Source organism: Thamnophis elegans, chromosome 3 (assembly GCF_009769535.1).
Source record: "Thamnophis elegans isolate rThaEle1 chromosome 3, rThaEle1.pri, whole genome shotgun sequence".
NCBI classification, from domain to species: domain Eukaryota; kingdom Metazoa; phylum Chordata; class Lepidosauria; order Squamata; family Colubridae; genus Thamnophis; species Thamnophis elegans.
This window is the reverse complement of record NC_045543.1, coordinates 16,604,814-16,748,992: the sequence shown is the minus strand read 5'-3', so window position 1 is coordinate 16,748,992 and position 144,179 is coordinate 16,604,814. Positions and strand designations below refer to the sequence as shown.

Genomic DNA, 144,179 nt, shown 5'->3' with positions numbered 1-144,179 from the left:
GCCAGAAGTTCAACAAAGCCCTCAAACGTTTACCCTCAACCTCTTCACATTATTCTCTTCAGGCTAAAACCTCTAATGTAGAGACTACCTTGCAAGCCAACATAAGGTGGGGAGGTATTTACAGTGTACTGATTCAACATTATCCAGGTTTCAGGAATGTTTCAACTCACATCAGAGCACAGAAGCAGATATTTTTGTGATGCAGTGTGATGCAATTCTGAAATTGCTATAAACAGTTGTGAAGTGCATTAATGCAGTTGTTAAGTTAGTAACATGGTTGTTAAGTGAATCCGGCTTCCCCATTGACTTTGCTTGTCAGAAGGCCAGAAAAAATGATCACGTGGCCTCAGAACACAGAAACCGTCATAAATGTGAACCAGTTGCCCAAGCTTCTGAATTTTGATCATTGACTATGGAGATGCTGCAATGGTCGCGTGAAAAATGGTCCTGTCACTTTTTTTCACAGCTGTGTATCTTTGAAGAGTCACTAAACTAATTATTATAAGTCAAGGGACTTCCTGTAGTTATTTCTGCTTCAGGGGCAATTGCCAATGGACTGTTCTTTATCATCTTTTGGTGGATGCTGGTGTGAGAATACATATGAATATAATGACTGGAGACAGCAATTTTGCTCTGCAAAATGTATGTCATTTTTATTTTCCTGATAAAGTTTATAGATGTTGTTGTTAGTTGCAAAGTCATGTCCGACCCATTGCGACCCCATGGACAACGTTCCTCCAGTCCTTCCTGTCCTCTACCATCCTCTGGAGTCCATTTAAGCTCAAAAAAGTTTATAGATACATAGCAAATATACATTCAGCTTTCCAGTTGACTAATTCTGATGTTGTGTGTGTTGTTTTATTTTTGACATCTGTCATTTTTGTTTCTACAAAACAGCTGTTCGTGAAAAAGAGAAAGAACCCGAAAAAGTGCTTGGAGATGTTGACAGTCAGACTCCTCCGCCTGAAAAGAACCAATCAATTTCTTTGTGCTTTCCAGACGATGATTTTAGTGTTCAGCCTCCATACCCTGTTAAGAGAGATTTTGTTATCCCTGTCTTTTTGACGGGTCCCCCTAGCTTTCCAATGCAAAACCGTCGTGCCCCTATGCGGTTACAGCATCCTACGCTGCACCCATCTCACTTACCAACAGATTTTGTGGTGAGCGGTGTGACTATGGTAACCTCGCCTCTCCCTTCCGTAACCCAGAAATATGTCCCTAAAAAGCCATTCATTTCTCATTATAATTGTGAAGTCTTCAGTAACAAGCTGATTGCTAAAGAGATGAAAGGTCCAGAGAAAGTTGCCATCATATACTTAAAACTGAGCGAATCTGATAGAGCACTGGAAAGTCCAGGTATTGCGTCCTTCTGTTTCCCAAGTTTGGGTTTGTTTTAGAGAAGAAAGGGGAGGAGTGAGGATTTATTTTATCTATTCATTTTATCTATTCAGAAGCAAACATATGAAATAGTATTGGTTGAATGACTGACTCAAAGTCAACCAAGGAGTTTCTATGAGTGAGAAGGGAATAGAACTCGGGTTTGGGATTCTAATAATATTCTTATGTGAATTATGAGTTGTCATAGGGCAACGTAGGTGGATGAAAGGCTGAAGACATTAGGAGAAATTCTTTTTTTTTCTCAACTGAGTATATATGGCTGTGATGGTGAACCTATGGCACACATGCCACAGCTGGCATGCAGAGCCATATTTTGTGGCACGCCAGCCGTCAGCTCCAGCATGCATGTGCGCGCCCACCAGCTGATTTTTCACCCTTCTGGAGGGCCAGGAAGGGCCGTTTTCACCCTCCTCAGACTTCAGGAAAGCTTCCGGAGCTTGAGGGGGGGGGGATTGTGCATGCATGCACACGCAGGGGGGGTGCTGTTGTGTGCACATGCACAGGTGGGCAAGGAGAATTGAGTGGGCATGCACATGCAATTTTGGCATGCCGTAAGAAAAAGGTTTGCAATCACTGGTATATGGGATCTTGCTCTAGTCTAGTTGAGACTTAAACAAAAGCACTCCTATTATAAGGTACAAACTCAGCATTTTGTTGTAAATCTCACTTGTAAAACACATGGGATGTACTGCTTCCCAAAAGGGTAAAAATATGATACATTCCAGAACTGATTAAATGAAATATATCCCAGCCTTCCTGTGCTGCATGACTTCTGTTGAGTTATAAATAAACCATATTTAAATTGACTACAGCAAATACTAATTAGGCATAACAGTAATCTCTCAAATGCCAATATAAAATATTTCTTTCTTTCTTGATAATTTGAAGCAATAGCAATAGCAATAGCAGTTAGACTTATATACCGCTTCATAGGGCTTTCAGCCCTCTCTAAGCGGTTTACAGAGTCAGCATATCGCCCCCACAGTCTGGGTCCTCAATTCACCCACCTCGGAAGGTTGGAAGGCTGAGTCAACCTTGAGCCGGTGAGATTAGAACTGCTGAACTGCAGATAACAGTCAGCTGAAGTGGCCTGCAGTACTGCACCCTAACCACTGCGCCACCTTGGCTCTTTTTTGCGCCACCTCGGCTCTTTTAGGAGTTTCAAGGAGTTTCAAACATAGGAGGATGCCACATAGCAATACATTCCCTGAATGCATCTTGCGTAGCAAACCTATTTTTCAATTCCTTACACTGTACTCCCTTATTTGGGTTTTTTTTTTTTTTTTTTTACTGTGAATGGCAGATAGACATTTAAAGGCTGCAAGTATTTCTCTTCTTTATGAATGAACCAACCATAGTTGGATGGATAATATTTTTCAGAAATAAGTCAAAGGAGCAAAAAAAGTGAAAAGAGCACAGGGGATGAAAAACAGATCTTGCAGGAGGAGGAACAGATCGTGCTGGATAAGGAACAGATCATGGAAGATAAGGAGCAGCAGATCATGCAAGATAAGGAGCAGATCATTCTGGAAATGGAAAAGGGTATGAGAAAACAGAGCATGCTCTATGATGGTATAACTTGTTTTTATTTTATAGTCTGTAGTGGAAGTGACTTGGAAGGGTGTACTAAACTGCCAAATATAGATCCATGCTTAAAACCACTCTTTCATACCACTAAACACAAGCCACATTGGCTGATTTATACATTGCATTATGCAATTACTTGATTGTAACCATGGCTTATTGAATAAGCCATAATTTCCTAGATTCACAATTTGCAAAATCATAAAACATCATTTAAAAACCACCATAGCTACGTTCATCAATTATGCTAAATTTATTCTTTGAATTAATAATACATTGAACTCAGGAACAATGTGCATAGCTGACCCCTTAGTTTCACAGTGGTTTATACCCCTTCTTTCTTTTATATTGTACATTATATTTTGTATATAATAATAAATAATAATAAAGCAATGTTTGCTGAGATATCCCAGAAGAGAAGTATGTGTAGCGCTGTTGAGGAAATGAATAGGATTATTTCTAGCCCTTTTCTGTTGTCTGGATTTCTCCTCCTCCTCCTCCTCCTCCTCCTCCTCCTCCTCCTCCTCCTCCTCCTCCTCCTCCTCCTCCTCCTCCTCCTCCTCCTCCTCCTCCTCCTCCTCCTCCTCACAACCCTGCATGCATTCTCCCATTTGCTCCCATTCCAAATGTAATAGAAAATCCCTATTTCATTATCTTTTCCCTGCACTGCTTTTCTGAAGAAAGCAAGTGACACAGTTCATAGTCTACTCCCTATCAATGATATTGCTAAACCTTTCCTGTCTGAATAAATAAGTTTGATGTCCCTTAATTGGGTCATTTACAAATGTAAAGGCCTAAAAGCATTTTTATTCACTAGGGTGGTATGTTAGCAAGCCTTGTGAAGCCACGGTTACCTGGGAGAGTTACAAGGGAGGGTATGTTTATAAAGCCATCAGCTTATAGAAGCCTGTAAAGCCTTCTCTTTACCATGAATGCTATGTCATCATGAGTTCCGTTCAACGACTAGGCTGGACTAGACTGGACAGTATTGAAACATAATCTCAAGGGAGTGGCAAATAATTCATCCAGTAAGCAAGAAAATGTTTACAAATCCAGATGATGTTGCTTCATGAATGCATGACCAGCAATATCAGAAGCTCATGTTTTGCAAGAGCTGATGATTTATTAGGTACCATCAAGTCAGTCAGTGTCAACTCTTAGCAATCCAATAAACAGATTTTCTCCAGGACTTCTTGTCCTTAACCTGGTCCTTCAGATCATCTAACAATGCATCTATTGCCACTGTAACTGACTCCATCCACCATCCTCTTCTGTTGCTTTCTACCTTTCCCAGCTTTGTAGACAGCGATGTGTGGTAAAGTTTTAAGAATCAATCTGCTGGCTCCATTGCTAATGCTGTGTGGCACTGCCAACTGTAGAACTGTGGATCAATGTGCTAGGCATTACTCCTCAGCTTTGCTCTCAACCAGCTTGCAAAATTCTGGAAAAATTAGCCTTTGGCTCTCTTTAGAGAGGCCTCCTTTCTTTTTAAGTCAGATTGAGCACCTTCCAAATTGAAGTGAATATCACAAGCTGTACTAAATATTCAATTATGATCAGATCAGTGGTGGGAGTCATTTTTTTTTACTACCAGTTCTATGGGTGTGCCTTGGTGGGCGTGGCGTGGCTTGGTGGGTGTAGCATGGCTTGGTGGGCATGGCAGGGGAAGGATATTGTAAAATCTCCAGTCCCTCCCCACTCCAGGAGAAAGTTACTGCAAAATCCCCATTCCCTCCCTATCAGTTGGGACTCAGGAAGCAGACCATAGATGGGGGCGGGGCCAATCAGAGGTGGTATTTACCGGTTCTCTGAACTACTCAAAATTTCCACTACTGGTTCTCCAGAGTTGGTCAGAACCTGCTGAATACCACATCTGGATCAGATGTTAATTCCTTGTCAAGAGAAGCTTGTCATTGCTGTTGGCTAATCATCATACCACTGGAATGCAAAAACGTATAGTTTTGATTTTGACAGGTTACGAGTTGGAAGGGTATCTTTTCATTTTGTAACCAGCCGTTCCCACCTGACTAGAAGCATCCCAAAATTATTCCAGCTATTCTGGAAATGTTTCAAGTATGAAATAGCCTAGTGCAAAGCATTTGTTTTAAAGCACATGTCTCTTTCAAAGTAAGAATATTTCTAGAGTGGTCATGTCAAAGGGAACGTAAGGCTGGAACAACCCATCCTATTAGCTTTTTCCAAATGTCACTTCAAAAGATTAGTTTGGGAGAGCAAGACATTACATTTTTAATGCCTTATGCCTACGTGACACAGGACCAGCTCATATGTGAGACCACCTCTCTTTGAGGGTATCTGCCCATGCCATCAAAGAACATAGGATAGGCATGCTCCACATCCCTTCCCTTAAGAACTGCAGTCCCTGCCCCATAAAACATCCTCCCTCCTGAGTTAGACAGACAGATAGACAGACAGACAGACAGACACATATGTTTATCTTTCTGGTAGAGAACTGATTCTTTCCCCAAGCGATGGGATAAGGGGAGGTCAGGATGAGATGAGAAGTGCTTTTTCAAGAGGCAACAGAACTTTCTGGGTTTTCTTTGAAGACGTTTCACTTCAAGGTGAAGAAGCTTCTTGTACGAGAAGCGGAATGTCTTTAAAGAGAAACCAGAAAGTCCAGTTTCCTCTTGAAAAAGCACCTTTGGGACAACCATGACCTGGATGACTGAGAATCTCCATAGACAATGAGAATTGTGGGTTTCATCAGGGAAGTATGGTCATGGTGCCTGTGTTTCTTCTGGCTTTTTAATGTAATTTTTTAATAAATGTATATAATAGTTATTTATTATTTTATTGACTGAAATTGGCTTTAAGATGGGTGCCTACACAAATGTTTTAAATAAATAAATAATCACGTATGGACTGAAAACTGAAAAAGTCAATAAGAAATAGGGAAGAGTTTTGAACACCATCTCCAATCCCCATGCTAACCTTAGTTTATATACAGATAATCCTCAATTTAGGATCTCAATTGAGCCTGAAATTTCCATCGCTAAGTGATGCGGTTGTTAAGTGAGTGGTGTCTGATTTTAAAACCGTCTTGCCGTGTGTATTAAGCAAATCACCACATTTGTTAAGTGAATCGCATCATCATTAAGAGAATCCGGCTTCCTCCACGGACTTTGCTTCCCATGGCTGGGAAGGGCATAAATAGCCATGACATGCAGAGGTGCTATTCTACCGGTTCGGACCGGTTCACCCGAATCAGTAGCAGAAATCACAGGTGGGCCAGCCCACCTGCCTTGGCTCTATTTCGTCCTGTTTAAGGATGTTTTTTGAGCAAAGCACATGCACAGAAGGACAGGTGCATGCATGGACACGCGCGTGCAAACATTTGCGAACCGATAGGGAAGATACGGTAAGCGAAAACCACCCCCTGATCACATGACTCTAGGATATTGCAACCAGTGTAAATACATGTCACTTGCCAAGCGCCCAAATTTTGATCATGTGACCATGGAGACTCTGCTGTAAGTGTGAAGATTGAGTTTAAATCACTATTTTAAGCACCATCATAACTTCGAACAATCCAAATGATCGTAAGTCAATGATGATCTGTACTCTCTCCTTGCCCGTTATATCCTAATACTCTTTGTTATGTTTATTGCAGAATTAGAAGAAGAAATGGACTTTATTAAATCATTTGTCTCCGGAGCTGGATACGATACTGAATTAAGTGCATTAGAGAGAGCCAATGAGTTTCTACAGAAGGCTGAAATGGCAGTTCTGTTTTGCATCATGCATAGAAAAACTGGACTTAGTCTTAAGGTATAGTCCCCAAACAGACAAGTATACTGTCTTGTAAATGTATGCTAGTTTTAGGATTTGGTAATAACTGGAATCACTTTCTTTTCCAGAAAACATCATTGTGTCTAGAATTGCTAGTTCAGAATACTCTGTAGAAACACAGAATAGATTTTGCATATGGCTGTTAAATAAAATGCCAATTTGTAAGGCCATATATTAATTTTTATGTAATATAATCATTTCATATACATACTTTCTGTCCATTGTCATAAGACACAGAGTAATGTTTTCTGGTGAAATTTCCATTTATTGCCTCAAAAATCTTTGTGGAAAATTAGGCTGCGCACAATTGCTCTCTGATCTTAATAGATGAGCAAGAATTGAACTTTGGACTCTCATTAAAAATTCAACACTATCATGTACGACATAATGGCTTCACTTACATGAGACAATAAACCATAGTAAAGATTATCTACAGTATCTATCTGCCTGTCTTTTATCTAGCATAGCATAACATAGCACAGCATAGCATACGAGGGTGGGATTCTACCGGTTCAGACTGGTACAGGTGAACCGGTAGCTCCGACCATCAGCTGGGAGTGAACCGGTTCTCTCCAACGATGAAGGGGACCTGCCTGCCCACCCCTGCTCTTAACTCACCTACTGTATATCTTAGCTGAGTCGCGTAGCAGAACAGATTGCCATGTCTCAGCTGTTTTCCTCCCCAGCAGTCATGCGGAAGGTACTTTTTCTCAAAACTGCACATACAAAACGCATGATCACCGAACTGGTTGTTAAACCAGTAGGATCCCACCACGCATAGCATAGCATAGCATAGCATAGCATAGCATAGCATAGCATAGCATAGAATTCTTTATTAGCCAAGTATGATTGGTCATACAAGGAATTTGTCTCTAATGCATAAGCTCTCAGTATACATATAAGCAAGTAATAGATCATAAGTCATAAATCATACCAATCATTAATCATAAGTTGCAAACAACAATTGATAAACCATAAGAATCAATAGGAGAAGATACATGAGAAATGAGACAGTGGTGTGGGAATTATGTGTTCAGTAGATGGATGGCATGGGGGGGGGGGGGCGGGGAATTATCTATCCATTTTAAAGAGTTGCCAGTCATAGATGCTATTATCTACTTCCTTCTTGTCATCCTTGGCTTGTTAACCAGATGTGGAACTTCCTGAGATATAATGTGTACTTTCCAGTCCCTAACTGGGATTTGGATTTGTGGAAACCAGAATTTAAAACCAAGGTTTATTGTGGCTTTCTGCTCTGGCTTCTATAGTTCCAAAATGGTCCCCATCTAGTCCAGAAGAAGGACTAAGCCTCAAACAAATGTCTGGCAGGTTTTGTGAGAGATGACTTATAGCAAATATACAGTACATTCTACAAGTAGTCTCACTTAATGACCACAATTGAACCTGCAGTTTTGGTTGTAAATTGTTGCAGTCATTAAGCAGGTCACCATATGACCTAACTTGATTTCATGACTATTTTTTATTATAGTCATAAAGCAAGTCCCTGTGGTTGTTAAGTAAATCATGTGGTTGTTAAAAATAAACCCACACACAATTATTAAGTAGACCCGTTCTCCCAAATGGGCATTTTTTGGTTGGAAAGCGACCAAAAAAAAAAAAAAAATCACCAAAAACTGGCAAAAGATATTGCAAATTACAGTCACAGGACCCGAAGATGCTTCAGTGAGTTCACATGAAAGGGTGTGTGTGTCAGGCAACCTCTTTTCCCCCCTTCAAATCACAATTCATTGAACAAATCATAGGGCCTCGTTTATATATACCCTAACATAAAACCAAAATGGCAAGTGGGGGCCATATCTGGGCTGCAATAAGCCAGACGATCAGTACATGCTAGGAGAAAGAGATGCAAAATTTGTACTTTTGTAAGTAATAGATGAGTTGGCAAATTAGATTTGTATCCCTTTCTTTCTCTCAAAGATGCATGCCACTCACAGTCCTATTATTATTAGTGTCTGGTTGATTAATGAGATGAAATGATGAATTTTTTTTCTCTCTCCAATAACCATTTTGTTATTTAGAGTATTGTAGTATCAAGGGGCTGTTAAACAAATGTGGTGATAGGTGGTTATAAATCCAGATCTCCCACACATTTAGCTTCAGTACAAAACCAGTTTGATGCAGTGGTTAAGGTACCAGACCAGAAACTGGGACATTTTGCGTTCCAGTTCCACACACCTCAGACACAAAACCTGGTGGGTGATCTTGAGCCAGTCCCTCTCTTTCAGCCCTAGGAAGTCTAAATTCTGACAAATCTCCATTCTTTTAAAAAATAAATATTGATAATTTTTTTTGCTTGATAATCTTTAGGCACATTTTCTCTCTGATCTTCCTGACCTCTCGCGTTTGTCTGATTTCTTGTTGTACCTAAACTTGTCCTATAATAATTTGGATTGCTTTCCATTACAGGTGAGTGTAATATTTACTCTTTTTTTTAAAAAAAGTGTATATTAGAGAAGCTTTTATTAATGTAATCCATAAACATATATATGTGGCCTTATGATATATTCCTCACTGATTTGCTAGATATTTATAAATTACTGCTTAGTGGCTTAACTGCTGATACACAAAGTTTCTTTGGTTTGAATTGAGTTGAGTTGAGTTGAGTTTATTGGTCTTGTATGCCACCCACTCCCGAAGGACTCCAGGCAGCTTACAATAAACAAGGGAAGGGGATAAATAAATAAACACAACACTTTAAAATACACCACATTCACAGATTACCGTGGGGCTGGATATTTCACAAGCCCCCCGGCCTGCTGGAGCAGCCAGGACTTGGTGGCTTTGCGGAAAGCCGGGAGGGTAGTAAGGGTCCGGATCTCCATGGGGAGGTCGTTCCAAAGGGCTGGAGCTGCAACAGAGAAGGCTCTCCCCCGGGGAGTCGCCAGCCGACATTCGCTGGCAGATGGAATCCGGAGGAGACCTAACCTGTGAGATCTAATTGGTCTATGGGAGGTAATCGGCAGGAGGCGGTCTCTCAGGTACCCAGGTCCGATGCCATGTAGGGCTTTATAGATGACGACCAGCACCTTGAAGCGGGTTCGGAGACTAATGGGTAGCCAGTGCAGCTTCCGGAGGATAGGTGTGACGTGGGTGTACCTGGGTGCACCCACAATTGCTTGCGTGGCTGCGTTCTGGACTAACTGAAGTCTTCGAACACTCTTCAAGGGCAGCCCCCTGTAGAGCATGTTACAATTGATCATAACCACACATTGAATAATTATTTCACTGTATATTTTTATATGAGTTTCTTTTATGAGCTTAAATGGTATATATGGAATTTCCCCCTCACTTTATTTTCAAAAGATGCACTCTGTGGAGATAGATGGAGCTATCAATGATATACTTCAAAGAGAGTGTGCACCATGCTGATGTAAGATTTGAAACTGGGTATCTCCAGTTCAGTGGTGGGATTCCATTTTTTTTATTACTGGTTCTGTGGGCCTGGCTTGGTGGGCATGGCATGGTGGGCATGGCAGGGGAAGGATCCTGTAAAATCTCCATTCCCTCCCCACCCCAAGGGGAAAGTTCCTGCAAAATCCCTATTTCCTCCCAATCAGCTGGGACTTGGGAGGCAGAAAATAGATGGGGGTGGGCCCAGTCAGAGCTGGTATTTACCGGTTCTCTGAACTACTCAAAAATTCCACTACCGGTTCTCCAGAACTGGTCAGAACCTGCTGAATACCACCTCTGGTACAGTTCCACTCTAATGTCTTTACTGCTGCATCTTAATAGTTATCTGAGAAGGCATAACTACTGTATGTTCCAATCAGTGGTGGGTTTCAAAAATTGTTCGAATCTACTCTGTGGGTGTGGCCTCCTTTGTGGGAGTGGCTTGCCACCCATGTGACCGGATGGGAGTGGCTTGCCGCCCATGTGACCAGATATGAAGATGCCGACGACACTTGTCAGAACCACCTTAAATTACCTCACACACAGCACTGGCATGCATAAGAATATGATGTAAACTTGTTTTTTAAAAGGCATCTTTGGTTTGCGTTAAAACAACTTCAACATACGCAATGTCCTGATTGCACCACAAACGCAGTAGTCATCCTTACCTTTCACAGAGGCACTGAGTTTTATAAATATGAGCATGATAGTGTAGAATAATCATATCCAATGTAACTTTCCCAAATTGGGGCCCTCCAGCCATGTCAGGTGGCTGAGGAAAGGTGTTTGTGAGCAAGCCATCTTCTGCCCTGAGCAGGAAGACAAACAACAAAACCTCTAAGGTCCTTTTCAACTTTGTGCTTCCATATTGTTTCCTTGTACAAAAACTGTATCTCCTCAGAGGCCTAGCGATGCAAGGGAAAGAGAATGGCCTTTGCCAGTGGTGTATTAACCATTAAGCAGACTAAGCACATGCTTAGGGCACCAGGCCCAAAGGGGGCACCACAAAGTTAAGAAGGAAAAAAAACCAAACAATGAAGATTTGTATAGTATATACAAAAGAGGGAGGCACCAAGATTTGTCAGTGCTTAGGGCACCAATGAGCCTTAATCCACCAATGGCCTTTACTTTCCTAGTATGTGGGTGTCAAGGTAAAGAAGTAGAGGAATCTACCCGTAAGGACCTGTGGACTGCTAGACCACATCCAGACCAAGTCCCTAGTCCAGATCAGTGCCAAAGATTTAAATCCAGAGAATGATTTCTAGCACTAACTTTATTGCCCAGGAGATAAACAACTTAAGCTTGTCATGCAGAATTGTCCTCAGTCTTTTTAGTCTATGTTTTTCAGACTGTCTGGGTTCAAATCTTTTCTCCCCCTGCATGGTATTCTGACATGTATGCTTTTCAGAATATGCTGCCTGATAGTCTTCCTTAGCTACACTTAGTTGTTCTTCCGAGGTGGCGCAGTGGTTAGGGTGCAGTACTGCAGGCCACTTCAGCTGATTGTTATCTGCAGTTCAGCGGTTCTAATCTCACCGGCTCAAGGTTGACTCAGCCTTCCATCCTTCTGAGGTGGGTGAAATGAGGACCCAGACTGTGGGGGCGATATGATGACTCTGTAAACCGCTTAGAGAGGGCTAAAAGCCCTATGAAGCGGTATATAAGTCTAACTGCTATTGCTATTGCTATTCCTGACACCTACATTTCTACTCCATGCATGTACCATAACTTTCCAACAATACGTGCTTCTCACAGGGTTTCCCCAATATATTTTCCATATATCCTCTCCCCGCCCCCCAGAAATCTGTATCCTTCTTTTTCTTAGATCCAGTTTTGGCCCAAGACACTTTGCTGTTTGAGGTAAAGCAGCAAAGGCCCAATTCAATCATATGTCCAGTCTAGAGCTGCATAAACATACTTCAGATACCTCCAAACATTGTTACATTGTTTTTGATTTGACTGAAGAACTGTATTTAATTATTTTTACGATGTAGCAGTAGACTTAGCAGTAGACTTATATACCGCTTCATAGGGCTTTCAGCCCTCTCTAAGCGGTTTACAGAGAGTCAGCATATTGCCCCCAACAATCTGGGTCCTCATTTTACCCACCTCGGAAGGATGGAAGGCTGAGTCAACCCTGAGCCGGTGAGATTTGAACAGCCGAACTGCAGAATTGCAGTCAGCTGAAGTAGCCTGCAGTGCTGCATTTAACCACTGCGCCACCTCGGCTCATGGTGGTGTCTGACTTCATTTATGTGAATAACACAAACACTAGGCCACCAACATGGTTATCCATCAACTGTGTCAGCAGATTCAAGGAAACAAAAATGGGGGTGATTAATTTTCTGACTTTGTCTATGTTCATATAAAAGTGTAGCCCATTTATTAATTAATCCAATTGCCTGTGGAACTAGCCAAATTGCTGTATGACCTTGGCCCTTGTTTGACAAGGAAGGGTGATTTGAGCCAGAGTGCAAATAGTTCTGGTTAATTATTATTAAGAAATATATTTCCTGAGATGTGTTACATTCAGGGGTTTGCACAGAAAAGTAAATGGCTTTTTTCATCCTGCTGTGGGAAACAGTAAACTATTTGTCAGAGTCATCCTCTCCTTGTCCAACAACAGCAGAAACATAACCTAGTAACTAATTTTTTTGTAACACGAGCTCATGATGTAGCCTTCAGTTCAGCTCCAACCCATAAGTGATCCGTTTGTCTGTCTGTCTGTCTGTAGGATGGACACAGACCAAAGAGATATCAGAATCAGCAAAATATATGCAATGATTGAAAGGAACAAAATTAGCTGACTTTCATAGCTGATGCATTTTTGGAGGTCTACATGGTATAAGTGAGTCCAGTCCATGAGAAGCTAATGGAAACAGCCACGGCTGACAAACTCCTATAGATGGACTAATAGAAGAAAGGGCAATCCACCAGTTTCTTTCCTTTGCTGCCTTAAAATTGCAAAAAGAGCCCCAATTGCTGGTTTTCTTACTATAATGGAAGATATCTCAGCTGACATAATACACTCTCAGCTCAAGGCCTACTAAATAGAGCTTTAACACAGCCATCTAGCTGTCCCTGTAGTTAATGACAACATCAAGGAGAGATAAAATCTGACTCAATTGAAGAACAGTGTTCCCCCACCTATTGTCTTGCAATGAAGTTTCTTTGAAATAATCCTGCCTCTATGGAAACAACAGGAGGAAGAGAAAAGTACTGTACGGTAATCAGTTTTAAATTCAAGTGCTGAAAGGTAACATGAAACAGGAATTCCCATCAATGAAGAAACCAAACTTACTGTTTTTTAAAAAAAATACTGACCTTATGGCCATTTATAACCCTTTACACACATTTTTTTTTCTTTTATAGGTGGTTCAGCTGCAATATTTACAAGTGCTAAAGCTCCGAAATAACCCCATCAAATCCATCCCAGGGGAGATCTCTGATATGAGGAATCTTACATACTTGACAATGTCCTTCAACCTGCTGACTAGTCTCCCAACTGAGTGTGTAATAATTTTAAATAATCATTAGAAATATATGGAAAGAAGCTTCCAGGTTTTTTGGGGGGATGGGGGGCAAGGAGGCACAGGCTTCTCATAAATTATTGTATCAGTTATTTTTTTAAAAACCTTATCTGCTTTGACTAGGGTTTTTTACCACAGCTTCAACTGAAGCCCGTCTATCTCATGGGGATGCAGGTGAGATGAAATTGGCAGAATTGGTTTCTGGCCCAAAAAAGAAATTATGTTTGTACAAGTGGATAATGGCCTGAAACATAGAGCCTCAATTGGTTCACCGACAAAAGGGCAAATGACAAAACCGCGCCCGACTAAACCGCGGTGACAAAACCGCGTGTTCTAAAGCGCTCCAACAAATGAGCGCTGAATCACGCCGACAACAGCGCGGTGACAGAAGCGCGCTGTAAAACTAACCCTAACCCTAACCCTAAACGTAACGCTAACCCTAACCTAAACATAACCCTAAACATAACGCTAACTCTAAACCTAACCCTAAACCTAACCCTAACCCTAACCCTAAACCTAACCCTAACCCTAAACCTAACCCTTACCTTAACTTAAATCACCCTCTGTCGACTGAAATCGCCCTTCTGTCTCCGCGCTGTGGTTGGCGCGTTGATGATGTCGCGGTTTTAGCGATGCGGTTTAGTCAGCGCGGTTTTGTCGTTCGCCCTTTTGTCGGGTCACGGCCTCAATTCCATTAAAAATTGAAGCCCTGATACAAGTTGTTTCAATACAAAGACTGTGAATTTACCTTTTAAAAAAAACAGCATTTTAGAATTCTAAAGAAAGATAAGACTTTCGATACTTTTCAATATTTTCAAATCCAATACTTAGGGAAAGTATGCTCAGGTGGTAAGATCATGGATCTTATATCCCATCTCTACTTGCTGTAAATATTCTTTGACAGGAATGAATTCAAGAAGAAGGCAACAGGCTGAGTGAGGCAAAATGGCTACAGTACAATATTTCTGTTTTACAAACAGTTAGGTAACCTTATGAGAGCTTCAAAAAAGATCTGGGTGATGACATAAGCTGCCCATGATGTGGACCACAAATGTTTGCTTCATTTAATGTAGAGGCTATCTGATTTCTTAGCAACTCTGGTCAACTAACTGTACAATAAAAAAAAAAACAACCATGCCCCAATATATGTACCTGTTCACACAAAAGGTGTAGTTCACTGAGGAAAGCTCACCAAACACTGACCAAACTCTGTTTTAAGGGGTCTAGGATTGACAAGATTTTTCCTGCTTTTCTATGATTACCAGTGACAGGAAGACCTTCTGTTTTTATAGGCTATTTACCCTGCCAAGACTTCAGAGTATTGATGTTTCCTATAATGAACTCGAATATATCCCTAATGAAATACAAAATCTCAGGTATTGTACTGATTTTCTGGTTTTGAGAAGAGGACTTTTCTGGTCTTCCAGATGTTGCTGGGGTAATTTCCAGCAGGCTCAACCAGCATAGATAATGATTGGACAAGCTGAAATCTGTAGTTTGGAAAGTATGCTTTTCTCCATTTTATAAATAAGATGCATTGCTTTTCTTGAATTGCCTGAAATGTGGGAAGCTTAATTAACCAAAACTTTTCTCTCCCTATATGTTCTCTCAGAAAAGTAATACTGTGCAAAAGGGACACAGGACTCTGCTTAGACTTAATGAGACTATCTTGAGCTATTTAGGACTAAAGAGTCCTTGGGACCATGTTAATTTTTGCACAGGCTGCTGTTAAATGCGTGACCCGTCAAAACCGCGGTCCACAAAAGCGCGCTCAACAAAAGCGCGTACGTGACGTCATCACAGCGCGATGAAAAAAATTAAACATTGAAATAAAAATAAAATTAAAGCAAGCCGATTCACATAAAGGTAAGGGTTAGGGTTAGGGTTAGGGTTAGGTTAAGGGTTAGGGTTAGGTTTAGAGCGTTAGGGTTAGGTTTAGGGTTAGGTTAAGGGTTAAGGTTAGGGTTAGGTTTAGGGTTAGGTTAAGGGTTAGGTTTAGGGTTAGGGTTAGGGTTAGGGTTAGGGTTAGGTTTGGGGGGGTTAGGGTAAGGTTTTCGCTTTAATTTTACATTTATCGATCACAACGTGATGTTTTCGTCGCGCTGTGATGACGTCACGTACGCGCTTTCGTCGAGCGCGCTTTTGTCTACCGCGGTTTTGTGGTGGAACCGTTAAATGAGAACATTCTGACAGATTAAGAAAAGCATTCACTGATGCTGAGGCTTTTCTTAATCTGCCAGAATGCTCTGTTTTTTAACAGAAGCTTTGTTGAACTCCCTTGTAATTCACTTTAGAATTACGGTAAAGTAGTGTATTTCAGACTTGACAACTTTAAAATGTCTGAACTTCAATTGCCAGGATTCCCTAGCCAGCACACTGAGGAATTCTGGGACTGAGGAATTCTGGGAGTTGAAATCTATACGTCTTAAAGTTGCCAAGTTTGAAAAACACTGAATTAAAGTATGCAAAAAGAGTTGGCAAACAGTAGGACAGGCTCACACATCTCTAGATTGACACATACTCTTAATTTGTCTCTCCCCTTTTCACTTCCACCTTCATTTTCACTGGAGAAGACCTGGAAGATCAGGCTAAGAATAGATCACCATGGAGAAAATCCATAAGCTCTCTAAGACTTAACAATGGCTTGATGGCACATGACCAATTAATCAATCTTCCTTCGTTTCACTGTGTGGGAAAGAAGCTATCCATCTGTCATGGTTCCTGATGAGTGTTGCGAGTAGCTTTCCCAGCACTTGTCAACTGTGTCTGGTAACAGAGAAATGCATAGATTTAATGTGGTAGAAAGCAGAGATCACTTTCTCCTGTGCCCTGTCTTTGACAGTGTGAGGAGAAAAGTCAACTAGAGAGTCTTAACTTTCTGTCTTTGTGTGGAGAGGAAACCCTCTAGTAGTGGAGGTAGCAACAGTTGCTCCTTGGTGTGAGCTGAAAGAAAGGGTTCTGCCAGCTCCCAGTTTCCTGTAAAATTTCCATGCCAAGATAATTTTGTCCTCCCATACCTGGGCATCCAAGAGAACCATGCCCAAATAGACCTGATGACTGCATAAATGGTGGAGTGATGTTTTTTTTTTAATTTTCAGGAGCCTCCTCTACCTGAACTTGGAAGGAAATCTGCTTTACTCCTTGCCTTGTGGGATTCTAAAACTTCAATTAAAGCAACTACTGGTGGAAAACAACTTCTTGCATGCCTGTTTCTGGACGGAGACTTTCCTGATGCAGCCTCAGCGTCTTACGGACATGGCTGCCCTGTGCTTCGTTAAGCACCAGCTGTGGAAAATATATCATCTTTTGCCAGAGGAGGTTCACAATATCATAAGCGAGTAAGTGAGGTGCCATCACTGCAAGCACTCTGTTGAGTGCAAAAAGGAGATGATGAAAAAGTTCACCAATAATCACAGGACCCAAAAAAAAAAGTCTCCTCAGAGGCAACCGCCAGCCTGTACCAAAATGAGCAGGACCAGGTTCTAAAAAGTGTTTGTAACAGGGTGGAGCCACATTTGACAGCCATTTGATGTGATGCAATAAAGTATATAAATAAACTAAGGGACGTGCTGGCTCAAAGGCTAAGACGCTGAGCTTGTTGATCAGAAAGATCAGCAGTTCAGTGGTTCAAATCCCTAGTGCCACATAACAGAGTGAGCTCCCGTTACTTGTCCCAGCTTCTGCAGTTTGAAAGCATGTAAAAATGCAAGTAGAAAAATAGGAGCCACCTTTGGTGGGAAGATAACAGTGTTCCATGTGCCTTCAGCATTTAGTCATGCAGGCCACATGTCCACAGACATCTTCAGACAGCACTGGCTTTTCAGCTTTGAAACGGAGATGAGCACCGTCCCCTAAAGTCAGAAAGGCTAGCATGTGTGTGCAAGGAGAACTTTTACCTTTAATAAACTATAATACCTAAAGTAATGGACTATAGATACTCACTATTTAAGTCATGGTTTATCAAATAAGGCTGATGTAATGGAAGGATTTAGTAAATGGGTGAAGCAAACATAGTATAGTAAAAATGTCTTAAATTAGCCTAATGAAAAAAAGAAATCATAAATAAGAGTGACTCAATGGCTATGTATGTTTGAAATGCAGGCATGTTTTCATGTCATTTTTATTTCCACTTTTCCTCCAAGGAGCTCAGCATTATGCACATGGTTTCTCTACTACTCATTTTCTCTTCATAGCCACCTTGAGCTAACTTACAGCACCAATCATAATTTTTATTTATAATCTTGCCACCCCAAAGCTACTCAGATTGCATTCCTGTGAATGGACTCACATCATATTTAATCAGGAGTTTAATCATGGTTTATTGAGTAAACCAGAATTGATTAGATTTGTAAACAAAAATGGCTGGATTATGCAACGTGCTAACCTCAAACCAATCAAACTCTATCGTTGCTTAGATGGTTATGTGAACCTGTCAGAAGTTAGATCTATTAAATTCAATTGGACTTATCCCCAAATAAGACTCGAAAATACAAGTTTTTCAATCAACAAAAGAAATGACTCTGAGACTCCCCAGTTCCAGGCTGACACTGAAGTTAAAATCAAATGCATCAAATTAAAATGCAGGGTTTTATTTATCATCATAAGATGTGACTTGAATATTGATCTCTGCTCATTACAACATTCACTTCTCAGTTTAAAATTTTATCTTTGCATACTTTAAAGAAACAGTATCCAATATGTTACAAAGTGCATATTAGATCTTAAGACAATCTTAGTATGGGTTAATAAAGTAGTCTGTGAACCAGATGACTGTATGCATTCATATTTGATTACTCAAGATGTTTCATATCTGGTTCATTTCATGAGACAAAATGGAAGCCTTCTGCCTTGCTCTTCGGTGTGCAATGCTAACATTGAGAACTATGTATCCACAGCAGTTTCTGTGGCCAATTCCTTCTTCCGAAACCCAATATGAGGCACAGGGATATTTTAACAGTCATTGGTAGTTTTCTTCTCTTTCTGCTACAGATTTGTATTAGTTACACTTAGAAAATCCTTTTGAGCAGATTTTGTATCTATATATTTACTGTATATATTTGCGTATAAGCCCCGTATAAACCCATCCAGGGATAAGCTGACCCTCGGTTTTTTTAATCAAAATTGTGCTGCCCATGGGTAAGCTGATCTGCAGTTTTCATGGTATTTTGAATAAAATTTCAACGGTTAGCTTATCCACAGATGGGCTTATATAGAAAAATATACAGGATACTTTATGTGGGTACTTAAAAAAATATTACTGTATATTCACACAGATAAATCCATCCATGGATAAGCCAAACTCAATTCTGCAGGTGCATTTGGCACCTAAAATTCTCATCTGTGAATTTGTACATTCTTAAGCATAATATTTGCGCAGTACTTGATTCCAAACAGTTCTGGTTCAGTATTAACCATAAATGACAAATGCCATATCTTTTCCTGGTTTGATTCCTATTGATTTTTCACCTCTAAATGGCAGATAGGAATTTAATACATATTTGCTAAAACTTTCTGCTTTGTAGAAGCACCATGCAAAGAAAGCTGCACCTGTTAAAGAAGGTAGAGGGTAAAGTATGGTAATATCACATGGTAATATTATACCATTAAGGAGGGTAAAGCATTGCAATAGTATAAACCTTACAAAAGCACATAGCTGTACTTGATTAAGAAAATTTGGAGATGTTCTACAGCCTGATCGGGAAGGTTTCTAGAGTTGTTTACTCCAATATACTCTGCACTTAGCTGCCCTTGGAAACTGATACACCAGCAATGCCAGCACGCTTTTAGTTCAAATCGCACATCTGTCCTAGACTTTCAGTAGTGAGTTTAAAGGATCCGCTTCAATTTGCTCTCCCTAGTATGTGACACTGACCTACTTTCTCCTCCTTTTAGCTTTACAGGCTGTGACTGCTGCAATGGCCCCTTGTATGGAAAAGGTTTCCGTTTTATCCTCATTTATAGGAATGCTTATGGACTAAGGCTCCCGTATCAATTTTCAGCTTGCTCACCCGACTGTTATACAGCCTTTGTCAAGTCAGCTTTGCCAACCTGATGGGTGTTAATGTTTAGTCAATTGAGATTCGGGAGAAGTGACTAACCAGTTGAATAAAGCAAGCAAGCAGTGCTTTGGGTATGGAAGTGTTGGGTTTTTGTGGTTTTTTTGCAATGTAGATTTCTTGTGGGGGTGGGTGGGCAAGTCTAAGCATTATTGTGACATTCAAAGTTCAGTTATTTATATATCACATTTAGAAACTGTTGATCTCCCTCCTAGGGCAAGACTGGGCATTCTCTTGATTACTATGCCCATCTGTAAGCAACGTCGTGAAAATCCTAGCAGTTTGCAGCTGTTAACTTTTTTTTTTAAAAAAGTGACATTATTTTAAGCCTTTTAATGTAAATTAGTATTCAGGATATGGGGATTCTTTTTCTTAGCACAAGCTACAATGTCAATAGATTGTATATATGATTAAAGGTATATATATGCATCTTGATAGGTATGCTTCTTTTTACTGCTGTATATTCTGCCTTGTAATAAAATAAAACACTATGCACTGATATATTGCTTAATAGTGTGATTTTCCTGCTTTAAGACAAACTAAATGATGGGCATCTACATTCATGAGTATCCAGTATATATGAGGCAAGACAATCACAGCCATTTTACTCATGATATTTGCTGCTAGTTTCTTGTGCTGTTTGTAGAAATTTAAATAAACTCAGTAAACCAACAAATGTAGGCAGCAGTGTATTTAAAATGCAATGTAGGTGGCAATAGATAATACTTTGGTCAGCATACAAGAGGATACCAATGGTACTTGAGGCTTTTGGAATGTAACATTTGCACAAATCTTAGTTTTGCATGGCTTATAGAAATATTGTTTGCAGATGCATATATTATGTAGATTTTCTGTGAGTCTAAGTTTAAATTTGACATTACGAAGTTTTCTTAACTGCTACCCAAATGGTAGTCAAAGTTATCCAAGTTGGTTGTGATAATCCTAGCATCGCTTCCTTTGACTCTAAAGTAAAAATATGATGCTGTAAGTACCGTTTTCTTATCATTTCGCCCATTATGCATCTGGCAAAACAAACCCTTCCATGAAGCTACAATAAAATCAGGACTCATATGTTGTTTGCTATGGCAAGCTACAAAAGGCAGAATGCAGAAAAAGACTCCAGCATTTCTGCAAATGTGCGGAAAGTGCTTAAGTTGTGGAGAGTTCCTTGCCAACTCTCCTCAACTAAATGAAAGTAATGGCCCTTTACTGTAAAAAAACCTGATTGATTTCCATTCAAAAATACATATACTGTTGTAAGATGCCGTGGCACGACAAAACCGCGCTCGACTAAGCCGCGCCCGATTAAACCGCGTCGCTGATGTCATCAACAGGGCGACAACAGCGAGCACAGAGAAAGAAGGGCGCTTTAAATAGCGCTTTGAAAGCAAGCCGATTCAACTTAAGGTAAGAGTTAGGTTTAGGGTTAGGTTTAGGGTTAGGTTAAGGGTTAGGGTTAGGTTAAGGGTTAGGGTTAGGTTAAGGGTTAGGATTAGGTTTAGGGTTAGGTTAAGGGTTAGGTTTAGGTTTAGGGTTAGGTTTAGGATTAGGTTTAGGGGGGTTAGGTTTAGGGGTTAATTTTAGGTTTAGCATTTACAGTGTGCTTCTGTCTCCGCGCTGTTGTCGCCCTGTGATGTCAGCTACACGGTTTCATCAAGCGCGCTTTAATCGAACGCGGTTTTGTGGTGGAACCGTAAGATGCAACATGAGATATGCCTGGGGACATAAACATGAAAGAAAGTGTGTACATTTATATATTTGTATTACAGTTGCAGCCTTTATTGCTTTGGGTTATCTGAAAGAGTGATGATCTAATTCATTCAAAATTAGACAGGCATGTTAAAAATATTTATTTTGAATCATTAAATCAGGACTTCATTGCAGTTTTAGAAATAGTAATCACAACAGACACTCTGCTGTTTATTTCCACTGATCACTTCAGGATTTTTCACTGTCAGACATTCCCATGGCGAGACGCAATCAAGCATTGAGGTATTTGGCATGATGCCTGATATGGTCATTAATGAATGTTGCAATAAAGTAGAAACTGTGATCGTAGCCCTAAAGAAAGAAAAACACCAGATGGCTTCAAAAAAACAAGCAACAATGTCAAAAACATATGCATATAAGACTACTTTACAACTATCACTCTGGAGGAGTGCTCTACCACTAAGGCAGTGTTTCTCAACCTTGGCAACTTGAGGATGTCCGGACTTCAACTCCCAGAATTCCCCAGCCAGCAAATGCTGGCTGGGGAATTCTGAGAGTTGAAGTCCGGACATCTTCAAGTTGCCAAGGTTGAGAAACACTGCACTAAGGGCTGAATTACAAACACATGGTAAGATTGTAAATCACCTCCTTATCAGTTTCTCAAATGAACAAGAATTTAAGGCTTTAATCTCATACAACAGCTACCCAATTGTAAACAAGCTTCAACAGAAAGCATAGCGTTGTAGTATAAATGTTTCATATTTCTTTTAAAATGTAATTAATGTCCAACTGGGTGCAGGATGTTTCAAACCTGAAACACCTATTACAGCATTACTGTAAGTGTGCTGATCCTGTTCCAGTCATTCTGGAAATGTTCCAAATATTTGTAAACTGAAACATCCATTCCAAAATTGGAATGGATGTTCCAGAACAGTCAAAACTCCTTGGAAAAAGTTAGAGGACCTATTTCAAATGGTAAAGAATTGATGAATTTGAAAAGTCTTTCACATCCAAGTTTTCTCTTCTGTGTACAGTATTTAAATTCATAGCAATCTCTCATTCATTGATATCACAAACCCAGAAAATTACATCTTAAATCTTTAAAGCCACTAGTGAAAGCAGTGTCAATCCCAACCCTAACCAGGCAGTGGCTGTTCTTGCAACATTGCATCGTAGCTGGACTTCTATAAATTAACCGAGTGCCTGACATGTACAGTTTTTTTGGGAGTATAAGACACACCTTTTTCCCTCAAAAAGAGGCTGAAAATCTGGGTGAGTCTTATACACTGAATACAGCATTTTTGGCCTCCTGAAACCCCGCCCCTTCACCAAAATGGCCGTGCATAGCCTTTAGGAGGCTTCCAGAGTGCTCCTGGGGGCTGGGGAGGGCAGAAATGAGAAAAAAAACTGTTTGTTTTCCTAAAGGCTATGCATGCCCTTTTTTTTGACAAAAAATGAGCCGTTTTTGGGAGGTCTGCAGAGTGCAAAAACTTTTTTAAAAAAAATTTGCCTCTTCAAAATCTTGACGCGTCTTATACTCTGAAAAATACGGTAATTGTTTTTCTTCTACTTTGCTCCTCCCTTCTAAAAGGTTTTATTTGAATTGATATTGCAGGGAAAACACAGAAATCATAAACCAAGTACACACTTTTTATGATTTCTAATTGGTTTGGAAGCAACAAACCAGAACAAAGAGTTCCTTCTTATGGAAAAGTAATTCATTTTAGTGGTAATGAATGGGCTGCAGAAAAAAAATGCGGCTGATTCTTAGCAAGCTAGAATTTGCCAGGGAAGGAGCAAAGGCCAGAAAAAAGAAATCTAATTAACCACTAACATTCCTAGATGCTTTCGCTCAAAATTAGTAAAATGGAAAAACCTATATGACACACAATTCCAACACCTAGATTTTCAGATCCTAGGAACTGATGTAGTCATTTAAAAAATCCATTTAATTAAACAATCACTTTTTACTTATCTGTCCCTTTCCAAATAAGACTTCAGCACTAGATGCAAACAAACGAAAGCCCAGTTTTGGAGCATTACCTGCTGCAACCTAAAAACGACTGGGATTTTCCGTTCTGTGCAAGCAGCAATGAAATTATCGGGTAGCAACTGTCCTGCTGTAAGGAACTGATCATCTTTGCCCTGGTCTATTAGGATATCCAGAGGAGAGCCTTGATAAGATTTCGCAATGTGTGTGGCATCATAGGCCTATAAGAAAAAAAATGCATTTGAAATAGAATAAAATTGAATTGAATAGAATAGAATACTTTATTGGCCAAGTGTGATTGGACACGCAAGGAATTTGTCTTTGATGCATATGCTCTCAGTGTACATAAAAAAACAAGACATGTTAAGAATCATAAGGTACAACACTTAATGATAGACATAGGATACAAATAAGCAATCAGGAAACAATATCAATATAAATCGCAAGGATACAAGCAACAAAGTTACAGTCCTGCAGTCATAAGCGGAAGGAGATGGGTGATAGAAACGATGAGAAGACTAATAATAGTAATGCAGCCTTAATGAATAGTTTGACAGTGGTGAGGGAATTATTTGTTTAGCAGAGTGATGGCATTCCGGGAAAAACTGTTCTTGTGTCTAGCTGTCTTGGTGTGCAGTGCTCTATAGCGTTGATTTGAAGATAGGTATGCTTCTAACAATAGCATCAACCAGGAAAGATTAAAAGGTGAGAAAGACAAGGGAAACTGCAGACAAAAGGGAATTTCATGCAACAGACTTATAACCACTTGGCATCTATTAGCTACAATGAAATACATATAATTTGAATTCTTTTCTGTTTTAGAAGCCCCAAGGACAGAACAATTTCCCTTTCATTTGCAGCCACTATCAGCTGGAGGAATAAAATACTTTCAATCTGGCATTCATCTGTCGGAATTATTAAACAGGAGGTTCTAGTATTCCAACTTCACATCTCCCTGGCATCAACAAATAAGGATTATCTATCTTTTTCTGGCAGTAGCTGCTTTAAAGTCAACATCCAGATTGTAAATCACTTGCTATAAAATGATAGTTATAATTACAACATTAATAACTCAAGTCAAAAGTAGATGAATAAGAATCAATAAAATGTACAGGTATATAAAAAAAATCTTCAAATTGAAAACACCTCTTTTGTCTTCCAAACAAACTATTTCCAACCATATCAAAGTTGGAAATACTTGTACCTGAGAAAGAGTGTTTTGCGTTGCTTTGGATGCAAAATACATCAAAATGATCAAAGCAGTCAATTCTGAATGGGGAACTGATTGCGACTCAGAATGGATATTTCAGATTTGAAATGATCTGAACTAAAAATGCTGCATCCATTAACAAAACTGATATAACAAGTGTTCTTGAATGTTGAAAGCTGATTTGCATACTTTTGTCTGCTGGTGGAATCACAACTGGACTCTGCAGGGTTAGTTTTGAAATGGCAAAAACAGTTTATTGATATTTTTAAAACAATTGCAACTTATTCTATATTATATATGTGATGAGATTTTCAGTACATACTTCCCAATTTGTTGCGTTCGATCCTAGATATCCACTAAATGCCTTTTTCCCCCATGGACACTGTATTGGGTTGCAGATTGGAGCAAATGCTGAAACAGACTATTTAGATATTGGTGATTAATGATTCAATTTTTTTTGCACTACAATGTGAAATTATTTTTCTTCAAATAAAACATTTATGAAATTCCCGTTTAGAGAGTTCCAGAACATAGCTTGCATTTATTTATCCTACAAGGCTGCTTATCACACACAGTGCTTCTAGGGAGGCTAAACAACCAGAATAAAAACAAAACAACCTTTTCCCCACCAGGTGCCAGACCAACCAGACTTATCAATTATTCCTTGATTTAATTTGACACATTAAATAGTTTGAACCTTACTTTATATTTTCCAGGATTCTTTAGGGCCAGGATGAGGGCCCCATGGCCTCCCATGGAATGGCCTGAAATTGACATCCTTCCAGAATCAACTGCGAAACTGGCATTGATCAGATTGGGCAACTAACAGAAAAAGACAAAGAAGAGGAAAGTCAGCACTATACTATAGTCTGTAATTATATTATGGTAATTGTAGATCTCTCTCTCTTCCTCCCTCTCTTTTTCTTCATTTATATCATGGTTTCTCAAACTTTTTTTTGGGGGGGGTGTCACTGTCCCTTTACTTGTTCCAAGTTCTTTGCAACACCCACTGTCCTGTGTATGTGACTTGCAATTATTTAAAAAAAAAACATTTATTGCATTTATTTCTTTGCTAACAATTACAAATACATAGTTAAGTCATAAAGTTACAAGTCATTGTAGTAATAGTTTAATATTTAATGTTTAACTAAGTGTGCAGCTTATGTGAATCATATTGTTGCACTAATACCTAGCACAATTGTATGCTTTACAGCATGAAGTCAAAAAAGTCCAGTGTGATGCTATTTTAAGTATGTAGTTTGATGTATTTATAATAATCAAAAAACACGTTTAGAGTTTTATACACTCAATAAGCATTTGATGGATAGGTGATGCGTAATCTTCTGCTTTCATTATCCTAATCCTCCTCCTCCTGTTGGCGTCATGTCAAGTAATGCCCCCCCCAGCTGTCACCCAATGCCACTCAAAATAATTCAAATGTCCTCCAGAGGACAATATCGCCCACTTTTAAGAAACATTGATTTAGATTAATGTAATTCAAATTACCTCATCTTTTATGTAAGAGTACATGCGATAATTTGTTTTCCATAATTCTTCTGTGGCATCTACATAAAAACCGGCTCCAGTGCCAAAATCCCAGCTCTCGTCTTCTCCTTGAATATTGCATCCACCTGCCACGGAAAGAAATGTTAATAATCAGCAAATTACAGGAACGGAGGTAGATACTTTGTCTTCATGAGCAGGAGGGCTAGCCCACAAGGCTAAGGGAAAAATATCTCTCTCAAAATCAATAATATCTTCTGAAACTAATTCTAGGCAGAAAAATCTACATGGTAATTCAAAAATTCTTGCAGAAACTTTGCTGAGCTGTGGAAAGTCAGTTCTGAAACTTTAAGTAAAAGCTCAATAACTGGCTTTGTGTCTTGTAAGAAAAGACAGATATTCAATGCAGGTGCACATTTTTTCCCAGTAAGAAGACTACTTCTTGGAAAAACATATTATGACTGGATTTCTGGTAATCAGAAAGAGCCCACTGGGAAAATATTCAGATAGGATATCAAGATAGGAATATAGCCATTATAGTTCCTGACCCAGTCTTAAGAGTTATGCCTACAGGACCCCCTTCAAAATCTATCTACCATTAATATTGATGAAAGACCCCGCCAGTAAGCTAAATTGAATGGCTGCCAGTTGAGCAGGACCACCCAGTCACTGATAAACTGGCTACATTTATACACAGGAAGCCCATCCCCCAAAGTGTACGCTGTTCAGCCCTTTTGCTAGACAAGCTACTAAACGGCAGCTACTTCAATTCAGGAGCAAAACTCAGGGAAGGCAGGACAGAAAGATAATAATTTCTATTCTTGCTGTTGAGAAAAATGTAAACCAGTTATGGTCAAATGTAGCGGCAGATACCCTAAAAATGAGATACAACAGATACGATAATTACTATTTACAGATGTATTTGTACATGCAGATAGTCCTCACCTTACAACTGTAGTGAAGCCTGCCCAGTTGTAAATCAGGTCCACTCACATGACCAATTCAATATTATGAACTTCTTTGCAGTAAGTGTTAAGTGATCGCTGCAGCAGTTAAGCGAACCAATGGTTTGCTATAGGGCCAGTTTTGCTGAAAAATGAAATAAGTTCCAGTTCTAAGCAAAACTGTCCCACATGATAACAAGATGTTGCAAGCAGCCATAAATGCAGGACAGGTGACAAACACCAGGTATGTGGTCATGTAACCATGGGGCAGGGGGAGGGACAGGGGACAGCAGCCATTGGCACTTGGGAACCAATAGTAGTAGTAGTAGTAGTAGTTAGACTTATATACCGCTTCATAGGGCTTTCAGCCCTCTCTAAGCGGTTTACAGAGTCAGCATATTGCCCCCCACAGTCTGGGTCCTCATTTCACCCACCTCGGAAGGATGGAAGGCTGAGTCAACCTTGAGCCGGTGAGATTTGAACCGCCGAACTGCAGATAGCAGTCAGCTGAAGTGGCCTGCAGTACTGCACCCTAACCACTGCGCCACTTCGGCTCTTAACCAAGTTGTACGTATCCCCAGGGAGGTCCATTGTAACTCTGAACAGTTGGTAAGACTACCTGTACAACCTGGCTTAAGTTTACTAGAGTCGGAACATCTGTATCAACGCCATGAGTAAACCAATTAAGCTGATGCTTTTTAATAAACCACTTACGTGGGCTGGTATCTGGAGCGACTACAATAAGGCCATGTTCAGCTGCAGCTTGATGGAAACCACCTTTGGTTATGAAGTTTTGTTCTGTACATGTTAGTCCTGAGAAGAGAGAAGAGCATCTTAATATTCCACATTCCTGGTTACATTTTCATTTCCTAGGGAAAAAATGAATCACTTATTTGGTTTCTAGATTCCAACGATCAAATCAACTTAGATATTTTTATAATCATTGTTCTTCAACTTTGGGAACTTTAAGAATTCTGGGAGTTGAAGTCGAAGTTCCCAAAGCTGAGACGCGCTGTATATACTCCTCCGATCACCACGCTCTGGACAGTTTATTGTCATCATAAGCAAATGTGAGATAAATTCATAAAGTCCCAGAACTGCCGCAATGATTCTCATGCAAGCCAAAATAAGGAATATAAAAAACTGCTCCTCCCAAGCCCCCAAATCAGAACTACTACAGTCCAATAAATACTCAATTATGTATAGTAATTTAGATTGGGAAATAGCATTCAATGCAGAAGCAAGAGAAGTCCAGAAATGAAATCAAATGCCTTTCTTTAATTCACAAATAATTTCGAAATACTCACCTGACAGCCAGTACAACACAGGGCATTTCTCAGTTACTGCCTTCGGTGGTAAATAAATCCCAAACTTCATTTTACATTTCAGCTCCACACTGTTAACAACAACGTGGAGTTAAGACAGAATATTTTTTAAAAGTCTAATGTTTTTACTGGACTGTTTATTACCGCTTCAGCAGTTTTGCAACTTGCTTGGCTTACTCTGGCTTTGGGAGCTGATTAATATATAATAAACCACTAAATCATGGGTCTCCTACCTTTTGGCTTGCCTGGGCCGCATTGAATGAATGTCTTGGGCCACATATAAAATATATAGTATAGTTAATGCATCTAAATAACAAATTTCCTTTATTTTTAATATTTTTATTATATCCTGTGGGGCAGCATTCCTAGCTATCCAGAAGTACGTACATCCCATGTCCTGTGGGTTTGACACAGATGCACTAAATAATCTAATTGTGTATCTAAATTAGAGCTTGTAACAAATTATTGTTGAATGAGTTGTTTTTATCATTTAGTGTATTCTTCTTGGCAGGAGAGACTATACAGCTAACGTGACAGAAAATAACTAAGGAAAAATACTAAATTATTGACACATGTAAAAGGAATTGGATGCACTCCAGCACAAAGACTGAAGGAAACAGAGCAGGTGCACCTAATCAGAAATAACGTGGTATCTTTTCAAACTAACCACTGAATATTGCAATTTGCACCATAAAGCCTAATAAGCCAAAGTAATATAGTATGAAAATAAAACTGCTAATAGAGTCAGTTTGGTGCATTAAGATTAAGGAATCAGCCTAGAAAGCAGGAGATTATGAGTTCTAATCCTGCTTTAAGTGTCTTTGGTCCAATCCCTCTTTCTTAGCTCAACCCACCTTACAGAGTTATTGTTCTGGGGAAAATAAGGGGAGAATGTAGTGTTAGGTATATTCAGCTCCCTAAGTTATTTATAAAAAGAATAAAGATGGGATTAAAAATTATATATATATAATTTTTCCTGATTCCCCCCCCCCTGTACTTTCTGTTCCAAATCTGTTCCAAAGAGACTATTTGGAACAACACTGTGAGTAGTTGGAAGAAATGGTGATTTGATAAACATTACTTTCTCTGCTCCTTTCCATTCACAGACATCTTTGGTAAATCACATAGTCTCCTCTAACCAGGACCCACCAAAAATGTCAAGATAGTAAAACTCCAGGTTTCTCTTTCTACAGAAAAGCTGCTCTCTATTCTAGAAGCTGTAGTGCCAATACATCTAAAAAAATAATATTTTGGCAAAGGGTTATAAATGTAGAAGCGCAAGAAAGCATATGCCAACGTTTTAGTTTCAATAATACTTAGCACTACTGATTCACATGTTAGAACAACCATCAACGCTGTCATTTTTTAAAAGAAAATTTGCCCACATTATAAACAGACTATTCAGACCAGCAGCATTCTTTTATGCACGTTTTTTCATAAGTCTCCCTCCTATACACAATGCAACTTCTTCCAAGATAAATGTACATAGAATCTCAAGTGTAGTTGAACTGTGGTGTTATAAAAGTTTACATTCCACTGATTTCACTTAAATTAATCTGGATTTATACAACGATGGACCTTAAAGAAGCAGGACAAAAAGAGAATTGACCACTTTGAACTTTGCTATTGGAGAAGATTCTTGAGAATACTGTCAATACTGCCAAGAAAGCAAACTGGATGGATCCTTGAATATATTAACCCAGAATTCCCACTCAAGGCACAAAATGACCAGGCTCAGATATCCTACCTATTATGTAAAGACCCAGCTCTCCAGAAATAGCTCCAATGCTGGGAAAGGTGAAAGGAAAGAGGAAGACAACCAGCAGCAAGGTGGATAAACTCAGTTACAATGAAGATGAGTGCACCATTGGGAGACTTAAAAGAACAGGTTATGGACAGGTTGTCATGGAAAAAATCAAATAAATATAATGTTAGTGCTGTCCTTTTGATGAATTCTGTTTACAAGGGAAATTTGCTTGTTCTCTTCATTTTGAAAGAAGCATATTCTTATTATCCCAGATCTTTCTATCCAAATGTTTTTCCCTGCTACTTTTACAATTGCAGTATTTGAGTCTTTTTATCTGTCTGTCTGTCTATGTAAGTTTTGATTAGTTTGCTAACAAGAAGTCAGTATAAAATTATTTAAATAAATAGCATATTGACCTGTCATGTTCAAACACTTTCTGAAAACCTCCAAAGCATTTGTTGCTAGAAACTTCCTTCAAGGCCATGATCTCTGTTGAGGAAAAAAAATGAGATTTCGTAAGTTAATTTTCTTCAGCAAAATCACATCATTATACATGACACCTGTGTATAAACATGTTAGCAATATTTAAGATGCTAAAAAAAATCAAAGATTTTGAAATAACAAAATTGCTTTAAAGCGCTAACATGAAAATATACATAAAATTGTTATTTTCTCCCATCGACCTTCATTTTTCTCCCTTCCTCTTCACAATTGAAGACAATTAAACCTCTCTCATCACATGTAGTATTTCTTGTTCAGCAGAAACTTTCACAAATCAGCCAGCCAATAAATGGAAGTGCAAAATAACGAGTAATAGCTACTTTAGAATAAAGAGATCTGGTAAGATCAAAGATACTGGATTTAGGATCAAGGAGACTCAAATTCAAACCCACATTCAGCAATGAAAACTGACTGGATTAGTTTAGATCTACTATTAAGGGGAAATCCAGCAAAGGAATGCTATAGCCACCTTATTATTAGCTTATTATTTTATAACCCACCTTTCACTTAAGATTTCTTTCCATTTTTTCCTTGGTGTGAGGTGGGCTGAGAAAGCCAAACATTACCTAGTGAATTGCCTAACTTTACCAAGTGAAATTCTGTGGCTGAGAATGGACTAGAATCTGGGTCTTCTCATCATAGTTTAACATCTTAACCAGTATACCACACTGCTTCTTACCTTGAGCTTCTGGAAGAGAAGATGGGGACAGAAATCACCAGCCAAATTAGACAATATAAAGCTTAGAAAACAGAATTATTCTAGTACTGCAGATCTTTTCCAACCAATACAGTTGATTAAAAGGCTTAAGCTTTCATGAGCTATCAAGATGACCTTCTCTGCCCTCTCCCCATTCTAATTGAAAGTCTACATGAATCAAACCACTCTATTTATCTGATGAAGTGAGTTACAGCTCACAAAAAGTATGCCTTTTAATAACATGTGTTAGTTTAAAGAGGTGCTATTAGATTCCTTTTGATTTTTTGCTATCATACCTGGTGCTTTGCCTAACATTTGACACACAAAATCTTACTACTTCAGTCTGAACCCATGTTCCTTCGGGTGGGTAGAGAAGCACTCTTATATTAATATTTACAATTGCTTTACAAGCCCTTGATAAGGAGGGGAGGTTTTGGAACACAGCCTTGCTTAAGGCCTAACTCAAATAAGCCCATGGTCTACTTTGGGAGGTAGGGCTCCATGCCAGGGATAGAAATCCGACTGGATTCCATTTAGAAGTTCCTGCCAAGGAGGTAACAGAAAAATGCTGTTGAGAGGGAAGGCCAAAATTCAGCTCTTTTGCAGTTACAGTGCTTACATCCATTTATTACTATTTTCATTTTAAGTTCTTCCCAAGATTTTCAGAAACTAAACCAGCACTACTACTTCCTACCAGTATTTGGGCTCCATGCAAACTGAATCTGATGATTTTTGCCATAATAATTGATGTCAAAGAAGAAGGGTATAAAAGTTATAATAATACTTGATTTCCACTTTATGTAGAAATTATAGTTTTACTTCTGGAAAAACCATTTACAGAATGAAAGCTTAGCATGGAATTTTTTCATCTGTAACACCTGAGCCTTTTAACACACACATCTTGAAACTCTTCTACCATCTTCATCCATTTAACATCGCACAATTAGAGCTATACCACACTAAACTATTGATTCTTCGCTGAGCAACAAGCCATGATCTGCAAACCACAATAATAGGAGTCTGCCCAATGCATTAAACCAAAACCCGAAATAAAATAAATCACAGGGTGGCTTAGCAAAATGCCTATAACTATCTAGGGGGCAGTTCAATTTTTCTCAAGCAGATGAAGTGGGTGGAAACATCCTGAATCCTTTCTCATGTAAGCAGGATCAATACTGGGAAGGAAATAATTCACTCAGTTCTGATTTAGATACCACTGAACATGGGAAATTCCCCAGAGCAGATTGCAGCACCTGTTTGCTCTTCATAAATTCAAAGCTTTTGGCATCAGAATTACCTCTCAAAAAGGGAAACAGAAGCACCCACAAACAATATTTTGAAACTTTATTTGCTCTTTAGAAATTTATCAAAATGGCCTGATGCAACATGGATAGAATGAACAGCATCCAAAAACAAGATTACCAATTAAACACACACATTTATAGTTTCTGCATGTTACACTTAGATGAAAGAATATGGCTTGTGTCATTAAGAAAAACCAGATATAATAAGAATGTATCACGAACAAAAATTTTCTGATGAAAAAAGAAGCAATCTTCTTATAATCAGTGAGGAAGGTTGATTCAATTTTAACAAAATCATGTTTTCCTTTTTTAAATCTTGTTTTAATTTTAATTTCCAGGATTTTTTTTTAAAAAAATTCTCATATAAATATCATTAAAAAAACAACCCTTAGACTGCTTCCCCCTCGCTTCAGATATACCATGACCCGTCAAAAGCGCAAACGTCGGGGCTTCCTGGGAGGAGCCTACTGGTGGGGGCAGCAAAAAATCAGCTGCCTCCGAATTCCTGGCTACGTACCTGTTTAGAGGATCTTCCATCTGACGTCTTATCAGGTTTTCTTATCCTTCAGGCAAGAAGGAAAGAAGAAACTGTTTTGCTGGCAAATGCTCTTCGATTTTTGCAGCTTTTGTGCTTGCAGGAAAGGGGGGCTAGCCCAAGGCAGAACGGCTGTCCGTGCTGGGAACTTCAAACTGCCTTGTGCAGGACAAAGTAGGTCTCTCCCACTTAATTTCTTTATTTCCTTTTTCTCAATAGATTTTAGACTGTGTTAGTTAAAAATCCATACCGGGTACGGGTTCTGGGAAGTCGGGGGGGGGGAAGGAGGAGGGGGGTGGGGAGGTGGAGGGAGGGAGGGGTACACACAACAAAAAAAAATTGTACTTCAATGTTTTAATGATTGACAAATGACATATTTGTGTTTTTTTTAAAGAAAAATAAAAAAGTTCTGTTTAAAAAAAAAAAAAAAAAAGCGCGAACGTCATAAGCGCGCCGACAACACCGCGGCGCTAAAACTGCGATTTCAAAAGCACGCCGACAACAGCGCACCGACAGAAGCGCGATTTCATTTAAGGTAAGATTTACAGTTAGGGTTAGGTTGAGGGTTAGGTTGAGGGTTAGGTTACAGCGCGCTTCTGGGCTAATTAGTCGCTAATTTGTCGCACGGTTGTCACTGCGCTTTAGACACCGCGGTTTAGTCAGGTGCGCTTTTGTTGTGCGCGCATTTGTGGTGGAACCCAGACATACTAGCACTGAAAGTCTCAGGGACATATTTGAGAATGCAATAGGGAGAGAAGCTGAATTATCCAGCTGTTCAATGGTGCTAGTGCAGCAGTAAAACGCAAAATTGGACAATGTCTTGGCAAAAGCAGGGACAACAGCACATTATATCCATTAGCCATATTCTGTCAAGGGGTTGGTGTCTCCCATTTTTTTCCAATTCCAAATTACAGCGAGACCCACAGCTAAAAGATAAATTCAGGTTTTCTCCACACAAAAAATAAGAAGAAAATAGAGAGGGCAATTGAACATGACGTCTAAATTGTTTTTTCTTTCTTTAGAAAGTCTGCAAAACACCCTTGTCCAATGCAGGAACACAGGACTACAATCAGCCAATCATGATAACTGCAAGAGATTGCAGGAAACTGGTCTTCAACTAAAGAATCAAAGGTCACATGTTACTACATTAAGCCTAATATAAGGTGGGTTGTAATAGCAATACTATCATATCAATTTATCAATCAACAGAGATACACACACATATACATTTCATACAATGATGTGTTAAATAAACCTCACATCTAAAATGTAAGATAATGGTAATCAGTTACCAGGAGAAACAGCAAACGTCATTTACATTGTGGCATTAAAGCAAGTACATTGTCGTACAGTTTTCTGGCTCTTACAATGACAGGTTTGCAAGTATGGGGAAGTAAAAAGAGAAAGGTATGAAAATGACACTCAGCAAGGAAGCATATTGCACTATACACAAACAGCAGAATACCAACATTCAGGCCAAATCACACAGATTAGACCAAGAGGGAAAAACATGTGACAATATTGCCAGTCCAGAACATCTTTCTTTCCCACAAGACTCTGATTTATAAGATTTGGTTTTTTTGCATGAGGATGAATACTGCATTCACTTTTGGTCAACACAATACAAAGAAGATGTGGAGACTCTGGAAAGAGTACAGAAAAGCGCAACAAAAATGATTAGGGGGTTGAAGGTTAAAATGTACCAAGAACTGTTACAGGAATTGGGTATTTCTACGCTAAAGAAAAGAAGGACTAGAGGAGACATGATAGCTCTGTTCCAATATTTGAGGGGCTCCTACGAAGACGAGGGGGTCAAATTATTTTTCAAAGTGCCAAAAGACAAGAAACAATGGATGGAAATTAACCAAGGAGAGAAGCAACCTAGAACTAAAGAGAAATTTCCTAATGGTGAGAGCAATTAACCAATGGAATAGCTTCCGTGATGGAGCACCTACACCTTCAGAAGGCTTTCAAAAAGAGACTGAGTAAAGAATTCTATTCTATAACCATTTATCTGAAATGATATAGGGTCGCCTGCTTGAACAAGGGGTTGGACTAGAAGACAGCCGAGGTCTATTATTGTCAGCATGACTAGTAATATTATGAAATAAACCCAGGAGCAAAACACAGCACACAGAGCTTTTAGCCAATTAATAGTGGTTTATATATACAGAAATACATAAACATACATATGGAGATAAAAATCCCTTACTACACAGCTCGGACACAAGGAGAGAAAGTGAGATACACAACGAGAGAGAAAAACACCCTCTAATGACCACCTATATATATAGACACCATATTGCATCAGCCTTGCCTTACACTGCATCAGCTGATTACAGCTTACAACCTTTCATCAGCTGGCAGCTATTAAATCCTTAGTACCTTAGCAATTATTCTATGTACTATATACGTAACAATTACTGGCATCCAAGAAGATTTGTTTTGACAAGGACTTACAATAATATTAGTAAAAACCACAAAATAGTCAAATTAATAGAAAATGAAGAAGTTACAGTATTCTGGGATTTTAGAAGACAAACAGTTAAACCTGGCTGAGTGACTCTTGGGCCAGTCATTATACTTAGCCTACAATGTCAGGCTTGGGCAACAAGGCAGTCAGTTGCAACCTTTCTTTTAAAAAAAAACAGCTGAGTCTCATTAGTGTGGAAAAACACTTGGAAGAAAAATGTATGGGCTGAAACTGCAACAATATACAATATAACCTGGCTGGCCACATGAATTTGACAACGTAGCATTTAAAAGTCAACAGTATTCTATAATTAGTTCATGGGGTAACTTCGTTGTATGTGGAACAAAAAAAGTAACTCACAATTCTGCTTAAATATCTATTCTGTACAGAATCCAATTCGACTAATACATCTTCATTTAGTTTGTTTCAGTTATATATTTTGCATTTGTATGTGCATGCTTTGTTTTAAATTATAAGCTGGTACATCTAAAACTGACACGGCCTTCTGTGGATTGGCATTACTTCAGTGAGACAGGCAATGCTGGAAAGCGGGTAGGGCTGACTCCTAAATCTGTATTATTTCTTTTCTCTTTTTTGGTTTTGTTGGTGTGCATTTGTCAAACAAAACGGTTGGGAGAATGCAGGGCTGCCCCGGGGGCTTTGATACCTATCTCTACTCTCCACTTGCTCTTTCCTCTATTAAAAGCAAAATAAAAATAAAAATTGAAGTCTCTTTTTAATAGCCTTGTAACTCTGTAACCTCCATGTTTAAGAAAATTAGATATCATTAATTTATCCCAACTAATAAAACCGTTTAAAAAGAAAGCTCAGCGGGGGGGAATATAGGTAATTTATCCCTGGTTCTTTGATACAAACCCAAAGTGCACATACTGTTTCCCGGATTTCCCCCTTTTTAAAATACATGAAGTGTAGCTTGCACATCTACGTTCCAGCATGAAGAAAATAAACCCAGCTCACCAATCTTTTTTATAATGATCACTGAAATAATGGGAAGCCAGCACCGTTGCTGGAGCGCTCACCTTTTTAATGGTTTTGCAATTGTTGCTTGCGCTCCAATTAATCACCCCAGGCCCCGGATGGAACGAAGAAAGGTGACTGAATTATAGGGGCCCTGCTTAGAGTCAATCCCTCACTTTGGATAGGCTCGCCCACCCAACCCCGATGCTTCCATGGGAATCGTAGTTCTCTAAAGCCCTTCTCCTCGTGATTCGGAACAAAGGACAGCACTCAATCTCCCAAGAAGCTTTTCGCGGGCTCGTTGTCGCTGCGGAGTGAGCATGCGCGGGCCAGTGTGCCTGTTTTCGTAAGCGGCCGCTGCAGTGATTCGATGGGGGCTCACGACCATTCTCGGGTGCGGTTGTTTGCAGGACTCGGAGGGGCTGGTTTGTTCCTGTTGTTCATAGTCCTGTATAGAGTCGGGTCCGAGTTGGAGGTGGGTTGGCAAGCCGGGTAATAAAAGCAACCACTTATATATGTCTCTATATAGCAGTGTTCAAAAGCTTGTCCAATGATTATGCCATTTTTACACCGTATTCGCATTTTAATTCGCTCAGAGGTAGGTTCAATTGTAAATAAGGCTGCCAGATTTTTGCATCGCAAACCTGATAGTTCTAACAGGGGGGACGTGATTGCCCTAAGTGATTTTTGAGCAAATAATTACAAATAGTCAAACATGATTATCTTTATCTCTTGACAAATTTAAATTATTAATTGATTAAGAAATCTAGAATAAGGTGAGAGCTCTGGTAAAATAATTTTGGATATTGAGTCCAGTCAACTAAAAAAAAAAAATCAAGTCTACCATTACCCTTGTTGAAGATGTGTTGAATTACAATTGCCCTCAACCTCAGGCAACAGGATCAGTAGATTAATATTGTGATACATCTAAAACACAAACAAACAAATGATTATATTGTTTAGTTCATTTAGTTTATTGTGGCAATGGAAAACGGAACAAGGGCAAACATGGCAGTATTTTCTTTGCATGTACTTTACACATTAATTGCTATATATATATATATACTTAAAGTCACAACCCCTGGTATGCCCAAGTATGGGAGGAAGGTCACACTTCCACTCTCTGTCATTAGGCTCGTCACAAGAGACCATCCAGACAGAAACCCAATATTTTTTACTGTTGCCTTTTTTGTTACATTTGTTATATTTATGCTGATAAATAAATAAAGGGAGACTAGTATAGATCTATTTCAAGCTATTTAGCTCTCATCAGCTAGCCATACCCAAGTTTTTGGGAATCGAACCTGTGCTCCATTGCCTCCCAGGAGGGAGTTAACCTTTTGAGCTACAGAGAACGACTCCTATATCAGCCAGCCAGGGTGGGAGGTATATACTTAAAGTCACAACCCCTGGTATGCCCAAGTATGGGAGGAAGGTCACACTTCCACTCTCTGTCATTAGGCTCGTCACAAGAGACCATCCAGACAGAAACCCAATATTTTTTACTGTTGCCTTTTTTGTTACATTTGTTATATTTATGCTGATAAATAAATAAAGGGAGACTAGTCTAGATCTATTTCAAGCTATTTAGCTCTCATCATATATATATAAAATCTATGAGTTTATGAACTGCAGGCTATAACTGAAATTAGAAAAAAGCGTTTAAAAATTTCATTAGATGAGTTAATTGAAAAGTGTCATGGAGTTTCAGCTGAAAATAAAACCAAAAAAGGAAATGAGACAGTGTAGTATGGGAATTGCTGGCTAGGGCTCTTGAGAGCTTAAATAAATATTCTTGATGCTGGGGAAAAAGAAATATTTGGAGGTTAGCTTGGGCCAAGTAATGTACAGTTTATGTTCTTTATATTCAGAACAGAAGAAAATATTCAGAATAGAAAGTTAATTTCCTTATTTATATTTCAGGAGAAGGGGAAAACTTGTGTCTTCTCCACATACCACTCTGTCCAAATTAAAAAAAAAAAAAATTAAGGTTTGAGGCTGGCAATTCTCTGAACAGTTTAAGACTCTTGCAAAGGCTCAGTATGAGGAGATGGGGGGGGGGAGGTGAAAGGTCATTTCTTAATTTCTGATAGCTTTATAACGTTCTTCTGATGCCATTTAGAGTGGTATCCTTGTGCCCCAGCTGCTATGCTTATCCATAAATGGTTTTAATTTACTTTTCTCCAGCAGTCCATTTTGTTGTATCTATCACTCCTTTTGCTACACTAAGCTTCAGAGTCTGTGGAAGTACAATGCAGAGTAATCAGCTTCCCTTTTTCCATTCAAGCTGAACCTATGGAAAATTTGAACTGGTATCTGACATTTAGGAATGGATACAGTGAGAGCAGTACAATAAAACCTACTTCAAGGAAAATTTATTTTTATATTTCCTATTTCTAAACTGCCTATCTCCCTCAGATGCCAATAAGGTATATGGGAAAGGGAGAGGGTTTGCCTAACCTGGAAGATGTCTTTCATTGTCTTTTAAATGGAACTGTATTTCTGATACCGTTTTAAGTTTTAAAGATATAAAGACCTCATCTTTCATCAGGTTCTGGTGCGGTCTATTTTAATCTGAATGATAATTTAGTACAGTCATAAGAACTTATGAAGGGCTCAGTTGGATAAGATCAAAAGCCTAGCTCAGGGATCGGCAAACTTAAACACTCAAAGAGCCATTTGGACCCGTTTCTTACAGAAAAGAAAGCACCAGGAGCCACAAAGATTCTAACCGGAAGCCTCCTGTTCAATTCTGGAGCTGACCGGAAGTTCAGTTCCCCCACCATAGAGTCTCCTCCCAGCACAGCATATTTTTTCCTCTACCTGTTATAATCAAAAGCCCTATCAATTGTGGAGACAACTGGAAAACCCTCCCCTTGCCATAGAGTCTTCTGGCGCACTGTGCTTCTCTCCCCCTCCCCCACCAGGAGCTCCTCTCAAAATTGTGGCGCTGACTGGTGACGGAGCAGCAGCAGAGGAAGGAAAGAGCCACATGCAGCTCCAGAGCTGACCCCTGGCCTAGCTGATCCAAAATTCCATTCCTTTACACATATCTAGTCAAATATATATAAGAAGCTCTAAAGCAGGGCCTTACTGAAGCAACCACATCTCCTTATGTTCAAAATGAAATGATCTGTGATTCATGATGTTCAAAATGAAATGATTTGTGATTCATGATGTTCAAAATGAAATGATCTGTGATTCATGATGTTCAAAATGAAATGAGCTGTGATTTTGAAAGATAATATATTCCTTTCATGACTTGTAGCTATTGTTTGCTGATCCTTGTATATAAAATTGATTGCTCTCCTTTTACAGTTGCCCCAGGTGACAGCCATCACTACATCTTTTAGCCAATTCCATTATTCCAACATGTCCTGTATAAAACTTTATTTCATTTTATCTGTTCTTGAATCACTGCCCAGTTTTATTGCCTCGAGATTTATCCACAGGGCACACTTTTCTGCACCTCTTGACATTTTTTTCATTTAGTGCCTTTGTAGAACCAGATATGCCCCAGCAAGAGGTTCCTCAAAGTGAATGGCTCTAACTCTGCCAAGAATGTGTATATTACAACTCCCTAAATTAATCAGCCAACGTGTTTATTGCTGAGAATTCTAGGAGTAAATATCATAGTAGGGCGTTCAAGGGAAAGATAGCAATAGCACCTGGACTTATATACCGCTTCATAGTGCTTTACACAGCCCTCTCTAAGTGGTTTACAGAGTCAGCCTATTGCCCCCAACAATCTGGGTCCTCATTTTACCCACCTCGGAAGGATGGAAGGTTGAGTTAATCTTGAGCCTGGTGAGATTCGATCTGCCAAACTGTTGGCAACCGGTGATCAGCAGACGTATCCTGCAGTACTAGACTAACCACTGTGCCACCTTGGCTCTTATTCTCTAATCTTCTGATAATTTTGGTTGATGCTTAGTGCTTTTTTTGGGGGGGGGTCTTTAATTTCTTTTGGGTGGGGGGATGCAGTAACCAAAGCTATATACTGTACAATATTCCAATTGTGATTACCGAGGTGGCGCAGTGGTTAAATGCAGCACTGCAGGCTACTTCAGCTGACTGCAGTTCTGCAGTTCGGCTGTTCAAATCTCACCGGCTCAGGGTTGACTCAGCCTTCCATCCTTCCGAGGTGGGTAAAATGAGGACCCGGATTGTTGTTGGGGGCAATATGCTGACTCTGTAAACCACTTAGAGAGGGCTGAAAGCCCTATGAAGCGGTATATAAGTCTAACTGCTTTTGCTATTGCTATTTTTTCTTCAGTCATGTCTGATTCTTGGAGACTGCCTAGACAAGTCTGCCATTTTTTTGGCGAGGTTTTGAGGAAGTGGTTTGGCACTGCCTCCTTCATAGCACTGAGGGAGAGTGACTGGCTCAAGGTCACTCAGCTGATTGTGCGCCCAAGGTAGGACTAGAATGGTCTCCTGATTTCTAGCCTGATGCCTTCAGCACTATATCAAACCGATTACAAAGTATATCCATGCAAAATCCAGAAGTATAATACTCCATGTTTTACATTTTGAATTCAACTATTTGCTTTAAAGCACTGTTTGTGTGTTGTTTGAGTGCCCTGCATACTGAGGAGCAGCTTTGTCAAAGTGTTACTTAGTGCTTTTTATAAATGACAAGTTCAACCACTTCACAATCTGTCGTGCTTATCTCAGAGCACCTCACTGTATTACCTCGGCTGTTGGAAAGTTTTGTGCTAATATGCAGGATTCACAGTTAATTAGCAAATTAGCATATCTGCTGTTTTAACTATCAGTTTCCCAATTTGAAGGGAACCTTTTGAACTATTTCCCTTTCCTTTTTAATTCTGAATTATTTATGTGTAAATAAGCTCAAGTTAGATTTTTGGAAACCTGCATTGTTTTTTTCTCCTTCAAGGAATTGTATTTACACTAGCCTTCTCTTGTTGAATATCATTTAATTGTAGTGAGACTGAAACCCCAAGAAGTCTCAACCAGATTTCCATATTATGGAAATGAAGGGAAATGCAGTTGAAATGCATCTTTTGAAAAACTATAGTATATAAACCATGCTTTCCGATTAATCCCTATTCATGTGCCACTGTCCAACAGAATTTATCTTAACAGAATGATGTTGATTTCCTAGCATTATTTGGTCTTCTCTAGCTGAACTTGTCGATCAGAAAGGTCGGCAGTTTGGCGGTTCGAATCCCTGGTACTGCATAACAGAGTGAGCTCCCGTTACTTGTCCCAGCTTCTGCCAATCTAGCAGTTCGAAAGCATGTAAAAATGGAAGTACAAAAATAGGGACCACTTTTGGTGGGAAGATAACAGTGTTCCATGCGCCCTCGGCATTTAGTCATGCCAGCCACATGACCACGGAGTTGTCTTTGGACAGTGCTGGCTCTTCAGCTTTGAAATGGAGATGAGCACAACCCTAGAGTTGGGAACGACAAGCACATATGTCCGAGGGCAGCCTTTACCGTTTACCTTTAGCCAATTAGAGAAGCCAAGTCATTGGACTTTACAGTATAAATACTGATGGGGATAAGTTATAGTTTATTGTTGTGACTCAGCAGAAGTCTTCTGTGAGTCTTTTTGGGATGCAAGATTAACACTGCAGCTGGGGCTCGTTAGTGGCGTGTTCTGGGGATAAAAGGACGGATGGTGCCACGCCCTGGTTGCAGGAGTCAACGTTCCTTCGTTCGGTTAACATTGATCATCGGTCGTGGTTTATTTGAGAGCACTTGGAGAAGTGATTTGCTTTCTGTAACCCTGATTCAAGGAGGCACTTGGAGAAGTGCATTGCTTTGTAAGAGTTTTTGTTTTGTATTCTGTTATCTGGTCAGAGACTTGATTTCTGTTTATTTTTGGGCTCACAGCCAGTCTGAGCCGAGAACTGATAAAGAGAGTTCCTTTTAAGTTTGTTTGCCTGTCGTCTGTTAATGAGCGGAGAAGGGGGGACAGAACAGTTTATGAGGGTATGGATAGTGATACATTCCAATTTTTGTTTGTGTTGTTGTCATTGGCTGATTTCTGCAAAGCTAAACAGGGTAGGTTGTGAAGGCGACCTCTCCTCTTGTAAACTAGACTAGGAAGTTGAGAAAATTTCGAAGAACAAAAATGGAAAATCAGTTCCATATAATTGCCAGGTATACAAGTAATCCTCAATTTACAACCATTCATTTAGTGATCATTCGAAGTTACAGTGGCACTGAAAAAAGTGACTTGTGACCCCTGTAGCATCCTCATGTCACATGATCAAAATTCAGATGCTTGACAGTTGGCCTGTATTTATGACAGTTGCAGTGTCCCGGGGTCATGTGATCGCTTTTTGCAATGTTCTGACAAGCAAAATCAATGGGGAAGCCAGATTCATTTAACAACCATGTTATTAACTTAACAAATCCAATGATTCACTTACCAACTGTGGCAAGAAAGGTAATACAATAGGGCAAAACTCACATAGCTGTCTTGCTTCGCAATAGAAATGTTGGGGTTAATTGTGGTCATACATTGAGCATTACCTGTATGCATGTACCAGAATGCATGTCTCTATAGTGAGAAGGAATTGTTCAACTTGGAAGGAAACGATACTTACAACCAGAGGTGGGTTCCTACCAGTTCGCACCTATTCAGTAGAACCGGTTCGTCAAATCTACCAAACCGGTTAGAAGAGGTTCCACCAGTGGACCCGGAAAGCAGGCCACACCTACAGAAGAGCTTCCAAAATTTTTTGAAACCCACCACTGGTCCTTGGATATGATTATTCTACACTATCATGCTCATATTTCTAAAACTCAGTGCCTCTGTGAAAGGTAAGGGTGACTACTGCGTTTGTGGTGCAATCAGAACATGCGTGTGTTGAAGTTGTTTTAACGCAAACCAAAGATGCCTTTTAAAAAACAAGTTTACATTATATTCTTATGCATGCCACTGCTGTATGTGAGGTAATTTAAGGTGGTTCTGACAAGTGTCGTCGGCATCTTCATATCTGGTCACATGGGCGGCAAGCCACTCCCATCCAGTCACATGGGCGGCAAGCCACTCCCACAAAGGAGGCCACACCCACAGAGTAGGTTCGAACAATTTTTGAAACCCACCACTGCTTACAACCTTGTCTCTGGATGGGGCTGTTTGAAAATGTTTTGAAGGGGTTTTTGTTTGTAAATTAATAAAGTTGTTTAAAGGTGTTTTTTCCCCTCAGCTAAATCATATGATTTTAAGAAGGATGTTTCCCTTAAGTTGGACCTAAAGATTTGTCTTTTACTGTTCTCTCAGCCTATAATCTATCTCAAAGGATTGATTGTTGGGAAAAAGAGGAAACAGTGCTGCCTATCAATCTAACAAAGAGGTGGAGTTACCGGTAATCCTTTTTGGAAAGATCCATTTACTAATGGCCGGAATGATGCTTCACGGTAAATCAGACCACCGTTTAACAGTATTGTTTTGTGTTTGATTTGCAAGGTGCTAAATCAGTGGGCTACTTATTCATTGTGGCGGATACAGAAACCACTCTACAAACTTGATCTAGAGTGGCCAAAGTTTTCAGAAGAATTTACTGGTCAAACATTTTGTGTTGCTGTTGATCATCTCCAGGGATTAGTCTACGTGGGACAGGTAAGACACAACAAGATCAAAATGTTTTTGTTAGCCAAGATGTAGTTATTACATTAAGGAGATGAATAATACAATGTTGTAATCCTGCATGGTTCTGCTTGCCTCCTTCAGGTTATTTCATCTTTTTTTTAATAGAAAAAAGCTAATTAAGTGCTGATTTATTGCTTGACCATAAAACACTTTTTTTTTCATTCACACTTTTTGGTTTTGTTTACCGTTTTAAAAGCTTACGTTTTGTTACTTTTCATTGTTACAAGATTTGTCTTAGTAATGATGTTCTAATTATGTTGATGAATTATTTCTTAATTACATTTCTAGACTGCTCAGTTTCAAAATGACTCTGGGCAGTTTCATACAGTTTAAAAAAATTACATTAAAAAAAAAAACCCTGCATGCCTTTTTCTTATAGTTCTTCAAATTACACACACAAAAATGTACTTGAAATTAGCAGTTCAATAACAACATTTTATAGCAAAAAAATTTACAGAATCTGAGATTATCTAAAATATTTATTCTTCCAATTCGACATAGAGCCCTTTATTTGGCTTCCGGCGTCTTGGTTCCTTACTGCATTATCAAAAATTATTCTCAGCTTTATTAATATCGAACCTGTTTCAATAACTTGCTTTATTGTCTATCAAACTATGGTTTTCACTGAAAAATGGAGATAGTTTCAAGCTAAAAGCTAGATTTTATATTTCCAGAGATGTGACTGTGTTTTTATTTTGGCAGCTTTCTTTCAGATGGCATCCAGATTCTCCTATTTTAGCATCTGATAGTACTTTGCTCAGATGTGTGAAGTTTTCTCACAGTTTTCCTTTGAAGTCTGTGGTCTGGTTTGCATAACATATTGTGACTTGGCCTAAAATACTGTTTGAACTCAGAGCATAAGACAGGCTGATTATGATCTGAAACCATGATTTTATTTTTATTAGTTTATTCAATAATGGTCCAATCTGTCATCTGAAGCCTATGCTAGCATATGGACTTTGGATTTCTAATAAAATGGCGCAGGGTAGCAGGAATAAATTGGAGCTAATCCTACATAAATGAAGATTGAATTAGGGACATAGAGGAGGGAGGGTGAGTTACCCCTCCTTGTTATATAGGCTGTGCTGCAAGCCCCAGTTGGATTAGTATGAGCTTGTTAGTTGTGGGTATAAAATTAAATCAGAAGGGCTAGCTAGTCATTCAGCCAACATAAACGTATAGAAATTTTGATTGAAGACTGGGAAACCATGCCATGCCGTATTTGGCTTTTGTTACATGTTCACTGAGTAAATGCCTCACTGTGATCCACAATCTTTAACATGTTGTGTGAACACATCTGTAACTAATGCAGATTCCATTTTTTTCCATACGTTGCCCCAAGAGGAATCTGATCATTTCTTTCTTTAATTTATACAGCCACCCATCTCATGATGTGACTCTATAGACATTTGCATAAGTAAACGGGCTGTTTTAAAGTTTATTGTGTTATTCTTAATAGCTTAAAAATCTAACGCTAGAATAGTGAGCCGGCTGCTGTACTGTTTACTCAGTCTCTTTATAGTGACAGCCCCAAGTAGTCCGTCTTAATGTCTAGTTTTCTAATGTAAATCCAACAATAAGTACATTACATGTCTGTGTGTATTTTTAAATCATGGTGCTCTCATACTTTACAAGCTGCAATGGCTAAAAACAATTAAACATTGAGAGGGCATTGTATAATTGCAGCATTTAAAGATCAGAAGTCTAAAGCTCTTTAAAGCCTGAAATGTGCAATGTCTGAATTTTTAAGGGATGCCATGCATCTAAAATTAATCTGAATTCCCACTGTTGTAATTACAAACTTTAATAAAATTACTGCAAAAGAATTAAAATTGGCCTGAGCGCCCAAACTATTGAAAGGCCGCCAGGGCGAGACAGATTGATAGAAGGAAAATTGAAGACCAGACAGCTCAACTTCTGGATCTCTGATGAATTGCTGAAAAAAGCGATCTGTTTCCCAGCTGTAGTTTTAACAGATTATACCAACGTGGCAGAAGCAGAAGAGGCTGCTTTTCTGTAAAGAGTTTTGCTTGGGGAAATATTTTGTGACAGTCAACTAGAGACATAAATAGAGATGCCTTTTTGAAAATAGTCAAGGAATTTGGTGTTAGTATAACAGTTCTAACAAAATCCAGCAATATATATGTCCTATGCCAGTATTGTAGGATTCTTGGTGAATTTCTTGGGGCAGTTAAAAATCAATGGTTGCCCCCTTTAATGTACTTCCTACCCCCACCCCCCCCCACCCCATAGCCATTGAACCATTATTAGAGTCTGGCTAGAAGAACCATTGCTTTTCTTTTTATTTCTTTTTTGTCATCACCCTCGGACAGGAATGCTCATGAGAGTTCAGGCTTTCTGAATTCTCAATCTAAAGCAATATGATCAGCACCAACCAGGCTGATGTGTAAGTTGCCCTTCATTTTGCTCATATCTCTGTATAACAGCATTCTCAATTTGGGAAAAGTACCTATTATTAATGCTAGTGTATTAGCATGCTAATGTATTTTAGCTTTGGTTAACCTAAAATACATTAGCATACTTTGTGGTTAAAAAAATGTTGAAATGTGTTTCATTTTTATGTGGATATTTTAAAAAGAGAGCCAAGTTGATGTAGTGGTAAAGGCATTAGGCTGAAGACCATAAGTCTAGTCCTGCCTGGGACACAATGCCATTCCAGGTAACTTGGCCCAATCCCTTTTTTTTTATTCCTAAGAAGTAGGCAGTGAACAACCACTTTTAAAATCTTGCCAAGAAAACTACAGGGTTTAGTCCAGGCAATCACCAGGAGTCAACAGTGACTCAATGGCATTAAAAAAAAACTATTTATGTGGCAGTAATGTGACAGATTGAGGAATGAATAAATAAAGAAGTACTGGTTGGAAATAGTCTGTCCTCTGCTCTCTGTTTATGAAATATCCTTAAGTGGCATGGATGGAAGGGCAGGTTTGCATGGTGCCAAGTTTGAGGTATTTTAAGCCAAGCACAGGACTTAAAAATAAGTGGATCTTTTAAAATGTATCGTGATATTTTAACTTTTCTTACCGTTCTTTTATTTCACCCTGTTTTACTTCTGCAATAGTTAATTTGGAACCCTCTATTGTTAAATATTGTCCATATGGTATTTCTCTTGTTTTATAGTTCTTTTGGAATGTTTAATTATTATTTTTGTTATAATTATTATAATTATAATAATTATATTATAATAATTATTATAATTATTATTATTCTGTTTGTCCTTCAGAAAGGCTTCTCATTGAATAGCGAAAGAAATAGATTAAATTTGGACTTATTGGAAGTTTCATATGTTGAGAACAAGTAAGAGGGAAAGACCATTGTCTTCTTGGGCTGCTGTAACGCTTTCTGAAAGTATTTTTCTCTATCTTTTGACAAGAATGCCTTGCGCTAAATACTTTCTTACATTTAGCATTCCAAATGCAGAATTTCCCAGCCAATGTGGCCATTGTTGAAAATTCTGAAAGTTAATGCCTACACAATTGAAGGATTCTTGGGTTATGGAAGGGTGGACTAATTTTCTCAAAACAGCTGCAACAATTTTTTCAATCAGCACACAAAATGATGGATGTCGTCTATCGCAGGGGTCTCCAACCTTGACAACTTTAAGACTTGTGGACTTCAACTCCCAGAATTCCTCAGCCAGCGATGCTGAGCGATGCTGGCTGAGGAATTCTGGAAGTTGAAGTCCACAAGTCTTAAAGTTGCCAAGGTTGGAGACCTCTGTATACTACTACATTGAGTTTTCCAGCAACTTTAGTTTCTGTAGTCTTCTTGGACACACCAATTACTTACCTTTTACATAGCTGCACTGGCGCACTCTAAAAACCTGAGAGGGGCGAAATGACTAGTATTTATTAAATTATTTATTTCCCTTGTTTTTTGGCGGTAACTCTACTTGGTCAATCTCTTTGGAGTTACAATAGACTAATGCTTAATTTAAAGCTATTTACTGTATAAGTAATGAAAAAATGGTTGGGTTTTTCTGTCTGCCATCCATACCTTTCTGATTCTCTTCTTTGTTATCTTTGTGCACCTTGAGAGAGGTAATGATGACGTGCCAAAGGTCTCAGTATTCTCGGAGGAAGGCTATCTTGTACAAACATGGAAAACAGCCACCATTGAGATGCCCCATGGAATCTTTGCACTGAACACACCTAATGGAAGCTCTGTGTGGATTACAGATGTAGGAAATGGTACGTAGAAATATTGTTGTTTAATGTGGATAAATAATGCTGTTGCGTGTCTTATGTTTTGCAACTGAAGTATATTTTGGATTGAATTTAAGTTGAGATGCTGTCCTTCCCCAAAATAAATTGGAACCCAAGATTAAACATATAGGTCATATATATTTACAAGATTAAACATATAGATCATATATATTTACAAGATTAAACATATAGATCATATATATTTACAAGATTAAACATATAGATCATATATATTTACAAGAAACGTATAGAGTATCAGTTTAGTACTCCAGATATTTCAGTTTTCAAATCCCATAAGCCCAAGTGAGTGTGGACAACAGCAAAGAAATCTGAAAGATAGTCATTTTAAGACATTGCATCAATATTTAATTTTAAAAAGCATCAATAATGAGAAGCTCTCTGTCACCATTAAAATGTCAGCCTATAATAACCAATAAGCAAACCTAGAATGAGTGTCTTCAAAACTCAACAGTTGGTTAGGTTGCTTACTTCTGATCTAGGTTGACCTTCTTAAGCCATTATCCCAAGAGATTGGACCGCCATTTGTCAGAAATGGTGTAGGGTCTCCTGCTTGGGCAGGGGGTTGGACTAGATGACCTATAAGGTCCCTTCCAACTCTGTTAATCTGTAAAGCCAAGCATGCTTCCACCAGGAAGGTTTCTAGTCATAGTAATCAAAAGTCCTTGAGGTATGTATTTCATCTCCATAGTGGGTTTTCAGTGATAGAAAAATATGGTAGGGACACTTCATGGGAGTTGGCATCAGCAGTTGATGTGCTTTTTGAAATTCTTTGAATGAGGAGAGGTGATGGCACATCCGTGCAAGCCCCAGAATCTCACACACTTTGGGAAAGGTTCTGCAGGTAATGCCGAAATAAGTGCGCAATTGGCTACGATACAGCTCCTACAAAGCATGCAGTGCAGATCGCTGATGACTGCATTCCTGTTTTAGTAAGGCATTTCTCCCCATCAGAGTGGGGAGAAAGGGGATTGCTAATGGACAGTAGCATTGAAGGCTTCGGGCAGTGTGAGAGCAAAAGACACATGGCACTGTTGGCGCACTGTTTTCAGTGTCTTCACAAGTATAACACTACAACCGACATGGCTGCAGCCTGATTCTTTTTTATGCTTGACAAAAAAAATCTGTTTTCCAAATATTGTAGCATTGAAGGTTTAATTAAAATTTGGCTATATGAGATATCTGCAGCTTGCACCATATTCTTGAACAGGTTTAGCCATATTCTTTTCACACCTCTGCAGATCTTATTTATTCAAAGTTTCAGGAGAACGAAGAAGAAAAGGAGTTGCTAATCAAGGGGTAGTGAGAGAAAGAACAGGAACAAGGGTTCATGATGAGCAACTCTCTGTGATGCAGAGCAGAAAGGTTCTATACAGGTAGTCCTCAACTTACGACCACAACTGAGCCTAAAATTTGTGTTGCTAAGTAAGACATTATTATGGAGTTTTGCCCTGTTCTATGACCATTCTTGCTACAGTTGCTCAGTTAGTAATACTGTTGTTAAGTGAATCTGGCATCCTCATTGACTGCTTGTCAGAAGGTTGCAAAAGGTGATCACATGACCCCACCACAATGCAACCACCATAAATATGAGCCACTCCCAGGTGTCCACATTTTGATGATATGACCATGGGGATGCTGCTATGGTTGTAAGGGTGAAAAGTGGTCATAAGTAATATTGTAACTTCAAATAGTCACTACACAAATGGTTGTAAGTCAAGGACTACCTGTACATAGAACCCAGAAGTTATACCAATTTTCCTCTGAACAAGGTAGGGAATAAATTATTATTTTAGCCGTAAATTTGTAATACACGTGACTTTGTTGGAAAGTCTCAACTTCTCCTTGATGCAGGAAAATATGGCCATACAGTGAAACAGTACAGCCCTTTCGGTGAACTCCTTCGAGTCATAGGTACTCCAGGTATAGCAGGTTCTGATACAGACCCTCTACAGTTTGACCAGCCAGCAGAGGTTTTTGTGGAATCAACCGGAAACATTTACATTGTGGACGGTGATGGAGGACTAAATAACCGCTTGCTCAAATTGACAAAAGGTAAGCAAATGTATGTTTTAAATGTGGATGGCGGCTTTTATTTCTAATGTGCTGATATACCATTTCCTAATCTGATAATGTTGATTGGACCAGCGGCCCCCAACCTTTTGGGCACCAAAGATGGGTGCCATGGAGAGAGGTTTTTCCGCGAACCGGAGGGGTGTGGTTTGGCTTGCTGCCTGCATCCTGCGGCTGGGGCTTTGCTTGTTTGCGTGGCCCAGTTTCTGACATGCTGTGGCCCAGTGCCGGTCCACAGATCAGGGTTTGGTGACCCTTGGGCTGGACTATAATTTATAGAATATGAGATTCATATCTAGAGACATAAGACTGTGAAAGACTGCCTTAGTGGCTTTTTCTATGATAAGAGAACACATTAGGAGTGGTTAAGTGGTTTGTGTATGATGCAATCAGCATTAGCTGTGGACCACATGAATGTCTGTGGTTTTCTTGGCAACAATATGCCAACATTATCTTCTTTCCAGAATATTATTTTTAAACTTTATAGTCTAACCACAGTGATGGTGCTTCCAGGTAGGCTCTCATTTTCAAGCATTAACCAGGTTCAATTCTGCTTAGCTTTTTTGAGATTAACCAAGGTTTTTGGATAAAAATCAATGATTTAAAAAATATATTAAAAAAATCATTTTTAAAAAAATTTAAATCGGAATTTATTTTAATAAAATGCTTTTGGAATAAAAATCTATCTAAAGATAGTTTTCTATTTAAGATGCATTAATAATTTAGTTTATTCAGCATGAAATGAAACTTAGTTATGTAGCATGAGGCTGTATATTCTGCAATATTGGGACTGTCGTGAGTCAACAGTTGGTCAGAGGAGCTGCTGCGGGACAGAGTTGACAGTTGCTCTTTAAAAATTATGACTTAAATTAAGTTGATTTAAATCAAGCCATTTTACTAGTTATTTAAATCATAATTTAAATTGTGATTTAAATCGACTTGATTTAAATAAATCCACCCTGGTTTTTGGAGGTGCAGCCATTTGCCCTAAGACATTTGCACAGATTATAGGATTCTAAATAAGGAAATAGTTTCTTTTCCCATATACCTCAATTCTTGGTGACTCATAGATTATGATCTTAGGGCCTTTGCAGTCATAAGCCATCAATATGCATACAATTAATGCTGCAAATTTACAGGTACCTTATCTTTTTATAAGTTTCAAATACTTTTTCAATATGTTCTGGTGTTATCTTAAAATCTTAAACATATCTTAAATAGCGTTATCTTGCAGAAAGAAAATAGATACCGCGTTATGTTAATAGAAAGCTGAACTCCTAATGTAGTATTCTGCAATGGAAAGCTAGATTATATCATTTAATGAATATCGGCGAAATATAACATGGTATTTTCTGAATTTTTATGACACAAATATACCTGCTTTCTTTTTCCTAATAATAGGCCTCCATTTTCCTCTGTTGTGATAGAATAGCATGGCTATTCTTTACAATATGTTAAACTCAATATGTTAAATTGTGAGGCAATCTTTTGTTTGATCTTTTGTTTTATTTCAAAAGCAGTTTTGTAGTTTTTAAAGTAAAAATTGAGTTAAAAGCCTAAAAGTGTCTGATTGCACTCGTTTTTTATATCCTTTATATCCTGATTAGGTGTATGAATAAGCACTATAAAAGGTCTATTCATATCTCTGGACTGTGGGTTCTATACTCCTGCCTTTGTTTTAATCCTGATACTGTATTATACTGTAAACTCATTGCAGGAAATAATGCTTCATCAACATCTTTTTACCCACAGATTTAAAAATTCTATGGCTACGTGGAGAAAACGGTACTGCGCCTACACAGTTCAGGATTCCACACAGTGTAACTGTGGATTCGGTTGGGCGGGTAAGGGAGCAATGACAATGTTGACATAATAGCATAAAACATTTTTGTTGTTGTGAAGTCATGTCCGACCCATCACGATCCCATGGACAATATTTCTCCAGGCCTTCCTGTCCTCTACCATTCTCTGGAGTCCATTTAAGCTCACGCCTATTGCTTCAGTGACCTCATCCAGCCACCTCATTCTCTGTCGTCCCCTTCTTCTTTTGCCCTTAAGCGTTCCCAGCATTAGGCTCTTCTCCAGTGAGTCCTTCCTTCTCATTAGGTAGCCAAAATATTTGAGTTTCATCTTCAGGATCTGGCCTTCTAAAGAGCAGGCAGGGTTGTCTCAGCACTTTGTATGTGCGCAAGATAACACATACAAAGGAAGAGAGTTTCACTTGTGCAGTTTGCCAACTTGACTTTTTTTAATCCCCAGACCTCCCTCCACTCCCAGTGCCCTTAAAAATAATGATTGAATGGTTGCCGTGAGGCTATGCAAACCATTTGGGTGGATGAAAGTGATATGTATTGCTCGATTATATCAAGATTTGGTTCCTCTCCGATATAGGATAATGAGAAGCTGATTATTAATTTAGAGTACAATCTGTTTTAAGTTAGTAAATGTTTGTGTATTTCTTTCTCGGTGCTCAGAACAGTGTCTTTCTTTGTACCAGGTCTGGGTTGCGGATAGAGCCAACTGGAGAATCCAAGTTTTTGCAAAAAGTACTGGGGAATGGTTAGGATCTTGGGATAAGTGCTTCACAGAAGATGGTCCTTACTCTGTAAGGTATATCTGTGTGTATACATGCCAGTGTGTGTCCATTGGATGGAAGAGAAAAACCTTTCAACTAACTATAGTTGAACAAGAATCTTTGTGTATAGGATTTCTGATGAAGGTTTCAATTCCTAGGATAGAGCCAAGTGAGGTAGCTTTCTGACTGCACCAGTGAATTCACTAACAATTCACATCCCCCTAATATTGAAATGTGATCACCTTAGTTATAAATTTTTCATAACTGGTATATTTTGAAAGTGATCTGCCAGCAGCTGATAATCCTGGCACTTTTTCTGTGACTCTGACCTTAAAAAGCTCAATTTCACTTTCCTGGAAGATACCATGAAACTGCCTGATATTTTAAAATAGCATTTGGGTGGGATCCAAGTATTCAATGAGTGGAGTTGTAAAGTTCAAATGGAAACAAACTAGAATGGGAGACGATATTCATCTTTGTTTCACATACACTCCTCTCCCCAATATGTTTGAGGGAAAGGGAATGTTGAGTTCTAGGAAGGGTAAAATTTAGATGAAAATTTGTTTTCTTAAGCGAGAAACCCCGCACCCTGTTTTGGATCATGGACAATTTGAATAATTTCCATTCTATTTAAATGTATACTTGCAGTGAAGAGATGGGATTTTATGCATTCTTTTATTGACATACCGTTTCATGTGGAATAATTTCACACTATTTTGGAACTGTATGAAAGAATGGTATTCCTGGACCAAGTCTGCGGATCATGCTTGCTTACTATTGTTTTTTTTTTTAATAAAAAAAAAAACACCGATATTTCATATATTCAGATAATACCTTTGAATACTGATGTTTTGTCCAAAGAACTACAGTATAGTTTTTTTCTTATTGCCAACTGTCACTTTTCTCAATTTGTACCCAACATCTCAGTTGAAAATTGGCTCGATGACACAGAATCCCACCAATAGGATTTTCAAAAAGCTCTTAGGGCAGCATTTCAGGCAGTGTGGGTATCTATAGAGACAGTAGTGTTGCCTCAGATCCAACAGAAATACATATTGCTCCCAGAATGGGGTCTTTTAAGATTTGATGTTTCCTTTTTTTTTAAAAGTTTCCTTTTTTTCCTCTTCCATTTACAGGTTTACTCCTGATCAGCAGTATATAATTGTGGCCCACCTAAACGTTAATAAGATTTCTATTTTGGCAGCCCCACCAGTAGGATTAATTGGGGATTGCATTGTAGTAGACACAATCCAGCTTGCAAGAGAAGTCAAGCCTCATCTTCTGGATGTCAGCTTAAGTACTGGAGCCATATATGTGGCAGAAATTGGAGCTGAACAAGTACAGAAATATGTACCTTTGGACTAACGGTATCTTTCATGCCATACAAGCAAGTGTGGAATCTCTCATCTGTCACAACTTGATGTGGTTCTTAGATTCCTCTCTGTCTCACAGCTGATTGCTGTGCTAGTTGGGGCGGGGCGGGGGGGGGATCTCTAGGAGTAGCTGGCGGAGGGATTTTGCTCTACTTGATGGCCTGCTCTCCCCAGTTGTGCAATACTTGAAATAACTACTGATGCATTCTGTGCATTTATCTCAGGGACTAGTTTGTCTTTTAGTATTTTAGCTAAATTTTACGGACCATGTTTTAATTGGTTTTTCATATTTCTCTTGCAATACAATTCCAAGAGTTTTTCTGTTCATTCTTTTAACATAATCAGAGTTATGTGCTTGCAGTGGTTTTATTGCCAGCCTTAAATTTGTTTACAGTCAGTGGGAGACAACAGCATATTTGATTAAATAAACAGGGAGGGTGGGAGGGCTATTGCAGTAATCTCAGGGAGCAACTCCTACTCCATGAGCAGGTAAGATCTTTGAAAAACACATATACTTCAGCATTAGTGGAGCCTGGGCTAATGGCAATCCCTGTCCACTGAAGGTTTTTCTAAGCACAGCCCCTATTCAAAGGCAACTTAAAGCGTTCCTTCAATTGCTGATTTGTTTTCCTGCTATATTTTGGTATAGTACTCTGAAATGGATATTTTAAAAAATTTGGTATGTTGTGACTGTTCAGCCTACCAAACCAGTCCTATACATTATCGTTGCCTTGTTTTATACTCATTATTGTGATGGTTCTCATCTTTTAAAGAAACTTTTTCTGAATAATGAACGTGTTCGTTGTTGTTTTTTTAAGCAGACCAGAACTAACAGCAATCTGCACGGAATATGGGAATATTGGGATATGGATGTTATTAACATGTTAAAGACAGCATTATATGTAAACCATTTGTGACTAACATAAATTAAATGTAAAGAAGACCAATTTAAGGACAGCGGGTAGAACCACCACCTTAGAATTGACAATACAGTCATCAAAATAGCAGATAGCCTCGGCCTTTTAGAATCAACCATCGACAATAAAGAAAAAAGCAGTCAAGAAAAAAGGCTGCAAATTGGGACTCCGTAGAGCAGCAACAAAGGTCTTGGAGATGATATTCCAATGTTGAGTTGCATCTATGTTGTGATGTGGTCCCTAGGAATCAAAAACCTGATGACATGTAATCCATCTATCAATTAACTAACATTGTTCCTCAGAACTTTGCATCTTCGTTACTCTGCTCCAAAAGTTCCTGCCAGACAGTAGGATATTAACAACTTTGACACTACGTTGCTTTGAACCTGAAATCACAGGATTGTGAACTAAATCCTAGGAGGCAATGGCAAACCACTTCTATATTATACCACACATACTCATACTGGAAAAAAGTCCAGCAAAGAGCTTCTGCTGATTGGGAACTGACCTCTGCGTGAGAAATATCTGTTACCTTAGTTCTGGAACATTTCCATATTATTTTAATGAAAGTTGCTCTGGTCACTGAAATAATTCACCTTTTCTTACAACAGTTTGTTTAGTGACTGTTCAAAAGTTACATCACCGAAAAAAGTGACTTATGACTGTTTTTCACATCCCCCTTACAACCATTGCAGCATTCCTATGGTCATGCAATCAAAATTCAGATGCTTGATGACTGACTCATGTTTATGACGGTTGCCATGTCCCAGTCACGTTATTCCCCTTTTGCAACCTTCTGACAAGCAAAGTCAATGGGGAAGCCCAATTCACTTAACAACCATGTTATTAACTTACTTATTTTTTGGAATATAAGACGCGCTTTTCTCCCCCCCCCCCCAAAGAGTGTGGAAATGTTGGTGCGTTTTATACACTGAACATAGCCATTTTTTGCCACCTGAAGCCCCGCCCCGTATCCCATTTTTGTGAAAAATGGCCCGTTTTTCACCAAAACGAGAATGTTTTTGCCTTCCCCCACCCCCCAGAAGCATGCTGCATGCTTCAGAAGGGCTGGGGGAAGGGAAAAATGCCTCCGTTTTGGTGAAAAACGGGAGAGTTTTTGCCTTACCCTAGTCCTGAAGCCTGCAGAGTGCTCCTGGAGGCCGGGGAAGGCAAAAACTTTTTCTTATTTACCTCTTTGAAATCTTGGTGCGTCTTATACACGGGTGCATCTTATAGTCTGACAAATATGGTACTAACGACTGCCGTGATTCGCTTAATTGTGGCAAGAAAAGTCGTAAAATGGACTCAATTGTGGTTGCAAGTCTAGAACTACCTGTCTACTCTTTCCAAAATATTCACATATATTTTGATATTTCAGGTCCTACATCTAAAGGAGCTGTTTTGGGTTCGGGGCCCAAAAACATTCCATGTACAACTTCCCTTTTATGACTATTTTGGAACTTGATTCCACATACGGAGACAAGGGCTACTGCTGGTACCTCTTCCCTGCTGCCAGAGGAGCCAGGCAGCTTAGCATTAGGAGGCATAAGTGGTTGGGACCTTTTAACCCTTCCCTTTTTGTAAAACAGTGGTTCTCAACCTGTGGGTCGGGACTCCTTTGGGGGGTGTCGAACAACCCTTTAACAGGAATCGCCCTGTGAAAACACATATTTTCAAAAAAAATACAGAAAACATAAAATAATTTTATGGTTGGGGGTCACCACAACATGAACTGTATTAAAGGGTCACGGCATTAGGAAGGTTGAGACCCACTGTTGTAAAAGGAAGCAAGGGCACCAATTTCCTCCTTATTCTGTTGAGTTCTGTTCCAGCACATGGTATGGCATCATGTCTGCAAATATCTCGCTCCTATGAGCCATACGGGGAAAGATTAAACCACAGGCAGTCAGCATTTGCTTAGGTTTAGGGCAAAGCCAAATGCTTGATTATATGAGGAAAAATGTACGGCTGAAGACGACATTTATTTATACAGATTCTAAAGTACTAACAAAATAGTACATTTTATATTGCGTTATAAAAATGAATATTAAAATAAACAATACAGCACAATACAACAATAATTACAGTATTAGTAATAAAACCTGGAAGATGCTTTTCATTGTCCTTATATAAGTAGTAATAAGTCTACTGTGCCATACACATTAGTGTCACTGGACCGAGGTGTCCCTTTGTAGGAATACTCTTATCTAAAAGGCTACATATGCTGATTATAATATTGCATTTTTAATAACATAGAAAATGTTGATATTAATAAAATTGATATAGTTCTGAAAATGACAATAAAACTTGAGATCACATCTACACTATATAAAATACTGGAGAAAAAAATGGCCCGTAAGTCCATTAGAGTCGTTTGTTTAAAATGTGGCATAATACTGAAATTCAAATTTATCACACGCACACACACACAAAAAACAAACTAAGTGCACAGAGTACTTATTGCAACTGCTCTATTCCACAGTATTGGTATAAGGGGGGGTCTTTCCCCCATAATGCAATGGAATGGGAGGGGCAAAGCATTTTGTCCCTGAATGTTCCAACTCCGATAATGGTGGTTTGCTGATCCGATCCCTTCTGAAATATTTTGGTTGGAACATTCCGGTTGCAGCCTTTGTATCCCATAGCAATGATAAGATACGCAGGGAATGTAGTGGTCGCAAAGAAATAAAACTGGCGGCCTGAGCTGTGTGGCCTTGTGCATCATCGAAATAGGTGTGCTCTCTCTACGTAAAACAGATTTTGCATTGCAGCAAGCATTGTGCAACCTTTCTCTTCACATGAGAGTTATGAGCAGAGGTAGTGATATTTCCCCTGCTGTCCTTCCCAGTAAATATATGAAGGAAAGAGAGGAGTAAAGGACATATTTATATCATATGTTAATTCCCTCCAAGGGAAGGGGGAGAGGGAAAGCTTGGCATTGAGGGGAAATGTTCCCTTTTTCTTGTTTTCAATTACCTGATAAAGGAGAGGTTTGTGTGTACCATGCTTAAGAAAAAGGCATAGAGTGTGTATGCTTGATCATGGATGGAAATGGAAGTTCAAGGGAAAATGCATTGATGAAGATTTAAGAAAAATAAGGAGTAAATAAAGAGTGGAAGGGACATAATATCTAAGAGGGAGGGAGGATAATAAGATTATAATTATCTGTTGAAAAGCCTGTCAGAAATCATATATTCTTTAAATGTGTTCCCCCGCCCTTTTCTCTCTCTTGCGTTTCCTTCTTTTTTAAAAAAAAATGGCCTTAAATCTATGAAAAAAAAATCTTAATAAATATTTTAAATGTACAGGGAAAGGAAGTTCAAGGGAAAATACATTGAAACGATGTACGTGGCTTTGTTCATTTGAATGAAAAGTCCTTTGAATGCGTACAATAGTATGAAAATTAGGGCTGATCACACTTCGCACTACAGGTGTGTGATATGAAAGCTTTTCTTGATGTGAAAATCCGCTTCAAGGAGGCATTTGGAAGTTGAAGAATATGTTCGTGTGGTCTTAAATTCATTCTATACCCACCAGCTTACTGTTTCCAACTGTCCATTAAAATCGGTGTTTTGTTTTGTTTTTTTCATTTGAAAAAGCAGATGTATTTCACTACACGGGCTTTTATAAAATAGGTAATTTGGCCAAATCTGCATGTAATCTGTAAATGAAAAAAATGAGCTGGTAATATGCTTAGGTGAAGACAAATGTCTGGAGTGGATTTCTGTGCTTTTAGGCAGAGGTGACAAGATGTATATTGGCTTTAGAAATTTGCCTGAGTAACAGTAACTGCCACAGCAATTTACTGCTCAAACTGCTTTGTTTTACACACACACAGACACACACGTGTGTGCGCACGCACACACACACACACACACACACACACACACACACACAGAGGCAGGCAGATTGGTCAAATACCTGAAAGCTGTACATTTTTTTAAAAAAACTGATCCAGGAGGCTAACATTTGTTGTGTTATGTTTGAGGGGAAAGTGTCTGTGCAAATGTAGGAAGCTGTGCTTTTAGTCCCACAAAGAAGGCCCCACTGCCTACTTCAGATTCAAATTCGAGAGAGAAAAAAAAACACCACCATACTCTGCAAAAGGCCAATCCGCCAGCCCGTGATGCCCTTAAAGGCAAACTGTGTTAAGGCCTAAAAACAAGTCTCCCTATAGATACGCAAGGGATAGCCACACTTCTAAGAAAATTGGCACTTGTTCCGCAGTACAAGCAGGTTGCAAAGGGGAAGAAACACTCCCTTTCTTCTCTATTTGCTGAGAAACTTTTCTAAGGCCCAATCCTCGTCTTTGAAGACAATGTTCTTCAACTCTCTTCAACTGATAGTGTGCTTAAAATCTCTTTTCCCCACCCTTCATGAGAGGGGATACTTCATGTGGTTGGCCGATGCCCATAACTGGCAAAGAAGAATATAGTTAGAACCTAGGGCCCCCTAAGATTCTGAGATCCTCCTTAAGACCCAGAGAAACTCCTTCCTATTCACAGTATCACACATCAGTTCCAACTTCACTGACTTTGTTTGCATTTATCTGGCTACAATAAAGAGTTAATATGCATTTTCTCAAGAAAACATACAAACTGTTCCCCACCCCACCCCTCCCCTATCCCCAAAACTTGTTTTCTTTTTGTTCTGTTTTGCTCTGGCTTTAATAAGGATATTGTTTTTGTTTCTTGCCAGAGAAACAGGCCAGCCAAGTGCATATCAACATCGCCCCTGCAGCTCCTCCTCCTGTACAATAGTAAGCCCAGCCAATTTCACAGGTGCCTGCAGGGGAGACAAAAGACACACCAAGACAGTATTATTGGAAGTCGGTTCCGCCTTTTCTCTATCTCCCCCCCCCCTTTGGATTAGTATCGGTAGTAGCCAGTGGTGGGATTCAAATAATTTAACAACCAGTTCTCTGCCCTAATGACCAGTTGGCTAGGCATGGCTCGGTGGTCATGTGACTGGGTGGGTGTGGCCAATTCAACGTCACTCACATCAATGGGCGCTTCAGATCAACTGTTGCAATGTAATAAGGGTTAACCAGAGAGGCAGTTTCTCTAAGCAGGGCCATAAAGATGAGGCTAGAAAGAACACCAGAATGTTTCCTTCCTGCCTTCCTTAACAGGATTAGCCCTGTAAAGTGGAAAAAAACAAAAGGAGATTTCTTCCATCAACCGGTTCTCTGAACTGCTTAGAAAGTTAACAACCGGTTCTCCCAAATAGGTGCGAACTGGCTAAATCCCACCACCGGTAGTAGCATTCTAATCCTGTATTCAATAATTGAAGGAAAACAGATGTATTCATAGGCCATATTCATTTGTTCCTCACCCACCAAGTTTGTAAACACGTAGTTCCTTGATATGAAAATAGGCAAAGGCCTGAAGTTTTCTTACCTTCAAGAGATGCCTGCACAGATCAAATGCCTAGGGTTTTTTTTGGGGGGGGGGGGGAGGTTTGTATAAAAACAGGCATGCATCAGAGGGTTTTTTTAGGGGTTTAAAAACTCCTTTTAGATTCAAAAATGTGTCCAGATATCCACCCCTAAACCTAGTTTAGCTTGCACTTGGGTATATCTTCAGGAATCAGGAAATATCTCTGAAAACAAGGGCATTTCTCCCTCTACTGCAGTATGATGGGTGGGGGGAAACCCAATCCTTTTTGATTTCTGTATGTAGGATTCCCCCCCCCCCCATTCAATTCAGGATGACGGTTTCAAAATGAGTTTAACTTTACGGAATAGAGGACTCACATTACAAGATTTAAAGTAATAGAGCAGGCAAAAATTAGGGAAGAAAAGATACTTAAGGATGCAGTTCACGCTACGGTCTAAAAACCATAATGGGTTTTTAAAAATTATATACACAACAATGTGAAATCACAATTGCCAGCTCTGTAGCTGGTGCTGACCTTCATACGCATTGAGTTTGGATCAGGATGAATCAGTATAGTATATGTGTAGATCCAAGCTGTGTGGCCTCTTTGCAATCAAAAGATGTAAATTTTGTCTATAATTATATTATTATCATTGCTTTACAATTTAAGCATACCCAATAATTGCAGTTTATAGATGATTTATATCTTAGCATGTTATGCAAATCCAGCCAAGTCCAAACCACAGTTAAACTGGCACATAGGCATGAGTCTCTGAAGTTCCTTTACAGCTGTTCCATTTCTTAAAGAATAGAAGATTCTTTCTTAACTTCTTTCATTCATGTGTGTTTTTCTCTTTCTGGTTTTGTTTTGTGAATCCATTTCATTTAAGGCCATTTTCCATGAGGTTAGGATTACTCACCTAGTTCAAACTGGTCGGAAAGATTGCCACAGGCTTGTCTGACTTCTTCACTGTCCCAGCCCAGAGGATAGAGAGCACACCCAGAACCAATCAACAAACCTACAGGTGAAAGAAAGCAACATAATTTTAGCCAGACTACATAGCCAATGAATGAAGGTTGGAGGCAGAATCCTCATTTTCTGTTTATCTTTCTGTCTCTGTGTCCACAGTTGGTGGACCATTGAGAAATGAGTGGGCTACTGAGTGCTCTAACTTTTTCTCTACTGAATAACTAAAAAAATCCAAATGTAATGTTAATCCTTTGAATTTATAGAAAGACTAGCTGGATACCTGTGCTTTGCGACGAAACTATGTGATCGGACAATCCAGGAGAAATGCAATTCGCTCTGGTTCAATCTTTTGGCTCAATGGTATTCGGTGATTGAAACACATAAGGGAATATCACTCCCGCCTTCTTGAGTCCGGAAGCAGTTCCAGAGGTGAAAGGTTTTGGACATTTTGGTAAGATTCTGACATTTAGTATTGTAAGGAGCCCCAGACCACTCCTGAGTGAAGGAGTGGAACGTCTGCCAGTTTGAACTGAGGTAAAGGAATGTGAGGTAACTAGCAGATGGATCAGAGTTCTTTTCAGGTGGGGAGGGGAAGTAGAACTCCTTAGCATCAGAGCATGTTAATTACTGTATAATACGAATGATCTGATGGTCATTTTGAAAACTCCTTTCTTAGCGAGCACCTAGAAGCCAAGAGGAACATGCTTGCCAAATTTCAAGTTTGTAGGCTTTACAGTTCTGGAGATTTCGTGATGAGTGAGTGGTATTTGCCTTTTATATAGAGAGATTAAAGGATATGAGTTGAAACATCATGTGCTATGTTGACAGCAAGGGGGAAATTTGTATTTGACCAAAGAAAAACTGACCGAATTCCTGATCTTAAGAGTTTCCATCAGGTTTAATTTAGCTTAGGGTGATGTTATGGGCACATGCAGTATGTAGTCTTCCTGACAACAATATGAAATGATTCACAATTGCCTTCTTCCAGAATGTGTAAGTCCAGCTTTCAGTTTTGGAGTCTTATGAAAACAACAAGCACAACCAAGTTTCAATCTTGCTTAGCTTCTCAGGCTAGATAGTTCAACCAAGTATTGCTATCTGCAGAGGCTCATCTGATTCTCTGCCCCCCCCCCAAAAAAAATATCCCTAATACAAATGTTGAGAAGAGCAATCTAAGTGAAGATGTTATCCTATCATTGTTATATAATTATTATTTTTGTGATTCACCCTGCCCAGCATTCATGCATGCATTTATGATTCTTGATATCTTGATACATTCTTCAGAAGTGTTTGCCTCTAAGAATACATAATCTAAATCTAAATGTATTGGGTGCCTTAATTTATGCACTTGGAAGCAATTCCTTAGGCACAGCCATCAGTAAATGCAATGCATTTAACATCAAATCAATAAACCTATCCAGGCAGATTAGCTCTAGTTATTCCTTTGAAGCGTTTTTGTGGGATCTGTTTTGCATTCATTTCAGCTTTACATCACAGTCCACCAGAAAATGGTTTTCCTTACATCAGCTGCACCAGAGTAATATTTTTAAATTGATTTTTTCTATTTTTTTCTAAGAACCAGCTTTATTTAAGATCCGACCAATTTTACTTAACTTATCATCCAGCACAATTTCCTCTCTCCTGCCCACTTTGAAGCCTCAAATACTGAAATCAAATAGGAAAAACTAAGAGCCAATTAGGGCTCCCTCCAGCTGATTAAAGTGACAAACCTCGCAATAATGCTTGTATCTTTACAATTTATATTTTTATTTGTTTCCTAACATGATTTGATTGCTTATTAGTAACCTCTTCTGACCCCCCCTCTTCATACACCAAAGCACGCCAAGACAAAGATACTTCAAGGATTTATTAACACACAGACTAGACCTTGGCAGCAATCCAGCACAGACTGACCTTGGCAGCAATCCAGCCTGCCAAGCTAGCCACGACAGCTTCTCCAGCTCTAGTGAATACATTGATTCCTGTGACGAGCATGTGGAAAGTCATTCCTTTTATAGTCTTGAGAGGAGCCTAATTACCACCAGCTGAGTTCAATTATCTCCTGTAACTGCATAACCGTTCTTTACGCCTATTAGCCCTCCGTTGCCAGGCATCCAGGACCAACTCCCTTGTCTCCTTCCCACTGCTCCAATGCATGACGTCAGGATCACACTCCCTTGTCTCCTCCCCACTGCTCCAAGGCTCAGGCACCAGAGCTTGGTGGCCAACCAGCCTCTCTGCGCCCTGCTCGGAGTCGGAACCCTGTCCAGGGTCCTTCACATCCTCCAGAGCCGACTAATAGGGCCCCTCGCTGTCGGAGTCTGGTGGCAGCTCCAATGGCTCCTGCTGGGCCACAACAGTAACCTATGGCTATCACTAACAAATCACACTTGGCCAGTAAAGAATTCTATTCTATTCTATTCTATTCTAAGTGTGCCACTTCCTAAGATATGGCAGTTTTGGGGTAAAACAAGCCCTTTGCCCTTGCTTCACGATGAAATGGGTAAAATTAAATTGAGGCTTCATACTTGTGGGTATGTATTTGGGAGGAGGAGGAGGATGGGGGAAGGGGGAGGGGGAGGAACCTCCTGGCTATCAAGGTTTCATTATTTCTTCTTGCATTTAAATACAACGTGCGGAAATCTGTAATGACACCATGATTCTGTAGCCAGGTATTTGTTCTGGACAGGTACATATATGGCTAGAGATTGCAGTGCAGTCTCTCTGCTTGGGTGAGTGGGATGGGAGAACTATGGCTCATTTGAGCCTAGAAGCTAAGTGTTTGGGATGAGGCAAGCATCTGGGGTGGTGGACTGTTCATATAAGCAGAAGAAATGAAGCTGCACATTTTTAATAAGATGTGAATTGGACTAGAAACCAAATAGAAAAATCCAAATCATATTCATTCATAAAATTTAATCTACTGATGAGTTGTGAAACCAGAGACCAGGAAGTTCAACAAGGGTTTGTCAAATGAGAAAACCACCTGCTCCTGAGCCCTCTGGAACTCCAGATGGAAGTTTTCCAATCTGAACTGCCCTAAGTTGACCAGAAGCTCACAATCATGTTCTCCAACATTAGTTCCTGCATTGACTTCTGCAAGAGGGGCGTGTGCACAAGCAGTCCTTTTTATAGTCTGGAGAGGAGCTTAATGACCACCAGCTGAGTGCCATTACCTCATGTACTTGCGCAACTGTTCCTGACGCCTATTAGCTCTTCAGTGCCGGGCATCCACAGGAACAACTCACTGCTGGCGTCCGGATCACTCTCCCTTGTCTCCTCCCCACAGGTCCAAGGCTCAGGCGCCTCCTGGTGGCCAACCAGCCTCTCTGCACCCCGCTCGGAGTCGGAACCCTGTCCAGGGTCCCCCACATCCTCCAGAGCCGACTCTCAGGGCCCCTCACTGTCGGAGTCTGGTGGCAGCTCCAACGGCTCCTGCTGGGCCACAACAGAGAACTATAGCCCTTTTATGACTTGTGGACTTCAACTCTCAGAATTCCCAAGCCAGCATGGTCATAAAGGGGTCATAGCTCCCCACCTCTGCTAAATGAATGGATGAAGCAGCTGCCCCCAAGGTGGAAAAATAAATAAAAAGGAAACTAAAATGTAACTGATTGCCGCATGTGAATTCATGGCATAAACCCCAAGCTAGTTCCTTACGAATCTTTTTCATAGTTTGGAATCATAATTAAAACAGTTAATAGGACAAAGAGGGATTTATATACAGGAAGAGCTATTTAAAAAATTGTTTCTTTGTTCCCAGTATTTTCAGTTACAGCAAGAAGAACATAAGATAATAAAAAGAACCATTTCCAGAGGTCAAACAACATATGGAGAACTTCATGAAAATTCAAACAAAGGAAGAGTATGGAAATCATATGCAATTCCTGTTGAAATAAACTGCAAGAATGTAAAGGAATAACTATCGACTAAGCTATCCCATACAATAAGCAGCAATTTAATCTTGTTTATACAAATGAATGCCCAGTTTCAAGTTCAATGAATAAAGATTAAGTTACAAAATAAACATAGGAAAGAAGAATGAATGGATGGGAAGGGAAAGGAAGTTAGAGAAAATCATGGCCAAATTAATGCAATCCTCAAAAGATTAAAGAACAAAGGGCAGCGTATAAAGCAATGTATGCATTTGGTGGAAGCCAAAACTGGTAGTTTGCATGAATAGAAAGGAATGGAATAATACAGTAAATAGGGTGAGTATAAACTAGTTGTTATGCAGGTAGTCCTCATTTAATGACAGCAATCGGGACACTGCAATTTCTCTCTCGCTAAGCAATGTGGACACTATCATGTGACCACATCACTTTCTGACTGCAATTCCAGCCGTCCCTGTTCCCATTATAAAGCAAGGATCCCAGTTAGTTAAGCATTACAGGGCGGATTTGATTTAAATGAGTGATTTATAATTTAAATCACTAGTAAAAAGGCTTGATTTAAATCAACTCGATTTAAATCATAATTTTTAAACAGCAACTGTCATCTCTGTCCCGCAGCGGCTCCTCCTCTTGTGACCCGCTGTTGACTCACCAACAGTCCAATTCACTTTAATGGGACGGCTGGTGATGCGGCAGTGACACAACAAGGTGAGGGACATGGCGGGCTGCAGGTGAGTGGATGCCGACTAACAGGTCCTGCCATGATGCATCTGAAATGACAGGTGCTATTTAAATGTAAGGACTCATTCTTGCTGGTAGTTAGTATCTTTAATATTATTATTTGCAAACAAAATGAAGGTTTCCTATTTAAAGTGCATGCTAGCTCAGCTTGCACTGGATTCATTGAATGAGTTTATCAAAAATGTAAATATTGCAGAATATGTAGTCTCATGCTACATAACTAAGCTACATTTCATGCTGAATAAACTATATTATTAATGTATCTTAAATAGAAAACCATCTTTAGATAGATTTTTTTACTCCAAAAGCATTTTATTAAAATAAATTTGATTTTAAAAAATCCGATTTAAATTTTAAAAAATCCGATTTAAATTTTAAAAAATCCGATTTAAATTTTAAAAAATCCGATTTTAATTTTTAAAAATCCAATTTAAATTTTAAAAAATCCAATTTAAATAAAGTGTGCAGTCACCAAACCAATTGTTAAACCAGTTGCATCCTATCACTGATTGTAATATCGAAGTGATGTCAGTAAAATCTAAGGCTAAAATCCTAGGGATAATAAATGTACACAATGGACTATAGACTTTAAGAGTGATACTGGCTTTTGACTAATCATGCATAGGAGCACACCTGAATACTGAACACACTAGAATGAGATAGCAATTCAATCTAATAGTGATCTTTGTTATCTGAAGACCACATCTTTATTAGAGACAGAATTGATACAATAAATATATTTAAGAAATCCTCAAAGACAGTTCAAAACTGAAGCAGACCCAGAAAATACTGAAGATGATCCAAATAAGATTCTATTGTATTAAGATGATGGGTTTGTTATAACGAAGCACAGGAATTGATATTCAGACGTTTTGGTCTGCATGTCACTTTATTATTTTCATTATCTATAATACATAAAACAGGAAATGGGAAATGTTGAACAGGAAAGAAGGCAACTCTATCCTTTGTGTACTTGTATTCTGTGTTACAATCGAAGTACCAACAAACATAATTTACATTATGATGTCTCACTGCACATTATATTACTTTGGCATCATCATATCTAAGGTTGCCCATGTATCATGTGTTTTGACATATTATATAGGCTCAAAAATTAGGGTATAAAATGAGGAGGGGTATCTATACCTTCCTTTGGACTCAAATCCGGATGAAATGGAAGCAGTAAATATTGTTTAACATCTACACTCACATGGACTCTCTTGAGGGGTTACTAGAATTGTTTTAACATATGTTGTATAATCATTTGAATAAATGTTTACCTGCCCATAACATTAGCACTACTATATAGATAAGTAGATTCTTTTCTAAGCTAGTAATACCAGCACACAGAGAGACGCACACACACAAATGCACAGTCTTCTCTGTACAACTAGGAAAGATCTGTTTCCTATTCTAGTCTTCCTTCTTAGTGCAGTTAATTCACAAGCTGCTACATACTTGCTTGTGAAAGCTTCATCAATCACACAGAAAAAGAATGGAAAATACAAGTCACATTTTGCTACGACAAAAAAAGTACAATGCAAAAAGTCCTGAGAGAGTTCATAAATTGGACTGGACGCCCTGGGGGGAAAATGTTGTTGTTCTCTTATATATCCCTTACACGGAATGACTTTAAAGACGTATACACATGTTTAGAATTAAATAATCTTGAACTGATGTTATGATATTTAGGACTGGAATTGCACTGTCTTCAATGGTGCATGAAATGCATGCATGATTTGAGAACGACGGTATAAATGTTTCTCACTATTTGTTAAGCAGAACCGAAACAACAGGATATTGGTCGTTACCAAAAAGCCAAGGAACATAGCTAAGTTGCAATGGATTTCCAAGGAGGAAGCTAATAAACTTATGCATTCTGCTTTCATCAGAAATCTACAAGAACCTTCTCATAATTTTAATTGTATGTAAGGATTCATTGCATTCTGCTCATTTTAGAATGTCTTCCCTTGGCTTTTATGCTTTTAAACAAATATGCAATTTTAATTGATGCAACCCTATCATCACGGTAAAACTATTTTAAACCTTCAAAGTAGCCTAACTGCACATCTTATGTTTAAGCATCATGTACCTTCTCAATCCCAATACTTTTTTTAAAAAAAAATATTCAAAGTGAATTGTTCATCTCTCTTTCTCACCGATCTTTCTAAAGATTTGCATGCAAATGCTGCAAGCTGGCTTGAGAGACAGCCCTGTTTTTATTAGGCAAACTGCCCAGGGTTCATGAAAAATTTAGCTACAGCTGAACAGGAAAACATTGACTGTTGTTGATACAGCACACACAAAATTGTTGGCAAGAATCCATGGCCCGGGGAAAGAAGTGACCTAGCTATTATCTGATCTGCCGCTTAGATGCAGCTGCAAGAACGTAACTCTTTATTATTGAAACAATTATTTCTGAACAGCAGGGGTCCAAGAAAGCATGAATTAATTTAGTAATATATATTCATGGATTGTGAGGGGCACAAGCAACTGCATTGGGGGATAAAGGTTGTGCCAGTAATTGCTGAATTGATTGTTTTTAAAGCTCCACTGACACCCAAGCTGCCATTAAATTAAGCTTTATTTTTTGCGAAACAATGTTAGGACTCTATTTTTTAAAAAACGCCTCTGTTGGCTCTCAACCTAGCAATTAAATATTGTGCAAAGAGCAATGATTGCTTCCCAAGTGACCGTTGTTCACAAAGAGGTCTTGTAGCCAAATGTTCACGACCGACTCTTCAATCCACTAAATTAATAATAAAGGTTACACACCGCATTGCTCTTCTCAAACGGCATCTAAAATAGCTAATTAAACCCCCTTCATTTCCAGCAAGAGGTGCACAAGCCCAAGGAGGAGGAGCACAATCTGATAATGCAATTACATTTTCAACCCAGACAATTGTTTTAACAGGGGGTGTGTGGTGGAGGATAGTTTTAGCCCTTTTGCAATCCTGAAAAAGTGGTCTCCTTTGGGAGGGTGTTTCACAAAACCGAAGCCATCAAAATCTCGCAGCTCTACTAGAAATTCTGCCTTGATGAGCCTTTCCTTGATCAGTTATGTTGCACCCTCCACAGGACACCAGACAGGGAAAAGCCCATAGAGGATTGGAAGCAAGTTCATTTAACATAAGAAAGAAACTCTTGAGAGCTTTATATAGGACACTTTGACCCCTGATTTTGTGCCTGGAAACTGGATGGCCAGGGCAGTGACTACCAAATACGCTCTTGCTTGTTCCTGCCAACCCCATTTCATCCGCACAAGTTGAAGCTTCTGACAATGCCTCACGGGCAGAACATACATACAGTTGATTGCATACATTCATCACAGACAGCAGACCGAGTCAATCCACTCATGTGCAACACAACTGGGAAGCTTTCTATTTTCAGTGGCTTGTTTTCCTGCTCCTGGACAATGAGGTTCTGTGTAAAATCCCGGCGTTGCAAAATATCAATTGTTTGCTTTAAAATCGCCATGCGATTCTGGGCAGTGGACAGTATGTTTGTTATCGCAAAAAAAATAACAAGAAGCTTGCGGCATCTTAAAGACTGGCAAATCTACTGTGGGACATGCTTTTGTGTCGGGCTATCTTTCAATATTTTATGTATAATCATCTGTCAGCAGTTTTAATATTGGGGAAACTGGAGCATGTTTACAAAAAAGATTAGAATCTCAAATCAAGTTTGTCATCTGGAGATGTCACGGATTTTACTGTTTTCTTGGCAGCAATATGGAAGACATTTGTCATTTTTCCTTCTTCCAGAAATTTTTAACACATTCTTAGTTTGATTTACAATCTGCTTTATTAAAGAACTAAGAAGGTCCCACCTCATTTAGACAACTCAAGGTCAGCTTGGTGCAGCAACTTAGCTGGTCACAGAAAGTACAGTGAACATTAATTTGAGATTAAAAATAGGCAATAGCTAAAAAATTACAAGTAGAACATTTTGTTTCTCAGGATGCTATCACCTAATCTGGAGATGCCTATCTAGTCAACAAAGGAATTCTAAGGACTTCCATTATCAATTAGAATTAGAATTCTTCAAGTGACTTGTGCATATTTGATCATATTCATACTCCATGTAGAAGTAATCATTCCGAATATCTTCCCACATGGAGAAAAGAGTTCAAAACATGAATATGCCCTGCATTAAGCACTGGGAAGTTTTCCCATGGAAAAAAAATGGGTAGATAATAAATGGATTGATAGGGCTCACCTAGTAATTTTCCCAAAGCAGAAGTGGAAAAAACAACTGTGTGAAGAACTTCAGTTGAGGTCCTTCAAGCAGGATAGTAGTAGAAATCTGGTGAGTTTGCTAGTGGCCAGAAGTTTCTTATATCTATATAAAGAGTTGCTTTAGGTTATCTTCATTTCAACTTATTGGGGGAGGGAGTTATTTTGTTGTTTTCATTGCAAATAACTCCGAATTTTAAAAGAACCTTTTGTTACTCCAGGGTTCATCCAGACAATTGTTTTAGCATGCTCCAGCCATGAGATAATACAAGGTAAGGAAAAGGTAAAGGTTCTCCTTGCACATATGTGCTAGTCATTCCCAACTCTAGGGGGTAGTTTATCTCCATTTCAAAGCTGAAGAGCCAGCGCTGTCCAAAGACGTCTCCGTGGTCATGTGGCCAGCATGACTAAACGCCAAAGGCGCACGGAATGCTGTTACCTTCCCACCAAAGGTGGTTCCTATTTTTCTACTTGCATTTTTGCATGCTTTCGAACTGCTACGTTGGCAGAAGTTGGGACAAGTAATGAGAGCTTACGCGGTGCTAGGGATTCGAACCACTAAACTGCCATTCTTTCCGATTGACAAGCTCAGCGTCTTAGCCACTGAGCCACCGTGTCCCATCAACACAAGGTATGCTGATGCAAATTGATTTTCACCCATATCAGAGATCACTTGGGAAAGGAGTGACCTCTGTATAACCAAAGGAAAAATAAGGAGCCATCAGATCCCACTTCCCAAATAATGTCCATAGCTCATCATGCAAATAGCAAAACTTAGGTAGAGAGAAGTTGGCAAATACCACTTCAAACATCACTTTGGACAGAACTTGGGAGTTGTATCTATTCCATTTTCTCAATGTGGCATGTCTAATATAATAACTTTTAAACCAGATATTAACCTTGGCTTTATTGTCAATTGTCAAAACAAGTATTGTCCGAAACCAAAACATCATTCTAAGCAAGACTTTCGTTTATTTTTGTCACAGAAATTTTTCTCAACAATCAGTGTTATAATTTCTCCCATCTTTTTTAATTTCATTTCATATCTTCCCAAAGAACGTTGAATATGAAATGCATTACATATTTGTCATGGTATTACCATCCATTTTACTTTGTCCACAATCTTATCACTCATTTTATTCCTCAGTTCTATTTGATCTTCTATTTTCATTGTTTTAATTAACATCTTCATCTTCTGTTGGAATGTACTAATTTCCTCTAAACCTGATCTTCCAAAACCAACACCAAATCATCTGTAAAAGCTCTTAACTTATAAGTTTCTTTTTAAATCTTTACTTGCACAATCCTTTCATGTTGTCTCCTATCTCTATTCAATGTTTTAAGGATTAAAATAGATAAGAGACAATGGGCATTTGTGCTTTGTTCCGTTTTGTATCTCACAAGACTTTGATAGATCACCATTATCTATAGATTTCTGCAACTATCTGCTTTCCTTGAATTATACATTGATCTTATCCATTTTATGAAGTTTCTTCTAAAGTTCATACCTTCCAAAACATTAAACAGAAAAGCCCAGTTCATACTGTCAAAGGCCTTTTCTGCAACTACAGTAAGAAAATCAATGCTAGCTTTTTGTTGTGTTGTTCCAAGTACTCCAAAATTTTTGATATTATTCTGTAACTACCCTGTTTCCCTGAAAATAAGGCCTCCCCGGATAATAAGCCCAATCGGGCTTTTGAGCACATGCACTGAAATAAGCCCTCCCTGAAAATAAGCCCTCCCCAAAAATATTGCAACACAGCAGCAGTGATGAGGTGACCATGCTTGCCGCCTCCTGCACATCAAAAATAATTATACCTCCCTGAAAATAAGGTCAAGGGCTTATTTTGGGGGTCAAAAGAAAACAAGATCCTGTCTTATTTTTGGGAAACACAGTATCTTTTAAGTAAAATACATATTGATCCTCATTGATCCAATACATTATTGTAAAATTATTCTCAACCTATCAGTCATAATTGTTCTAAATCTGTAGGCATTGTCCAATAATTATATTTGCCTACATAGTTTTTTGTTAAAATCAAATCTTGCCCTTCTTTATCATTTAAATTAATTCTTTATTGGCTTCTTTCCAGTTCTCTGACATCCTTTCTCCTTGTAAACTAGAATTCACTGTATTTTATAAGGGTCATAAAAGGCATCTGCAAAAAATTTATAATAAGAATCTTGTAATCTATCTTGTCCAACCAACTTTCCAGTTTTAATCTTTTTTAAAGCTTCGCAACCCCTCCTTCCACCATGCTCCATTTGTAATCTCTTTTTGTTCCCCTGTAATCTGCAGTAATTTTGTTTCTTAAAGTATTTATGTATTTTTTTCAGAGAAATATGTTGTCCTTTATGCAAATTGGAATAATATTGATGAAATGATTTTTTGCATAGCCATATTATCCACTAATGCAGTCTCTCCCTCTTGCAGTTTCAGTATCTGCAACTTGTGCAGATGTTAAGCTTTTTGATAAAAGTTTTTAAATCTTTGAAGCTCCCTCTCCTCCCCTCACTTTTAATCCAATAAGAATGCTGACTCACCAAGTGGATTGCTTTTATCCTGCCACTCAGAAAATCTCTCTTCAGCTATAAATTGATTACATCCAGAAATGTTTACGAAAGTGAGTCTTTTGCAAACATTGTGTTCAGATAGGGTGCCTTACAGCTGTGCTTAACTGAAATTCCTTGACTCCCATTGTTTGTCTCATGAGTCAACCAAAAAACCCTCAATTCTTGCAGTTTCCTCACAAGGAGTAGTGTCTGGAGTGGGTGATCTCACAATCTCTCCTTGTCCAGGAAAACTATGCTGGCCAGAATTCACCTTCTGGTGGCCAATCTCTGTCACAATGCTGTGCTCCATAGTTTTTTACCTGGAAGCTCAGGACACGACATATATTATTGATGGCTCTTTGGTTCCACCACAAAACCGCGGTAGACGAAAGCGCGCTCGACGAAAGCGCGTACGTGACGTCATCACAGCGCGACGAAAACAGCACGCTGTGAGCAGTAAACTTAAAATTAATGCGTAAATCTAAACCTAACCCCCCCAAACCTAACCCTAAACCTAACCCTAAGCCTAACCCTTAACCTAACCCTAAACCTAACCCTATACCTAACCCTTAACCTAACGCTAACCCTTAACCTAACCCTAACCCTAAACCTAACCCTTACCTTTACGTGAATCGGCTTGCTTTAAAAGCGCTTTTTAAAGCGCCCTTTTTTCTCTGCGGTCGTATTTGTCGCACTGCTGATGACGTCAGGTACGCGCTTTAATCGGGCGCGCTTTAGTGGACCGCGGTTTTGACGGGTCACGGGCTCTTTTCCCTGCCCCAAATTGCTAAAGCCTCTTCACTAAATCCGGTCTCCTTCAAGATTGCTTTCAAAAGGACTGGCAAGATTTGCCCATTTGGACTGGTAATCTAGAAATTTGGAGTTAAACCAATAAAAGAATATTGAATGTTAACAGCATTTTATTTGTTAGATTTATACCAAGCTTCACTGTGTGTGTGTCTTTTCAGCATGCATTTAAATGCATCCATGTTTAATAATTACCTTAAGAAAAATACAATGAAATTGGAATACACTAAGAAGTCATCTGAACCTCTTCATTTTAAACATGAAGCTATATACGGAATCAATGAACTATGGAAGAGGGATGAGTTGCCAACATTAGAAAAGAAGGATAAAGTATTTTTGCTTAGCAAGAATCTCCAATTTGGCAACAATAAGAACTATGTTTCTGAACCCAAAGGTGTTTTTTTAAGAGGCAACTGGACTTTCTTGTTTTTCTTTGAAGATATTTCACTTCTCATCCAAAAAAAGCACCCTTGGGATAACCATGACCTGGATGACTGAGAACCTCCATAGACATATGTCTCTGAACAAAATCTATCTGGTATTTCAGTTTTAAGTAAAGGAGGAAAGGGAGAGAAAAATCCTAGAATCCCAACTGAAGATTGAGGCACAAAAGGTTAAAATCGTAACTTGATTACCAGCTAACTTTCTGGATCATTTTCTGGCTACTATAGGTAGTCTTCAACATACAATCACAACTGGGATTGGAATTTCCATCATTTGCCAGTCTGGTCATAAAGCAAGTCACCACCTGACCAGATCGCATTTTACCACCATTTTTTACCACAGCTGCTAAGCAAATCACCACGGTTGCTAAGCAAATCCAGCTTCCCCGATTAGCACTGCTTGTTGGAAACCAGCTAAGAAGGTTGCAAATCACATAACCGCACGATGCTGCACCCAGTTGTAAATATGAGCCAACAGCCAAGAGTCCGAATTGCATGCTTTAACTGCAAGGGTGGTATGACGGTCTTCATTTCAAGAAGTCATAAATATTTTTTACAAGAAATAACTTTGACTGTCATCAAACAAATGGCTATAAGTCAAGGACCACCTATATGCAGTACTCCAAGGAGTAACTTTCTTGCAATAAAAATTGTTATTCTCCATTTATATCAAAGTGCTGCCTACTGATGCCAGGGATATTCGCTGGCAGCATCAGTGCCAAATGCATGCCTGGCGCTTGCCTAAGCTGGCTGATATGATTACTGGAAAAGGAAGCAAGGGATTATTATGATCCCCTGCTATTTTTCTGCAATGAGAGGAATCTCTACTCCTGGCAGTTTGGCAACACGAATGATAGTTGTGTTGGACTAATGACAGCCTGCGAGGGACTAATCTATCATCTTCCATTTCTTAGAACATTAGACATATGGCTAAATATTTTATCATCTCCCACATTTCATGGGAATGTGTTCACACATGACAAATACATGGCTCTAGGTGGCTATATAAATCGGAATAATAAATACATAAATGGGAAAAAGAGCTTTTAGCCATGTGTGCAAAAGTGGGGACTAGAAAAAGGACCTTTGTCAGAAATGTTTTATGGGACAGAGGGATGTTACTAATAGATCCCACATTCCCATGAAATGTGGAAGGCAATAAAATATTTAGTCTTATTTTTAATACAACACAATGCTGAGCTAATATTTTTTTCCAGATACTTTGCAACAGCCTGTCTTTTACTAAGTAAAAAGAGAAAAATAGGCTAAAAATGTTTGGATGAAGAAAATTTCCCAGAACAAAGTCTAATGAAAGCTTAAGCAAGTAGGAAATTTTTGTGCTGTTCCTTCTACAGAGGAATCATTGGAGCAATGGTTAGTTAATCACTTGGGTTTAATCATTACAGCTGATTTGCTAAAGATATACCTGAAGTATACCTGGGTACTTGATTAAAGATATGTGTCATGGTGGACTTGGAGCAATATCTTCGGTGTTATGTGAACTATCAGCAAACCAACTGGGCTGAGCTTTTGCCTTTTGCGGAAGGCAAAAGGCAATATAACAACACTGTGCATAGTAGCATTGGGTTTACTCCTTTCGGGGTGGACTGTATATGTTTGGTCAACAATGAACAGTGGGTGGCTCAGGGGGAAAAGGGGATTTTTTAGCTAAGCTGCTTTTCGCATGAAAAAAACCTCAGAACTGGCTCTGCTTCTTCTGTACCCATATGGAATATTATCAGTAAAGCTATACTTTTAGAAAAACAATGCCCCAGAAGTTTCTTTTGTGGCATGTGCAAATGAGACAGTTGACATTATGTCAGCTCTCCACAAAAGAACACTCTGACTGATGTTTCTACACGCCATGCCTGCACAAGAATTGAACAGGAACACAGGACTTCAGGGGAGGAAAGAAAGCAAACTTGTTCACCTTCTCTTCAACTCATGTGCTTCCCTATAACCTTAGTCCAATCTATGTACCAAATATATATCCTAGTAAATGTTTCCTTGCTAAAAAAAATTACTATAATCTCAAAGCAGAGATATAACAATTAGTTTCTGTTGTTGTTGTTAGTTGCGAAGTCGTGTCCAACCCAACACGACCCCCATGGACAACCTTTCTCCAGGCCTTCCTCTCCTCTACCATACTCTGGAGTCCATTTAAGCTCACACATACTGATTCGGTGACTCCATCCAACCACCTCAATCTCTGTTGTCCCCTTCTTCTTTTGCCCTCCATCATTCCCAGAATTTGGCTCTTCTCCAGTGAGTCCTTCCTTCTCATTAGGTGGCCAAAGTACTAGAGTTTCATCTTCAGGATCTGGCCTTCTAAAAAGCAGTCAGGGTTGATCTCCTCTAGGACTGACCAGTTTAAATATTTTGCAGTTCAAGAGACTCACATGAGTCTTCTCCAGCACCATAGTTCAAAGGCTTCCATTCTTTGGTGCTCAGCCTTTCTTATGGTCCAACTTTCACAGCCATACATGGCAACTGGAAAAACCATAGCCTTGACTATACGCACTTCTGTTGGCAGGGTGATGTCTCTGCTTTTTAGATTACATTACAAAAGCTTAAATTCATTTCACAGGATAGCAAGACCAACAGCAATGGTGATAGCAACCAAAATCAGTCATATCGGCCACCTAAATTCAACAGAAAGCTTTCAGGAGCAGATGACCTAAACTGGTACCAGATAATGGCTTTGCATCAAACTTGCAGGGCAGTATTTGTGGAAGGACCCCTGAAACAGGTGTTCTTTTGGATTACTCCACTGTGAATAATTGGCAGGTAAAACATCATCAAAGAAATGTGCCACTAGATCACAATGGACAGATTGGCAGGAAAACAGGTAGAACAAAATATCAGATATTTAGATCCCAGCCATGCATGTATCATTATCTGGGCTCAGCAATATTCTGGCAGCCTAAATGGGTTCTTCACAAATGTTTATACCAAGTTTATAGAAGCTCGTTTCCTTTGCTAACTTTGCACCAAGATGGCAATTAGTCTTAAAGTGGAAGTGCACCGTATTTCAATTCAATGGTGCCTGGTTTATCACTTTCTGATCAAACTGTGTATGGATCATAGGATGATGAAACGTTCCCTCTTGGTTCTTTTTTCTTCTGTGCTAGTTTTTATATCTATGCATTTCCCTGGACAGAGTCCAGAACCTATAACCAAATTTGGCATTCAATTAAACACCAACCTCCTCCAAAAGGTTACCTCTTAGTTAACGTCTGTGGGTGAAGTTAGTTAGTATTGTGGTCCAGGATATTTAATACTCAATCTGGATTTAAAAAGTAATTAGGAAAAAGGAAAGGCTTAGTTGAGCTAAAAATACTGGTAAAACAACAACTTCAGGCTCTGCCTAAATTGCAGAGCATCACAGAATAAATGAACCAACACGTGAAATAGTTCACAAAGACTTCTTCTACTTTACGGTAATTGGGGCTACTTTTGGGGGGACAAAAAACATCAACAAGAACATATTTTTAAGAGAGATTTGAGAAAGCAATTAAAATAACAACATATAATATTACCTGAGCAACCCCCAGCAATATTGTTTAAATAATAGATATTTCATAAATGTCTATGGAGATTCTCAGTCATCCAGGTGTGAAAAAAGCACTTTTAGGATATATTTCATAAACCTCTCAATTTTTACCATTTCATAAATCTAACTAATAAACTTTCATTTCATGTCAATGTATGACATGCTATGGGCTGAATATGTCAGGCATCCCTTTTTAGTTGAAAGGAAAAGTGTTATTTAACACAATTTCTATTACCCGTGTAATAAATTAATCATATGCTTTATTCCTGCCATTTCACCTCTGTCTCTCTGCAAGTACAGGCAGGGCTGGCAGGGGGGGGGGGGGAGAGGATCTGAAAATTTGAAAATGCAGTCAATGCTCACATCACACACCCATGGTACACTGTAATTTGTGTAATTAATCTAAGTGCTTAATTTATTTTGTAAATTGAATAATAAGATAACATACGCTGGGTTTGCACAAAAACTAGGCTGAAAACATGTTCATCTGCCTTGCAGTTCAAAGCATTGTGTGAATCTGCTAGCAATCTGTACTGGTGAAAGGTTTGATTTAGGAGAAAACATTTGATATTTTGCTATTTCCCGTGTTTTCCATTTCTCCTATTATTTCATCACTTACGGGTATATGTCTTGTTTTTTGTCTGAAAACCCTGAGGAAAAGGCCTGTGTTATATTTGCAATCATGCACAATTTCCTTCCATAGTCATTATGCATTGATTTTTTTAATTGTTGTAAGAGACATTGAAAAAATATTTGCTTAAAAACTAGTGCAGAATCAAAATATGATGAGCAAGAGAGAGAAACGTAGAATAACTGAGACAAACATTTCAAATGAAGAACAAACAACAATCACCTCTGCAACAGAACTTAGGGCTGTGTGAGTTTCATTGCTTTGATACATTTTAATGAGCCATGGGGGAATTCCTAAGACAAACATCTACCTCTACAGAAAAGAACTGGAGTTTGTTGCTTGCTTTATATATAATAAGCCTCAGGACTACCTAACTGACATATTTCCACTGCTGGGGAACTTCCCAATGGATCAATTACATTTATATACCCCATTTTTTATTATTTCAAAGCAAATGACTCACATCCCTGACACATGGTACACAAATAATGTAACTTGAAAAACTGATCTCATTTCTCACCTAGCTCTTTGTTATGAGGTCAGGTAAATACATCAAAGAGAAAATGGAAGTGAATAAGAGTCTGGCATCTCTTGAGATCTGAAGGTGCGGGAACAAGGTTTTTTTTTTTTTAGAAGTAACTACATTTTACAGACTTTTGGGTCTCATTCATCTGCAGTTCTCCAATGTATTCTAGGATGTACTTGAGCATTATTGATTCCTACTGTTAGACACACTTGACTTAAAAGGAATGACAATCAGACTAAGGCTAATGAAGCTCAGAGAAGGCAAAGAACTTGGAGAGAGGGACAGATTAGGAATCACAACTGAAGAGGAGAGAGACCCAAAGGTGTTTTTTTTCAAAAGACAACTAGACTTTGTTTTTCCTTAAAGATGTTTTGCTTCTCATCCAAGAAGCTTCTTCAGTTCACTGAAAAAGCTTCAGTTCACTGGAGAAACTTCACTTCAGTTGACTTTACTGAACTGAAGAAGCCTCTTGGATGAGAAGTGAAACCTCTTCAAGAAAAAACCAAGTCCAGTTGCCTTTTGAAAAAAAGCACTTTTGGGACAACTGTGACCTGGATGACTTAGAATCGCCAAAGAGAGAAGGAGAGAAAGAAGGATCAATCTAGAGGTTCCACCACAAAACCGCGGACGACAAAATCGCGGTCGATGAAAGCGCGCATTTGACGTCATCACAGCGCGACAAAAACATCGCGCTGTGATAGAAAAATGTAAAAATAAAGCGAAAACCTTACCCTAACCCCCCCAAACCTAACCCTAAACCTAACCCTAAACCTAACCCTTAACCTAAGTCTAAATCTAACCCTAAACCTAACCTTTAACCTAACGCTAAACCTAACGCTAACCTTTAACGTAACGCTAAACGTAACCCTAACGCTCTAAACCTAACCCTAACCCTTAACCTAACCCTTACCCTAACCCTAACCCTAACCTTTATGTGAATCGGCTTGCTTTAATTTTATTTTTATTTCCATTTTTAATTTTTTTCGTCGCGCTGTGATGACATCATATGCGCGCTTTCATCGATCGCGCTTTTGTGGACCGCGGTTTTGACGGGTCACGCAATCTAGACTCTAGAGACTGAGCAAATCAAGAACAGTCAACCTTGCTAGTTGATATAATAAAACTTCCAATGTGTCCCTCTGAATTAATAATACCAAATCATATAAATTTCCAAAATGAAGAATGAAACAGTACTGGAATTTTCCTCAACTGAACGGAACACAGAGAAAGTAACACCTTAAATAGGCTGTGGTATTAATTGCAAAAAGAGCAAATCACTAAGCACTTAAAATGTTGGCATTGACCTTTCTAGCCCTAAACGGCTTACAAAACCAACCACTTAGTCATTATGGGTTTAGGGGATTTTTTTTAATTGTTGATTTTAATCCTTATTTTTAACTCCTTATATTATATCTTGTTTAAAATTTTGTTGGCTACCTTGAACAGAGGCAGGTAAATGAAGCCAGTGTTTTTCCTCTACATGAAATGCCCACCCCACAGGAGGTTTAAGAACAGAGATTCAGCCAAATTAATAGTACTACAAAATACAACACAAGAGGAGTAACCACCCGTTTAGCTTTTAGCTGGCTATTCACTCTGATATTAAAATTGTGAAATGTGTAATCTTTGGGATGGGCCATGTTTTGTGTACAAACAGGATTTGCTGTTTATTAAATACAGGATGTGTGCCTCTGGCCTTTTTTTCCCCATCCTGGCTCAAGTGCAGTAATTTAGCAACTGCTGCTCTTCATAGAGGCTAGCCAACAGGTGTAAGGTTGGACTAAATTTAATTCAGCAAGGACTAAATTTAATTCAGAATGAGAAAGGTTCACATATGAAAAAAGGGAGCAATGATGAATGAATGAATAAATCATATATTTATTCACATCCACGAAGTTACATGTTAATACAATAAATCCATTCTTCTTGTGTTGGGTTAGATTTTTCCTTAGAAACATAACTTCCCTTCACAGCCCTTCTGTACAATGTTAAAAAGGCTACATCCATTATTTTCTTTCTCCAATGCCTTGCTTTCCTACAGTCCACCACACTTCTGCACAATTATCAAATATCAAAATGTTTTGTACGTTATACTAAGATCTTGGTGCTTCTTATCTTTGTTTCAGCATGAAAACCTGATGCAAAATCTCAACCCCTTGATTCCCCCTGATCACTCTGTCCCCATGGAGCTGCAAGTGAATAGCTGAGCAAATAATATAAAAGGCCTTTTCCCCCCATCTTCAGCCCCAGCCATTGCCTAAAGGATGAGGAAACAAGGGGTTAAACATCATCATTTTGAGTTGCTGTCCAAGTTGGGCCTATTGATTGGGGCTTTCTAGCCCAGGGTTGCTAGGGGCGTAGTCTGTCCCTGTTGTTGCAACTAGAGGGAATAGTCTCTGTCTGGCTAGTAGTTATAGTTGCCATGTTTACTATCCTTGTCACATTGTTCAGCTGCTGAATGAAGGATCCTAGGATACTAACTAATTTGCATGGGGCAACTTGTTCCTCTCCACCAGCCATCTTAGTAGGAGGCAGAATAGCACTGCTCAACTACTGTTTGGAGAACAAGACAATTCGGCAAGGGAGGCTCCAATTCAACATTCACAACCTCATTAAATAAGAATTTGAATTTGAACTTCATCCGAATTTGTAAGCTGTTTTCTGAAGTAGGAGTTATTCTTCAATGTGTCAACTAAACAGGACTGCAAAGCCCTTAATATTAATCATATAACTAATAAGGCAATAAAAAAAAAGATTTGAATTACAACAATTCACAGTGAAGCATACAAAGCATTGAACTTGATTGCTTTCTTTAGTATTCACTGCCTTAAGATATATTCCTAGTGCTTTTCACTGACACACACACACACCAAAAACAAGTTGCTAAATTGGCACTATATACTGTACAAATCAGTACAAATAATTATCGTTCCAGTCATTTTGACTACATCAAAACTACATTAAAATACGTTCATTCTGCCTCCACATCAGCAGTACTTATGGAGTAAGTTTACTTAGTTTCAAGTACACTACAAGACAAATGCAAATTGTTAGGGTAAGATTCTCCATTAATGAAAAAGGTGAAATTTGGTAAAAACAGCCACAAAGTGAAACTCTTGTACAGAAAATTATTAAAAATTATGGTAGAAAATGATGGCAAAACTAATTTAAAAAACAGACAAATATTACTGCGTAAGCACCTATTAGAAATGTGAGTATTCTGGAAGACTTCACATTAGAATCTTTTGAAGAAAGTTTTCCAGCTCAGTCAATGGAAAAATGTATATAAACAGTTCATGTTTATTTAAATATAGTAAAAACAAAGCTAATCATGAATATTATGTAAATTTCTCAGAAATCTTTCTATTAGCTGAAATAAATGATTTATTCAGCAGAAAAAGTAGAAACTAGGAAAGAGATGAATATGTTATATTCAGATTAAAACCTTTTTTTGGAAATTGTTTTATTACAATGCTTATAATTATTTTAAACATAGTTAATGGAGTACATTTTCCTTAATTAAGAAAAATAATAGATATACTGCTACACATCACAGCATTAATTTTATTTATTTATTTATTTATTAGACTTATATACCGCTTCATAGGGCTTTCAGCCCTCTCTAAGTGGTTTACAATTTTTTTTAGCAAATTTTAGCACCTAAATTTATCTGCTTCCATAAAAGTCATTTGGAGAAATTAATTAAAATTGTCCAATTGAATTTACACCAGGTTCATGTTACTTCATTGCTAATTTTTTATCACTCAATGCCCTTTGAAAAGTATGCTTGTAAAGTAGAAGAAATCCCCCAAAATAGGTGAGTGGGATATTTTCTACTGACATTGGAGTTCATGCTATATCTTTGTATTTTTTTAATCAGCTTGGATCAGGGGTATCAAACTTGTGGCCCGCGGGGCAGATGTGTCACACGCTGGCCATGCCCACCCCCATTTTAGCGAAGGGGGGGAATCATGATACGTCACATGACAATGTGAGTTTGACACCCCTGGCTTGCATGGATCTGGCTTTAAAGAGAAATTGAGAGGCAACCATTAGTATTAACTTATATCATCAAAATAGAAATTTGATGTACTCTCTGAGTTCTACATTGCAACATCATTCCCCCACCCCCAAAATGTTTAGAAGGGAGAAGATGAGACCATTATCAACAAGCCACTTCCATTTCTACCACTATCACCTCCCTTTCAGAAAACAAACTTCCCATAAATTTATCTTAGCAGGGGGTAGCACTTGGCCAAACATATCCAGATCTGGAAGCTAAGCAAGCTTAAACCTGGTCAGTGCTACCTGATTCCCCATAAATAAGACCTCCCCGGATAATAAGCCCAATTGAGCTTTTGGGCGCATGTGCTAAAATAAGCCCTCCCTGGAAAATTAGACCTCCCCAAAAATATTGCAACACAGCAGCAGCCATGAGGTGAGTGGGCTCACCGCCTCCTGCACCTCAAAAATAATAAGACCTCCCGGAAAATAAGGCCAAGCGCTTATTCTGGGGATCAAAAGAAAATAAGATCCTGTCTTATTTTCAGGGAAATACAGTATGATGACACATCACCAGGGTATTTCAAGGCTGGAGGCCAAATTGGGGAAATCAAAAAAATACGCCAGAGAAAGTCATGGAAAAATCACTTCTACAGAGTTGACCAAGAAACTGCATGGATGTGTTTGTAACCAGAACTTCTCAGCAGGGAGATCTGCTTTACCTCCTCACAAAATGTCATAAAATGTGACTTCCTATATAATTCTTGGGGGGGGGGTTCTCCCCCTTCACAGCTGCAGAGGTTGGAATTGAAAACAGCTGCAAATACACACATACACACACTCAGACGGATTACAGCCACAGACACACACAAAGGAAAAATTAGAATTAAAACCATATGGTCAGAAACAATAAACTAGAGGAAATGGTCTCTGAGACTTGAGCAGACTTTGGGGAAGGGAGAATAACTTTCAAAATGTGGTATGAGCTCCCATCTAAAAATATAGATTTTCTAATATGTTATGTTCCCCATTTTAATATGAACTGTTGAGGGGATGTTCCAAGACACAATGGTCTTTCTGTTTGGTACAAATGGTTAGAATTGTGGTGTATTGTGTTCCCACCAGAACAATTCCTTCAGGCAAACATGACTGAGTAGCAGTCAAGTACTCTCTCCCTGCAAGTAATGGGTGGAAAATCTCACTACTTCAGGGGCAAGAGATTAGAATGAACTCTGAAACAGTTATTTTCCCCACAGGAAAAAAAACAACACGATAGAACAGTAATAAAAAGAGTTCAGCATTGGAAATTCCATTCACTGTCTTTTTTTCCATTATACATATTTCCCTCCCATATTGAGAGGCTGGCCCTAGCAGGAAAATGAATATAAGAGAGAGTTTGATTCAGCAAGAACAATGGAGGCATTGTGTCTGCACTGGCAGGCCTTGGTTCCAAGGTCAGGAGTTTGCAGGTACTTACCCCCCAAGAATTGGATGCCTCCAGCCACCCTGCCCACAGTTCTGGAGATCAGCTCATATACACAGCATCCCATGAGCGCAGTGAGGGCCACTAGAAGAAGGAGGCCGCTGCCCAAACCGGTCACCACTGTGCAGATCTGCCACTCCACACTTGGAATGGCCTGGAAGGATGCGTAACGTCCACACTGCTCCACCATGACTGTCATCTGGCGGCTCTCATCTCGAACAGGATAGGAACATCTCCGGAAAGTGCCAAAAGAGACTGGTTTCTCCAGCTGAGAACCCAGCAGCCAATAAGGCATGAAGAAACCCACACAGGAGGCTCCAGCGCAAAGGAAGGAAAACAAGGCCCAGATCACTCCGGCATAAGTCAGGCTAGAGGCCATTTTCCCAGTCATGATGACCCAAAGGAGCTTGGAACAAAATCCGCCACCTGATAAACTAGTTTTGGAGATCTGCAGGTATTTCCTCAGTTCCAGGAGTCTTGGAGTCCAAGGAAATCTTCCATAAGCGCCGTCAGACTCACTTCTTTTATCCTTAAGATTCCTGGTATGGCAGAGATGGAGCTTCTTCTTGTTACTTCTTCATCCCCAACCAAAGCTGTAATTTAACAAGAAGCATTAAGGAAGGGAGCAGGATAAGGAGGCAAACTATAATGAGTTCTTTCAACATGGGGAAGTGGACCAAGAAAAGCAGTGATGAGAATTAAGCTTAAACCATGAAACCAAGCTGGGGGGGGGGGGGCAATGCAAGAAATGCAAGGCTGAAGGTTGGGTTAGAGAAAGAATAGCTTGTCCCAGTCCAACAACCCTCTAATGAAGGTGTTCAGAATGATAGGATGGGTAGTCCTACCAGGCATCGGGCTGGGAGAAGCTGTAGGAAGGTCACCAGATCTAGCCCTGGGCTCTGCTCTTATGGCTTTCAGTGTCAAGTGAAAATGAACTCATGAATCACAAAGCCCCACCTTTTAGTTTGGTGAAGAAACAGGTCAGCCTCTCTCATCTTTCCTACCAAGTCTGGTTGTCAGTTGGCAAACAAAAATAAGAGCTCTCTTGTTCTTTTGACATGAGGAAGTCAGCAGTAGAAGCTTTATGGAGTCTGAAAATACCACCCCACAAGGCCCATGGTCACGTCACAGAAGTCAGCTGGACAGCCCACATCTGCCTTGCCTTCCGACGGAGATAGCAGAGAACTACTAAAAAACCCCAGTGACAGTTGAAGGCAGCAAGCACATACTAAAAGCTCTCGCTGCTGTTGTTACGGTATGTAGTGGCCATCCCTATTTTTGCAGCCTGGTTAGCCTTGCAATATCAATCCTGAGTTGCATGGAAATCAGTGCTGAATAAAATCCTGCCACTTACAACCCCTGGAAGGGCTACGAAAACCTTGGGGGCAGAAAGGCTGGTGGTTAAGAGAAATAGGATAGCAATGTACCATGACTTTTTCCTCCTGTTATTCCTCTTTGTGTACAGGAACAAATTGAGCCTCAGAGATCAGGAAGACAATAAAACAAAAACGCAAATGGTCTCTTGCCTTTATAAGAGGCTGTAAAAGAGGGAAGTTGAGGCGTTCACAAATTAGGCTCTGCCTCCGGGAGTTACGGCATCTGCCCAGATCCCAACCAAGAACAAGCACCAGCCCAGATCACTTTTCACAACAGAAGGGAAAAGAATGGGCTTGATCGCATTTGGCAATAGGAGGAGGAGGAAGGAAATCTGCCAGTCCTTTCAAATCCAAAACCCAGCCTCCACTTCTGGGAAGGAAGAAGGCCCGGATCAGGCAGAGGAGCCTTCTTTGAGCATCCCCAGATTTTCTCCCCACCCACCCACCCGCGGCAAAGCGAGACGCACGCCGCGCCCCTCCCCACTCCCCCGGGTGCCTGCTTCGCCCACTCCACGCGATCAAAGAAACTGTACCGGGCAGCGACCGAGAGGAAGAGGCGCAAAGAGGGGGAGGGCGGCGAAAACAGCCCCCCTCCCCAAAGCTCTTTGCAAACTCTCCCCCGCTGGCTGTCAATACGGGAAAATGGGGTGCGCGGGTGGGTGTCTCCCCCCCCCCCCAAGTGCTGAGTCACGGCCTTTCTCCGGACGGCCGGGCGTCAACGCCGAGGGGGCGCTTGCCAGCCTGCCCCGCTGGACTTGCTGCTAAGTTTGGGTTCCGCTGGGCTCCCCATTGCCGCCTCGAAAGGGGACGATCCGGCACTGAGAAAAGAAGCCGCGAGGCTGGGGTTGGGAAGGCGCAGGAAAAGCGGGCGGGGGTCCGACCCCACCTTCCCCTGCTCTTAGATCTGGAGCAGGCAACGTCTCTTTTTTTCGCCTTTTGCCCCAAACGGCTTCTCCGCCCGCCTCGCCTCCAACCGAGCGGCGCTGGGCTCCTTGAATCGGACGAGGATCGCGTCCCCGTTCCTCCCGCCCCTCCCGCGGTTAACTCCTTTTACCAACCTGCCTGCGCCGATCCGGCCCGGGCACACATGGAAGCTTGCAAAGCGCGGCCTTTCTGCAGCTGCTCGGCACGCGTCGGAGCCGGCAGGCGGCGGCTGAAGCAGCAGCAGCAGCAGCGGCGGCAGCTTTTGGTCCGGAGCGCAGGACCAGCTGCGGCCGCCGCGCTCGATTCTGGGAGGAGGGAAGAGCCAAGCGGGGTCCCAAAACCTCGGCGCGAAGAGCTCCGCCCCCTGCCACCTACGAGAAGGAGGAGGGGGAGCTTCGCGCGCAGCCTTGTAAGGCGAAGGAGGACAACACCCGAAGAGGAGCGATCGCGGCAGGGCGGAAAAACCAGAGCGCATCTCTCCAGCATCCTGGCTGGGGGCGGGGGGGGGGAGGGGAGGGGAGGACCGCGCAGGAGACTGAGCGGGGGAGTAGGGGGGCGTGGCGTGGCGACAGAGGTGTGAAAACACCACGGCCCGACTTGGGGAGAGTCTCACTTTTTGAAGAGCCGAGGGAATACGGGAGTGTCACGTTGCTGTTACCACCGTTAAACGCGTGAGATGTCTGAAGGAATAAGGGGAATTGGCAGTGCTGAGCGCCCAAATCCCTGAAAATACTGTTTTATTTGTCTGGCAGATAGGAGGGGCTCCTAGGAATCTCTTGGTTCTTCAGTTTCTTAAAAGAATAGACTGTGCAATGAACCCTTCCCTTTTATAGTTTCGGAAATGCACTTCATAAATTCAATCAATCAATCAATCAATCAGAATAGAGGTTTCTTAGCAAGAGAGCTCTGTATAAGAGGTTTTAATTTGTGAAACTGCCTCTTAATATTTGTATCAGAATAACAGAAAAACAGAGTTGGAAGGGACCTTGGTGGCCTTCTCCTCCAAACCTCTTCTCAAGCAGGAGACCCTACCATTTCAGATAGGTGTCTGTCCAGTACAGTGGTGGGTTTCAAAAATTGTTCGAACCTACTCTGTGGGTGTGGCCTCCTTTGTGGGAGTGGCTTGCTGCCCATGTGACCGGATGGGGGTGGCTTGCTGCCTATGTGACCGGATATGAAGATGCCGACGACACTTGTCAGAACCACCTTAAATTACCTCACACACAGCACTGGCATGCATAAGAATAGGATGTAAACTTGTTTTTTAAAAGGCATCTTTGGTTTGCGTTAAAACAACTTCAACACACGCAATGTTCTGATTGCACCACAAACGCAGTAGTCATCCTTACCTTTCACAGAGGCACTGAGTTTTATAAATAGGAGCATGATAGTGTAGAATAATCATATCCAAGGACCAGTGGTGGGTTTCATAAAATTTTGGAACCTCTTCTGTAGGTGTGGCCTGCTTTCCGTGTCCACTGGTGGAACCTCTTCTAACCGGTTCGGTAGATTTGACGAACCGGTTCTACCGAATAGGTGCGAACTGGTAGGAACCCACCTCTGGTCCAGTAGTTTCTTAAAAAACTCCTGTGATGAAGCACCTATAGCTTCTGAAGTTATAATTTAATCATAAATTAATGGAAGGAAACCCATCTAAATTAAACCTGACATTTGGATTAATTCTTTTAGACAAGATAGGACAGTGATGGTTGCACTGAAATGCACGCACACACGCTTGTCGGGGCCATGCTCTGGAAAAGCCAAACTTCATGGTTCTAGCGTGCATGATCAGCTGGCCAGCGTGCATGCGCAGGCCGGTTTTCGGCACTGCTGCACATGCGAAGGGATCACGCTCTGGAAAAGCGGAACTTCTGGGTTCTGGCATACATGCATGCCTGACAATCAGCTGGCCGGTGTGCATATACATGACGCTTTTTGGCACTGCCACATGCACAAAGGACAGCTGATCATCACATGTGCATGTGCGCTAGAAATCCAGAAGACAAACAGGCAAGGCCGCACATGCCAGGCAACATGGCTTCGTGTGCCACTTTGGGCATGCGTGCCATAGGTTCGCTATCCGGATATAGGAGTATATTTGTAGCTCAGGGTTGAAATGATGGGTCCTTGGTGCTCTGAACTTGGCTGGAGTTTTTTTGCAGGTGTTTCATTACCTGTACCTGCACTGATAATGTTACCTAGTTTGGCTAATGAAACATCTGCAAGAAAACAACCAAGCTCAGAGAGCATCAAGGATCCCTTATTTTCAGACAGCTAAAAATGACTGAATTTATGAGCATGGCTCTTCATTATGTTAGTGTTAATATATTTAATCATTTTTAGCAAATTGCTTTTCTTAAAAGGTCAATATAGAAAATTGCCAACTACTCCCTCTTATATGTTTAAGGATTCCAGTAAAATGGCTTTTATTATATAACCTGCTTTTTCATTATTAAAATGTATCTCAAATTTGACAAAGAAGTTTGCACTACTTTGAACAACTTTAAGTCTCATGATACCACATTACATTTATTTGACTCACATGCATTGCAATCAAAAGAGACTCGTGATTTGCAGTAGTTCTGTAATAATATTATAAAACATTAGCTGTTTGCTGAACTTAAGTACTTTAACTCTACAAAGTAGATGTTGAAAAAAATGTTGCAGTGGTTATACAGCTTGTAACATTCATATGCTACATATGCCTTTTTTACTTCAAGTTATACATTGTTAAGGCATCTAAATCTGATTTAGAATAATTGGTCCCCCCTCCCCCGAATCATAGTTTTTCACTTAGGAATCAAGTAATATTGATAGAAATATGACCTTGGTTTTAACATGTCCAATTTGCACCTCACATGTAAATTTTTAAGTTAATAGGAATTTGATGTCCACATCTATGACATAATTCTGTGTTCAAATTTAAAAACAAGTGCAAGTATTAAGCTACGGCTTGCCCTTGTAACATTATACATCATCTTGAATGTCTGTGCCACCATGATTTCCAACATCTCCATAGGCACAACTTTTTCCAGACTAAGAGTTATATGTAGCCTTTGATAGCATGCTAAAGGACCCCAATACTTTCTGAAAAATAATGGTAGTATAAGGGTGGGGGAGCTAAATTTGATTTATTTTATATAGGGATCATTTTTAAAAAAACCTTCCTTTTTACAACCCTGTAATCCCTTAATTCAGGGTAGAGTCAGGGCGATTGGATGGAGCTGAGCATTTATTGGCCCGATGTCCTTCCTGATGCCACAACAGATTTTTTTCTTTGAGTTCTAGGAAAGAAACATCTGCTGCTACCTAGGATTGAACTCTCAACCTAATCATTAAACCTATTGTTTTTATTATCATGTTTCCCCCAAAGTATGACCTACCCCCAAATAAGCCCCAGCCTGGTTTTATGCATGCACCTAATATAAGCCCTCCCCAAAAGTAAGCCCTAGTGAAGAGTTGGGCGTGGCCAGCATAGGAGGTGGCGAGTGCACATGGGCCGTCAGTGTCTGGTAGCAGCCGCAGTTCATTCAGCACAGGTGAGTTGAATACCTGTGCAAGCAACAGACAGAGAGGGGGGGGGGGAGGCAGGTGATCCGGATGCAATATTTCCTAGGAACTCCAAGAAATCAGACTGGATGTGGATGCATACATCTGAAGAATTATTCTACATTCCAAATATAAATCCCAATCCTATAATTAGACTGTTCAGAGAGAAAGGCAAGAGGCTAAATAGGTGGCAGATGGAGCTCTTGAAACACAACCTTTTGAAGACTATACTTTACTAGCACATCAAGCATTATCTACCAGGCAGCTGCAGAGGCCCCAATGAAATTTCACATAGTTGGGGAAATTCACAATGGAGGACTATACCATGGTTAGATTTGGCCTCTTCTCTCGTGAAGCTAAAACTGTAATTTTATTTTGCCTTCTGCCATAGCTGTCTCTGAGCTGAGACAGAACTTGGCAGAAGCTTCTAATTCAATGAAGATAATGTTACTGTAAGCTCAGAAGGCAATATAATTTCAGGTAACTGCTTCACTCTATTTTTCTTCATCTAGTACCTTTTGAATGCTGGTATTCAAATAAACTGAAGAAGACATTTCTTGGGTTTTATTCTTTGAATCAATCTTCCCTAAAAGGCAGAGGACTCTTTTGTATAGACTGATCCTCAACTTATTAATCATATCAGCTAAAAAGAAAGATGCAGCTGGGGTAACATCAGCACAAGGGTGAGAGCCATTTCCCAAAGTCTAGACCAGAATTTTTCAAACTGTCTTCTACAGATCCCTAGAACACTATAGGCAGTTCTCAACTTATGACCATAACTGAGCCCAAATTGTTGTTGTTAAGTGGGACATTTGTTTTGCCCCATTTTATGGCCTGTCTTGCTATAGTTGTTAGTGAATCACTTCAGTAACACAGTTGTTAAGTGAATCTGACTTTCTCTTTGACTTTAGCAATAGCAATAGCAATAGCAGTTAGACTTATATACCGCTTCATAGGGCTTTCAGCCCTCTCTAAGCGGTTTACAGAGTCAGCATATTGCCCCCACAGTCTGGGTCCTCATTTCACCTACCTCGGAAGGATGGAAGGTTGAGTCAACCTTGAGCCAGTGAGATTTGAACCGCTGAACTGCAGATAACAGTCAGCTGAAGTGGCCTGCAGTACTGCACCCTAACCACTGCGCCACCTCGGCTCCTTTGAGTTTGCTTGTCAGAAGGTCGCAAAAAGGATCACATGATCCCAGGACACTGCAACTGTTATAAATGTGAGTCAGTAGCCAAGCATCTAAATTTTGATCATGTTATTTTTTTCAGTGCTGTTGTAACGTTGAATGGTCACTAAAGAACTATTGTAAGTCAAGGGCTACCTATATAAGAACCAGCTGGGGTTCCATGAGAGACTAGAGGTAAAAAAAAACCCTGTTAACTCCAACACAATAAATCTTCTGTCACCAAAACTATGCTTTTCGATCACAGATTCCAGTTTTTTAAAAAAGAAACCTCTAAGAGGTTCCATTCCCTAAAGACATTAAAAAGCCTCTGCTCTAGATCACTTCTTCTAGTTAGCCAATTCATATCATGCCATTATAATGGATATAGCCAGCCATGAAACACTATTTATCAGAAGATGAACATGTGATGTATTTTAGTAGCCTTGATATTCTCCACCATAATATTTGACCTTTTACTGTGCTTCCAGATTGTCCCAATGCATAATTTTTATTGGCTAAGAATCATAATGAGGTTCATATAGGTGCATGAGACTTGTGCTGTGATTTAAAAATAAAATGCATTCATCAATAGATTGGCTTTCTTATGTACTGGACACCATCTAGAATGTTTTATAAAAGATTAACAAATGATGATTTGTATTGGTATTGCAAGAAATTTGAGGACAATTTAATCATATATTATGGCCATATTTTTGGTTATGCCCTTTTTGGAGTAATGTTACACATTACATTGACGGAATTATTGAGAAAATCCTAGTTTTTAAAGATGCCTACATTGTAGTCATTTATCCACTAATTACTTAGAACTTGACATGTTCAGAACAAAGGAGAGTTTTCATGTTTTAACAATAGCAAAAAGTATAATCCTTAGATGAGAAGATACTATAATTCCAGGTATGAAGGACTAGATTTCAGAGATGCATGATTTAGGAATTTTTGAGGGAAATTATATATTTGGTTAATCAAGAATTGTCACTTTCTCTTCCTTTGGGAAACATTTTTTGAATATTGATGGTCAATATTTTTTAAAAATGTTCCTTTTGAAAGATTTGTAAAATCAGGTGAACTTGGGATATAGCTGTAACTATAGTTTCTCTGTGTGTTTCAAATGTATTATTACTTAAAGTTTTTCTTTTATACATGGTAATTTTATTGTATGTGTGTCTGAAAATGAATCAATAAAAGTATGGGTTGAGGAAAAGCCTGTCAGGTATTGAGGAGAAAGATCACAAGCACACCAGTATCATGTTCAGTATTCTATCTTCTGCTGAGATAAAGGGGCAAAATGAAGCCCCAAGAAATCCTATAGATCATCAGTCCGCTGCTAAACACCAATCCTGCTGGGAGGTTTTCAGGGAGAACTCCAGAAGCAAATTAAGGTTGGTATTACTGAATGTAGCTGAGAAATCTCTCAGATCCAACAGTGTAACTCTTTAGTTTCCAATTACTTATCTGTCCATATTTATAAGATCCATGTTGAATTTTATCTCCTGCTTTTGTCAGCCAATTACTTTTCTGCATGACAGAATTCACAATGTTGAAGAATCAAATAAGTTATCTCCTACTGTAGTTGTCAAAGTTTTAGATATCATCTTTTTAGAAAACCTCTCTTTCCCCCATGCAATATGGGAGACGGAGAGTATCATAATGTTGTAAAATACTTTGAAAATGTTATAGAAATGTATATACATTTTGTATGATCATAACTTTTCCATCTTTCAAAGGATCTATGCTTTTCAATTAAGCAAAATAGCATTGCTTTGGTATAAGAGACTGGGTTTTAGATTTCTAAAAACCAGTGTTTATTTACGGTATTCTGAGCAACTTTTGTCCCAGTTGTGCAATTTGTACAATTGAACAACTACTTTGGTAATTTTGGAGATTGTTTATCTTCATCAAACAATATAATCTTGTCACAAATATAGCTCATAACCTGCCATAGATAAGATAGATACGAATCATCTTTCTCCATCTCCCAAGAGGTTTCTGATGTTAAGAGGTTTCTGATGTCATCATTCTACTTTGAGTAAAAAGATGTTGGGGACTTGAAAGTTTGCGGTTATAAATAATAGAGGCAATGCAAAAATATAGATCCCACCACTAAGCCTGTTATGATAGAATTAAGTCTTGTGACAAACTATTGCTATAAAATTACTTGCCAAATCACAGCAGGTGGCAGCACCTTGTCAACTTCAGCTAAGCAGAAAAAAAAGAAAAGCTAAACATCATAATATCTACATAGGAAACTACCAGGAATTCCCACAGCTATAAACTACACTAGAGAAAGAAAACAAATGACAAGAAAACTACATGTTTGTGTCGGTTGAATCACTTGGAATTTAGAATGAACTAGGAATGTTATTAACAAGAACCAACATTTGTCAATTGTGCTCAAATTTGAGTTATTTCATGCATGTAATCCAATTACTGAATTTTGAAGAAGACACACACCGAAAAGGAGGAAAATCTGAATTCAGCCCTACCAAAAATTAGAGTTAAATACAGGTAGTCCTCGACTTACAACCACAACTGAGGCCAAATTTATGTTGCTAAATGAGAAATTTGTTAAGTGAGTTTTGCCCCATTTTACAACTTTTTTTGCCACGTTTGTTAAGTGAATCACTGCAGTTAAATCAGTAACCTGGTTGTTAAGTGAATCTGACTTCTCCATTGACTTTGATGGTCGGTAGATCACAAAAGGTAATGACATGACCCCGGGACACAGCAACCGCCATAAATATGAGCCAGTTATCAAGCATCTGAATATAAATCATGGGACCATGGGGATGTTGCAATGGTCATAAGTGTGAAAAAGGGTCACATAAGTCGTAGTAACTACGAACGGTCACTAAATGAATTGTTGTAATTCGAGGACTACCTGTATCTCCTGGATGCAAGATCCCTATTAATGTGATAATTCATTATTGCGATGAAAGCGAGGAGCAAAAAGTGCGTTTTAATTGTCCTAATCGCGAAAAAGCAAAGCTTCCCTCTGACTCCTATGAGGCGCCTAGTCGAGAGAGAGAGGGGGGGGGGGGGGCGGAACTACACTTCTCGGGCAGAGGAGAGGAGGGAATCTGTGCGCCGACGCACCTTGTCCGAGTCCCGGCGCTGCCTTCGCCACCACGGCAGTTTCGGGACGAAAATGGCGGCAGTATCCGAAGAACACCTGCCGCCGCGTTCATTCACGGCTGGGGCTGCTGCTTCGGCTATCCCTACAACGGGGGGTTTATCTCAGGGTCCGCCCGGCGGAGCCGGCGCCAACCCGCTGTCCCGCAAGCTCCGCAAAGTGCTAGAGACGCGGTTGGAAGCGGACAAAGTAAGTCAGGTTGATTCGTCGCCTCCCTTTTTCTCCCCTTCCTTCCACCTTTCTGAAAAATAAAGCCGGCTCTGTCTCGGCTAAAAGGCAGAGGACAGAAAAACAGGCCCTAGCTGGCTATTTTGAGCTTCCATCATCCCCAGCGAGTGTGCTGCTTCAGGGCAAGATGAGTGCTGTAACTGAATACACTGGAAAGGGCTAGTTTTTAGTTAGTTAGTTTGTCACTCATGTACAATAGAATAGAATTCTTTATTGGCCAAGTGTGATTGGACACACAAGGAATTTGTCTTTGGTGTATATGCTCTCAGAGTACATAAAAAACAAGATATATTCATCAAGAATCATAAGGTACAGTACTTAATGATAGTCATAGAGTACAAATAAGCAACTAGGAAATAATCAATATCAATGGTAAGGATTCAAGCAACAAAGTTACAGTCCTGCTGTAAGCAAGATAACAGGAAGAAGAATAAACATGATATAAACACAGGAAATGGGTACAAATAAATGGGTACTGTAGGACAGGACAAGGATTCCCTGTGATTCAACCCGGATGGGGATAGAAATGTAAGATATTCACTTCAAAAACCCACCATGGATCTATGAGCTAAGTTCTGCACCAGCACCACTGTGTTATTTGACACCCAGAAATTGCTGCCTACATGTCCTGTACCCATTTTTCCGAAAGGATTAGATCTGAGAATTGAATCCCAGAGTGATTATTTAAAACTTGTGAATTTGTTCATGGCATAGCTGCAGTTTAAATATATGATGGGAAAGTGAAATGTGCAGGATGAGCAATGTGGAAACTGGCTGCTCTTAAAAGCATGTTCTGAAGGAGATTTTTCCATTGGATTGTCTCTGTGATGACTTATACTCACATGATGTGTATTATAATTTGATGCTGCATTTATCAAGTGCTTTTCTCAGGAACCATCTGTGAAATGTATTAGTGAATTAAATGCAATTCGCAGGATTATTAGCCAAATGATAATGTATGACATGGCCCAATTATTATAGTAAAGTAAAACAGGTTCTTGCTTACTGAAAGAACCATGGGCAGTCTGTGGTCCATGGATCATACAGTCCCTAGATCGATGTTTGTCTTCCCTAGAGCATCTCTCAGATTATACTACAAAATGTGGTACTAAAATGCTGAAATATGGATATGTGCTTTTTGAGTTGCATGAGGAAGGATGGAAGAAGCTAAATCTATATGTTATATCTCTAGAAGGTTTGACATACTTTTAGAACATCCTGCAAACTAGAAATATCCATTTCACTTCCTCACGTAAACTGCCACATCACCTGTAGTCTAAAGAATGATCAATAAAATTTCAACAAATGTGGTTATGGGGTCTAGTGGTTGAGGTAACCAGGCTAGAAACTTGGAGACTATGCATTCTAGTTCAGTCTTACCCATGAAAGCCACTGGCCTCTTTCATGGCCTCTTCACAGGGTTGTTGTTGTGGGAAAATAGGAGGAAGGATTATTATACAGGTAGTCCTTGACTCACAGTTGTTCATTTAGTGATTGCTTGAAATTACAACAGCACTAAAAAAGAAATGTATGACCATTTTCACACTAAAACCAAGCATCCCCACGGTTACATGCTCCGAATTCAGCTACTTGGCAACTGATTCATATTTATGATGGTTGCGGTGTCTCAGGATCATGTGATTCTGTTTTGTGATACTCTGACAAAGTCATTGAGAAAGCCAGATTCACTTAACAACCATGCTATTAGCTTAACAGTTGCAATAATTCACTTAACAACCGTGGCAAGAAAGGTCGTAAAATGGGGCAAACCTCACTTAACAAATGTCTCACTTAGTAATAGAAATGTTGCCCTCAATTGTCACATCATGTGACTTGCATCACATTGAACGTCACAGAATCACTGCTACATATTGGTCTCCAAAAATAGTTGAATAGTTCAGATAGATGGATATGAATTAAAATCCTCAGTGATATCAATACAGTATAGCAAAAATGGATCGTCTGTTTTATGATGGTATTTTGACAAATCCAAGCCACAAATTCGTAACACATCCTAAAGTTTTTATATGTAAATTTTTGGTGCTGTATTAGATTAAAGTTTATGTTAATGGTTGTTATAAAATGCGTAGCACAATGTTTTTTGAATGGCAAAATTATGGATTTAAGGCATGCTTTATGGATTGGGAGGGTTAACATAGACACTCATAATTTATAACCACAGTTTATAACTGTGGCAACAGATTACAGTGAAAAAAGTTCCTTGGGACTATTGTGGGGCCCAAACCATGCATTTAAGACATGAATACCGTATCCTCATATTATGCATTTAGGCTATAAAATTCCATTCTTTGTTTACAGTCATCATATTAAATGTATTATAGAATAATTGATTTTTTTTCCTTAACGCTGACCCAAAAAAACCATCCTCAAGTTTATTTCAACATCTGCTGATTAGTGCAAAAATATAAAGAAGGAAGATCTTTATGTGTTCTTAAATGTATACAGATACTTTACAAAAGAAACTCACCTCTCTACAAACAGGCGGCATTATCAGCCTTGAATCTGCCTCATAAAAGATGTACAAAAGGCTGTATTTTGTGAAGCATGGATCTTCACAATTAGTATGCACAGTCACAAAAATATTTTCAATTGCTGGTCTATTTCATGTTCACAGATTTAGTGATGCTGCTATGCTACCAGAGTTAGGTGTGAAGCATACACACAGTATTTATAGCAACAGATAACAGATCTATTATTTAATCATAACTCACAAGTGTGAGTACAAACTGCATTGTGAAATCATAGATCTTGTGATGTATATGATTTGTTAGCAAGGGAGACCTCTATGAGAAAGCAGGTTTTAAGTTATGAAACTGCCTTTTAATATTTGTATCGTAATAAGAGAAGAATAGAGTTGGAAGGTTGGACCTTGGACGTCTTCTAGTCCAACCCTTTGCTTAGGCAGGAAACCCTATACCATTTCAAACAAATGGTTGTCCAATCTCTTCTTTAAAATTTCCAGTGTTGGAGTATTCACAACCTCTGGAGGCAAGTTGCTCCACTGATTAATTGTTCTAGCTGTCAGGAAATTTCTCCTTAGTTTTAGGCTGCTTCTCTTCTTGATTAATTTCCATCCATTGCTTCTCCTCCTGCCCTCCAGACAATTCTCTGTGCATACTTTGTGTGCTTCTAAGTGCTTCTTTTGAAGGAGAAAGGAGGGAGTGCTTTTTCCTGCCTTTTGAACTGCACTAAAGCTGTTCTCTACAGCAGAGATTCCCCTGTAGTTCCTCTGGGGTCATGGGGACCAGAAGGCCTGCAGATGTTGCCTCAGTGCCTACCATAAATTTCTGCCATAGCTAATTTTTTTGTTTGTGACTGGTTAGAGCCATGTTTCAAGTGGCAAGAAATTGCTCACGGCAAATATAATTCCCACAACATGCTCCTAAGATATGTTAAAAAGCCAAACTATTAGCTTAAACTAAGAGCCGAGGTGGTGCAGTGGTTAGGGTGCAGTACTGCAGGTCACTTCAGCTGACTGTTATATGCAGTTTAGCGGTTCAGATCTCACTGGCTCAAGGTTGACTCAGCCTTCCATCCTTCCGAGGTGGGTGAAATGAGGACCCAGACTGTGGGGGCGATATGCTGACTCTGTAAACCGCTTAGAGAGGGCTGAAAGCCCTATGAAGCGGTATATAAGTCTAACTGCTATTGCTATTGCTATTAATACTATACCTTATATACAGCATATACTACACTATACTATACTGTGTAGTTTAGTCTATGCTTAGAAGTAATTAAATGTGTCATAAAGTGTGTGTTTTATATTTATTTCAAATATTTTGCACTTTTAACATGAACAAATATGGTGACTGAAAACCTAGAACTACGTTCCCCTTAGGGTACTTTTTTATATCTGAATTGTTAACATTGTCTTTATTGCATATTTTTGCAGGAAATGTTAGAAGCGCTCAAGACTCTTTCAGACTTTTTTGTGGAAAACAGCTTGCGTACCAGAAGAAATCTGCGCGGGGATATTGAACATCGTAGTTTAGCTATCAATGAAGAATTTGTCTACATTTTCAAACAAGTGAAAGAGGTATAGAAAAGTATCATGAAACTTACTGAAAAGAATCATTCTCAAGATAACCTCCTCTGGTAGCTGCTATGCTGCAGGTTGTTATATAAATCTACTGTTTTTCTTATGCATTCTTTAATACTTTCTTCAGGTTTTTTTTTAATTAGATGAGTAGAAAATACAGTTTAATAAAACAATGTGTATATTATTTGACAAATGTATTCATATAATCAAATTAAAAAGATATAAAATGTAATTATGTTTGAGCTCTCTTTACTTTAACAGGATACCCATCTCTTTTTCTTCTCCTATAATTTTTCCCATTTGTTCTGGAGGTTCTCAAATTTCTGGAGCAAGTTTCAAGGACTTTAGATGGCAAGGGAAACTTTTCAGTTCTGCTGGCAGAAGTAATATTGAATTTAGTGAGAGAAATGATTGATTCACTGAAATTAATACTGAATTGAATCTGAAATAATAATGAATTTTATTATTTATTGATTTGAACAAATGTATTAATTATTTTTTTTCTAAACCTAAGTTTTTTTGGGCATGAGGCTCTGATGAAGAAGCTGTAGGCAGTTGGTGCAATGACAAAGAAGCATCATTGCTGTTCTGTCCAAAACCTGTGGTCTTTTAATCTGTATTTAATGTTTTAAATGTTTTAATGTTTAAAACAGATGTAATCTGTTTTTACATTTATAATTTTTAATATGTTTTATTATGTTGTAAGCAGCCTAGAGTTGCCTCAGTTTGCAAAAAGGGCAGTGTATACATTTAATAAATAAATATTTTAGGCCATCTGTCATAATGTATATTTGTAATGTCATAATGTGTATTTCTATGCAATTTCAGGAGCTTGAAAACATCAGTGAAGATGTGCAATTAATGAGCAATTGCTGCCAGGATATGACTAATCACTTGAAGGTATTGTGCAGGTGGTAGGGAAATTGCACATTTTTTCCTCTCTGGAAATGTTACTTTCAAACAACACATTGCACAGAGTGTTTTTTAATGGGACTGTAAAGATTGTTCAGGTGCTAAAACATTTGCATGAAACAAAATATTGATGCATTTTTTGAAGCAGCTCTATAATGTACCTGAGTCTGTTCCAGAATAATCCTCTCTTTAGCCTGGCAACATTAAACTTGTTTCATGTTAAGAAAGCAATATATGTTTGATATATACATATATTTTTTTTAAAAGGCTCACCCTGTGTCCCAGTCAGTGAGAGGAAACAAGAAATTTTAGACTCTTTAAATTGCCCTTCTACTCATTCTTACCATAGTTAAGTAATATATATTTAAAAGTTAAACTAAGTCGTTAATAGCAACTTATTTTAATCATCCATATGTCTTCCAGGCAACTAAGGAGCAAACTCAGGATTTGATTGTCAAAACAACAAAACTTCAAGCAGAGAGGTAAATGTTTTCCCCTTAAGATAAATGATAATGGTGTTGTGGATTCCATCATTCACTTTTTATTCTGAATAATAATCTCCTTAGGGCTACTTTATGTTGCCATATTAGGTGCAGCAATCTCTCAGATAGTTTCTAGAGAAATAATTTCCACTATGTGATATGGTAAGATGTTAGTGCATCCTGAACATCTACTAGCTCTGCTTTTATCTTTGAATTTAGGCAATAGGTTTAAAAAATGGATGTCACATGAGAAGGAAATAAAATGGTTTCAAAGCTTCATTTATTAACTGCATTTCTAAATTTCACAGAAGATGAATCTTTGTAGATATTTCACAAAATAGAGAAAAATCAATAAAATACAAGGCCATTAAGTTCTAAAACCTAAAACTAGCATTAAAGCAGTTTTGGAATAAAACCAAAATATAAGCCAGCATGTATGCAATGATATAAAATATGATTTACAGCAGTGTTATTGTATGTAGGAAGAATAAAAAGAATCTAATATTCAACCAAAAGGCCACAATCCAAATTTCAACTAGGCCTTTCTGGGAATTCCATTCTATTCTTCTATCTATATATTGCTCTATACTGATTTTTTTAAATCCGAAAATCATATACAAAGTATGTTCTGATATGAAGTCCCTCCATTTATTGGGCTTTACCCTTCCGAAAGAATGACTCTTGCACTTTTAAGTACAAGTACATAAGTGGTAAATCCTTGTCGTGTGTGTTTCAAAATTTGTGGAATTTTTGTGCCGAGTAATTAGATATAAATTTAAGGCTGGTTGAACAATCATAAACTGGCAAATATTTCCAGACATTCAGTTTTCAGTTTATTAATCAGCTGCTTTCTCCTATTGGTTCATGGAGTTCTTCCTCACATCTGCTGTTTTAAGACACACATATACAATTTTTGCTATATATCATTTTTAAGTAGATAAAATGTCTGTATTCTGGATGTCTATGTCTCTTTTAACAAATGATAAAATTGAAAAAATGTTGAACTTATTTTACGTTAAACACTTTTGAAAATAGAAGGCATCAGTTGACATCAGATCCTGATGATTTCTGAACCCTTGGAAGAGTTCTTTTCCAAGCACAGAGGAGAGATGACATACTCTCATGGGGTTGCAAAAATGGAGCTCAAATCCTGATGAATTGAATTTCTGTTTCTGCATCCCTTGGGAAAAATTCCCTTCTGTGTGCAAAGGAAAAATGACATCCTTCTGTGGATTGCAGAAATCAAGCTCAGATTCTGATGAGTTCCATTTCTGTACTCCCCATTGAAGGAGTTCCTTTCCATGCACGATAAAGGCAGCATGATAGATAGAGGCTGCATAGATATAAAGTGGGTAGTGTGCCTTGGGGTGGGGTGGGAGGCCTGGCACAGCCCACATTCAAGTGTGTATCCCTCAGAAGCTAAAAATCAGAAGCAGGGTTCCTCATTCCCCCACCCCAGGCACTGCATGCTCCTTATTTGGGATTCTGCTTAACAACCTGAAATCACTTAAGAACTGCAAACACTACTGTTGGATTTGCAATCATTGAGTGAAGCAGCCACATGGGCATTTAAGTGAGATTGACACAGACAGACTTCCTGTGTCATCTCATTTAACAACCACTTCGCTCAACAACCAAGATTCTGGACTCAGTTTTGGTTGCAAGTCAAAGACTATCTGTAAGCTCCTACTTCCCCTTATGTCCATCTCCTTTTCTTTTTCTTCCTGTTCTGAAGATGAAAGTGTACCCTCTAAGACTTTTCTGTTTGAATGGCTGCCAGATCCTAAGCTTATACAAAACAAATTATAATGGTCATGAACGGAATCAATTTTTTTATTGCAGCCAAAGGTTAGAATTAAAAGCACAAATAGCAGATGCTTTCATAGCAGAATTCCAACTTTCTCCAGAGGAGATGAACGTCCTTCGATGCACCAGAGATGGGTCAGTTACTGAAGTAAGCATCCTAAAATACATACAGTAACCTTATTTAACATATTGAATCAGACTTCCTTTTCTGATCACCATTTTCTCTTTGGATAATATGAATAATTGTGCTACTTGCAGGAAAACCTTCCAAAGCAGATATATAAGGATAGAGTTTTTAGAAAAGAATTCTACCCTTTGCAAAGATTCTGGCTGGAAGAGCCTACATAAAAGAATCTTCCGTAATTCAGAGATGGGAGTAGTTAGGAAGTGTTCATAACATGAGAATGGATTATAATCATTGGTGAAGAGAAGGGCCATGACTGAAATTCGCAATGTCCACTTGTGGAAGTGGTGAAAATAGCTTGATACTACATAATACTGTTTAGCTGTATCCTTGGAAATAATTGTTTAGATTGTAATTGCCCACTGTGCTCAAGTGGGCAATATTGTCTCTTCTCTTTCCTGTTGCTAGTCCGTCGTACCTAATAAAATAATCAGCTTCTAACAGAGGCTGGTATCGAAACAAAGGGAAACTGTTCTCCTTAGCAAACAGCAATAAAATGCTATGGTATGCTTAACCTTTAGCCACAGTAGCAAATAATACGGTACAAAGGAAGTATGTGCTGCACAGCAATCTTTATTTCAAACTACAAAACTCTGGCTCAATGTAGCCTATTTGGAACACAACACTGAACAAGTCTGGAATGAGCGAAGTCAATTTGCTTTGGTTTCTAAATTGTATGTTTTTGGATGATTGTTCTGAGTTCACAGTCACTCAGTATATAATGAGATGGTGTCTTCCTTACAGTCTCTCGCATTTGAAGACCTGATGGCACTTGCCACTTATGAGCAGATTACACACAGATACAGAATTTGTATAGACAATTATAATGATATATGGAAATTGTTCTTTATTTTCTTCTCTTAGACAATGCATATATTGCCATTACTATTTTTAAAAAAGGGAACAAAACCAATATATTTTTATCACCATCAAAAGTAAAAACATTAAACACATTTCAGATCCTCCGTGTATGACACTGTCTCTCTATGTTATGGATGTGCAAAATGTTTCAAGTTTAAACCCACCTGAATTTGTAATACCGTTTTGAGTTTTAAATGCTACACTGCAAGCATGAAACAGCAGTCCCCAAATTTCAAGCCAGCTGGGGATGAATTTTGAAAGTTGTAATCCCAATACAAGTACCAAGTGTGCTGCATTATGATTATCTGAATGTACAATAGCTATGTAAACAAAGTTTGAGTAAAATATCACAGCTTTTAATTTTGAACTTTTTTTATTAAAGAATTTTTTTAAAGTATTGAGACGAATAAAGCAAATTCACAATGATGTCAAGATTCTTCTGCGCACCAGTCAACAAAGATCAGGGTGAGTTCACACTGTATAAAGCAACTGGGACCATCAACTAAGTAAAACCTCATAAATTGAGTTGTTAACATATTGAGATTTATATTGGAAAATAAAAACATGAAGACAAGTATAAAGCCATCCAGGTTTAGATGTTTTTGCACTTTTTGTAAAGACTTTTGTAAAGAACATGTTAAATCTGCAGGCTGGAGATTATGGAACAGATGGCACTCCTCCAGGAGACTTCTTATGAACAGCTGTATCGTTGGGCCCAAGGTATTATAGTTATTTTATTTTTTCCCCCATTAAAGTATTCTTTCTTGTAGATGGAGATAGGTGGCTTTTAGAAGTATGTATGGCATGAATGTAGCTACTACTCTCTGCTCAATTTTCTTCAAAATGTATAAGATTGTTAAGGCAGTTTCTGGCAAATCAGTTCGCACTTGCTGGTACCATTATAACACTATTATAATCTGAAATTTATTTAGGAATCTCAAACGCTACTTTTCTGTACCAAATAATCTACCGAAATTTCAGAGTTTAGAAGTATATATTCTGTAATCTAAAGAAGGTAGCAATAGCATTTAGACATATACTGTTTCATAGCACTTTACAGCACTCTCTGAGCAGTCCACAATGTTAACATATTGCCCCAAAAAATCTGGGTACTCATTTTACCGATCTCCGAAGGATGGAAGGCTGAGTCTACCTTGAGGCAGTCAGGATTGAACTCCAGACTGTAGGCAGCATTAGCTTGCAATACTGCATTCTAACCACTATGCCACTGGGGCTTCTTTAAAGAAGATTGTATTTTGATAGGGATGATTTCCTTGTTTTTAAACAACAGTAGAATTTAAAGCTGCTTTATTGTTCAGGCAGTTCTTAAATCTCTGCTTTGTCATTCTTGTAGTTCTCTCATCCTAAAATTGGTGGTTTTTATATTGATGGTTTGTTACTATTGCTTTTCAGCTTGAAGACAATTTGGACATACTCTTCTCCTCTGTCTTCTAGACATGAACAATCACTGCCATTGTGTTTCTCTAAAAAATCTGGCTTTGTTGACTGTTTGTAGAAAAAGTCTGCATCCCCACTTTGTTTGTTTTATATAGCCATGGTGTTTTCCACAGCTTCTTTGTGGCTCTCTCTGTGTTTCCCATAATAAGTACCCACAGGAAGGGTGGACGACTACTCCTAAATATACAGAGGGCTTCTGCCAGAGTGGCAAAGTACAGTTGTATCTTAACTAGACTTCACCAGGGCAGCTGAATTTAGACTGTGGCTTCTACGAAAGGGCACTATAAAAATGTAATCTTTTCTCTAGGATTCAGTGTTACCAATGAAACGAGGAGCGAAATGTTGTTGAATCCTTACTAATACTGACATCAGACTGTTGGCTTGTTTACAGGTGAATGCAGGGCTTTAACACAAGAAACCTGTGATGTTTCTCCAGTTCTAGCTCAGGCAATGGAAGCTTTGCAAGACAGGCCTGTTCTCTATAAGTAAGTTTCTGCTTTAGTTAAGCACGCAGCATGAATATGTGGAGAAAATTAACTATGGTGGGGATGTATGTGTTTGTGAAAAGGTTGGTCTCAATTCTAAGTGACCATTTAGAGAGAATTTCTCCGGAATAAGAAACAAGGGCTACTATTGAGAATATGCATGAATTTGCCAAAGAGCACTGGTAAAATGATTTGAAAGTGATTCAGGCAAATCACCAAAGTCAGTGGGGAAGCCAGCCCAAGTTGTAACTCCAGATTGACAGGTAGGGTAGTGGCTGCTGCCAGATAGGGAAGGGAACGACAGGGTGTGAGTGGCGAAGATCAGGAATGATGTTTGAGGTTGCGCAAGAAGCACAGGTCAGGAATGTACATGAGGGTGTTGGGCTGTGCAAGAGGTTTGCTCAGGGCGGGTGCAAAGGGGTGCCTAAGTGGCATGGGTTTTGATGTGTGTGTGTGTGTGTGTGTGTGTGTGTGTGCAGGTTGGGAAGAATGCATGGGTGGGCAAGAGGGTATGTAAGGGGTATGAGGGAGGTGCAGTGAGAATTGGGGAGGACTTATTCCTGTCACTTGCAACTTTTCCTGCCCATTGACTTTCTTGGGAGAAGCTATCCGGAAAGGTTGCGAGAGGAGCTCACGGGACTGCAGGATGCTGCAACCAATTGCAACTGTGAACTGTGGCCAAATTGCAATCACATGGCTGTGGACATGCTCAGACAGCCAGAAGTCCGTGGACTGGTTGTAACCATTGTTAAGTTCCCTCATAATTTTGAACAATTGCTAAATGAATGATCATAGGTCATAGGTCGAAGACTACCTTTACTGTTAAAAGTTGAGGAAAGACTTGAGTTTGTGGGTATTTTATAAAATATTTTTTATTAGTAGGCATAATTGTAGTTACAAACAAGCAACTCCTCTCTTTTGAAGTTACACTGCATATTTTGCTTCTTCCCTTATCCAACCCTTTTCTAATGGCAAATCCAAGTCATTAACTCAGTCATTAATCCATTTTCAGCAGAAAGCCCATACAAGGTTTCCATTGTTTTATAAAAACCCTTATTATCCTCGTCAAACAAGTTAATTTTGAATTTGTTTCTCTTAGGTGGTATTCTGGCTTAATCAATCCTTACTCTGATATTAAAAGGTCATAGGACCTGATCTCTATCTACATCTTCTTCCTTTCATCCTAATGTTTTTTAGACCTCGATAATGCTCTCTTTACAATTTTCATCAAGTTGATCTCTAAAAACCCCTGGTCTCAAACAAGATTCTGCATTTTTTAAATCCAGTAATAGTCCATTGCCTGTTTCTCATCTCTTGACTTGATATTTCTGTTCTCTTGCCATTATTTCTGCTTTATTTTTCACCTTAAATTTAATTTGTTTCACTTCTCCATTCAGTTGTCCTGCAGATTCTTCAGAATTATTTTTCATCTTTCAGATCTCTTTTAAATAATACATTCATGTAAGCAGTTACTGATGCTGTTAATGTAGCTGTAACTTTGTTCCCCAGTTCCTCAAAGATCCTTTGGAATGTCTCAAGTGTAATACCTTGTTCTGTCATCTCTGTTAAGTTTCACTATTTTGCTAGAGGAGCCATTCCAATTGTGAAAGGGGAAATAAAAGTAAAGACATTTTTCTTTTTCCTTTTCTCTCTCTTTTCTCCATATCAGGCCTGTCAACTAGCGGCTTGCGGGCGGCATATGACCCGCGCAGGACACATCCACCCCGGCTCTGCAAAGGCAAAAAAACCATTGTGATATGTCACAATCTAGCCCACGACATGATTGAGTTTGACACCCCTGTTCCAGATCATTAAACCTATTCAACATTCCATAATTCTTTAGTCAGATGGGCTTGAGCAACTTTCCTTATCTTTTGTTTTGCAAAACTAATCTATTCAAATAGAACTCTTTCCCAGAGAAATACATATTCAGTGTTTTAATTGTTTCAAAAATACTTTGTTCAATAATTCCAGATTCCAGATTCCCTTTGTTTTAAACTTTCTTAGTTTAAACTCTTGGCAGGCTTTTCGTTTTTAATTATTTTTAAATCCTTTAAAGCAGTGTTTCTCAACCTTGACAACTCTTGGCAGGCTTTTCGTTTTTAATTATTTTTAAATCCTTTAAAGCAGTGTTTCTCAACCTTGACAACTTGAAGTCCACAGGACTTCAAGTTGCCAAGGTTGAGAAACACTGCTTTAAATGGTTTCTTTGCTCTTATCTTTAATCCAAGATAAAGGAACATTCACTGAGTAGTTCGATTACTCTGCTGCTTCAAAAATATTTTAAACTTAAAAAAATAAATGTCTTCCAAATGTGCTTAAATAAAAGTGTGGAGGGTGCAAACCCATGTAGCCTGGCCTGTGGCTGTCTATCCCATGGCTCCTGGCAATCAGACGGATGGGATATCTATGGGCTTCCTTGTGAGAAACAGCCTTTTGGAGCACAAGGGGGCAGTCTTCTGGATTTAATGCTGGGCTACTGGTATTTGCTACCACGCTGTCTTCCCTGTTCATAGAGGCACATCGATTTGCATTCCCCCCCCCCCCCCCACTTTGGAAGCTGGGATGAATAAGATTTTTTATCTGTAGATCACCCAAAAATAGAAGAAGTCAAGAATGATTAATTTAATTTAATTCAATTTAATTAACAGTAAAATGCAGTTAATACGATTACTTCCTAATTATTTCATTTGGTTCTTCTTTGTATGATTACTTTTAGGGATACTTTTTATGGGTCTATATAGGCCGCAACTAAGGCATTCATAAAAATGGCCCAGAAGTCTGCATTCTTTATTATTTAGATATTATGAGATATCTTGTGAAAAGAATATAAATATATTTCAGATTTACCACAAGGTGGCAATATTGGAATGTCTACCACAACCATGTCAACAGCTGTCTTATCTTAATACAATATACCTCACTTGATACATGCCTCGCTGAAAGTGATAGGTATATTCTTTAGGCATCTTAGAAATGAAGATGAATTTCCCCCAGATATATTCCTTAACTTTTGTCCCAAATTGACGTTTCTTCTTACGAAAACCTTCATTTTTAATACTAGAATGTATTCCAGTATTAAAAGTGAAGTTTTTTTTAGGATTCCAAAGGGTAGAAGTGATAATGAGTTTCTCACCAAAACTACAGTCACTTCCCCTTCGGTTCTCCTCATCCATTTCGCAAGAACAATAAGGCATCAGGTTCACATACAGCATACAATACAGTCATACAAAAAGATAAATGGACTTGTGCTATTTTTAAAGACTTAATATTTTGAGGTTGAATCAAAGAATAGACTGCCTTGGTTTTTCCAACAGATGCTTTCTGCTGAATTAAAACATAATTACAGTTGGAATTATGGAATTAATATGGAGTTAAATGTGGAATTGTGTTGTTTATTAATATAAGCATTAATTTATAAAACTCCCTTCTCTTTTTGTAGCATTCTTTGCTCTTTTAAATGTTTCTTCTGGAGTTGTCCTGGCTATTGCTAGAACAAATAATGGTTACAACTTGTTCCAGTTGGCTTATTATCCACTAATTTAAAGCAAGTAAACAAATCATTTTACTTGTTTTCAGGCAATTTGATAGTGGCCTGAATGCCTATGTTTTCTAGTTTGTGTAATTTCTGTAATTTCCCATCTTATATTGAATCCTAATGAAAATGATAGTTGAAACGGAATAAATAATTTATTTTCTTATGTTTTAAAACGTAAGTGGCTGTTTGCATGCTGAAGCATGACAAACAAAAGTATGATTTTTGTGGCCATTAAAAATACGTTGGTGTTGGGCATCTGCTGGTAAATTATCTAGTCAGTGGAATTTTATGCATAATATTCTTACATTTCCATAAAACAAGGCACTTTGATCACTAAGGAGGGCAACTAAAATGTCCATAACTTGTAAGCCCATATTTTTTCTCCCATTATAGATATACTCTTGATGAGTTTGGAACAGCCAGAAGAAGTACTGTGGTCCGGGGCTTTATAGATGCTCTTACTAGAGGAGGTCCAGGAGGAACACCTCGACCTATTGAAATGCATTCACACGATCCTTTGAGGTACATTACTTGTGGCATTGCACATTGTATAGCATTAATAACTATGAATAGGAAGCCTCATTTTTAATAGATTAATGTTGTTCTTTTGGCTTTAGATATGTGGGAGACATGTTGGCTTGGCTGCATCAGGCTACTGCTTCCGAAAAAGAGCACCTGGAGGCTCTCTTGAAACACATAACCACAGAAGGTATTGCAGAAAGCCAAGAATTGTGGGTTTGGGATCTTCCGAGGCAGGAGTCTGAGGAGGGGAATTTCATGAGAGACTGCCTACTGCCAATTACCTCCACTAGGCCAATAAGATCCCATAGATTAGGCCTCCTCCGAATTCCATCAGCTGGTCAATGTCGACTGGCAACTACTCAGAGGAGAGCCTTCTCGGTGGCTGCTCCGACCCTCTGGAACGAACTCCCCATGAAGATTCGTACCCTCACCACCCTCCAGACCTTCCGCATAGCCCTTAAAACCTGGCTATCCCGACAGGCCTGGGGCTAAAGACTTCAACCCCACCCGAATAGTATGACTGTTGTGCTTTTTAACGATGTATTGTCTTCATGTGTGTACTTGTCTTGTCCTTCCCTCCCCCTGAATTGTGAGCCGCCCTGAGTCCCCTCAGGGAAAAGGGCGGCATACAAATAAAGTATATTCTATTCTATTCTATTCATCTGGGGTTTTTTGTCCTAAAGATTACATATGGGGTGAAGCTATGTGCTGCTGGAAGAATGTGGAATCTTTACCACTTTAGGAGAAGCACTGTTTTGGGGGCAAGACAGTGGCTGCATTTCTTTTTTCTAAATGACAGGGATTAACATTCCTATTTTTAATGTGCACTGCTTTTATTTTCAGGAGTGGAAGAAAATATGCAAGAAATAGTTGGGCACATCACAGAAGGGGTTTGCCGGCCACTCAAGGTGAAATGTTTCATAAATGTTTTTATGAAAGCCCTTGGTATTAAAACTGCATTGGCCCCGTATGTTAAGAAGCAAAGAAGAAAAAAGCAGTTTACAAATAATAGCATATTTACTTGCATAAAAAGGAATTTTACTGATTGCTTATTTCCCAAGGAGAATGCATCTTTTATTATTATGTGAAACAAAATTGAATAATGAACGTGCAGTATTTAAAAAGAATACTGTAATTTTAAAATTGTACATTATTTTTTCTTGAAGAGGAAGTGTGTATTTCAACAGTATGTTCTTAAAATGTTTCTTTAGGTTCGAATTGAACAGGTGATTATAGCTGAACCTGGTGCAGTCCTTCTGTATAAAATTTCTAATCTTCTCAAATTTTATCATCACACCATTAGGTAAGCAAACTTTTAAAAGATTGTTTTGGGAAGAACTGGTTGTGTTCAAGGGTTCCATTGTAGTATAACACAGTGCCCTATACTGCAATGTAATATGTGGCATTGAGAAATGTTGTTACATAGCTTGATGCCATCAGCACTTGGCAGTTTCTGATCATATTTAAACAGTATCAGTGACAATATTGAACTTTATGGAACCTCAATGGATAATCCCATTACATACCTCACTGTTGTCATATACTTCCATCTCCCATTGAATTGGAGCAGAGTTAGTTGCTCCTGGTTTGGATTGGTTCGGGTGAACCAGTAGTGGTTATTGGGCAGGGGTCGCTGAACAAATAGTGACAGCTGGCTCACCACACCCCTGAACTGGCCCGCTTAGACACTCGCCCTGCCTTCCGTTTTTGTGCTTTTGGGTGGAGCAGAGGACCACACAGCTTCATCAAATTCCTGCAATGGGTAATTTGAGCAGTGGCAATGAGAGGCGCCCAGTCAAGCAGGCGGTGGAGCATAGAGCCAGGATGTCGTGCAGGGCCCGCTTCCCTCCACCCAAAGGCAGGAAAATGGAATGCAATAGGAGGAACCCGGATTAGGGTGGGGGCGTCAGAACCCTCTGCATGCTGCTGAGGGCAGCTGGTGGTAGCCAGAGTGCAAGCCCCTCTGCTTTCCCCCTCCCTTGCCTCACTACGCCTTCCTGTTTGTGACCCCTCAGTCTAGACGCACTGCGGGGAGGCGAGGTGAGCGGAATTTCAGGCTGGCGGCGGAGACAATGAACAGTGGCTAAAGCGAGCAAGAGCTCAACCCAGCCAAGTCGAACTTGTAAGAGGAAGAGGTACCTGCCTGAAAAGGAGAGGCGGTGGTTGAATTGGCTGGGGCATAGAGGAGGCCACCTTGAATTCTGGAGGAAAGACATAAAATAAATGTAACAAACAAACAACATTTAGTACTTCAGGGTTGTTAGGATTGGTGCAGGATCTGTTGATACAATCCAGAATTGTCTTTCTATGGTCCTTTGGGCCACACTATTGTGAATGTAGGGCACAAGCACACACGTGCAATCCAGGCTCTGCGATTTCCCACAGCCCCCATCGCGCCTGGGGGTGTTTGGGGGGTTACAGCCGGTTCCTCCCCCCCCCCCTTGTCCTGAGTCAGGATTGGGTGAACTTTTTTCCCTCCCTCCCTCCCTGCTTGCACAGTCCATTATTGCATTATTGCATTATTTCCTGTCTCCTACCCTTCCCGTTGTTCTCTGCCCCCCCCCCCCCCTACTTGCCCACCAGATTTATAATTACGTATGTGGCCTCCGGGCTGCAAAATTGAATGCTTTGATTCCTTCTAGGAAACTTACAGCTTTTCCACACCTTAAATCCACTGGTGGTCTATTTTTGGGAGTTTTTCACCTCTCTTCCCCCTCCTCCTCTCTCCATCGGAATCCCAAAATTTTTTTCCACCGTTTTGGTGGACGTGGCTTGGTGGGGGAGTGTCATGTGACTGAGTGTGCATAAGTGATTGGCCACACCCACTCAGTCACATGCCCCCTGGCCACGCCCACAGAACCCATAGTAAAAAAATTTAGAATCCACCACTGAACTGGAGATAGGTCTATGTGATTTGGGAAAAGATAGCTTCTCCATGGCCATCTAGGAGAGGCCTCTAAGAGGAGAATGGTGGGGAGCCCTTAGGCCTCAACTGATAAATTTGGCAAATGGTGTAAAATGTATTCCTGCATCACTGAACAAGACGGACTTTTAGGATGGAGTTTTAGAGAGCTGTTTGACTTAGTGATTAAAGCACCAGGCTAGAAACCCCGGGACTGTGAATTCAAGTCCTGTCTTAGGCAATGAAAACCAGCTGGGTGACTTTGGGCCAGTCATTCTGTCTCATCCTATTATATAAGGCTTGGGTGACAATTTCTAGTCAACTGGTTAATTTCTGTCAATTTGGTCAATTTCTGTCGCAACCAATGGATCTACACTTGATCCACACTTGGTTGATCCAGTGGGGTGGGGGGTTGGGGGGAAGCAGACCACGCACTTGGAGGAAAATACTAAAAGAAAAAGTCTCTCTTGGTTCAGAAATGAAATTCTACCCTGATTATATCCCACTTTTCTTTTTTCTGAGGAGAAAAGGAACTTTATTTTTGACCTAATGAATTTCTGAGGGGGTGGTCATTTGTCTCAGTATCCTTTAAATCTGTTCAAAGATGAGCAGAGTTTGCTTTAGTTTGTGTTTTTTTGCCCTGGCAACTTTCTCCCAGCTTCAGTCATGGTCTTGCTTCATGATGACAAGGTAGTTTCCCAGGGTGAACTTCCTTCTGGCTCTTGAGAAACATCGAAAGGAAGAACTGAGGGGGGAGACAACTTTTCTTTATTGCAAAGCATGACATTTTTAAAATATAAATGGCCTTTTTAAAAAAGCCTCTTCCTAAATGGAATAGTGTGCATGAGTGACGTCAGGTTGGCAACACCCACTGTTAATTCCCGAATCAAATAAAATCTCTTATTTCCTGTCTCACACACATACTTTTTATTTTCGATTTCAGTAATATTATAGGAAACAGTGCAGCCATGCTGTTAACTACGATAGAAGAGATGCACCTTTTGAGCAAAAAGATATTCTTCAATAGTTTGAGTCTCCATGCGAGTAAACTGCTGGATAAGGTCTGTTTGAAAAACAGTTTACATACATATCCTTCTGCTAAATATATAGGGCTACAAATGGCTAACTTAAGTCTTAGTCACCAACAAATCCTTTGCTCAATAATTTGGGAAACCTGATCTGTGTTTTAGCCCAAACTCGTGTATTATGCATTACATACCTCCGCTTCTTGTGTCAATCAGCACGCTTGTCAGTCACAAGTTTTATCTATCTGTTTTCCAATTCGCTTCTACACTCTAGCTACCATTTTTACAGAGGTGGCACCCATAGCAAGGGCATCTTGGAGTGGGCTGTTTGAAGACATGCAGAACCTGATTGACTGTCATTAGGATTAGGATTAGGATTTATTTCATTTATATGCCGCCCTTTTCCCCGAAGGGGACTCAGGGCAGCTCACAACTCAGTCAAGGGAAAGGAGGTAAAACGGGATAAAAAAGACAAACAAACAATACACAATTTAAAACACACAACAACCATACCATTCGAGAAGGGGGGGCAGAAGCTCTTTAGCCCCAGGCCTGCCGGAATAGCCAGGTTTTAAGGGCTTTGCGGAAGGCCTGGAGGGTGATGAGGGTTCGAATTTCCACGGGGAGTTCGTTCCAGAGGGTCGGAGCAGCCACAGAGAAGGCTCTCCTCCGGGTAGTCGCCAGTCGGCATTGGCCGGCGGATGGAATTCAGAGGAGGCCTAATCTGTGGGATCTGATCGGTCTTTTGGAGGTGATTGGCAGCAGGTGGTCTCTCAAGTACCCAGGTCCAATACCATGAAGGGCATGGCAACATGACTTCCTTTTTTCCACTTTCTTTTCTTTCAAAGTAGGCGGGAGTTTGAAGGATTGTTGCTGACATATTCAAAGTTGTAATTTCTTTCCCCCAATCTGGAACCTCCTAGATTTCATGTTTGCTTAAAGATTTCATATTTGCTTGTCTAGGTCAGAGGTAGTCAACCTTTTTATACCTACCGCCCACTTTTGTATCTCTGGTAGTATTAAAATTTTCTAACCGCCCACCGGTTCCACAGTAATGGTGATTTATGAAGTGGAGAAGTAACTTTACTTTATAAAATTTATAAAGCAGAGTTACAGCAAACCCCTACCACCCACCATGAAAGCTGGAACACCCACTAGTGGGCGGTAGGGACCAGGTTGACTACCACTGGTCTAGGTGATGACAGGAGTCTTTGGATTGGAGTAGATTACAAAAATTGTAAATAGACAACTTTGTGTAACCATTTTCATGTTGTATACTCCATTGTCTTCCCAAACTGACATTAGCTGGAAATTATTAGAGTTGAAGCCCAAATCTTTTAAATGACACCAGACTGCAGAACATTGTTCTAATAAACCATAATAGATTCATTTGCGGAGTTTTTGATTGCTATTCTGTTCCTCTGTGGACCTAGGCTTCAATGTAAACACATCTTCTGAACTCAGATATTCTGCTTCCTTTTGTAGGTTGAACTGCCACCTGCAGACCTTGGTCCAAGTCATACACTGAATCAAACACTTGCTCTTCTGCGTGAAGTACTATCATCCCATGACTCTTGTGTTATTCCTTTGGATACTCGTCAAACAGACTTTGGACAAGTAAAGTAATGTTCATTTCATCTTATGTGCATGAACGTAATCAGTGGTTGGAGTCAAAAAAATTTACTACATGGGCGTGGCTTGGTGGGCATGGCCAGGTTGTCATGTGTCTGGGTGGGTACCTCCCATTTTCGGCCCTGCACTTAGCTGGGAGCCAAAACAGGACGCCATTTTGAGTGCTTGATCACTGGCCTACACTTACAGATGTTTGCAGCATCCCGCTATCATCAGCACTGTGATTTAATAGATTTTTTTGGCCAAAAATTGGCATTTCTATTTTTTGGCCAAAACACCTCATAGCAAACAATAGTATTGTTAGTATTCGCTCAACAACCTTAAGATTCACTTAATGGCCATGGTGATTTTTTTTTAACACCTCAAAACAAGAAATGATAAGATTAGGTCAGACATACGATGATCCGCTATTCAAATTTTGGAAGAAGCGTACTGACCCCATTCCGAGTGGGGAAAGCCCACTGTCTTAAAAAAGGCAAACTTGGTCGATGTTTGTTGAGTTTTCCAATGGGGGAAAGGATACCCAACTTTGGCCAGCAGCCTGTGTTGTCTCTGTGCTGAATGAGTACGCGGTTGTTTTGAACATTTACCTTAAAACTGCATTCTTGCAACTTGAACCGTGCCTCAAGCTCCCCCCCCCCCCCCGAATAGCTTGGACACTGCAAGCCTCACCAACAAGCATCATCCGCTATCTATGTTTTTATCACTTCTGCTTCGGACTGGCTATGCCTACGCAACCTTCCTATGCAACATCCTTTTCTGACATTAACAAATAAAGCATGAGTAAATGTAGAAGTGGTTGCATAAGCGGCTGGCAAACACACTGGATTGAAATGTGGAAATTAGAAGAGCAAATGGCTGGAAGTGCTTATTTATAAGATCTGAAATTGTGTTCAAAGGTCGGCAACCCCCCCCCCATCCCCCCAGCATTAGCTTCCTTCTTTTGGGGAGTAATAGAATGGGAAAATACCCAAGGGTTGCTCTGAATCAGTATATTGCTCTTCCTGCTTTCTTCTAGGTCCTGTCTTGTGTGCTGGATCCTCTGTTGCAGATGTGTACTATGTCTGCCAGTAACTTGGGGTCTGCTGACATGGCAACCTTCATGGTGAATTCACTTCATATGATGAAGACAATGCTGGCTCTGTTTGAATTCACAGATAAAAGGCTAGAAATGTTACAATATCAGGTAAATGTCCAAAGTCAATCTTCTGATGTTTTCTTTGCCATTAACCATTAACAGGGAATAAATACAACACAATCTTCTTAAATGTGTGTATCCTCACAGCTTTATATTTAAAGTAAACACTCTGGTGCATGCAGCCACAAAAAAAAAATCATTAATGGGGGTTAAGAACCCCGATGCAGCAAAGCAGTGAAACGTAAATTTTATGAGCTATATTTGCAAGCTGCTTTTTTTAAAAAATTGCAGTTGCTATCCAGTGGATAATTTACTAGATGGTTCTTGATTTTTAAACTTTTTATATTATATTATAATTAGATGAAATTCCTAGATTTTTCTAGATCCAGCTGTGAGATGGGTGGGAGGACCAGATATCATTGAACTGTGTTTGGCAATAGATGATTGAATGAAAAAGTTTATCTGGTTATGTCTATCCTACATATTAACTTTACTAAATCACATTTGTAGCAGCCTATTAAGCCGAGATGCAAACAACTTTTTAGCTTGCAATGCCACGGTTTCTTCCTTCGTTTTAGTCATGATTAAACCAAATGAACCGCTATGTCCTAAAAGTTCTGATTAAATGTTTTGTTGACAAACACGCAGTGAAGATTTGGTTTTGGGTGAAAGGAAACCTAGAAGGATCCTGGTGTTATTTCACAGTTAGTAGTACAAGATTAGGGCACATCTTCCACTCTTTTCCCCCTTCTTCCAAGTGATTTATCTTCAGTCTCCTGCATTCCAGACTTCGCAGTGCCGAGGTGGCGCAGTGGTTAAATGCAGCACTGCAGGCTACTTCAGCTGACTGCAGTTCTGCAGTTCGGCTGTTCAAATCTCACCGGCTCAGGGTTGACTCAGCCTTCCATCCTTCCGAGGTGGGTAAAATGAGGACCCGGATTGTTGTTGGGGGCAATATGCTGACTCTGTAAACTGCTTAGAGAGGGCTGAAAGCCCTATGAAGCGGTATATAAGTCTAACTGCTATATTGCTATTGCTATTCCCACTTGCCCAACCTTTGAGTAGGCAACATCAGAGAGCAAACTTTACATGAGCAATTGGCACCTTGCTTTACTTTTAAGGTGTCAGCCCTTGGGATAGATCAGACTCCAAAAAGGGAGAGTAAGGCTGTACTTTATTGAGATAAAATATAGTAACAGAATCTTTAAAATACAATTATTTTTATGCTTTATTCACCCTGTTATATAGCCCAATGAATCAGGAAGAAGTTCTGCCTGAGATACTTCCATCTTGTTTCCTGGGACTTAAAGAATATTCCTACTGTTTTTGCTTATATAACAGTTCTTGCCTATTACTGTATATAACATTTTTTGCCTATTTTTCTTAAAGTCATCTTCCTGATTCTTTACAATAAGGTACAATAACATTCTGTTAAAAGTCTGACAAGGATTATCTCCCTTCTTATATTAAAAAGAATCTAGGGGGCAGTCTTGTGGGTTTTTTTCTTAACCCCATGGTCTCTTAAAGTGCTAAGCTGATATTTATGTAATGGTGGTTATCTCTGTATTTTACACCTTCTCTGTCTCCTCTCAGCTCCTAATGATACCTGGGCACAGAAAATCCCACCAGCCTCTTTCAGTTTCAGTTTCAGTTTATTACATTTATATGCCGCCCTTTTCCCCCGAAGGGGACTCAGGGCGGCTCACAACTCAACCAAGGAAGGGGAATACAGACAAAATTTTTTAAAAAACAAAGCATAACAATGCATAATTTAAAAACATACAACAGTCATACCATTCGAGACGGGGGCAACAGCTCTTTAGCCCCAGGCCTGTCGGAACAGCCAGCTTTTAAGGGCCTTGCGGAAGGCCTGGAGGGTGGTGAGGGTTCGAATCTCCACGGGGAGTTCATTCCAGAGGGTCGGAGCAGCCACAGAGAAGGCTCTCCTCCGAGTAGTCGCCAGTCGACACTGGCTGGTGGATGGAATTCGGAGGAGGCCTAATCTGTGGGATCTGATCGGTCTAGTGGAGGTAATTGGCAGCAGGCAGTCTCTCAAGTACCCAGGTCCAATACCATGAAGGGCTTTATAAGTGACGACTAGCGCCTTGAAGCGTATCCGGAGACCAATAGGCAGCCAGTGCAGCTCGCGGAGAATAGGTGTTACGTGGGTGAACCGAGGTACACCCCAATCTTCCCAATACCATTTTGATCTCCCTCCCCTGATGATGTCAGCAAGGAAACATTGGGGCTTGCCTTTGTCTTGCTCTCACTCCCTCTCCCCCACCAAAGTAACTATTTCAGTTTTTACCCAGAAAAAAGACCCACATTTTGTCCTATATATTGTCTGAAATATACATATTTCAGTCTGGGCTTTGGTTATTTCAAAACAGCTGTTTGATGCACAGAAGAGTTTACCCTTCCCTAACTTTAATTGTTGTTTCCAAGGTCAGTCAAAATGCCAAGATAGGAAGATACCTATGTAGACAATAGATTCAGCTAACAATTCAGCTAACTAAACTAAGATACTATCCGAACAGAGCCTGTTGTGGTATTAAAAATAATAGATATGATGAATATCTACTGAATATCAGTATATGATGATATACTGAATCTGAAACATACTTCCCATCCATTTTGGAGAATAGCAAACATTTACAATCTTACATTTATGTTATAAACCGGACATGCATGGGTTTTGATAAAAATTATGTCCATTATACCATTTATCATTTATGTATTCCTCTTATTTCTTCTTTGGCAATTAATTTAACAACATTGTTGCATTTTTTAAATTAAAAAATGTGCATTCTTCATTGATGTTTGCTTCATCTCCAAACACAGGCCCCAAAAAACTTTACACTATGGAATTAAGTTTTTGACTAGTCAGCTTGTGCAAAATGTAATTGCAATACAGGTAGAATGATTGAGAGAAAAAATAGTACAATTCAAAACACCATAAACTCTAGCTGGGAGATTAAATTTATATATCCATAGACTCATGGCATGTAACTTACACAAACTCATTATCTTTTTTTTAAATTAATAAATTACATATGATAATTGTAAATATTTTGCAATGTGAAAAATTCACTTTCTTTATTTTAGATTGAAGCACATTTGGATACCCTTATAAATGAACAAGCGTCTTACATATTAACTAGAGTGGGTCTAAGTTATATTTATAACATGGTACAGCAACACAAGACAGAACAGGTGAGCAATAATTTTGGAAACTATCAATATCAATACTCATATCTGTGTGTGTGTGTGTGTATGCGTATGTGTGTGTTTTATTTATTTATTTTACAAACATCATTGCGTGAACAGTGTGGCACCTGGGTGTCATATATTCTAATACAAATAAAACTAATAGCATTAGTTATAGTTATAACTTTCAACCAACTTATATGTTTCTAATAGTAATACATATTTATATAAATTTGCAATCAGTCACTATTCAATTATTACATATTTTCTCTAATTATTGCTCTTCTATAAAAGTGTATACACTAATATTGCTCTTTTCTCTTTCTATCTCTTATTTTAACTTTTAATCGTATCATCCTTTGTTAAAACCATTTTCTTTCTATCCTATCTAACTTCTAATCATGTCACCTATCTACAAAAAAATGAAAGAAAAAAGAGAGGAAAAGAGAAGCAAATCAAAACAATACCAAAAAATGAAAAATCATCTATCCATCATCTCTTGCCTGCTTCAATACTTTTAACTGCTGTGCTTTTTTTCTTTTTGACTTGTCTCCCATATTCCTCACTAAGATCTTTATCTCTTTCTACATCTGCTTCTTGGCTGTTCAATCTGAGTATATTGCTCATTTCTGACAAATCTCTTTTCATGTGTTTTGCCTAACATTTAAGCTTTTCATGTGAATATCTTTAGACTACAAAATATATTCATGGTTAAGAAACCTGCTACCATCCCCATCATCCTACATTTGAGTAACATGTTTGACCATTAGGAATGGTTTATAAGCATAGGTGGAAGATACACCAGTCTTCCTATTCCTGGAAGGCGCCAATGGGAGTATACAGCAAATGGCTCTGTTTCTTAGCTATTTAATAGACAATTATGACGTACAAATACTGTGTAAGTGTTACTGGATTGCTTATTTTTGATTGCATATTTGTGTTACTTGGAAACTCCTATAGCTGTTCAGTCAATATTTCCATTCAGTCAGATACCCTGAACTGCAAATGTAAATCTACTATATTTAGTTGGGATCTAAATAGATACTTCAGAATTCTGGTTTCTTTTTCGTTAGCAGGAAGGATAATTCTTTCTGAAAGCCTTAGTTTCAAAAAGGAGTTGTTATGTGCATGGTTATAATTACATAACATGCAAAACCCATCATACTGTTTCCTTTCATGGCAAGCAAACCCCAGAAAGAGAGTAAGAAATAGTAAGTCAAAGAAATTAAAGGCATGAGGTAAGAAGAAAAAATAGAACTAAATTTGATTTATACCAACACAATTCATTATCTCCATATTTTTTTTATAGCTGCCAACTATTCTTGTTTGAAGCATATTCATACACATAGTAATATGCTCACCAATGCCACCAAACTATAATTTGTATGGATTTCTCCTTTCCTTCATGGCAATCCCATGCTCTTATATAAAGCCAATTTCTGCTTCTTTTGATAAACATTAATTCCTTACATCTGGCACATACTGTCTACAAACTTTCTGCTAAAATTGATATATAGTACAATATTTCTATCAATTTTTCCATTCTAATAATAAACATTTCCCCAAGTTTCTTACAAATAATTTTGAGTCCTCAGCTATCACTGTAATTGTGTGCAAAAGTGCATGTACAGTATATTCATGCCTCTACAAACACATTTGTTCTATTGCTACAAGCATTCTTTATATGTTTATCCATAAATACCTTGAACAATTAAAGGGACGTCCTCTATTTTTTTGTATACCTAACTGAGGGCCTACTTGATGTTAAACCATTCACTAAACATTCCATTTATGTTCATAGATACTTTATTTCAATCATGGAAGTTTAACAACCAGCCTTCAGCTGCACACTCACACAAAACTTTCCATAATTCAAGCCGGTTGCTTTTTCTACAATAAAATAAAAATAAACTCTTTTTATATTCACACTCATGGACCTAAAGCACTCTGTAGCATAACACTTTTGTGTCTGTTCTAAACAGCATTCTGTAACCACTTTGCTTGTATCAATTTTCATTCTTTGGTACAATTACCTTATTTGTTGGTTTATTTATTTAAAACAATATAGCTGCCCATCTTCTGGGTGGCTTCCAATCTTCTAATCCATTTTCATACACGCTTGTCCTTTCTCTTCCTGCAGAATTCTACTTTCACTCTTCGTTTCTTTCACTTCTTTTCTTCTCTCATCCTTCACTAATATACTCAAATAAGTTTACATTTGTAAGCTAGTGAAGTCATTGCTTTCAATTCGGCTTAGAATCCTTGCTTGTTGGAGCAAATTCATCATAATTGCAAGCATGGCCTAATGGAAGGCTATCTATTTCTGGCTACTTTATTTATAATGAGTCAAATGCAATCAAGCAGATTACATTGCAAGGATCAGCCCTTCAAGGAAGGCCAGGTGAGGAAAGCATACAGGGTAAAGATTTTAGGAATGTTATTTTTCTTTATTGGCATAATGACAGAATCTTGAAAGCCTCCAGGAATTTCCATCACCCTCTTCTTAACACTAAACAAAAACGGTTAAGACAGGGTTATCTTGCATTTGTTTTTTATGCTTTTCCTGAGTTATTTATTTTCTCTTAACATTACTTTAATTCCTCCATCAATGAGGTATCGTCTGCTCCTTTATAGGAACAATATATGATAGACTAGAGCATTTTCCTCTACGTTAGCATAAGCATGGATGAGAAACAGGAGATATTACGATTTCACAGAGGCAAAGTTTAATATATTGAAATAAATATAATTCAGAATTTAAGAATCAATAACCAACCAGGTTCTTGTTGGAACAGAAATATCTTAAGACTTTTGAAATTTTGGTGAGAGACAAGACCCAATTTCATGTTATCAAAATTAGTTTGAGTAATATGGTTTCTATTTTCATACTCTTAAACCTGTTCTTCAACCAAACTAAATAAGGCTTGCAGGTAGAATTATTTAATAAAAAGTAACTCCAAATGGACACAATCTTAAACACGCTGGAAGGAAGCTAGATTATTCATAAGATTTTAGGAGACCTCGAAGGGATGTCAACAAGTATGTTTTTAAGGCAGTCATGAGGCCCTGATCTACCTGAAAAAGATACAGCTGCAGTGGCATCTTAAAAAGAGTAGATAGGATTTTGGCGTGTGGAGTTTTAAAGTTTTAACTTGTATTAGGTAGATTTGTCTCCATTCAATTAACCCGCATATGACCAGGAATTTACTTTGTAGTTTTCATATTGGGTTTTTTTAACCTCCCATTCAAAAAGATAAGCAGGGGTTAACTGGTATCCTTGGCAGTTTTTGAATAAAGAAATACATTATTTTAGTTTTAGAACACCAAGCCACTTTGTGAAAAATAGTGTAACTTTGTAATTCATAAGCTGGTAAGAGGTTTTTGATTGTGATTTACTCAATTTTGCTTTTGTTGGTTTGTTTAATAAGTCATACTACAGAATTATATAACTCACATTCTAGTTTATTGCTATAAAGTGGTCCAGGCTACTGTAAGTAATGTGTTTCGCTGGCCTTCTTAAAACTGGATGATTAGGAGAGTTGCCTGATCTCCCAGTTTTGATCATCTGGAATTTTAATCACATGCCCTGCATTCTAAATTCTCACAAATTGCCTGAATGATAATCTTTCTCCTCTCTCTTTTTAGATTGTATTTTCTTTCTACCTAAAGTTTCCTCAATTCGCATTTTATTTTGCTTTAGGAACCTTTACAAAAATCATATTCTTCTTTCCTTTCCATGAGACAATTCTTCATGAATAGACCCACAAAAACATCAATAGTCAGTGGACTTATATGTCAGTTGTCCTCCATAAAGTCAATCGTTGTCTGTTTAGCACTCTTAATTTGGTTTCCTTTCACCAGATAAGTAAGTTACTAACTTCAAATTTTGATCTAGAGATTTGTGACACTTGTCCTCTCCAAAATTCGGTTGCTATAATCATTGCATGATTCCATAAATATCCATAGTATGCTACAGTTTTAGGGCTTGTTGCAAAATAGTTTTTAGATTGATTTTATTAAAACACTGATTCTGTGTAATTATTCATTTATTTACCTCTCCTTTAATATTAGGGTCCCTTGGCTAATGTACCCAGTATGGATTCTATGTCATTAAAAGCTGCAATGGTGAGATAAATCATTTTCAGCTGTATTGTACAGGAGAAGAGGGGAAAACTGAGATAGGGTTTTGAGATTGGGTGTTTTAGTTTCTTTTTCGTTGTGTTATCACTGTTTATAAGATGCTCCTCTAGATATAAGAGGGCTCCTTTGTTTTCCAAGATGTTTTCGATCTAAAATTTTAGAAATAAGGCAAAGGAAAAAAAGCAAAAAGAAAGCCAAATGTTCTTAAAGTTCAATTCAGGATATTTTTTTTTTGGGGGGGGGGGGGTTGTTGGTCTGTGGGTTTAATAAATAATGGAAACCCATCAGTGTCTGATATTTCACTGTAATGTAAAGGAATTTTAGAATTTAATTCTTTACTTGCTTCTAGTTAATCCACTACAGAACAATAGATTTTCTTGTGATGTTAAGGAGGACATGACATTGATTCAGATTCAGATTCAGATTCAGATATTTTGCTATAGTACATTTGGTAGTGTTTTATAATATGAGAGACTTCAGAAATTGCATTCTAAGGCAAAAGCTGGACTGTGACACTTCAAAATATGTTTAAGTTTGACAGTTGTTGATCATTCAAATTGGGAAAAAATAATAATTGACATCTATAAACTATAAAGGATATTACAATTAAGGAACAGGGGTTTTTTTCTGTGAGGGGAAATTAACCCATGTAGTGAGGAGCAGTGACTAGAATGAGGCAAATGTGAAGAGAGCAGAAAGAACAAGATAGGCTGGACTGACTCCCTTTCCTCATACAAAGGATTGCTGCCCAGTGCAAGTGTTGGGCTAGTGTGAAAAATCTCCATGCTATAGCTTAGTTTTGGTTGAGGTATAGTATATTGGGGGGTTAGCAGTCTCTTTGTGCATCCAGATTCTCCCTTCCCTGGAGCATTAGAATACATTTGGAGAGTGTTTGGCTTTAATTTTTCCTTTCTGAGCCGTGGGCCTTTTGAGGACCACACATTGACTAATATCTACCCTTCTCTGCGTGACAGGTCCAGTTTGATCGTTATTTGTCTGCTCCTGATGGCCTGTTAATGCCGCAGATAAACTTTCTCCTGAGCACAGCTGTTAAGTAAGTAAAATATTTCTTTTTTCTTTTCTTAGACAGAATCAGAATTCATTGTTTTCCTTTGCACGGGACTTACATAAGACTCACAGTCAAAGGCTCAAACATGAGGGGGCTGATTTGGGGGGTAAGCATGTTTCAAGTGCCCTTGACTGGCTGATGCACTGGCGGATGACAGCTTACTGATTCACAGTTGGTTTTTATTGTGTGAGGCAGGCAGCAGGAAACCATTTTGGAAACAGATTGTTTATCTCATTCAATGGGTGCCGTACTTTTGCCAGGAAATTGGTTGTAGCCATCTTTTGCATTTGCTTGCATAGCTATTTTACATCTTACCAGTTGTTTGAGGGATAAAGGGGCTGCATCCACATGTTTAGCTGCAAATTGTATACTGTTCCAGTATAGAAAAGGGACGTGTGTGTGTGGGAGGGGGGGGCAATCCCAGAAGAATGATTAAACTGATTGCTGCAATTTATTTCCATCATTATCATTAAAAGGAATGGGTGTATAAAAATTCATAAAAGAAAGACACAAGCCATCCCTTGTGGCTGTTTCAGAGGCCAAGACACAACTCTTGCACTGCTGCCAAATAATTGGGGGGGACACACTGGCCTCAGAAATCACATAACTTTGCATTGTGAAGAGCCTCAGACCATCCAGCCATTGCTGCCCAAGAGCCTTCTTCAAGAAGCTTGCAAGAACAAGAGGTTGTATTCATTTGCAGTGAGTAGAGGCAGGGAGCTATTAGGGTGGCCTTCATTTTTTCTTCCTGCAAAGAAAGATCTTGCTCATCAAGGCACTTTCTATGTTTATTCTGTGATCATCAGTTGTATATTTACATGTCTAATTCTGCTTGTGTTTTAGACAACAGATAATAAAACAGTCCACAGAATTGATCTGCCGAGCTTACACTGAACTGTATGCAGCTGTGATGAATCCTGATAATGCTTATAAAGATCCAGAAACTATATTATATAGATCTCCTCATCAGGTTCAGTCGCTTCTCTCCTAATTTTATCGCCCAAAACCTGCCTTTTAATACACCGACTGCATTACATGAGAACGGACATTGTGCAACTTTGAAACGGGCAAGGACAACTTGAGTTTTTTTCTTGAAAAAGACTGTTGCTTGGGTTGCAATTATACATGTAACTTAGCTGAAACCTCACTGACTTTTTTGGGCTGTGTGTGTTAAATTGTGTTGCTGGACGGCAGCTTTGCTGCACGCTGGCATTTAAAGTAATTTATTACAACTTCGGGAAACTTTGTCATAATTCAGATTACTCTTTATTATGATGATAAAATAAATGGTGGAACCAAAGCATTTTCTTATTTTGGTGATTGAGCCAGTTTTGGTATTGCCCTATTTTTCCTTCAAGAGTTTTTAACAAATTATGTTGAGCCTATGCACAAACCACACTTTAGTTTATTTGATTAAAATCCCAGTGCTAATACTTCCAGATTTTTTGGAAAATATCATTTGTTATTGATTTAGTGAATAAAAAAACCAAAAATTTAGCAAACTCTGGTAGGAATAATTTTTGGGGGAAGAAGGACTGGATTCCATGAGTTTTGCATTTTTAATGGCACTGAATTAGGATAGCTTTTCAGAAATTTTATTTTTAAAAAATCCTACAGGTTGTGTCCTTTCTGTAATCAAGTATTCAATATGCTAGCAATGAAGATTTAAAAAAAACACTTAAAATTTAAAATCATTAATACTATTAAAATAACTAATAAGATTCAGCTGAAGAGAAAGGTCTCAAGCTCTTTCCTGAAGGCCGGAAGAGAAGATTGAAAATGTGCACCTAAAGCTTTTAAAAAGGATGGAAAGCTATATTTTTGCTAACTTGCAAAAGTAAAGTAAATATTAATGGGTAAGCCCACATAACACTAATTTCTTTGCTCATAGCTTGTTCTTCCAATGTGCCAATTGGTCTCCAAAATATTGGAGAATTGAAGAGCTTATGACAGATAATGCACTGAAGACAAATTGCTTGTGTGTCCAATCACACTTGGCCAATAAAGAATTATATTCTACTCTATTCTGTTGAATGCCTGATTGGGAAGCCTGATCTCCTCCTTATAGATCCTTGGTGCAATTCTGTGCGGCCTAGTTTGAAAATGCTGGGATAAATTTCCAAGTACAACAGATTCTCTCCAATGCAGGATTCTCTCCTTTGAACACAGGAGAGTAAGGGTGATAAGAAGGTTGGGTTTGGTTAATGCCACTCACCTTCCTCTTCTCTGGCATTAAAAGTGGACTGTTTTCCGAATTATTCTTCTTCTCAGCAAAATTGGTTAAAGAGCACCAGAATTCTCATCCTGTAAATGTTCTTTAATATCATTTTGGGATGTGGTGAAGAATTTTACAGAGTAATTTTAGGTGTCGCTCTAAATTTAATTAAACAACTGAAATACCCTTTTAAAGGATTCTGTGCCATCTGCTAAAGTGCATTTAGTTATGTAAGGACTCCTGATTCATCTGATCCACATTAGGGTGATTTTCTGCTTCATTTCATAGTGCTTGCAAGCAGCAGTGGATATTGTGCTAAAGAAAAGCAGAAAAGTTAATATAAGGATGAAAAAGGTATAAGATGCAAAACTTACACTCAGAGTTGCACTTCCCTATTCATAACATTGAAAGTATAACAGAATAACAGAGTTGGAAGGTAGTCCAATCCTCTGCTCAGGCAGAAAACCTTGTACCATTTCAGAAAAATGGTTGTCCAATCTCTTCTTAAAAACTCCCAGTGTTGGAGCATCCATAACTTCTGGAGGCAAATCATTCCATTTTTTAAAATTTTTTAATAGTTTTTTCCCCTCTATAATATCTTACAATCATCACATTACCATTGTTATGTCATCATACCTGTATATATCAATCTTATATCGCTTCTATATTCATTCCACTGATTAATTGTTCTAACGGTCAGGAAATTTCTCCTTAGTTCTAGGTTGCTTCTGTCCTTGATTAATTTCCATCCATTGCTTCTTGTCCTGCTTTCAGGTGCTTTAGAGAATAGATTGAATATTCAATAGTACTTGAAATACCATATTCTTTGGACTATAAGACACCCCGGACTATTAAGATGCACCTAGATTTAGAGGAAGAAAACAAGAAAAAAAAGTTTTTGGCCTCTGTGCATCCCTTTTTCGCCCTCTCCAGCTCCCAGAAGCTCTTTGCAGGCCAAAAACAGGCCGATTTTGGGGCTCCCGAACCCACCGCATGTCCCATTTTTGCCAAAAACATGCCCATTTTTGGCCTGCAGAGTGCTTTTGGGGGGCAGGGATGGTGAAAACATGACGTGCGGAGGGTTCGTGAGCCTAGAAACGGGCCTATAGTCAGTCTATAAGATGCACCAAAATTTTCACCCACTTTTAGTGGGGAGGAAATGTGTCTTATACTCTGAAAAATACGGAGGATTCGTGAGCCTAGAAACGGGCCTATATTCAGTCTATAAGATGCACCAAAATTTTCACCCACTTTTAGTGGGGAGGAAATGTGTCTTATACTCTGAAAAATACGGTAAGCCATTTCTTGATGAAATACAAATAAGACTGCTATTTTTCGCAGGTTGCTTGTGAGAAGCCCTTATATGCAGGACATACTATCAACAAATGTAGGATAAGGCAGCAATTATTTCCATGGAAGTAACAAGATTGGGTTAGCATCGTGTCACAGTAATACCAGGGAATCCAATTTGAATGTGAAATAGAAGCTATAAATGTGTAAAAGACTTGCAAACTTCTGTTCATAAACTTGTAAAAATGAAACTAAAATTTTCAAGGCTATTCTAACATTTTAACTTCTACAGTACACGAAATAACAATATATATTTTATACTAAAATAATATATCATTTGTTTTGCCATGCCAAAAACTAAACCCAGGAAAATCAAATTTCCCCTGAACTGGGAATATTATTGATGTAGAATGCCATGTTGATTGTACATAGGAAGAGGTAAAGATTTTCAATGATCCCTGAAAATGATACATGTATGAGAGTCCCTTGAATAAAATGAATTATTGGAGTTAGGGTTGGGCATAAAGAAACTCTTATCACTTACTTTTAATTATTATTATTTTTTTGCAATCTGTTTTTTATTTTTAAACATTAAAAAAATATTAAAAAATGATATCATCCATTACATACAGCATGTCATTTGGTTACAAGTGTTTTTGCATCCATATTCTCAATTACATTTACAATCACAGATTTTTCATCTAATATAACTATTGTACAATGTATATTCAATTACAATTAATTTTTTTCAATAAACCTAATTCCCTTACATTCTTGATTGTCTGTTTAATAACAACATACCTTTATATAATCACAGATCCCGATATGAAAGAGATTTACCAAGCATTTATATTTGTATATCACTGTTCAATTATGTATAATTCCACCAATCAACTATCGAGTATGCTTATGTTCATTATTGTCCTTGTACATCATATATTCAAAGATGTTATTCCTTCATTTTTCAACAAGGAATTCTAAATAGTCACTTCATATATATATACCAATTTTAATTACTTCCTTATTAAAATTATTTAATAACAAGATATCTTTATAATATATTCTTAAGGTTATACATTGTATCACCAATCCTCTATCAAGTATACATAAATTCATTGTTATCCTTATCCATTTTAGAACCAAAAAGTTCTAAAGTATTCAATTCATATATGTATCAGTCTTTCATTGCATCATTGATATTCTATTTCACAGCTTAATTGTATTATCACTTAGCTCCTTCAGTTAAAACATAAGTAAAACATTTTTCATTTCCAGGTTTTTTCCCCCCAGCCATTTACTTTTAATTATTGAACATTAATCTACATATTGTATGTATTCTCTGAGTTTGCAGCACTACAGTTCAGCTCAGGCCAAATAAAGAGCAAAGCTTAGAGGAAAATTTTATTCTGCCTATGCAAAGCTGATCAGCTCTAAAAAAAGGCATGAACCATTACCACCCCAATTTCTTCGAAGCCCCAACCCAGTCTGAGACTCTGTTAGAAACATTTTTCTTAAAAAGCTTTCAAAGCTAAAGGATGCTAAAATCCCTTGGAAGGCCGTGTAACAAAGAGCCATAGTCTGCTAGATAAATAATGAAAATAGCTTATCCATTTTATTACCGAGCTACTGTTATATGTAGATGAATATAGTTTATGCTGCTACTTTGCAAACACTTGGTATCCCCCCTTTTAGCAATAGCAATAGCAGTTAGACTTATATACTGCTTCATAGGGCTTTCAGTCCTCTCTAAGCGGTTTACAGAGTCAGCATATTGCCCCCAGCAACAAGCCGGGTTCTCATTTTATCCACCTCGGAAGGATGAAAAGCTGAGTCAACCCTGAGCCGGTGAGATTTGAACAGCCGAACTGCAGAACTGCAGTCAGCTGAAGTAGCCTGCAGTGCTGCATTTAACCACTGCGCCACCTCGGCTTCTAAAAAACAAAATCTAGAAACGGATGGATTTTGATCCCAACTGGCAAGAGACATTTGGGCATGACATTGCCAGCCTTCATTTTCCTTTCATGCAAGCAACGTATTTGTTGACCTGCCCCTTGAGAGCGTTAGGAGTAGAATTTCAATTTCATGGACAGATAATCCTAGACCTACAACCACAATGGAGCCCGAAATTTATGCTGCTAAGTGAGACATTTGTTAAGTGAATTTTGCTCCATTTTGTGACCTTTCTTGCCTCAGTTGTTTAGTGAAAAGCTGCAATTGTTAACTTAGTAACACGGTTGTTAAGTGAATCGGGCGTCCCCATTGACTTTGCTTGTCATAAGGTTGCAAAAGATGATTGCATGACCCCGGGACACTGCAACTGTCATAAATATGAGTCAGTTGCCAAGCATCCGAATTTTGATCCCGTGACCATGGGAATGCTGCAACAGTCATAAGTGTCAAAGATTGTCATGTTGTTTTTCTTCCAGTGCTGTTGTAACTTTGAATAGCCACTAAGCAAACTATTGTAAGTTGAGGATTACCTGTATAAGAAGAAGCTGCCACAATTATATAAGGAGTTAGGATCCAGAAAAGTTGTCAGTGCACCTAGAGCTGAAACTTACCTTGTGAATCTCCTGTTTGTGGTGGTGCTGGATAGTAAAAATAATGTTCAGTTGACCCTACTGTACATTAGATTTAGCAGGAAGAAATTAGGAACTTGCTGCTGTTTACAGTGTTTGAACAGACACCAAGTCTAATTAGCCAAAGACAGTACCAGCTGGTGATTTTTCCCCCCAAACAAGACATTTGAACTGATTTGCCTTGTGTGGCATCCCAAAATATCTTTCTGGGAAAATAAAGGCCTCTGGCTCAGGAGAAACAGCTGCTAATAGAAAGCAAGTGTTGATTCTTCCTACCCTAGGCATTCCCTGGTCTGCTAACTTCTGTGTTCCGAGGAAATTGGTGGAAGTGTTGGTAGAAGTAACTACCCCATCCCACCATAATTAATTTTATTCACGCCTGTTTTTAAAGACTTTGATTTTCCTGAACAAGAAGTCTTGAAATCAATACTATCAACGAGATCCTATTCAAACTTTACTAACTTTGTATATGTGAATATTATTTCGCAGCATTATTCTTAGCACTCAGCTTGGGTGTATTAGCTGCTGGTTCTCTAACACAAAATCAACTAAAGAGGTCCTATAAAAACTTTAATAAAGTGTATCCATCCATCCAAACAGCGGTGTGTATTAAGTGCTTCGAGTTCTCTAACACAAGACCTGGTACAGTCCTGCTGAAACTTCTTGATATTTCTGCAAAATATCATTTTTGTTGGAATTCTTGCATGTTTTTTCTCAATTCATAATGCCCAGTTGTTATTTCGATAAATGCTGTTTTTTTTTAAACCCAATCTCTTCCCAGCATCAGGACTCATGTAGGCTTTTTCCAGACAACGTCTTGTCCAAGTGCATGTAGTTTTGTCTTTGATAAGGTTTTAAAATTAATTATGGGGAGGTATTTCATCAGTTGTATATTGAGCTACATTCTGAGAAGATTCCACTCAAGAAACAAGCTCAGCCATCTTGTTTAAGTACTATGCCAAAGCTGAAATATGCTGGCAATTTGAAAAAAAAATAAACTTCAAAAAATCAGGGATGAATTTTAAAGTGCAATTTTTATTGATAGCACAAATATGTTTCTACCTCCGTACTCATTCTTTGTTTAAAAGGTAAATAAATAATGATACATAACAAAAGCATATTTACTATTGCAAAATAATATTGCATTTGTTTTACTCATCAATTTCAGTGACCAAATCTTTGCAATATCTGCTTTTTTGTAATAAAAGTTAATCATCTTAATTACCAACTGTGTTAGTTTATAAATGTTTAATAAACTAAACTACTATTTCTGATTGTCTTTTATATTTGAGAAATCTGTGTAAATAGGTTTTACTTGTTAAAGACCTGAACTTTTTCTTTCATAGAGGGAAGATTTTAGAAAGAAAATATATTTTCTCCCAATTTTGAAAAGCAAGATGAACTGTCTCACTTACCGGAGCTCATTCCATTATGAGATGGGGTAGATATTCATGAGGGAAAGCAGGTGAAATTAATGGAACCACATTATGATGCCAATGGCAGCTTCTACTGGATTCCTGTATATGAGCAGGATTAGATCACAAAGCAATGAGATTTACAACTTGCACTAAATGACCAAAACATCCAATACTATCAATGAGATTGTGTAAGAGATCAGTGATGTTTACTAACTTCTATGGGTTACTAGGAGACATCAGTTGTAAGGTCACAATTTCTTGAGCCATGTAATATTAAGTGTAGGTTATAGTAGAATCTACTAAACACTACCCATGGACAGGTATAATAGTTACCGTAATGTTTGTTTCAGTCATGATCAACTTTATTTCTCTACAATTGTGCATTACTTTTCAACTAAATAATAACATGCTGACGATGATCAAACTAACAATAAACTGTCTAAAATCTAGTAATACTCCTGCCTCTTCAGAATATTCTGGTACTTTCCGTGACAGCCTTTTACAACTTGATTATCTCCAGATGCCTTGGATTAGAGCAGTCATGGCAAACATTTTGGGCTTGGCACCTCAAAAATTTGAAATATGCCTAATTTGGCTCTGCTGATGTTTTACACATCTTCCCACCCAGCAAAAGAAAAAAAAAACAATTGTTTCCCTCCCATCCCCCAACATCTAGGCCATTCTGAATAGCAGCACTTGGTGCTGAATGTTGAACTAGCCTGAAGATGAGGCTCGGGCCTTGATTTCAACCCTAGCAACACTGCTGCCACTCAAAAAGGCTCTGGAGGCCACATGAGACCATGGTTCTCTTGCGTGGCTTTTGGATGGCTCAGAGGCTGCGCATTCTCATGCTGCCTCCATGGCCGCCAAAAACCATGTGAGAACAGGCCATGCTTTCAAGAATAGTTGTTGGGTGTTGGTGAATGTTGATATGTCACCCAAGCATGTCATGTCATCTTTGACATCAGTGTACCAGAGGCTTTATCTCTACCAAACATGGCCCTTTTTTTGGGGTGGTGGTCACCAAATAGAGAGCCGAGGTGGCGCAGTGGTTAAATGCAGCACTGCAGGCTACTTCAGCTGACTGCAGTTCTGCAGTTCGGCTGTTCAAATCTCACCGGCTCAGGGTTGACTCAGCCTTCCATCCTTCCGAGGTGGGTAAAATGAGGACCCGGATTGTTGTTGGGGGCAATATGCTGACTCTGTAAACCACTTAGAGAGGGCTGAAAGCCCTATGAAGCGGTATATAAGTCTAACTGCTATTGCTATTCCTATTGCTAAATTAGAAAAAGCTGTTTTCCGTTCAGATAGGTTTCTATAAAGCAGTTGGGTTTTGTCTATATGAGGAGATTGTAAAGGTAGTGTTTTCCTGAACTTTGAATACCAGCAAAAGGCACACCTGCCTCTAAAGAGCCTCTGACGTTATTGGAGACGACTTGGCTGGACCAGTACAAAGCTTATCAGCATTTGAGGGGGGCCTCTAAAAGTACATTTGTAAATGACTACCATGAAAATGAACAATTTCCTGTAAATCAATGTACTTTCCTTTAGACTTTAGCATCACAACATGCCTGTCCTTGGAAAAATAAATGGCACAATAATTATTTTTTACCTCAATATAATACATTGCATGCCGGTCATTTCCCCCTTCTGCCAGGAGGTAATTTGTGTTCATAATAAACTCCTATTAGACTAAATAAATGGCTAAAGTGAAATGCTTATAAAGATGGCCACTGGACAAAAAGAAAATAATTCTTTGGATGCTTTATTAAAAGGATAGCCTTAATTAATAACTAAAGAGCAAATGCTTTTAAGGTAAGTTAGAAATTAAGAGCTGCTGCGCTTGCCTTTCTATTTTAATGGTCATCTATTCAATCCATTAGAGCAAAGTAGATGAAGTCAGCCGACTGCTCCAGAGAACCAACATCTGACTGCCACCCACACAGGGAAGAGCAAAAAAACCTATGAACTTTGCTGTCATCGGCTTTTGGCTTCACTCCCCAAACAGAATCAATATGTTCAGGAAGTCACTGCAGTTACGTCAACAAGGGGCGTCCTGTGAGCTCAAATGGTGTCTTCAGTCGGTCATTTGTTTGCCATTGCTCAGAGACTTAGGGAGTGGGTAGCTAATGAATGGGAGAAAGACGTGAGCAAAACACACAAAACAAATTGTCCAAATATCCAACTGCATTCCAATCCATGGTTCCTTGCTCTTTATTCCTGATTTCCACAAAGTAATCCAGAGCGAGACAAGCTTTATGGTGACTCTCAAGATTGGAAACAACCAGTTTTGCAGGATGTTCTCTAAATTGAAAAGGCCATTTGATGTGATTTGAATTGGATGTCTTCAGAAGGATTCCCTGGCCGTGAAGACTGAGCAGTCAGTTCTCTGAACCACCGTGTCTCTTAACAGCATGGAAGATTTGGAATGTTTGAAAACCGTTCTGAGTCCTCTAAGCCTGTGTTTCTACCTTAGCAACATTAAGTTGTGTGGATTTCAACTCCCAGAACTCCCCAGCTAGTTTAACATTGCTGAAGTTGGGAAACCCTGCTCTAAGCAATGCACCAGGGCAGTGGTGGGTTTCAAAAATTGTTCGAACCTACTCTGTGGCTGTGGCCTCCTTTGTGGGAGTGGCTTGCCACCCATGTGACTGGATGGGAGTGGCTTGCCACCCATGTGACCAGATATGAAGATGCCGACGACACTTGTCAGAACCACCTTAAATTACCTCGCACACAGCACTGGCATGCATAAGAATATGAGGTAAACTTGTTTTTTAAAAGGCATCTTTGGTTTGCGTTAAAACAACTTCAACACACGCAATGTTCTGATTGCACCACAAACGCAGTAGTCATCCTTACCTTTCACAGAGGCACTGAATTTTATAAATAGGAGCATGATAGAGTAGAATAATCATATCCAAGGACCAGTGGTGGGTTTCAAAAAAATTTGGAACCTCTTCTGTAGGCCTGCTTTCCGGGTCCACTGGTGGAACCTTTTCTAACCGGTTCGGTAGATTTGACGAACCGGTTCTACCGAATAGGGTTTAGGGTTAGGTTTAGGGTAGTGAGTGCTTGGGAATGCACGATTTTGTCCTCCGCGATTATGTCATCGCGGTAGGGTCGCGTTTTTCCCTAGCGCTTAGAACGGCGCGATTTAGTCTTCGCGCTTATGTCTCCGCGCAGAAGGGCTTCGCGGATTTCTGGTGGAACCATGAGAACAACTAGCCTCTATGCCTTTCATAGTACACCTTGTTGCCCATCTAGCAGAGTTTGAACTCATGAACTCATCTTAATTCAGGAGCCAAGAGGAGGAAGTTTATCCATTTGCTACTTCATTTCATTTTTGTACCTCAATTTCAATTTCCTGTAACTGATGTAACTGATTCAAGGAAAATGCAAGGCTGAGTGTGTGCTCTCTGTCCTGTCCTTTGCTCAGGGGATGCAGCAAAGCAGAAATAATAGTAAGCATTACTTTGAATCTCTGGCTCTCTTTGTATGACACACTAACCTTTAAAAAAAAAAGTTAACAAGCATGGCTGGCCTCTTATCCTGTCAAAGGCATTGGACTTTAAATAATTCCGAATGCTCAAACCGATGGCTGTTTCAGGATCAGGCGATCTAATAAGTTATAAAGCTTAGTGAAAATAAAGCTACCTAAGCTCTACTTTATTGCAAACATTTGGGATGACTGTCAGATAGCAAAGAGATACAGAACCCTCTAATATTGCTACCACCCACCAGTCACCCAGTCACCCAAATGTTTGCAACCTAGATCTACCTAGTAGCCCTAAAATAAATAGTAGCAAGCGGCAGAAATTAAGGGGGAAGTACATTTTTATTAATTTTTTAATTTCATTTTACATGTTTTGTGAATTTATGCGCTGAATTGTTTTCACTAGTAAGATTCATAGACCTCGTCAGTTCGTTGCAGTAATTGCTCGTCCATCCCAAATCTCTCATTTCAAACAAATTGCACTGGAAGACATGCATCCTAAAATATGAGGAACAGATTTGACCCATATAATTCTTTGCAAGACAGATAATTTTAAAGGGGGGGACACACACACAAAGTAAGCTTCTTCTGCTACCCTTTATAAGATAGTTCTCTGTTTGTAATCTTATTTTTCAGTGTTAATGTTTGGTCCCTCTGCAAGAAACTTAAGTGTGTTTATATTATTTGCAGCAGAAAAGTAATAGATTTCTTAGGTAAATGTTTGGTCCCCTATTTTTTTCCAGAAACATAATTAAATTATATTATACATATTTCTTCTGCCTAAAGAACCCCCCCCCCATCAGGAGTGGGTTCCAGCTGGCTTTACTCCCGGTTCACTCGTGTGCGCACTTTGTGCATACTCTGGATGCACACTGCATGAACATGCACACACTTCAACTAAAATTGTTCTGTGCATGTGCAGAACTCCAAAACAAGACGGCGGCGGTGGCAGCGGCAACCAGAAACCAGTTTGGGGGCGTGGCAGGCTTGGGTCGTGGCCGGTTCCAGTGACCCGGGCCACCATACCACTACCGGTTCAACCAGACCGGGCCGAACCAGTAGGAACCCACCACTGCCCCACACCCAAAGTTAACAGAAATGTTAATACTTTTCTTGAAGATTTATGTGCTAACATTTAAAAGAAATATCTAAAATAGGCTTCTAATAAGATTGAAATGAAGAGAAGCTCTTCAATTATTAAATTTAGGAATTTTTCACAGAGGACTCCAATACTTGCAGCTCTTCAGGTAGAGAGAGAGCAGTGCTTCAAGATAACTTTTATGTCTTCAAATGCCAACATCTCCACTTAATTTTTCTCCACTGCTGAATTGCAGTGCTCTGCAATCCATCCTTGAATTAGTGGAAAAACTATTCAAACGACTAGTTTGCTGTTCCCATTATTGATTCATATCCCACTTTTATTTTCTAATCCGCTGCAGGACAAAGCCTTGAGGTGGCCTTCCAAAAACATTGGAATAAAGGGGACAATACTAATTTAACACTGGTACATTTGAGAATGACTTTCTGAAAGTCTGGGAACCAGATGAAGACAAAATCATCAGGATATAGCAGAAAAACAATATTGCCAGGGTACATCTGTAACAAGTGGTAAGAGGAAAGTGAGGAAAGTTCTGCAATTTGTCTTCATAAGTGCAAACATGAATCCACAAATGTGATTTCTCCTTTGGTGATATAATGGAGTAGTAGCATGGCAAAAATCTTGATAACCAAAGCAGTAACAATTCAAGCTACAATTGAAACCTTTGAAGCAAGCTAGGTTTGTGTCCCTGTGTATCTTTAGATTTGAGATGATGCTTTTCTAATGCTTAAGACAGGATGGTCCATTTAAACCCGAGGGAGTGTTGGGCAACTTAGATGGGGACCAGCTTTTTGAAAAGTGATAGGCTTATAGAGAGCCGAGGTGGCGCGGTGGTTAGGATGCAGTACTGCAGCCACTTCAGCTGACTGCTAGTTCTGCAGCTCAGCGGTTCAAATCTCACCGGCTCAGGGTTGACTCAACCTTCTATCGTTCCAAGGTGGGTAAAATGAGGACCCAGATTGTGGGGGCAATATGCCGACTCTGTAAACCGCTTAGAGAGGGCTGAAAGCCCCATGAAGCGCTATATAAGTCTAACTGCTATTGCTATTATATAGACAAAGCAAGAGTGTTATCGACTCTTGGCCTAGAGAAGTCTGTCGTGGCCTGTATAGGCAGAGCAAGGAACAAAGCCTGGAGCAAGATTTGATTGATCTTTAAACCCATATCTGCAGAAGTGTACGTATTAGTGGAGTTCAGTATTCAGATGATTGGAGGTGTATCTTTCAAAGAAGCACTATATTGTTTGCCCATTCCTAACCCCAATGAAATCCAATTAATTTATGAGGTGGTGTCACTTGAAGCCAAGATCACCAAACAAAGACTACCATATTTTGGCCACGTCATGTCAGCCAACTCACTCGAAAAGTCAACCATGCTAGGAGTAATCAGCTCACCCTAATATCCATTGGCTGAACACTATAAAGGATGATCATGGAAGATCTGAAGGAGGTGGTGTGAGACAGAGTGGCATGGAGACTGCTGACCCATCAAGTATCTGAGGATTGGACATGACTGAATGACTGATGATGATGATGATGATGATGATGACAGGTGGGGGGAGGGTTTATCACAGATTCATTTATTTCCCCGGAGGGTGTCATAATGCAATGACAGGAAACTTTTGACACATGTGTCAAAGGTGACATGCTGCTACCTTTAGGGTGACACACTAGTGTTCACCAACCCCTAGCAACTATTCTTGAAAGCACGACCCATGAGCAAGGGGGTTACATAGGACGCACGAGAATGGAATGTACTCTTGTGCACCCTCCAGTCCCTCTATTGCATGGCCTCTGGAGCCTCTGAAAACTAAGAGTGTGCTTTTGCATGATTGTCAGAGGCTGCGCAGAGGCCACAGAAGAGCATTCTCTGACGCTGCTTTAAGAACATACTGAAGAGGCCCCTGGAGCCTGTCAACAGAAAAAGAACACTGCCTGGTGGTAAATGGTGCAGGGCAAATTCCCTGAAGCTCCCTCTTATCGGCGAATGTGCAAGGTGCCTTTTTGAGTGGTGCTAGGGCTGAAACCGAAGACTGGGCCTCAACTTCACCCCAGCCGAGGGGTGAGTTTCTCGCCCCGTTCCAACCGGTTCGGTTGGAACGGGGCCGGCGGTGTCCTCATGCACACGCGCAGTGCACGCATGCGTACTAGCGCCTGTGCGATGCTCCAGCTGCTCCTGGAGGATCGCGCAGGCGCTGTATGCATTCTGCGCATGCGTGGAAGCGCAGAACTCATCAAAACCGGGTAAGAAATGCGGGCGGGCGGGTGGATCCTTTGGCGTTCCCGGAAGTTACTTACTTCCGGGTTCGCCGACCAACCGGTTCGCGGGGACCGCCACGAACCGCCTGAAACCCACCCCTGCCCCAGCCCCTCTGCTGCTTCCGACTACCACTGTTCCAAGTGGCCTAGCTGGGGGCAGATAGAGTATTGTTTCTCTTTTGTATGAGGGGAGGGTGACACATCATGAGCAAAGTTATGCATTTCCTATAGTTTGATGTGCCGAGCCCCAAAGGTTCATCATCACTGCCCTAGTGCAAAGTTAAGAGAACCCTGGTTTAAAGAATAGTGCTTGTTTTAGCGTTTGCCACTAGATGGTGACAAAAATCTGTGAGTATTTAATAGCAAACAAACCATAGGCCTACTTGATAGAATATGGCTTCCAATGTGTGTCCTTCTCCTGACACATAACCCAGGAATAGAAATTTGAGATTTTCTCAACTCAGAATTTCCAACCGGCAGGGCCAAATCAAAATGTAATCTGACACAAATGAAAGTCAACAGGTTAGGGAAGCCTGGCATGGAACAAAGCCATTATTTCTTGTGATACAATCACTCCTTTCACTTTGGAGCGAGAGTCTACACCAGTGGTAGTCAACCTGGTCCCTACCGCCCACTAGTGGGCGTTCCAGCTTTCATGGTGGGCGGTAGGGGTTCGCTGTAACTCTGCTTTATAAATTTTATAAAGTAAAGTTACTTCTCTACTTTAAAAATCACCATTACTGTGGAACCGGTGGGCGGTTAGAAAATTTTACTACTAACAGAAATACAAAAGTGGGTGGTAGGTATAAAAAGGTTGACTACCCCTGGTCTACACACACAAGTAACACTTAAGTCCAAATAAAATTGCTGAGTTTGAAAAACACTGATCTAGAGCATGTGGGCTACTAGTGTGTATCACAGAGACTACCATTTTCTGCTAGCCTGCCTCACAAATAAAGATGGTTTGGAGTTGGAGGAAATATCTAATGTAATAACTACTATTCTGATGTTTAAGCACAAAGTACAGTATACCAAGAGGTGGGTTCCTACCAGTTCGCATCTATTCGGTAGAACCGGTTCGTCAAATCTACCGAACCGGTTAGAAGAGATTCCACCAGTGGACCCGGAAAGCAGGCCACACCTACAGAAGAGGTTCCAAAATTTTATGAAACCCACCACTGGTCCTTGGATATGATTATTCTACACTATCATGCTCCTATTTATAAAACTCAGTGCCTCTGTGAAAGGTAAGGATGACTACTGCGTTTGTGGTGCAATCAGAACATTGCGTGTGTTGAAGTTGTTTTAACGCAAACCAAAGATGCCTTTAAAAAAACAAGTTTACATCATATTCTTATGCATGCCAGTGCTGTGTGTGAGGCAATTTAAGGTGGTTCTGACAAGTGTCGTCGGCATCTTCATATCCGGTCACATGGGTGGCAAGCCACTCCCATCCGGTTCACATGGGCAGCAAGCCACTCCCACAAAGGAGGCCACACCCGCAGAGTAGGTTCGAACAATTTTTGAAACCCACCACTGAGTATACCAAACCATTATTCAAAATGCAATTTAAAATATGCAAAACTAATATTTTTGTTAGAATGAGGAAAATCACTTGTTAAATCATGGGAGCTGCTTTCAGTTCTCAACTATTAAGAACTAAACTATTGTTGTCTACTTTAATAAACTAAAATTCACTTGTGTAATGTTTAATTAAGATTTCATTTTTTTTATCTGTGAAGATTCACAGCCATCCAGATCTTGGTTGTCCCAAAGGTGCTTTTTCAAAAGGCATTTATTTTTTAAATAATCAGGCAGACATTAAAGATGCGATCATATAGCAATGGCAGGTAGGAGGGTGGGAATTATGGGACATATAGCCCAATGCATTTTGAAAGTTTCAATCAGCAATAAGGGCTCTTGTTTAAATACAGCATTATGAAAATAGCCCTAATCTGGCCTGTGTCATCCAATAAAGGAGGACTGGTTTAGAGGAACAGAAGAACTGCTGTATAATGTTTTCCCAGCCTGCTCACATCTTTTTAATATGACTTTTAGTACTTCAGATAATCTAATAGAGGAGCAAGAAGCAAGGGGCATACATAACCTAAACAAACTCTCAGGGAGGTGGGGGCAGGGGTGGGGGCAAACAAATGTCATATTTAAACAAGAATTCCATGGGCAGCAATGCTAGCCTTTGATCTGTTAAGGTTGAGCAATTTTGCTCTGAGACACTCCCCCGTTTTTCTGGCCCGTTTCTCTTAGGTTCCAACAGGAATCTTCTCCAAGGTCCAAATTTCCATCGCTTTTTGCCTACTTTCAGTTTTTCTGGAGAAACACTTCTTAAGGAGAGAAAAAAAAGGGAATTATCTTTTGGCTGGAAAGAATTAAGTGCTGACAGGAAGCACCTAAATGTTGGTGAGAAATGCAACAATTGCACTATTTTTTCCCTTAGTACGTAACTCTTTGCCAGGTCACGTCATGTACTGGTAGATGGCCTATTGCCTAATCCATCACCCTAACCTTTCTTAAGCTTCTTTGTGACCCTCGTGTGTTGTGCTAGGTTAGCTTATACTTCAAGAGGTTGTGCAAACTCAGAAATTGTGTTATCTCAGGAACCAACCAGGTTTTGTGAGATGCAGCTGTGGTATCAAATGGACTCAGGTCCAAGCGCTCAGAAGCACAAGTGGAAGATGCTCATATCTGATTTGTGGGATTTCATGGTCAGTTCAGTAGGACCCTGGAAACAGAATGCTAGCCTTGATGGGGTGTTTGTTCTAATCAGTTTTTTTCTGTTCACTTGCCACTTTCCTTTACACATAGTTTTGTCAGTACAGAGCAGTGGTGGGATTCAAATAATTTAACAACCGGTTCTCTGCCCGAGTGATTTCTTTCAACAACCAGTTCACCAAACTGCTTAGAAAGCTACCAACCGGTTCTCCCGGAGTGGTGCGAACTGGCTGAATCCCACCACTGGTACAGAGTTAAGTGCTAGTGCTAAGAGAAGATCCCCCACACAAGGAAAACATCAAGTTGGATTAGATGTTCCCTTCACATCACCACATAGGAACTTCAGAGCAGCAGTTAATTGGCCCCAATACAGAATATAAAACTGAATTATGTTTACTATGAATTGCATTGAAATTATCATTTTTGAACATATTGTATTATAGAAAAGGACAGCATACTGTGTTCAGTTCAAAATCTTTTCAGCATTGGTACTGAAGTAGTAGCGTTTCCTTCCTTCCTTCCTTCCTTCCTCCCTCCCTCCCTCCCTCCCTTCCTTCCTCCCTCCCTCTCCTTTTCCTAAAATTCTGAATAGCTTATAAGCTTACAAGATACAATCCCCCAGTAATTATCCAACTGATCAATAGGGTTAAAAGAAAACAGGTAAACATCTGATGTGTTTTTATTCGACCATCCCCAGACACCTGCCTGAATAGTCAAATTTGTACAGCTTTTCTACAAAGTAACAGGGAGAGATTGCTCTGGGTATCCAAGGGTTAGACGCGTTTTATGTCTAGCTCCTTTATTCAAGCAAAAGGTTTAGATTGCTCCAAAGGACATGGGCAGGGGTAAGTTGCAATGCATTGCTCCAATGTTTCCTCTGGCTTTGGCATCTTTGTATTGTTATACAATTTGTAGGCATCTACTGGATAGCTGGTATTCGGTTGAATTATTGTTATTTTTAATTTTGGTTTAGTTAGTGTAGGGAAGAATAGTTGAAAACGCAGAATATAAATGGCTAAATATATACTGTTTATGTTAACCTAGCTTAGCAGCATTCTAGCTGTTTGCTGGGGGACATTAAAGAGTGGAATGCATGAGCTGATGTCTCGGTGCTATTCCATTTCATGTTCTGTTTAGCTTTCATCTCCAAGACAGAGCTGTGAACCTTGAAATCTGTTTTCAGTCCTGCAGCTCGAGTCTGAAATAGGCGGAAGAGCATACCTGTGGCCAAGAGCAGAGCAACTCCATCATAGTCACTTTCTGGACAGATTTCTGTTGAAAAGTAACATGAAGCATTAATGATCCTTTCATTGAGCTCAGACCAATTGACCTCTTTTTAGAAATGAACTGTACAAATTGCATCACATAACAAATATTCCTTCCAATGAACCCCTGACCTTGACAGCCTGAGGTTTTCTTTGATCCTGTGCCTGAAATGGCGAAAGCATACTTGATGGACAATGGAAATGTTTCTGACACATTTTAAATCCTAGGGTCATGGTAAATATTGCTAACTGCACAGGATCAGGTTGGTGTGATAGTTCAGCCTCATATCCCAGTTTGTCCGGCTTAGCCACTTGAGGTTAGCCAACCAGTTCTTTCACATTTCAACTGTAGTACGCCCGGTAGTAGCCTTTCTCCACATCTAGATCTTAATTCTCAACCTTGCATGCAGAATTTTATTTAAGAAGACAGAGCCGAGGTGGCACAGTGGTTAGAGTGCAGTACTGCAGGCCACTTCAGCTGACTGCTATCTGCAGTTCGGCGGTTCAAATCTCACCGGCTCAAGGTTAACTCAGCCGTCCATCCTATCGAGGTGGGGGAAATGAGGACCCAGACTGTTGGGGCAATATGCTGACTCTGTAAACCGCTTAGAGAGGGCTGAAAGCCCTATGAAGCGGTATATAAGTCTAACTGCTATTGCTATTGCTAATAAGAAGGGGCCAGGATGCAACATATCCCTCCCTAACCTGTTGTCCTGTGAATTTGTTTGATTTCCCCAGCTAATATGACTGGAAGGCCTCATATTTGGGAAGGATCTGTCAGTTTTAATAGCAGGACCAGGTCATCTAAGACCCTTCCTCTTCTCCAATTATGTACAGATGTTGCTTAATTAGGGATTCTTTGGCTCTAAGTAAAGTAGGAACATTGAGTAGTTTTCAAGAGTGACAAAGAAAGTTGGTGAGTGAAGGATAATGGCAGATCAGGACCAGAGCAGAGGAGAATAAAAACAGGAGTGAAAGAGAGGGTGGAATTACAGGGTGGCCATCTGTATATCATCAGAAAAGATGCATGACCTTCTTTACCACAAACATGGACATGTATAAAATATGATAGGCTCTAACAAGTATTCAGGTGGCTCAGTGGCTAAGACGCTGAGCTTGTCGATCAGAAAGGTTTGGCAGTTCGGCGGTTCGAATCCCTAGTGCCGTGTAACGGAGCGAGCTCCCATGACTTGTCCCAGCTTCTGCCAACCTAGCAGTTCGAAAGCATGTAAAAATGCGAATAGAAAAATAGGGACCACCTTTGGTGGGAAGGTAAC

General features: G+C 39.2%; 5 protein-coding genes and 1 non-coding gene across 8 annotated transcripts in view; 4 read left to right on the top strand and 2 right to left on the bottom strand.

Moving 5' to 3' along the window:
* LRRC63 (leucine rich repeat containing 63) overlaps nucleotides 1-21,115 on the top strand; it is a 22,781-nt gene extending 1,666 nt beyond the window's left edge. The window contains exons 2-10 of the mRNA XM_032212999.1: nucleotides 898-1,356; nucleotides 2,779-2,970; nucleotides 6,614-6,771; nucleotides 9,121-9,219; nucleotides 13,576-13,712; nucleotides 15,026-15,109; nucleotides 16,832-17,071; nucleotides 19,626-19,788; nucleotides 20,228-21,115. Coding sequence (XP_032068890.1) covers nucleotides 898-1,356; nucleotides 2,779-2,970; nucleotides 6,614-6,771; nucleotides 9,121-9,219; nucleotides 13,576-13,712; nucleotides 15,026-15,109; nucleotides 16,832-17,071; nucleotides 19,626-19,785 — 1,529 coding nt within the window. The 3' untranslated portion in view covers nucleotides 19,786-19,788; nucleotides 20,228-21,115. The remainder of the gene's footprint in view (nucleotides 1-897; nucleotides 1,357-2,778; nucleotides 2,971-6,613; nucleotides 6,772-9,120; nucleotides 9,220-13,575; nucleotides 13,713-15,025; nucleotides 15,110-16,831; nucleotides 17,072-19,625; nucleotides 19,789-20,227) is intronic.
* A 500-nt stretch (nucleotides 21,116-21,615) lies between these two features.
* Nucleotides 21,616-36,876, bottom strand: ESD (esterase D). Of its 2 annotated transcripts, none has more exons than XM_032213970.1 (9): nucleotides 36,769-36,876; nucleotides 30,635-30,707; nucleotides 28,454-28,542; nucleotides 27,861-27,959; nucleotides 26,206-26,330; nucleotides 25,402-25,521; nucleotides 25,022-25,120; nucleotides 23,543-23,710; nucleotides 21,616-21,850 (listed from the first exon to the last, which is right to left on the bottom strand). In XM_032213970.1, the coding sequence occupies exons 2-9, from the start codon at nucleotides 30,700-30,702 to the stop codon at nucleotides 21,770-21,772; spliced, it is 849 nt and encodes a 282-aa protein (XP_032069861.1). In that variant the 5' UTR covers nucleotides 30,703-30,707; nucleotides 36,769-36,876; the 3' UTR covers nucleotides 21,616-21,769. The 2 variants fall into 2 exon arrangements, with proteins under 2 accessions (XP_032069861.1, XP_032069862.1); XM_032213971.1 differs by having other exon boundaries at nucleotides 36,707-36,869.
* A 148-nt stretch (nucleotides 36,877-37,024) lies between these two features.
* On the top strand, nucleotides 37,025-55,393 carry NHLRC3 (NHL repeat containing 3). The gene is made up of 7 exons (XM_032213311.1): nucleotides 37,025-37,181; nucleotides 44,156-44,308; nucleotides 48,396-48,549; nucleotides 50,437-50,637; nucleotides 52,408-52,499; nucleotides 53,153-53,265; nucleotides 54,367-55,393. Exons 1-7 carry the CDS (start codon nucleotides 37,077-37,079, stop codon nucleotides 54,593-54,595), a joined length of 1,047 nt encoding a protein of 348 aa, XP_032069202.1. The 5' UTR covers nucleotides 37,025-37,076; the 3' UTR covers nucleotides 54,596-55,393.
* Nucleotides 55,394-60,149: 4,756 nt separating this feature from the next.
* LHFPL6 (LHFPL tetraspan subfamily member 6) lies at nucleotides 60,150-87,462 on the bottom strand. The gene is made up of 4 exons (XM_032214518.1): nucleotides 87,170-87,462; nucleotides 84,730-85,328; nucleotides 61,819-61,917; nucleotides 60,150-60,305 (listed from the first exon to the last, which is right to left on the bottom strand). The coding sequence occupies exons 2-4, from the start codon at nucleotides 85,124-85,126 to the stop codon at nucleotides 60,187-60,189; spliced, it is 615 nt and encodes a 204-aa protein (XP_032070409.1). The 5' UTR covers nucleotides 85,127-85,328; nucleotides 87,170-87,462; the 3' UTR covers nucleotides 60,150-60,186.
* Nucleotides 87,463-94,865: 7,403 nt separating this feature from the next.
* Nucleotides 94,866-127,236, top strand: COG6 (component of oligomeric golgi complex 6). Of its 2 annotated transcripts, XM_032213389.1 has the most exons (19): nucleotides 94,866-95,092; nucleotides 99,045-99,188; nucleotides 100,020-100,091; nucleotides 100,527-100,585; nucleotides 102,428-102,539; nucleotides 103,819-103,901; nucleotides 104,086-104,156; nucleotides 105,286-105,379; nucleotides 109,311-109,439; nucleotides 109,535-109,626; nucleotides 110,283-110,347; nucleotides 110,651-110,742; nucleotides 113,285-113,402; nucleotides 114,852-114,983; nucleotides 116,017-116,184; nucleotides 119,242-119,349; nucleotides 123,415-123,468; nucleotides 124,458-124,537; nucleotides 125,396-127,236. In XM_032213389.1, exons 1-19 carry the CDS (start codon nucleotides 94,919-94,921, stop codon nucleotides 125,541-125,543), a joined length of 1,995 nt encoding a protein of 664 aa, XP_032069280.1. In that variant the 5' UTR covers nucleotides 94,866-94,918; the 3' UTR covers nucleotides 125,544-127,236. The 2 variants fall into 2 exon arrangements, 1 of the variants encoding a protein (XP_032069280.1); XR_004254985.1 differs by lacking the exon at nucleotides 125,396-127,236 and having other exon boundaries at nucleotides 120,420-123,468; nucleotides 124,458-124,502.
* Nucleotides 118,725-118,804, top strand: LOC116506900. Its single transcript, XR_004255106.1, has one exon. It is a non-coding gene; the product is annotated as a small nucleolar RNA Me28S-Am2589 (small nucleolar RNA).
* Nucleotides 127,237-144,179: the final 16,943 nt, after the last annotated feature.

Bases quoted from the DNA above. Each gene is read 5' to 3' on its own strand.
- LHFPL6 (XM_032214518.1), bottom strand. From the start codon at position 85,126: ATGACTGGGAAAATGGCCTCTAGCCTGACTTATGCCGGAGTGATCTGG. The intron at 61,918-84,729 runs GTAAGTACCTGC...TTTCACCTGTAG, and splicing joins AGGCATCCAATTCTTGGGGG to GTTTGTTGATTGGTTCTGGG. The intron at 60,306-61,818 runs GTGAGTAATCCT...TCTCCCCTGCAG, and splicing joins TTCCGACCAGTTTGAACTAG to GCACCTGTGAAATTGGCTGG.
- ESD (XM_032213970.1), bottom strand. From the start codon at position 30,702: ATGGCCTTGAAGGAAGTTTCTAGCAACAAATGCTTTGGAGGTTTTCAG. The intron at 27,960-28,453 runs GTGAGTATTTCG...CTCTCTTCTCAG, and splicing joins TGTGTTGTACTGGCTGTCAG to GACTAACATGTACAGAACAA. The intron at 26,331-27,860 runs GTAAGTGGTTTA...TTTCCGTGGCAG, and splicing joins CGCTCCAGATACCAGCCCAC to GTGGATGCAATATTCAAGGA.
- COG6 (XM_032213389.1), top strand. From the start codon at position 94,919: ATGGCGGCAGTATCCGAAGAACACCTGCCGCCGCGTTCATTCACGGCT. The intron at 100,586-102,427 runs GTAAATGTTTTC...TTTTTATTGCAG, and splicing joins ACAAAACTTCAAGCAGAGAG to CCAAAGGTTAGAATTAAAAG. The intron at 114,984-116,016 runs GTAAAGTAATGT...GCTTTCTTCTAG, and splicing joins GTCAAACAGACTTTGGACAA to GTCCTGTCTTGTGTGCTGGA.
- NHLRC3 (XM_032213311.1), top strand. From the start codon at position 37,077: ATGGGGGCTCACGACCATTCTCGGGTGCGGTTGTTTGCAGGACTCGGA. The intron at 48,550-50,436 runs GTACGTAGAAAT...TCCTTGATGCAG, and splicing joins GATTACAGATGTAGGAAATG to GAAAATATGGCCATACAGTG. The intron at 50,638-52,407 runs GTAAGCAAATGT...TTTTACCCACAG, and splicing joins CTTGCTCAAATTGACAAAAG to ATTTAAAAATTCTATGGCTA.